This window comes from Quercus robur, chromosome 11 (assembly GCF_932294415.1).
Source record: "Quercus robur chromosome 11, dhQueRobu3.1, whole genome shotgun sequence".
Classification (NCBI taxonomy): Eukaryota; Viridiplantae; Streptophyta; class Magnoliopsida; order Fagales; family Fagaceae; genus Quercus; species Quercus robur.
This window is the reverse complement of record NC_065544.1, coordinates 28,148,509-28,292,687: the sequence shown is the minus strand read 5'-3', so window position 1 is coordinate 28,292,687 and position 144,179 is coordinate 28,148,509. Positions and strand designations below refer to the sequence as shown.

Sequence of the window (144,179 nt, the reverse complement as noted above, 5' to 3'; positions counted from 1 at the left end):
GTTCAAAAAAACATGCTAATGGGCCATTTTGGCCCTCAATCATAGTTTGGCCCCACCGATTTCGCTTTCTAACTTAATTAGTGGAGTATAAACCGGAGGATCCACCGGCGTAAGAATCCTAAACTTCTGGATTACGCTATCGTATAGAATGCTCTTATAATATTAGTTAATAATCTATTTCTCGTTAGTTCTTAGAATATTTTTTTTGAAAAATAATTACAACATGCTACTAATTTTATAGTTCGAACCTTTTTTCCCCTAGACCCCTAAGTATTTTGTGCATAGGGAGATACCAATTCAGTTACAAGGCCTTTGACAGCTCTTAAAATATTAGTTAATAATCTATTTTAGGAAAATTTTGACATTATTTTTATAAGAAATAAAAAAAATGTTAAAATATTAAATATTTTTTTCCCATAAAAACTTTCTTTAAATGGATTATTAACCAATACTTTAAAGACATTCGTTAGCATTTCTCAACTTCAATAATTATATTATAATTTATAGGAAAATGCTAACAGATGCCTTTAGGACATTTGTTAACAATCCATTTAAAGAAAATTTTTAAGGGAAAAAAAAACAATTAATATTATGACAACTTTTTTCATTTCCCATAAAAGTTGTGTCAAAACTTTCCTAAAATGAATTATTAACCATTACTCTAAGAACACTGTAAGGTTGAATTTATTCAACCATCTAATTGGCTTTATTTCGTGCCAAATTTGCTTGTAATTCAGCATTTAGTAACCCTGTATTTAGGTGGGTTTGTTGTAAGGGTAGTGAGTGAGATAGAGTGAAGATTGCTCAAGAGTGTGCAAGAAAACAGAGACTCTCGGCTGGGACTCGCGGGTGGACTCGCGGCTGCAAGCCGCCAGAAGCAGCACACGTGCCAAGCATGCTGGAAGATAAACAGTCATGCTAGCTGGAGCACTACAGGACAAAACAGGACAACTGGCCATACGGTTAACTCGCGACTGGATATCGCGACTTGGTCAAGCCGTGAGGTCAAGTCGCGAGCCACCCCTGTTTTGTAAAACCTGACGTTTCACATTCCTCTCCCACTCCAGTATAAATACCCCTTTAACCCACGATTGAAAGAGAGCTTCCAGAGAGAATTTTGAGAGAGAAACCCTAAAGAAAAACCAGATTGCTTCACCCACAATCTCTACCTTAGAGTCTCTTCAAATTCCTCAACTCTCTTCCTCTCCATTGTCAAATCCTTGAGAGGCATTATACCAAACCTGGTTCTCACCATCATCATCACTGTGAGACAGTCGTTTGGATTTCTGGGAAGCAGTTAGGAAGGAGCCAATCTTCATTGGTTGATGTTACGGTCTAGTAGCGGAATCTGGGAAGCTAGAAAAGAAAAAGGTTTGGCGCAACCTCGTTGGAGCAAGAAGCTTGGAGGGCTTAGGTGCACTGGGTAGATTAGGCTTGGAGGGTTTATTGCTGTCCTTGTATCCCAACTGTATTTTCTAGTGGATTGATTACCGCTTGGAAGGCGGCGGAGAGGTTTTCCGCCGAGGACTTCGGTTTCCTCTTTGATAACACATCGCGTGTTGTCTTTGTGTTTGCATCTTCCTTCCTCTCTATCTTTGCTTTTATATTTATCTGCTGTGGATTTTATTTTGTTATGGCTTAGATAGTTTACAACCAATTTTATATTATAGCATGTGTTAAGTTTCCGCACACTAGTTGTTTGACATATTGCTTGAATTGGTTAAGTTGTATTTTGGGGGTCTAAACGTTCAAAGGTGTTTTGTACACGTTTTTGAATTTTCAATTGGTATCAGAGCGGGTACACTTGTTGTGGTTTAAATACCTAAGTGTGATCCTTGACCCCTTGTGTTTATTTGCCATGGATTGTGCTTTGTATGACTCTTTGCATGATTTGGTTGGTGATGAATATAACATGCCATGTGTTTGTGAAAATGCCTCTATGAGTGTTAATCCTCATAAGTGTAATGACATGTTATTTGAATCTATGGGTGTTGTTGACAAACTCTTGAAGAAATGAGCTAAGAAGTTTCAAAAGAATTTGAGCAAGTTAGTTTGTGAAAATGATGATTTGATTGCTAAACTCAATGAATCCAACAAATTGGTTGAGAAATATAAGAATCTTGCTGAAATTTCTCTTGAAAAGCTGAAAGAGTTTGAATGTTTAAATAAGGACTTGGATGCTAAACTTGTTTTGTCTAACAAACTTGTTGATGATCTTAAATCTGAAAATGAATCTCTTAAGATGCATGCCAAGTGTTTGATTGCTGAACCTGTTGCTAAAATGGAAGAAAATATTTGCTGCAATCATGTTGTGGTACCCGATTTTGCGCCTATTGTGTGTTCTACCTCAAAGGACAAATCGGTGTACATTCCTCCACACAAAAGAAATCAAAAAGTGGAGAAAAAGGCTCTTAAGCCTAAGCCTTCATTTAGGTCTCAACCTAAGGTTTTGAATGGATCTAAATTTGTTCCAACTTGCCACCATTGCGGTGTGATCGGTCATATAAGACCTCAATGCTCCAAGTTGAAAAGGGAACAAACAATGTTTCTAGATCTTTTCCCAAGAAGCCTAGTAGACCTAAACACATTGTGTGTCACCATTGTGGTGCCTTGGGTCATCTAAGACCTCATTGCTCTAAGTTTCAAGCTCTTAAGAAAATCAAAAGAAAAGAGAAACTTGAGCTTTTTGGAAGTTGTGCTTTGAAAGCTCAACCGGATTGGATGGAAAATGGTAAGTTGTTGAAGAAAGTGGTTAATGCTCTTACCTCCTTGTTTATGTGCATCTCCGGTTCTCATTCTTCCAACCCTCGTCTCACTTCTCTTGAGACACTCATTCCAAACAATCGTTCCGTTTGGATGAGGAAGGGTTCATATGGTTGAGCCTTTGCTCTTTTGGTCCTTGATCTAATTCTTTCGATCTTTGTAGGACCCTTCATGCATTAAATGTCATAACTTCATGCATTTTGTGCATCTTGCATTTATTTGTATGCATTGTTTCGTTTTTTATCTTACTTTTATATTTTCGTTTTGTGTGAGTAAAAATCCAAAACCACATAAAAAGTGAAAAATTCAAAAAGGTTGATCGTATTTGTTTGAGCACATATCACATGTGAGTTTGGCCTTGTACCTTTGTACAAATGACTTTGTGCATTTACGAGCTTAACTTGTTATTTTTGCACTTATATCTTTGTGGGAAAAATCTTGACATCTTTGTGTGATTGTTGTAAATCGATCTTCAAGCTTGTCATGAATGATTTGTCAATAGTCATGTTGGTTTTGATACATGCGTAGACTTGTGCTTATATCTCTTTCCACTCTTTTATTTTTATTGCTTAAAGAGCTCAATAAATGTAAATCTCAAAATGAAAGAGATAATAAGCTGCAAAAGCCGTCGCATATACTAGTATTTGACTAGGAAAAAGGGAAAGCGACTTATATGAAAGTGTATGATGCCCAAAAAGCCAAAGGCTTGTTCATCAAATTGAGATATCACAAATTTCAGGCATCGATCTCAAAATGAGGTGTTTTGATTCAAAATTATCAAATGTTAAGAATTGTAAAGAAGCCAAATGAAAAGCTTCATTGTATGTAATCACTTTCTTGTGGGAGGTCATATATGTTCATTTCTATAATTGAGATAGACCACTTGACTTAGTACTAGTTGTGTATGACTTGATTGAATTGATCATTGAAGTTTCATTCTAGACTAAGGACTATTCCACATTTGATACACACACACAACACACATGCCTAATGTTCAATGAATGTCTTATTCATTTGTTAGATTGTACTTGTCTAAATGTGATGTGTGTGTGCTCAATCATATATGGTTCAATCCAAAAATATTTTTGATCATTTTATATGTTTTTGGAAGTGATTTTTATCACTTTTTGTGTTTATGTTTAGTGCTTACTTTGTTTTTCAATGTTTAAATATGTTCTGGTTTGAAAAACAAGTGTCAGATTTTTTGGCCACTCATTTTGGCTACTTGCGTGAGCTGCCAGCAAGCTGCCAGTTTTGGCTACTCGGTTTGGCGGCTTGCAAGCCGCGAGTTTAAGCCGCGAGCTCATACAGAGAGGTTTCGCGGCTCACTCGCGACTTGGCTCGCGACTCGCCAGTCGCGAGTCGCCCAGAATCAGCTTTTTAAAGAGTTTTTTCGTGGGAAACTTGTTTTAAACCTCTCCCATCCTCTCTAAAACCCTTCTTTCAATATTTTTTACATCAAAACCCAACCAATTTGAATGGTTTTTCAATCCATTAACATCTCTAAGGTAATTATAAACTCTTTTCATTGATTTTGATCCTTAGATTATGTTTTGGAGAGTTTTGTGCTCTTGGTTGGGATTTTCATCATAGGGGTTGGGAAAACTTATTTTTTGTCAATTTTCTTCATAGGATTGGTTTCTTTTGTTGATATGCATTGGATGTTGGCCCCTTGTGGCAGAAAGATCATGTATTAAGGGTGGATTTCATGATGTTCATGCATTGTTTCACATTTTTGTTCATAGTGTGTTTGCTAGGTGTTTGATAAAATGCCTCTTAGACATTTTCTCGCTTGTTTGGACTCCGATGAGTACCAAACTTTGGGGTTTCTCATGTTTTCTCATTAGGAACATGTTTGGTTCATTGGTTGTGTATTTTAACACACTTTGCCCCACATGTGCTTTTTTCATGCATTGGTCATGCATGCACTTAGCCACCTCTTGCACACACCTTTGCTACCCTTGTCATGCATTGGACTTTACCTTATTTCTTCATCCTAGCATGTCATGTTTACCTTATGCTTTATAGCATGCTACTTTGTCTTAGGTTTGAGCTTCATTTTCTCATTCATCTTGCACCCCTCATGCATCATTATCATTGTTTGTTCATTCATCTCTTGCCTTTTTTTTCTCCTTGACCCTTTGTCTATTCCTGACAAAAAGGGGGAGAGTATACTCTAGAGAGTATACCGGAGTGTTTTGTCATTTCTATATGACTCTTGTTATGACTCTTGTGCACATCCTTAGGGGGAGAAATTCTATTTCTCGTGCACATTTGTAGGGGGAGAGATTTTCCATAGTGGAGATGCATATACCAAGGGGGAGAAGACATTGTGTTAACTAGAAAACCTTGTTCTGTTTGTTTTCTTGATGGCTTTATGGTACTTTGTGTTATGCTTTGGTGTTCTCATTGCATCATGTTTGTGCTTTGGACATGCATATATCCCTATGCTATTGTGCTTCTTTGAATGCATGTTCAGATGATCTTTTGCTTTACTATGAGATCATTGTAGTCATTTCTATATGACTATTTTGGTGTATGATCAAGTTGCTCACATGTTTCACATCATGTTTACTTGATCGCAATTTACTTGTTACATTATACTTGTCCTTTTATTACTTGCTTTACCTTGAGGGTCTAATGTGTTTTGTGCAAGTGTTTCAGGTTACAAGTATATATGTTCCAAGTGCATCACAGCTTCATCATTTTGAAGGGGAGAAACTTTAAGCACTTTTAGTTTATATTGTTTAAGTTTTTATTCAATATAATGTGTTTGTACCCATGTGCTTTTGTAAGCTTTTAGGGTTAATGTTTTATGCATAGTTTGTAGGCTTTATGGTATGTACCTTGCTTAAAGCAGCCTTTATGCTATGTTGAAATCAGTACTTTAATCTAAATGTTCTGCATTTTGGTTTATGTACTATCACTCTTGTGCCCTTGTAGGATTGTTCCTAGATACATATGCCTTGTGTGTTATGCATTGGTTGAGTGTTGAGCATACAAGTGTCTTGCCTTGTGCTTGTTAACTTGTATGTCCTTGTGTTCATTCCAAGTGTGAATGAGCACTGTGATCACTACCTTGTGGTGTTCACTTGGTTGATCAAGCCATGGTCTGTTTATTAACTCCATCTTTGCTTGATCACATATTGCCTGTTTCATATGCATTTATAATTTTCTGCTTACAATGATCATGGTGTATTGTTGTGTTTCAGGAGTATTATGTTCATATGATTCAAGTGCTTCACAGCTTCTAGAGTTAGGTGTGAGTGAGTTTTGTTCAACTGTTCCCAACTCACATGTTAAGTCTAGAGTCTGTTTTAGGGTTTTGTCACGGAATAGCCAAAGGGGGAGATTGTAAGGTTGAATTTATTCAACCATCTAATTGGCTTTATTCCGTGCCAAATTTGCTTGTAATTCAGCATTTAGTAACCCTGTATTTAGGTGGGTTTGTTGTAAGGGTAGTGAGTGAGATAGAGTGAAGATTGCTCAAGAGTGTGCAAGAAAACAGAGACTCGCGGCTGGGACTCGCGGGTGGACTCGCGGCTGCAAGCCGCCAGAAGCAGCACACGTGCCAAGCATGCTAGAAGATGAACAGTCATGCTAGCTGGAGCACTACAGGACAAAACAGGACAACTGGCCATACGGTTAACTCGCGACTGGATATCGCGACTTGGTCAAGCTGCGAGGTCAAGCCGCGAGCCACCCCTGTTTTGTAAAACCTGACGTTTCACATTCCTCTCCCACTCCAGTATAAATACCCCTTTAACCCACGATTGAAAGAGAGCTTCCAGAGAGAATTTTGAGAGAGAAACCCTAAAGAAAAACCAGATTGCTTCACCCACAATCTCTACCTTAGAGTCTCTTCAAATTCCTCAACTCTCTTCCTCTCCATTGTCAAATCCTTGAGAGGCATTATACCAAACCTGGTTCTCACCATCATCATCACTGTGAGACAGTCGTTTGGATTTCTGGGAAGCAGTTAGGAAGGAGCCAATCTTCATTGGTTGATGCTACGGTCTAGTAGCGGAATCCGGGAAGTTAGAAAAGAAAAAGGTTCGACGCAACCTCGTTAGAGCAAGAAGCTTGGAGGGCTTAGGTGCACTGGGTAGATTAGGCTTGGAGGGTCTATTGCTGTCCTTGTATCCCAACTGTATTTTCTAGTGGATTGATTACCGCTTGGAGGGCGGCGGAGAGGTTTTTCACCGAGGACTTCGGTTTCCTCTTCGATAACACATCGCGTGTTGTCTTTGTGTTTGCGTCTTCCTTCCTCTCTATCTTTGCTTTTATATTTATCTGCTGTGGATTTTATTTTGTTATGGCTTAGATAGTTTACAACCAATTTCATATTATAGCATGTGTTAAGTTTCCGCACACTAGTTGTTTGACATATTGCTTGAATTGGTTAAGTTGTATTTTGGGGGTCTAAACGTTCAAAGGTGTTTTGTACACGTTTTTGAACTTTCAAACACTCATTAGCATGACCCTAATCTATAATCCAAAGATATTAAATTTTATAATAAGGATACGGTATAAAACTCAAGTTCTACACCATTTTTTTTTAAGAGAGACTTTCAACCTACGGCGTCCGCTCTTGATGATAATTTTTATCATTAGACCAAGATACCAATCAGTTTTTTTTTTTTTTTTTTTTTTTTTTTTTTTTTTTTTTGTGTAGGTATGGATTGAACTTTAGATCTCTTATACAACCATCAGAGACTTTACCAGTTAAGCTAACTGGAACCCACAAGTTTTACACCCTTCAATTCCAGCATGTTACATTTTTTTTTTTTTTTTAGCAAGACGTAGGTACAGTGCTTAAGTGTTATTTCTTAGGTTCCCCTCTTAAGATTCTGCCATGTGACTTTTTTTCATGGGATGAAAGTGTATTTTTTAATTAAGCAGCCATATGGCAAAATCTTAAAAGGAAAACCTAAGGAATAGCACCTAAGGTATTGTATATAAGTTTTGTCCATTTTTTTTTATACAAAATAAAAATTCTACTCTATCCAAATCTAAGGATCTATGTGTGTCAAGCTCCTTGTTGAAGACTTAAATTCTAATCCTTATTCCCCATATCCTATAAGCACTTATACTTGTGGAGTGACTATCACACCAATGACAAGTAGTGGTACATGCTACATATTAAAGAATAAATACAATCACATCTAATCAATTCTAATACACATCTAAAAATCCACTCAAACTAGGAGTTTATTGAAATGTTATTAAGTGTGGTAGGGTGTATTGAATTTTAAGTAAAAAACTGATGTGGTGATATCTTATTGGATAGTGTAAAACATGAGTTTTACACCTCATCCTTACCAAATATGGACTATTTATATATACCATGTTGTATATGAGGGTTATGTACTTTAGCCTTGACGGCCTACATACACAAAACAAACCCATAAGGGCTACATTTTTATCATTATAATTTTTTCAAGGCATCTACAAGGGGGATCTTCTCGTGCTTATCAAAATCAAGCTTTCATCAAGCTTCCACCTTGATTTGAGAGGAGTGTTAGAGATATATTAGACATATTAGCTCAATGTAATAGAGCCAAACTCACATATTTTGTGTGCAAGACAAGTTTCCTGCTTGTACTAGAAGTCTAAGGTTTAGTCTATACTATATATACACATGTTATGGTTTATTGTAACACAGGTTTTGTACTATACTCTTATACAATAAAGATGTATCTCTTAAAGGTTTTCTCTGTGAACGTAAGTCGACAAGGCTGAACCACGTAGCCCTTGTGTTCTCATATTCTTATTTTATGCTTCCTCTTTTGCATCTACTCTAGCATATTCAACATGGTATACATATCATGCTAATATTTAACATGATGTCAGAGCCAAACTTCATTCTTGGCATCAAGCAAAATATCTCTAACACAACAAAGAAGATTCCCACATGCACAGCACAAATCCACCACAACACCACTGTTTACCTCCAGATCTGGACCCCACGACATCATACAGTTAGCTTTTATGGACCCATCGTCATTGCCTCGTTGCCATATCCAAGATCCACAAACCCAAGCAAGTCGTGTCTGTCCAAATCACATGGTCGTTCTCTCTGGCTTCCCACGAGAAAAACCTTGAAATCCAATATTCATCAACAGCCACCATGTGTTGCCACGCATAGTCACTAGCTCAGGTGAATCTTCCATGCGCTGTTTCAAATTCTTGACTCCTAGTTCAGCTTTTGGGCACACACGCTGCCATGAAGGCCTTGTCGTCCACCGATCTACAAAATCTAAGAATCTAGCCCTCGTTCGTCCTCACATGTGCTCTCACATGCCTCTAGGATTTCTACACTCACCTCCACACACTAGCGAGAATACACGCGCCTCCACAAACCGAAGAACCTTGCTTATGTCATTATGACATCATCCAATGACATCACACATGCTACGTCAACAACCACGCAAGTTTCGCCATGTCAACCTTAGCCCACGCTAACCACCATGTCACTACCACACAAGCCTTGCCACATCAGCAACACATCATTTGACTCAACTGACTTGGACTATTATTATTATTATTATTATTATTATCATCATCATTATTGGCAATGCTCAAAAATTAGTAGGCTAAATGCTCTGGGCTTCGATGATCTAAACGGCCTGAAAAAGAGAAAGAAACAATCAAAGGGGACCGGGGTTTTCCGGCCAATAACCCTCTGATGATGAAGTTAGTTTCTATGTTCAAAATCTAGAACTCCAAATCTCTGGGGATTGAGTAAAGGAAAAAAACTTGCCTTTATTTATCAAGAATGAGTGTTTATATAGTGCTATGGAAGCGGTTACTTGTCACGTAACTTCCCCCACATTTTTGGAGGTCAGAAGCTTTACACTCACTTTTCATAACCGCTATAGAAGTTAAGATATTTACTCTCATCTTCCATAACTGCTATTGGAAGTTAAGTGTTTAACAGAAAGTTACAATGATGCATTAGGATCTCACCACATGGTTCGGCTCACGAACTTTTGTAGACAAACCTTGCAAGGTGTAGTGGGCCTTTTTGGTTAAGTCAAGCTGGGCTGCCTCCTGCGGTACTGGGCCCAAATATTCTGAGTAAGGGAGTTGAGACCGGTCCAACTGCAACTTAATTTGGTCCGGCTTGTGCGCAAACTATGCCTTGTCTGCCAGGAGCACGCTTACGGTGGGCAAAATTGTTTCATATGAGTTGTGGCAGGCAAATATGATAATAATAAGATAAAATAAAGTACTTTGACATCTTTATTAAGGTAAACAGACAATCCCTACTTAAGAAAGGATAATCACAGTTTAACAACAATTATTTCATAAGAAAAGTAAGGGAAACATGTGGGTAGTATATGGGTTGATTGAAAGAGGAAAGAAATCAGATTAAATCTAATCCGCAGGACCAAAACCAGAGAGGGAAGAACGCCTCTTCTTAAACTGAATAATTTCTAGGGAGATCCTGCCGTGGAAATTAATCACTTTGAGGGAAGCGAACCTGAATGGTTGGTGCACAAGAGAACCCTTTGATTCCGGCAGAGAGTAGGACTTTGAGAGGGAGAGAGGGAATCAACCTATTGGTGCATGCTTGCCGCTTTAACTCTCTATCTTTTTCCTTCCTTCTCTTCTGATATTCTTCTTTCTTATCTTTTTTCTTACTACTTCTTTTTCTTAATACTTGTTTTCTACTTCCTAGTTTTCAAATTCCTAATACCATAGTGCTTGTGTCATCTTGGTTCCTGTACATAACAAGGGCCTCTTTATAGTGCTTGTCGTGACCGGATTTTACTATTTTGGCCATCAACCACTTTTATCTGGTCTAGGTGTACTTGTCGACCACCACTGGTCCATCTGTGTGCCACTCCCCATCACTAGACAAAAGAAAACTATTTTATTTTTTTTGTCTGTCGTGGCACCCTTTCCTGCTATGATGTGGGTGCCTTCTCTCTCCCAATCCCTCATGGCATGCACCTAGTGGTTTCAACTCAGCTTTGCTTCTTTTGGATGGTATGTCATCCCAGCAGAACACTTTCCCCAAAAGAGCCTGAGCAGGAACCTCAAAATAGGTTTTTCCCCTCTCACCACCGCCAAACCATGCCCTCTTACCTTTGACCCATGTCTTCACCGTGTCCTGTATTAGTTGGGTACAGGCTGGTGAGGTCTGGTCCTTGTGAGTGCCTTTCTTCCATGTATGTCCAAAATCTACATGCTGCTCATGCGTTTGCCGTGGTTGGCCTACACAGTCTACCGTCCGTTTTTGACTATTTTTTGGTTCCCCTTTCCTTTATGAATTGCCTTACTTAAGGCCTGGGCCTTACTTGGCGGTGGGCTTTGCTTTTCTTCAGCACACCCTTTTTTCTGCTACCATCTCCTGCCATGCCACTCTATCATTTCTGCTGTGAAGTTGTTTGCCTCAATCCTACTGGGCCTCTTTGGGCCTGCCGTTTATTCTTCTCCCAATGGCCCAGTACAGCCATTGGTTCTTTTATTACATCACTGGTGAGCTCCTATGTCCCATTTGTTTTCCCATGAGTGTCCCAGGCCCGTTTGCTTTCCTTGGGTTTCCTTGACCCTTTTCTTAACTTTGCATTTCCATGGGCTTTTACTGACTTCTTTAGGCTTTCCCGGCCTAATTACATTATCCCTCATCATTGGGGTTCATAGGCTTGCCATCAACCCCTTGCTTTCTTCGCTTTCATTACTTTGGACCTGCCATGGGCCATTCTCACTTTTCCACATCAAATACTACCCATGGTTTACTTTTTTTCTCTTTTCCGGCTCTTTTAAGCTCATTTACCTCCTCAAGGCCCATTTGTTTATCTCATGGGCTTGTGATCTATTATTCCTGCCACTTGGGTTTAATGGGTTTTCTATCCATTTGCCAACTCTTTTCTGTCCGTGTTGCTGGGCCTCTCCTTTCCACTTGGGCTTCCAAAATTGCCATCAACACAAAGTTTGGACAAGCTCCTCTTAAGAACTTATGAATGATAGTAGGTTTAGTTGTCATGATATTTTACATCTTATGGACGGCTCCTCAAGTGATAGGCCAAAAAAAAAATTGATTCCTCGTGATAAATTAATCAATTAATTTAACCAAGTGAATTAATTAAGTTAATTAATTTGCAAAGCGTGGTAGCACAAACAAATCACCAATTAAACTAAGTATGCAGTGGAAAATAAATTAACACGATAATTTGTTTACGAATAGGGAAAAACTACACTACAAAAACCCCATCGGATGATTTGAAGATCACTACTTCCAAAATTCCACTATTATCACAACAAGCGGTTACAAATAAATGAATCCCAGTACCTTATACCAACTTACAGTTAAACCCTTACCCCAATACCTAATTGGACTTGTTCTGTAGTGACAATTTCTCTTTTCGATGCACGGCTCCCAATACATGACTAACCAATTGCGCGGATCCCAGTATACGACTTCAATCACTAATTAGAGAAGGTTGTTAGTTACAACATTCTTCAGTTCATCCCAACGATGAAGATCAAGAAAATGCTTGGTCACAAAACCCTACGGTGCACAAGCACAACAACTTCTTCATAAGAATGATGAACTAGGGCAAAACTGTGTCTCTGGTCACAAATTGCTTGAACAAACTTTGCTCAACACTTGTGCAACTTGTGAACTCTTTGACGGCTCTTAAAATAATCATTTTATATGTCTAGGGTTGTGAGAAAAGTAAGCCTAAACACATAATCATGGATTAGAGTCAAAACAAAACTGAAATTCTGTTTTTCATAAACATTGACGGATACCCTATCTGTCAAGCTACTGTCAAGCCACGGGGTTGGAACAACTTCTTAAGCTCGATAAATGGCTAGCTGTTGAGCTTTAATGACAGGCATTTCTTCAGCTTGTTTCTTAAACAAACTTGCATGTCTTCAACACTTGATCTTGAAACATAATTTCTTGAAGTATTAAACACATCCTAGATCTACCCAAATACAAGTAAAATGTATTTTGTCAAAGAATTAGCCAATTACATAAAATAGTAACTTATGTTCCTAACAAGTGAATCACATATGTCCTAACATAAAAGATGAGCTTACATTTTATGGATGACTACACAAGGACGAGCTACACTTAGTATTTCCCCATCAATTACTATTATTATCATTATTAAATTGAGCATTAGAACAACACTACCACAAATAAGAGCAAATTTATTACCAAATAATTCTGAGTATAACACCAAACCAATATAAACTATATGAGGAGAACTTATGGTTTGAGTTTTACTATTTAGAAAAAGGGGCAAAAAAAGCAAATAAAAAATTGTATAATTATTTTTAAATATAGTTTTTTAAATTTAAATATATATTTATATATATATATATATTAAATATAGATGGGTCAAGTTGCGTTAGACGGATTTGTAAATCTTATGACCCAAACCCAACCCAATCAAACCCGCTATGAAAAAATATTTCACAACCCAACCCAACCCACTAATCCATAAAAACTAACATAACTTGGCATGTTCGATTTTGGCAAGTTAGTGGGTTAATTGCACACCCTAATTGAACTGACCCAACCTAGATATCCTAGATATGACTCGTGATTGCATCACTTTGACTACTACCCATTAACTTGTACCTTAACTGTTGACCTCATGTGTTGACTTTTGTCTAGACATCTAAATTTTCAAAAATGCCTATCTTGCTGATCAGTTTTCACATAGATTTCGACTTTGGACTTTGTTTCTTCATTTGAAGCTCCAAAATTGTTCTATTGGCCAATTCATCATCATGGTTTCTATAAGGCATCTTCTCATGCTTACCCAACCTTAAGCTTTCATCGAGCTTGCACTTTGATTGCTGTCCATTGACTTGTATTTTGACCGTTGACCTTATGTGTTGACTTTGACTTTTGCGTTGACTTTTGACTAGACATCAAAATTTTCAAAGAGGCCTATCTTGCTAATCAGTTTTTCGCATAGATTTCGACTTTGGACTTTGTTTCTTCATTTAAAGCTCCAAAATTGTTCTATTGGCCAATTTATCATCATGGTTTCTTCAAGGCATCTTCTCATGCTTATCCATTCTCAAGCTTTCATCGAGCTTCACCTTAAGTTTGAGGAAAGGTGTTTAAGATATATTAGACATATTAGCCCAATGCAATAGGCCCAAGCCTATGTACATTGTGTGCAAAATAAGTCTCCTACTTGTACTAGAAGTCTAAGGTTTAGTTTGCTATATACACAAGTTATGGTTCATTGTAACAAAAGTTATTTACTACACTTTATTTAATAAAAATGTAATCCTTAAGGGTTTCCTCTGTGAACATAGGCTGTCAAGGGTAAACCACGTAACTCTTATATACAGCATAGAATACATAAATGCTAATATTTTAACAATTACGAACAAAAATTGAACCAGCCACGTTAAAAAAATTGAACGTTTTGTCTTTTCCTCTTGGCTCTTCACGCAACCACGTTCAAGAAGTTCTCTTTCATTTAAAAAAAAAAAAAAATTATGCTCATTTGTTTCTTTTCACGCCAGTTAGGTTTTTTTTTTTTTTTTTTTTTAAAGAAAATAGATAGTTTTGGTTCTTAAACTTCTTGTGCTTTTTTTTTTTTTTTTTAACAGATGAAGTATTCATTCATACAAAAAATTTTAATAAAAATATAATGTGTTACTTTTGTTTTATCTAATAGGGACATTATAGAAAATTTCTACCAATTCTATTTTCTATACTCTTATTTTTCTTCTCAATCATATAAAAGAGTATTCAATCTCTTCACTTTTCCATTCTCTCAACCAAACATACATAAAGTCAGGGATGAAACTACCCTTGGACTAGAGGGGCAATGGCCTCCCCTAAATTTTTTTTTAAAAAAATATTATTATATATGTGTAATAATTACATTTTATTTCCCTTTAATAATATTATTGATTCTTTTAAGAGTAATGCTATACTCACAAACCTTTTTTTTAACATTTTCACAAACCATTTTGGTAGCAAATTATTATTGGTTCGCATATGGGCACACCACTCACATAATTTTTTACTTACCAGTAACCACTTATCACATCAGTAATTTATAAAAATAAAAAATAAATTAAAAAAAACCTTGTAGCCCTAGCATTTTCCTCATTTTAGTGACCATAAAAAAATTTATAGATCTAAAATCTAAAACAAAATATACAGACCCAAAAAAAAGCTCAACAACAAAAATTACCAATAAAACCAAAAAAAAAAAAAAAATTAAGCTCAATTAACTAATTTTATCCAAAATAAATAACCCTGCCATTTAAAAAATTATAAACAAAAATAATTTTGTTCTTACCCACATAAATAAATAAAACAAGCTCCACAGCTAAGTAGCAGAATTAGAGGTTGAAACCGCTGCATATAGTCAACAGTAAAACCGCCCTCCCTAACTCAAAGTTCTGGCTTCGTCCCTACATAAGAGAAAACTAAATCTCTTCTATCCTCCCACTTATCTATCACTTTAACATTTTCTATCCTTCCACTTTTGCACCCCTCCAACCAAATGGAACTTTAATGCAGTGCAACATGACTCTGATACCAATTGATGCAATGTAGGCGTGTAGAAATGGAATCTATAGTACACAATAAATAAAACGCTTCCACAAAATCTAAATTCTATAAGAACTCTAAGCTAGCAGGTAAAAGAATATGATACGGGGTCTAAAACCAAAACCCCAAATTTTTTTTTTTTAACTAAATAAATAATTGAGTGTGGGGCTTCCCTACGGAAAATAGTATCAACGATACTAGATTGCCCCTTCCTTTACTAGAAGTTGATCCCCATTGCCAAAATCAAAGGTTTATCTATTAAGAAAAGGGAGGGAGTTTTTATACTACCTTCCAAAGTCAATCTCCTGTGGACTTCTTCTTGATTGGCCCCATTCGTGTATGTCAAAAAGTGGGATACCTTGACACCCCAAAAGATTTGAGTCAAGTTTATTCTAAAACTAAGAGTGTATTTGGGTTGGCTATCACTGTTCACTCACATTGAGTTTTGATGGCATGTAAATTTCTTGGCAATTGTAGTGGTTTTGAACTTGAACTAATCCTTTTTGCAAAAGGCTAATGAAAAAAAAAGTTTACTTTTGTTTGGTTTTCTTCATTTTGCTTGTTTTAGTATTCTTTCTATGAATTTTGTGGGTATATTCACTACAAACCCTCACAAGGCTATAACTCATCCATTAGTGTAAACTAGGGGTTTAAAGGCTTCTTGCATATGCTAAATGCAATCAAAATATCCAGCGAAAGTGAATTAATTAGGATTTTCTTTTCTTCGCTTTAATTTGTTTTGTATGTTTCTTCGCTATAACTCATCCACTAGTGTAAACTAGGGGTTTAAACACTTGTTGCATACACTAAATGAAATCAAAATTTCCTGCAAAAGTGGGATACTTAGGATTTTCTTTTTCTTCGCTTTAATTTATTTTGTATGTTTCATCTCTTTATCTATTTTGTTTAAGGACTAGCAAAATGTAGACTTGGGGTATTTGATGTGCATGAAATATATACAATAAAATACTCATATATATTTGCATATTTAGTCTTACTTTTATGCTATTTTGTGACTGATTATAGATTATCTTTGTTTTATAGGTAATATAGGATTACATGCTAATGAAAATTGGCGGAAGAAAAAGATGAAAAAATGTGATCAAGTCATCACCCTTCATGTGCACGTGACATCCACAAGGAAGTTGAATGCTACAAGGGTCAATATTGTCAAGCCATGAAGCCAACTCAAGAGATCCAACCCAGGCGTGAATCATAAGGAACACTAAAAACAAAGAAGAAGAGAAGAGTGTAGCAAAGAAAAGTAAAGAAAAAAACAAATGGAAGGAATTTTGCTTTCGTGGGGTGAGCTTTGAAGGTGGGCTTAACAGTCCTTATCAATAATTGCATGTTTATTGTGGGCCACTTCGGGTTTGGTCTTGTAAAGAGAAGCATTAGGTCAGCCGCATGTGTTATGGATTATAAAGGAACAATACAAAGCAATAGCAAAAGAGACTAATCCAAATTGTATTAGAGTGGCTTCTATTATATAGGAGTTTGTGGGCCAAAATGGCCCAATACCATCCTGGGCTAAAATATATAGTGTTCTACCACTGTTTGCAAAATTTTAAAATCCGAGTTTCACAAAATTGAGTTCCACATAATGTGAAAATTTCACCGAAATCAAGTTCCTTGTTAGGGGTGTAGCAGTGTAGGCAACCTTTTGTATAAATAACTCTGAATCACAGTAACCTCTCTCTCTCAGTTTTCTCTTTCATTTTGTTAGGCAACCTTTTGTATAAATTTCAAGTTCACCGATGATGAAATTTTCTAATTTTGGGACACCATTTAAAGTTTTTTTTGGTCCATTTTTTGATTTGGATCAAGAAAAAAAAAAAAAAAAAAAGATGACCCAGGGGTTGTTTTCCTTGTGAAAGGGGGGGAAAAAAAGGAAGAAAAGGAGGAAAAGAGGAGAAAAAGCCAGAGAGACCCACACAGCTATTGCTAAGAAACTGAGGAAGAAAAACTTTGGAACTGGAACTAAAAGAAAGAGTATAGGGAATTGATTAAAAGTAGCTGAAGATGTGACTATGAGTGCTTTCACGTGGGTACATACAGGAATTGGGGAAAAAGTGATTAGATGTAACTTAAGAAATACCCAAAATGTTAGTGTTATTTACAAAAGAACCAATTAAATGATCTTTTAATAACAATCATTTTAAAGAACTCGAGCTTGATGAGCTTGAGATATAAATGAAATTTGAGTTTCCATTACTCGAGTTTTAAAACAGTAGTATATTGCTAAATATTTTGCAAACAGTAGTAGAACACTAAATATTATTGTCAATGATGATATTTGGTCATTTTGGCCGGAGTTTGTGGGAAAAGGAAGAAGAAATATAGGCTAGGGGTTGAAAGTAATGAGGCAACAGCATGGAGCTTTTTCTGCACCTTTTCTTTATGCTAGCATTGTAATGTTCAGTATTTTATTTCTGAATTTTATTCCAATTACTATGAGCAGCTAAATTTATAATTAAGGTTGAAGATAAAATTATTCTATATTATTTATAAGATTTAATTTTTCCCACAGAAGTTGTTCTTTAATGATTTAAATTGTTCTTGTTTTATCACAATTGACTAAGATAGGATTCTACATATGAGTTCATATATTTTTTTTTCTCACAATTGTTTTTGTGATTTGTTTGGCAAAGAATACAATTGATAATTTGATTTTATACTTAGGATGTAAAGAAGAGCATGCTTTAAATTTTTAAACATAGGTTTTAATGATAATATCTTCCATGATAACAAAATTAATCTCTAAATTATTATGTAGTAGGTTTTAATTTGATAGTATCTATATTATATCTTTGCTTAGATTAATTCTTGATTTGTTTATTTAATTTCAAAATAACCAATTTAACAATCAATTTTAATTAAACTAGATTAAGATTTATTTAGTAAGATTTAATTTATTTTCATACGTTCACAAACCTCTCAAAAGAAACTTCTTAGTAACAACTTCTTAATCACAACCACTTTTTAAAGAGCATTTATAGGAAGAGATTTTCTTATACTCCTTTAAGAAAAAGAAATTACAAAGCCCTAATTCTATTAGAGAATGGAAAGCAACTTAACTAAGAAAAGAAAACAATATAAATTCCTAATTTAAATAGGAAAATGGAAAAAGAGCATAAACCATGTTTGCATATGTTCTAAAGCAAATTTAAGTCAATGAACCACCGAGAGTAGTGTAGATCAACTAGTACCCCTAGTGCTTTCAATGTAGACATCCCCCACCCCTATTATCGATGTGTGAATGTTTCTGTAATTGACTTGGACCCTTGTCAAATAGTAAACATATCTCTTAAAAACTTTTGAACTTCTACCAACTTAAAACTAAACATATTAGAATTCATGACGAGGGAACTCCAAAAATCTACCAAATCTTCGACATACTACAAAAAACTCAGAATGCAATAACAAATGAAGGTTGAAATAAATACCTACACACACACACATATATATGTTTGTTTGTTTAGACCTCTTAAAGCATATTGTTTAACCTAATGAATTAGCAAGTGTTTACTTAGGTTAATTATGAGATCTAGGTTAAACAGTAATAGATCATATCATGCACAATAGAAAAGTAAATAACAGAAAGATATGATCACCTAGGAAAACCAATGAAATGAACTGTTTCAAGGAAAAAACTTGGGGAGGATTTGACCTAGCTATCCTCAAGGTAAACAAATCCATTAATAGAGAATTGATTTTTTTACAAAAGATTTAACCCAAAATCTATTGCAACCTCTAGTAGTAACTTATTGAAACGACCATGTGCAAGCTCTGACTCCACAAACTCTTCTCTCTTGGATTTGTAGCACACAAGCTCCCACATTTATGACTTTGAGATCCCACCTAAAGGTTTTAGATCATTAGATGTTGATCTTGTAGCAACAACTAGATTCCACTAGCACTTGATCGTAAATCTTGTTCTGACAGACACTTATGGAGTTAGAAGGTTATAGAACCTCTCAAATCTCACAAGAGTAAGTCACAAGTCTTCCAAAAGTCTTCAAAATGTAGTTAGGGTTGTTGATACCGTATTTTGTCTGCCCTCTATTTGCATGTAGGACCCCAAAAAATCCAAAAATGTTATTTTCTCTACATGGGGCCTCGAGAATATCTAGAATGACGTGACGCAACCCATTTAGACATCAGAGCACCCAAAGTGCCTTTTTCAACTAAAATGACCAAAATGAACCTGATCAACCTCAAGTTGACCGAAGGTCAAACGAGGTCAAAATCCTCACAAAACAACACTTTTCAAAGTTTCACATCAAACCAGAGCTTTTCGGAGATTTTTGGCAGCTTTGACAAAGTTTGACTCAGAGTTGACCCCGATGGGCACCAAAAACTCTAATTTTGATCCGGCTATCAGAACGGGTTGAAACCAATGTCATTGCAAAGATTATGAAATTTTCATTCCAACGACTATTCATGGGTCAAAATTAGAGATAGAATGAACGAGATATCACGAAAATCGGGATAACGCACTGATTGATGCACCGCTAACTTCCGAGAGCCATAACTTTTGATTCGACCATTGGATTTTCAAGTTCCATACCTTTTTAGAAATAGGAAGTCAATATCTTTCTAGAGGTTTTAAGATTAACTCGATCTGATGAAGTTGAAGGTGGTGGCCCTTGAAGGGCCGTCGCCTCGAAAAGCGTGCTGGGGCTATAAAAGGCCTCAGGCACCTTCAAACCAAAAAAAAAAAAAAAGGGACTTCTCAACTGCCTGATCTCTTTTTGGACGTCTTCTACACATTTCTTCTCTCTTCCAAACCAAAAAAAAATACAAAACACACATCAAAATCCTCTTGATTCTTTTCTTCACCAAAAACACAAGGTATTTTCCTTACACCTAATCTTCTTTTCCTTGGTTCTACACTTTGGGATTTAGGGTTTATGGGTGTGGATGTAGCTTTTTCGCTACTATCCACACCCCTAACTTTCTAAATCTTTTTCTAGCATTTACATTGTTCTTTTTGCTTGAATAACATGATTTATTGCTTTCTTCAACATGTTTCTTACTTTATTTGTGCTTCTAGCTTAAATCTCCTTGCTTTTTATGGCTTATGCCATGTTTCATGCTTAGATCTACATCCTTACATGCTTTGTTCCTCTTTTTGTTCTAGATTGATTTTAGGGTTACATGCTCACATGCTTGTATGACGCTATTGGCTATGCCTTGCTTGGATCTATGTGTTTATTTCCATGCTACATGGTTAGATTCTTGTTTTCACATGCTTATATGCTTGGATCCATGTTCTTCCATGTTTATGTGCTTGGCATTCACATGCCTATATGCATATTTCCATGCTTATATATGTAGATTGGTGCCTTTACATGCTTAGATCCATGTTCTCTACATGTTTTATGCCATCATCTATGTGTTTGTGCACTCCATGCAATGTTTGTGTGCCTAGACCTAGGCTATGTTTGTCATGCCATGTGCTATTGTAGCCTTTTTGTCGTTTTCCCTTTGTTTCTTGTGTTTTGGCCTATTATTTGAGACTCAATCTAGACCCTATGATTTTTTTCATCGTCTGTACACCAAGGCTCACATCAAAGGGTTTGGATCATTCCTATTTTGCATGTCTATGCTTGCTTGCTTCTACGCTTTATGCTTGTGTTAGCCTCTCTAGTTCTAGGCTTTGCCATGCTTGATGCCCTTAGCGAGTTTGTGGTTATATACGATACCCGTGAGGCCTCGTTTGGATGTAACCATGTGGGAGGCATTGCCATGATGCCAGTTTCTTTGTGCATACCTTTCCTCTTTTCCACTCAGCGCAACACTATGCTTACCATGTTTGTTTATGCCACCCGCTGGCTTTCTATGCATCTTTACATGCTTGCTTACATGTTCATGCATGAGTCTTGCTTGCTTGTGTGTTGTCCATAATCTTTGGACATTGGCTTTCAAAAACATAGAAATAGGCATTAACCTCCGGGGCTTTCCTTTTTGAAAAAGGCTTCGACTATATCCTAGTAGACTATTTTCAAAAGAGCAAACAAATGTTTTCCAAAAAGGGGTGTGAGGTATTTTCATGGGGCTTTACAGCTTTCCTCACATGCTTTACCGCTTTCTTCAACATGCTTTACCGCTTTACTTACATGCTTTATAGCTTTCCTTCACATGCAAACATAAGGTAGCAAAACTTAATTTCCGCTACACCTTTATTTGCTTTCATATATATATATATATATGTCTCTGTTGTGCTTTTAAAAAGTCTTTCCCCTTCATTAAGAATTGCATGACATAACACCCTTTTTAAGCCAAACTCGGCCTCCACACTACTAGCGTAGTCACATCTCTTTGGGGATTTCATCACCTTATTTGCAAATGCCCAGACACAAACATCGACAGTGTTATCCATAGTTAGATCTAGGGCTAACTTTGTAGGCACTTTTGGGTCCATGGGTGGATAGGAGTAGCTGATAGGCCCCCTCGATCCTTCCTGCCCCATAACTTCCATGAAGGGAGGGGTATGGCGATTGAGTCCCCTTAGGATAGGAACAACCTACCAGTTAAGCCTTTACATATAATTGGCCTAGTTATGTCAAATTTGTGAGGACTAGATCAAGCTCAGAGCCCATGAAGACTATGTGAAGCCCAAAGAGTGAACATCCAAGCCTAGAAAAGGATACCCTTATAAGGTCAAAGGAAAGTGTCTTGTAACAGGTGTGCCTTTTTTGCTTGTGCTAAAGAAATTGTGCTTTACTCCAGGTTCTTTCTATCCTACTTGCATAGCATCCATGATTAAACCCCTAGGAAAAGCAACCCCGATTGCTTATACATGCTAGATCATACCCTATCCCTAAGGGTTTATGACCCTACAAGGGCATTCATGCATACACTAAATGGTCTTGTCACCTAATTGTGCAAAGATAAAATTTGTGGCAAGTAGCTGAAACTCTGTTTAGGAGGAAACACTGCCCAAGAGCTGTCAAGAATTCTAAAGCATCAAGAGTTCAAGAGCTTTCCTAGAAAAGATCCAAAAAGATTGCCCAGAATCTTAAATCATCAAAGAGATCACAAGATATCAAAGTAGCTAAGAGGGTTCAAGATCCAAATTGCCAAAGGATCCCAATTGCCAAGATGTCAAGATTGCCAAAGGTCCTAGATGTCAAGAGTCCAAGGGCTCCCCCAAGAGATCCAAAGGTCCAAGAGATCCACGCTGTCCAAGTTACCAAGAGATCCAAGTGTCCAAGAGCTTCCCTAAGAAGTCCACACTGTCAGAAGCCAAGCTTTTCCTCGTAATTGCATTTCCTTGTATTGTAAAAGGCCCACCGTTGGAGTCGATGAACCCAACATTGTAAAAGTAAGTATTGTACAAGCATGTAATCAAAAGAGGGTTCGACCCTCATTACCAAGCATATCATGAAAGTTTCGGTTACTTGCCAATCTTTTGCATTAATCTTGCATCATAGTATAAACTCACCATGATAAATACCTGACCAAGGGTGCAAAGCCAATTTTTTCTAAAAATGGTAGGTGCATGTTAAATAGCAAGGATATAAACTAACTTGATTTTGGTGTTGTGTTTCCACATTGTCAAATGCACCTCATTACTTTCACCTCCTATTCTTTCTCGAGGTCAAAAGATTGCAAAAAAGAAACAGTCTAAGCTACCACCACATTGCAATCCCATCGTCACTAGATCTTGCGTAAGAGAGATGTCTACTAGTGGTGCTTCTCCCCATAAGGAAAATGCTCAGGAAATTGCTCTTTTGAAGGAGCAAGTGGTAGAAATGATGCGTATGATGCAACAACTGGTTGTAGAAGGAGGACAGAACTCCTCTGGTCATAGTTAGGGAGGTCCCTAGACCGAGAGTGAAAATCAGCCCCCACCAGTATAGGATCAGGGCCATAATATACCGCCCCAGGGTAATGACCAAGAAACAGATCCTTCTAAGGAAAAAAACCCCGAATCTGGGATCGGCCAAATCAAGAGCCAGGTGGAAACTCTAGCTAAGAAGCTTCAAATTATGGAGGGCTCTAGCACTCATGGAAGCGTTGATCTAGATAGTTTGACGAACTTCCCTCAGGTCAATATGCCTCTTAAGTTCAAGGCACCAAAGTTCGTTAAGTATAATGGTACTAAAGACCCTTGCGCACACTTGTGCATGTTTTGTAGGAAGATGGCTCCCTGTGGGGATAATCACCCTTTGCTTTGCCATATTTTCCCTAATAATTTGACTGGCCTCGCTACCATATAGTATGCGAGATTGGAAAAGACCTCTAGCTCGAGGGAAATGGCCAACTCTTTCATAGAATACTATAGTTTCAACACCGAGGTAGCTCTCGACTGCACGGTCCTTATAAGAACGAAGAAGAAGAGTGGGGAGTCTTTTCGAGAATATGCCCAGAGGTGGCGTGAGCTAGCCACATAGGTGTAACCCCCATAAAGGAAAATGAGATGATCAAATGGTTCATTGACAACCTCAAGCCTCCTTACTATGAGAAAATGATCAGCACCCAAGTCACTTATTTTGCTAGCCTCATCCCTATTGGGGAGCATATTGAAGAGGGTATTAGGAGCAAGAAGATCATGGATCACAAAAGCATAATCTTGGATGGCCACATTAATTAACACACAATCACATGTACAATATTTAACAAAGATTTGCATGTGGTGTGTGCAACTAGTAACTGTATGAGATACATAAAAGGATGTAGATAGTAATTAAAAAAAATTTTCATCATCAATCACATTAGTTTGAAAGTGACTATCACCTAAAGATTTACATCATATAACTTTCACATCTCTTAGAAAACATGCTTGCAATCATGTAAAAGCATTTTGTTTCTTTATGCTTTTTCTTTTTCTTTGTTTTCTTTTGAATTTTTGATCTGAGCACAATCAAAGATATCATGCATGGACATATAGGATATAGAAAAGAAAATACCCTTGTTACATTTTTATAGAACACCTCGTTTAATCTTGTTGTACAAGTGCTACACCTTACCGAGCATAGCTTTTATGAATTGCACACAGGTGTTCATGATTGGCAAGTAACAATAGTGAGATAGTTATTTATGCCTTTCACCTAGGATTTTTTAGTCCTTACACTCAAAAGAATGTGACATCAAATTCAATAGCATGTGTTTAAAGACTATAAACAACTCACATAATTAAGCACTACATAGCACAAACTAGCAAAGCATAGAAAAATAGCTCATCAAAGCTAAACAAGGTACACAATCATGAAATGCAAATTTTATAGGCCAACCTCAATCACACACTTGGTGATGTGTAATACAAATTTTTTTTTTCCAATTTTTAAAAAAAAAAAAAAAAATTAGAAACATCCTAACAAACCTAGAATGAAATGCATGAATGTAATGCAAAGGAAAATCCTAATCAAAAACATTTTGATCACAAAGAATTGAAAGTTAAAGCACAAGGACGAAAGATATCCTTGAAGACTAAGGACGTGTGATAACACCAATCACTTGACGAAGAGACTCAAACTTGCTCCTATCAAGAGGTTTGGTAAAGATGTCAGCATTCTAATGTTAGCAAGGATATACTCAAGAGAAACAATTTTCTTTTCAACAAGATCCCTAATAAAGTGATATCTAATCTTTATATGTTTAGTCCTAGAATGTTGTACCAGATTCATAGATATATCAATAGCACTAGAGTTATCACAATACACAACCATAATTTCCTGTGACAGATCATAATCACCTAAAAGCTTTTTCATCCAAAGACGTTGTGAGCAACAAATTCCAGCTACAATATATTTTGTGCTATAGAACATAGAAACACCCACTAGTAGTGCTCTTCCTATCATCAGCATTTCCAACCCAATCAGCATCAGAATATCCAGCAAGAGAGACATTAGATTCCCTGCTATAGAACAAATCAAAATCACTAGTCCCACTCACATATTTAATTATTCTTTTAACAGCAGTTAAATGTGACATTTTAGGATTAGCTTGAAATCTAGCACACACACCAACACTAAAAAATATATCAGGACGACTAGCAGTTAAATACAATAAACAACCAATCATATTTCTATATAAGGTAATGTCAACAGGCTGACCTGATAAATCAATCCCCAGTTTTGTGTTGGTGGCCATTGGTGTTCTAGCATGAGCAACATTCTCAAGTCCGAATCTCTTGACAAGATTTCTTGCATACTTAGCTTGGTTGATGTAAATTCCTTTGTTGGTTTGCTTCACTTGCAATCCCAAAAGGTAGGTAAATTCACCCACCATGCTCATCTCAAACATTTTCTTCATTTCATTTGTAAAAGATTTTGCAAGAATGTCATTAGTAGAGCCAAAAACTATATCATCCACATAGACTTGAGCCACAACTAAATGTTTCTTATCCTTTTGAATGAAACACCATTTCCTCTCTTAAAACCATTCTCTTTAAGATAAGAAGTTAGTCTGTCATACCAAGCTCGAGGAGCTTATTTAAGACCATACAATGCTCTCTTCAATTTGTAGAGATCATTAGGTCTATGAGGATCCACAAAAACTTTAGGTTGCTCTACATATATTTTTTCTTGCAACATTTCATTCAAAAATGCACTTTTCACATCCATCTAATAGAGTTTGAAATTCAAGTGACATGCAGTGGCCAAAAGTATTCTAATAGACTCAACTCTAGCAATAGGTGTCAAAGTCTAATCAAAGTAAATACTCATTCTACTTGAGTGTGTCCTTGAGCAACAAGTCTAGATTTATTTCTTATGACAGTTCCATGTTCATCAAACTTGTTCTTGAAGATCCATTTGGTAATCACATTGACTTCATGTAGTCTAGGAATCAATTCCCACACATCATTTCGAACAAATTGATGAAGTTCTTCATGCATGGAATTTATCCAATTAGCGTCTTCTAGGGCTTCATCTACCTTCTTGGGTTCAACTTAAGACAAATAACATGAATGTGTAATAACATTCAAGGCCTTTGACCTCAAATGCATGTTGTCGTTTAGGCTTCCCAAGATGTTGGTGGAAGGGTGATTTAGCTTAACCCTTGCAAATGGACCTTTCAACAGAGAAGCTGATGTGCTTTGTTGCTCAGGAGGAGTACTTGACTCACCCTGTTCATGTATCCTTTCATGAATTGGTGTTGCTGGCTTTGACACAGCATCATTCAGAATTTGTAGTTCTTGATCATTAGGTCCACTAACATACTCCTTAGGTAGAGCATCTTCCACTTTTGTGGGTTTGTCCTGGATACTTTGAATTATTTTAGAATTATCTTTAGCACATTGCTCATCATTAATAACAAAATTTGCAAATTCGATTACAGTTTTGGTTCTAAAATTGTACACCCTATATGCTCTGCTCGATGTAGAGCATCCTAGAAAGATCTCCTTATCACGTTTTACATCAAACTTTTCAGGATTCTCATGATCTCTAAGGATGTAGGAGTCACTACCAAATATTCTAAAGTATTTCACAATTGGCTTTTTCCCTTTCCAAAGTTCATATGGAGTCTTCCTAGTATCAGGTTGAAAATACACTCTGTTCAATGTGTGACATGCAGTGTTCACAGCTTCTCCCTAGAATGACTTTGCCATACTTTTGTTATTCAGCATGACTCCGACCATTTCTTGAATCACTCTGTTCTTTCTTTCCACAACTCCATTCTGCTAAGGTGTCTTAGGCGCTGAAAACTCTTGCTTAGTTCCTTGATTGTTGCAGAAAGGTCCAAGCTTGGAGTTTTCAAACTCTCTTCCATGATCACTTCTAATGCAAGCAATCATAGAATTCTTCTCAATTTGCAGCTTCTTGCATAGATGTATCATCTCGTCTAGAGCTTCAGATTTATCTCTCAAAAGAATCACCCAAGTGTATCAAGTGAAGTCATCTACAACTACTAGAATGTACTTCATTCCTCCTAGACTTTGAACTATGGTAGGACCCATTAGATTAATGTGTATCAACTCTAACGGCCTAGATGTTGAACTTCACTTATAAATGGATGTTTGGATTTCACTTGTTTACCAATCTGACATGGTCCACATATAATTTTCTTGATCTTCTCAAATTTTGGTAAACCTAGAATAGCTTCACACTCAGAGATTTTTTTCAATTTGTTTGTGACTTGCATGTCCTAACTATTGATGCCACAAGTCCACTTGATTAAGTTTTACACTATAGCACTTATGACTGATGCTTGGAGTTATGTCATAGCAATTATCAGTGGTCCTCATTCCAACACAAATGCAATCACCTCTATCATCAAATATTTCACATTTGTACTTGGTAAATAACACATTCAGTCCATTATCACAAATCTGACTGATACTTACCAAATTAGCCTTTAATCCATCTACATACTAGACATTTTCAAACACCGGCAATCTTGGGATGTCTACAGTCCCAATACCTCGGATGACTGATTTGCTTCTATCTCCAAATGTGACAATTCCAATCTTTCCTTTAAAAAGAGTCTTGAACAATGCTTTGTTACCTATCATGTGCCTGGAACAACCACTATACAAGTACCACAAACAAGTATCACGTACTTTTAAGGCAATTAAAGCAATATGACAAACATAATTATTGTAGCATGTAGTTATACCAAAAAAGTTTAAGAATAGGGTTAGCACATTTCGAAAACCACCTAGTCCAATATGAAAAAGATTCAATTTTCAATCTAATTGAATGTAAAGGAAAGTTAAGAGAATCCATGATAGTAGAGGTCAAGGATCAACTTAGGGTAAACTAACTAAACAAGAGCTAACCTGCTTTGATACCACTTATTTGTTTGTTTAAACCCCTTAAAAAGAGATTGTTTAACCTAATGAATTAGCCAAGTGTTTACTTAGGTTAATTATGAGATCTAAGTCAAATAGTAATAGATCATATCATGCATAGCGGAAAAGTAAATAACACACAGATACGATCACCTAAAAAAACCAATAAAACGAATTGTTTCAAGGTAAAAACCTGAGGAGGATTTGAACTAGCTATTCTTAAGGTAAACAAATCCACTAATAGAGAATTGAAGTTTTTACAAAAGATTTAACCCTAAATCTATTTCTATCTCCAGTAATAACTTACTGACACGACCACGTGCAAGCTCCAACTCTACGGACTCTTCTCTCTTGGATTTGCAGCACACAAGCTCCGGTGCTTATGACTTTGAGATCCCACTCAAAGGTTTCAGATCATCAAATGTTGATCTTGCAGTAGCAATTAGATTCCACCAGCATTTGATAGTAGATATTGTTCTGGTAGACACTTGTGGAATTAAAAGGTTAAAGAACCTCTCAGATCTCACAGGAATAACTCACAAGTCTTCCAATAGTCTTCAAAACGTAGTTAGGGTTTTCCTTTTATATTTAGTAGTGTTGGACTGAAACCTAAACGTCTTTGCGGGCTTGGGCTTGGTTTAAAATTCTGCAAAAACTGATTTACTGCAATTTTCAATCAGTCGAGCTTCACTGAAATTGAACTCTTTTTTTTTGTAGCTTGAATGTTCTTGAGACTTGGCTTGTACCACCTTGAGCAATGTCTAACATCTAATCTAGACATATTTTTGTTCTCGGTTTACCAACATAAACAAAATAGGAATCTAAACATTTAATCCTAAATCTTTAAAACCTAACAATATATATATATACACACACACTTGAAAGTCAAGAAAGACTCAAAACATCAGTATGTATTTGTGTTCATCAAACAACATCAATATTCTCTGATTTCGAAATCCCTTCTCCTATATTAGGTAGGTAAAGCCTTCTCTCTATATACAAGGCACTTAGAAACACAACAGCAAAGAAAGTGTAAGGTGCGTATAGGAGCTACGATAACATTCAAGTCAAGTGTGGCAGCATTAGTCTTTTATTTTGGTAAACTCATTTACAACAGCATGAACATAATATTAGAATAGACTTCACTGGGAAGCATAAGAATTTGCTGGAACGAACTTAAGCGATATGCTAGTGACACAATGGCGTTCATCTGTAGGTGTCGGAAAACCTTCACCTTTAAACACGTGGCCTAGATTCCCACCACAAGCTGCACATGTAATTTCAGTCCTCATGCCATCTGGGTCAGGCCGATTACATTAAGATCTAGTTAATAAATTTATCAAAATGATTTTTTAGAAGAACTTAAAGATTAACATGAGAAAAAAAGGGGAAATACAAAACAAGAGAACGGAAGCTACATTGCGGTTTATGGCTCCAGGGAGATCTTCATAGAAAGCTGGCCAACCACAATCAGAGTTGAATTTGGTTGTGGACCTATAGAGAGTTCTGCATCTTGCACACTGATAAACTCCCTCCCCGAAGAACTTTTCATATTCTCCTGTGCCTGGATATCTGTATAGCACCAAGGCAATGTCAAATTGTCAAGAATTACATACAACTCTTTTAACAAACAAGACTCAAAAGTTTCTTCTGAAATATTTGTCAGAAAGTATGATGGGATACATCATATCCATGTAATCAGAATACATTACTAAGTTGGAGCATATTGCCAATGCATAAATTGGATTTTTGTTCTATTGAATTATTACATAATAAGAAACCAATTCAAAACTTCTAGAGTATCTCAATAAATCTGATTCAACCCTTTCTTCTCTCTCTCTAACATCTATTACAAGCAGTAATAAGCTAAACCTCAGAGATACACTTACTAAAATTGGCCAAAAGCTTAAAACGCTACTTTATTCAGGGAAGAAGGTTCAGATGCGGCGCAATGAACCTACATCTACCTTGCTTTTTGCCTGAGGCCTTAATGGCATGTATGAAGCAAAAGCTAAAGTGGTTACACATGGGATGAGAAACCATAATCCCTTAGCAGATATGTCTTCTTGTCTTTAATTATACCATGCCTACCTAAGCCAATGAGCTTGGTACCTCCTCCCCTAGTAAGGGCAACGTGAAGGATGAGGTCATGGATTTTAAGGCATCTGCTAGGCTAAAACCTCAGGTATGCACTTAGAAAAAATATCCAGAAGTAAAAGGCTAGTTTCTCTAAGATTCTCAGCTTTTAGAGCATTCACATCAGCTCGTCTAAAAGATTCCGTCTATTTTACACCAAAAACCTACTTTTTCTATTTTATACTATCACTTTTACAAAACACCCACATCAGTTCATCTATTCTATCACCCCTCTTATTTAAATAATCAATTTTCTTAATTATTTTATTATTTCTCTCACCTCACCCGTTTTTATACGCGCTCTCTCTCTCTCTCTCTATCATATTTTCTGATTTCTCTCTCTCTCTCTTCTATCTCTCCATACCCAGTCTCTCCCTCTTGGTCTATCTCTCTGTCTCATCTCTCTCCCTCTCGGTCACAAACCAATCCATATCATCACAGCTCTGATCATAAGCATCGATCCACAGCTCCGATCACCGATCCACAGCACCGATCCACAGCTCCGATCACCGATCCACAGCTCCGATCACAGCTTCGATCACAAGCATCGATCCACAGCAGCACCGATCCACAGTTCTGATCCACAGCTGCATCGATCCATAGCTCCGAGCTCCGATCAAGACCCATACCCACGAGCTCCAATCGTTCCGATAAGCACCGATCTGTCTCTTTTTTGTTTTTCTGTTTGGGTTTGTTTGTTTTTCCGTTTGGGTTTTTTTTTTTTTTTTTTTAGCAAGTATATCTCTGTGTTGGTTTTTCTGTGAGGATGTGTTTGTGTGCATCTGAGGAAAAGATTTTTTTTTAGCAAGTATATTTCTGTGTTGATTTTTCTGTGAGGATGTTGTTTGTGTGCATCTGAGGAAAAGATTTTATTTTTTTAGCAAGTATATTTCTGTGTTGATTTTTCTGTGAGGATGTGTTTGTGTGCATCTAAGGAAAAGAAGATGAGGAGTTGAGGTCGTTGTGCACGGAGAAGAGAGAGAAAATTGGTGCGAATGGAAATTAATAAAAAACTAAATACACATGCTACAGTGCCCGTGTAAATTTACATGGGTACTGTAGCTCGTTGAAAAATTTTAGATGATTATGCACGATTTTAAATGGACTGATGTAGTGTGTTTTTTGCTTCAAAATGTGTAAAAATGGTCAAAATGTGTATTTTACACATTTATACACAATTATTCAAGAGCTGATGTGAATGCTCTAAGGCACAAGGTTCATATTTGCTTGGGTCTTACCACAGCATCCGGAGGCAAGTAGATGCCGTACCCATTTGGTACAACTCATTTTTTCAGCTTTTAGAAAATGGGCTATTTGAAAAAGTTGTACCAGATTTTAAAAAGCTATACCATGCAAAATTGTGGTTTCAAAAGGGGATACCAAACGGGCACATCTCCTTGCATTTAATTCTTAAGCCTTATCTTGTTTTGATGTTATCCATTAGTAATACCAAGCCTGAAAATGAAAATAACAAGTGAACAACCCCAAACGATTTCCAGAATCCATTCAAATAAATTATTAAAAAGCACAAGTTTCACTCAAATTGACATCATCTGAATCCAATAAATGAATAACCACCTCGCAAAGAGACCTGTGAAGCTTTAAAGGACGACAACAACAACAAACGACCGTACGTTTGATTCACCAATACCTCCTCAATTCTTAAAAAAAAGGAAAAATAAATAAATAAATAACCAATAGCCCCAATTTTACCATTACACTTTCTCAAACATATTAACCCAGATGACTTCATTTTCCTCGAACTCCCAACATTATTACAAACATACTAAACACTTTTCCAACCCCAATGGTGTTCTCAGGATTTGATAGGCCATTTGAGAAAATCCAGAGTCGGTGAATGGAGTTTGTACTTAGAATAGTTTGTGTATGGCAAGGTGTCACTTGTGGTTGCCGACATCAAAGAGTCACTGTGTTGAACTTGCGATCTTTGAAACTGGTAGGCTCTATAACACCGCATATTGGAAATTTAAGTTTTTTGAGGAATCTAACTCTCTTTAATAATAGCTTTCATAATGAAATTTCTTCAGAAATTGGCCGTTTACACAGAATGTGATTCTTACAATTGCAAAACAACACACTTGTGGCAAAATTCCTAGCAATTTATCCAGTTGCTCTAACCTTGAAGCACTTCATGTTGCTTATAACTTTCCGGATGGAGAAATCCCTGAAATGCTTGGCACCTTGTCAAAGCTTTGGTTTCATGTAAACATGGCAAAACGGGCGGATCGGATCAATCGGGCTGCGGGTTGGGTCAAGTTGATCCGTATTTTTCACATGAAATTTTTTTTTTCCTTTTTTTTTAAGAAAACAATATGTATTTGTCATTTGGAAAGTTATGCAACATATTACTTGATGTAAAATGCATTATTTTGAATTCACCACTTATATAAAAAATGAACTCAGTTAAACTTGTTAATATTTATTCAATAATTTTAAAATTATACAAATCCTAACATTGCTATCTAAAACAAAATAACACAAAGATAAGTAAAACAAATACACAAGTTTTATTTTTACACAATATCAACATTCCAGAAAAAAAAAAATTACAAATGACTTATTGGATAACTCATTTGATAAAGAATAAAAACATATAAGAAAGTTACAATTTTGAAAATTAATTTTATAATCTATTATTAATTGTGATTGGCACTCTATTTCAATTTGAGATATGCGTTAAAGTTTGATTGCTTACTTATTTATACATGGTCTCTTTTATGAAGATCATATAATTGTTAAGCAGCACATACTCTAAGAAATATCATAATTTATTTTGAAAAGCCGTTTATTTTGAACATAAATTGTTAAAAAATAGGTCTAAGCATTCATAATTTATACTAATTTGATACTTTGGCTTTACTATTTTCACACATGTGAATACGTCTCACACATGCCTACAATTTTAAATCTGTTTTTAACTCTACTGTAACCAGATTATCTTGGCATGTACTTTGCTATTTGATATCTAAAATTTTTTACTCATTACAGAATGCTCAACCATTTATCTTTCAATTAATTTGCATGCAGTTATATAAATGTATTAATTGTTTCCTTAAAGCTCACAATAAACAGTTAAACCAATATTATCTTAATTTCACTATTTTTTTTTTATCAAAAAAAAAGTTTTAAAAAGATGGTTCTGGTTCGGGCTCGGGTCGCGGGTCGTGTCGGGTTGACCCGTAAAAAACACGGGACGGGTCACAGGTCAACCCGTTTTTGATTCGGGTAAAAAAAAAAATTTTGGGTTCGAGTCAGGTATTTTTTAGGTCGGGTTGGGTCAGGTCAGAATATTCTTGCCCGTTTTGCCATGTCTAGTTTTATGCTAGTTACAGAAATAATCTTATAGAAATAATTTTATCATTTCTAAAATCGTTTTCTATAGGTAAAAATAACTTGGGTGGAATTATCCCTGATTCTTTTGACCAATTGACAAAGCTTATACTTTTTGTTGTGGGTAGGAATAGGTTGACTAGTAACAATTCCTTCCTCAATATTCAATTTATCTTTGCTGTAGCAATCAACCAAATCCAGGGGCATCTTCCTTTGGACATTGGCATCACTCTACCAAATATGGAAAGATTAAACTTACAACCGACTTACAGGATCTATCCTAGTTTCAACATCTAATGCCTCAAATCTAGAAATTCTAGCATTGAACGAAAATAAACTAAGTGGAAAAGTTCCTTTTTTGGAGAAGCTAAATAGGATTTCTTTTTTTTTCTATTACCCTTAACAATTTTGGGAGTGGAGGGGCAAAAGACTTGAGTTTTCTCTGTTCTTTGTCAAATGTCACCTATTTGAATTTTGCTATAAATGACAATAACTTTGGAGGAGAGTTACCCAAGTGCATTGGCAATTTGTCAATTACTGAATTTAGGAATGGCAACGGGCTAGATTTAGGCCGGGTTTTTTCATACCTGGACCTGCCGTGCAGGCTAGGACCCGTGGCCCACACCCGGCCGGTTTAATAAACAGGTTTTTTATATAGGGCCTAGACTCGCCCCGCCAGGCCTCGTGAGACCCACGGACCCAGTTTAGCCCTACCAGATTTGGGCCCAATCCGCAGCCCAAATCGTGGCCAAACCCAAAAAAAAAAAAAAAAAAAAAAAAAATTGAATTGAAGCCCAAATTCATTTTTGCCTAGATTCAAGCCCTATGACATGTTGATTCAAGCCTAGATAACGTGGCCCAAATGCCAAATCAGCCCAAATCATAGGCTATTAATCATAAAACAATAAATCACCTATTAATTATAAATCTATAAATCAATAAACCATAACTAATATCATAAATCAATATAAATCACATGTTAATTATAAATCAATAAATCATAGCTAATATCATAAATCAATATAAATCACCTGTTAATTATAAATCAATAAATCATAGCTAAGACTATAAATCAATAAATCATCTAGCTAAGATAACCATTTAATCATAAATCAATAAATCATAGCTAAAATCACCTACTAAATACAAAAATAAAATAAATCCAACAAGTCCAAGAAATAAGTATCACAAGTCCAACAAGTCCAAAAAATTAAAAAGCTACAAAATAAATCCTACAAGTGACAAGTTTAGAATAATTACAAACCAACAAATTAATCCAAGAAGTCTAAGAAATTAAAAAGGCTACTAAATTAATACAAAAAGTCTAATCCTCCACAACTGTGACACAACTCCCATCCTCCTCATTAGGCTCTCCATCATCAAGAATTAATTGAAGTGTACAATCTCCAGGCATAGTTGAAGAACCTACAACAACAATGAATTAAAAAATGAAATAAACTTCATCAAATTATAACTAGCAAATATAAAAATACAATTTCCATTAAACAATTACACTTTCTTTGAAAAACATTTTCCCATAAAATTTATTTTCCCATTAAACTACACTCAATTATTCACTCATCAAAAGTGAAATGTCCCACTCACTTTTTTATCGCTAACATAACAAGGCTTTAACAGTTTAACATATAATGACAAACCAAGCTATTCACCCAAAATTTAGTATCACACAGTTTCCCTTTCTTGTAAATACAGGAGCTTAAAAAACATTGCACAATAAATTTTATGAAATACTTAAGAAAAAAAAAAAATTAAGACAGCCAACACAAGGCATAACAGAACACATCAGCAATAGGATTACATTCACAAACAAAATTCCGAGCTTACTTAAATGCTACCCACATCTAAGCCGTTCAACACAACTGTAACCCAATTGAAGCAACTCAAACAGACTAACCAAGAGAAGCAAAACTTCTTAATCAACTAACATATAAAGCATAGATTTCCATAACAAATCTATGATTCAGTTATATGTGCATTCAAATATTTAAGTAAACTAAAGAAATCAGCCAATTGATGTAACTTAAACCTCAACACAAGTAAAAAGGTATAAACTTTTTGATAATACAAGCATAATAAATATAAAACCAACTTTAAAACTGAAATTTTTACAATAGAAAATTTTCCCTAAAAACAAACAAATCCATTAAAGACTTAGGCTTACCGCAATCCTCCAATGAAGATCTTCCTGCGTTTCACAAAAAAACAAACGAATATCACAAAAAGTTGGAGAAACCCCACAAAAACCATATCAAAACCCAGATAGGAAATCAGAAAAAGATCCAAAATTTGGCATCAAGCTTCTATTTTTCCCACCGATTTTCTCGGAAACCAAATAGCAAATCAAGAGAGAGAAAGATACAAGCCCGGGGGCACCATTGCCAAAGTGTGGGTTAAGAAATTTTTTTTTAAAGAGAAGTAGAGAACAGATTGGCGGTGATAGCTGGGACGACGGTGAGACCTTGGACTGGTGGTGAATGCTTGGATCGGCGGTGCAGAGAGCTTGGACCAACAGTGAGAGGCAGAGAGCCAGGGCCGGCAATGCTTGGGCAGCGGTGCTTGAGAGTGAGTGAGACAAAGCCGTGTGACTGTGTGAGGTGTGAGACTAATGGCATGTTTGGAAGTTTAGAGAGGGAGGAGAGTAGAGGGGAGAGAGTAGTGGGAAGGAGAGTAGAGGGGAATGGTTCTCCTCCGCCTTGTTTGGATGTTTTTAAAATTAGTAAGGGGGAAGGGTGTAATTAGCCCTTCCCCTTGTTTGGATATTTTAAAATTTAGGATGGAGAGGAAAGGAAATGATTAAAATAGACAAATTTATCCCTATTTGGAAATGGACTTGCAACATTGGTCTATTATTAATTTAGAAAGGGTAAATTGGGAAATTTATCTAGTCAATAATTTATCTACTTTACTCTCCCTCCAAATCTCTCCAATTTGGGGGAATTGAAAATGAGGGGTTAGAGGTGGTTGAAACCCCTCCAAACCCCTCCAAACTCTTCCCCCTCCTTCCTTAAAAAACTTCCAAACAAAGTAATTGAATTATTCTCCCTCCTTTTACTCTACTCCCCCTCCTTAAGTGTGCTTCTGTGAGGGCAAGGCATTGTAATTGAGTGTGTTTCTGTGAGGGCAAGGCGCTGTGACTAAGTGTGCTTCTGTGAGGGTGAGGCGTGAGTTGAAATGAGGGTTAGGGTTTGTTTATAGCTATATATAAGGGGTTTTTGGTATTTTCAGAATAACCAGGTTAGGCCTCGGTCTAGGTTTGGGCTGGGTTTTTGATAAAACCCGAACCCGCTTCGGGTTTTTTTTTTAAACCCATACCCAACCCTATTCCTTATCGAGCCGGGTAAAACTCGGCCCATTAGGGTCGGGCTAGACCAGATACCTGCGGGTTGGGCAGAAATTGCCATCCCTAACTAAATTCAATGTATTTAATAACAAAATATCTAGAAAGTCTCCTACTGAAATAAGATATTTGATCAACTTGGAGAATCTCACAATGTCAAACAACAAATTATCTGATAAATTTCCCTTTGAAATTGGAAAGTTTAAGAAGTTACAAATTTTGGCATTAGTTACAAACAAATTCTCCGGGAATATTCCATCTTCTCTCGGAAATTTAACATTCTTGACATATTTTTATTTATATGAAAATAATTTTCAAGCCAACATCCCTCTAAGGTCTAAGCAAGTGTCGAAACTTGTTTACTTTGAATCTTCATAATAACAATCTCTATGGTTCGATATCCCCATAAGTCATTGGTCTCTCGTTGTCACCAACTTTTCTACTTTTGTCAGCCAACAAATTAATTGGTGTTCTTCCCATGGAAATAGGAAATTTTAAAATTTACAACTATTGGATATTTCCAAAAACATGTTAGTTGGCGAAATTCCCCCGAGTCTTGGAAGTTGAATAATGCTAGAATATCTATACATGGGAAAAAAACCTTTTCCAAGGGATCATTCCTCCATCTTTAGAATCATTAAGAGGTCTTCAATATTTAGATTTTTCTGAAAATAATTTGTATGGCCAAATTCCAAAATTTTTGGAGCTCTTTGTTTACTTGCAATCTCTTAATTTATCTTACAACAATTTTGAGGGTGAGATGCCAATAGAAGGAGTTCTAAAGAATACAAGTGCAACTTTTGTTAAGGGAAATGTTAAATTTTGTAGGGGCATACCTAAGTTTCAACTTCCTAAATGCAAATATGAAAATTCCAAGAAGAGCAACTTGACCCTTCCCTTGAAGTTAATATTCTCTATAGGCTTCTTTGAGTAACCTTGGTTTTGTCACTCATACTTCTTTGTTTTTCAAGAAAGAAAAGAAAAGAAAATACCTCAAGTGACTCAAGAAATTCTCTTTTGAATCTATCTTACCAAAGTATCCTATATGCAACTGATGGGTTCTCTTCTACCAATTTAATTGGCGTGGGTGGCTTTGGATCTGTGTATAAAGGAATTCTTGATCAAGGTAGACATATGATTGTTGTCAAGGTGCTCAACCCATGGAGCTTCCAAAAGTTTCATGGTCGAGTGTGAGGCTCTATGAAACATTAGACATTGAAAAGTTGTAAAGGTGCTTACATCATGTTCAATCAAGGTCATGATTTTAAAGCTTTGGTATATGAGTTCATGGAAAATGGCAACCTAGATGAATGGCTGCATCCATTTTCAAGAACATATGGGACTCTTGAGGAACGAAGGAATTCGAGTCTTCTTCATAGACTGAATATTGCCATTAATATTGCTAATGCATTGGATTATCTTCATCATCATTGCCAAACACCAATCATTCACTGTGACCTCAAGCCTAGCAATATTCTTCCGATGATAAAATGATCAGACACGTAGGTGACTTTGACTTGGCAAAATTGCTCTTTGATGCTACCCAAGATTGTTCTATTAATCAATCAAGCTCCATTGAAGGAAGAGACACGGTTATACTCTTCCAGGTGAATATCATTATCATTTTTTAAATTTCATTCTATTTCCTTTTCCCCTCCTCTTTTACTATATTTTAAAACCTAAAAGGAAGATTTTAATAAGGGTGGATTGTAGCTTGAAAATAGAATGCTAACTAACACAATTTTCGTTTATCTTTCTTATTACATGCCATTGAAAAATCTCTTTTATTAATACTTGTCTGCCATATATCTTTTTCCTTTTTTTTTTTGGGTAGAAACCTATGCTCACATAACATATATGTTATATGTAATTGTTGATTGCAGAATATGGTTTAGGAAACAAGGTGTCAACATTTGGTGATGTCTATAGTTATGTCAAATTATTGTTAGAGATGTTCACGGGAAAAAGACCAACTGATAGCATTTTCCAAAATAGCTTAAACCTTCATGACTTTGTTAAAGCAACTTTGCCAAAACAAATAATTGGCATTATAGATCCTATCCTTCTATGGGAAAGGGAAGAGGGAGAGACACAGATGAACAACATTTCTCACAATGCAGGTCAAAATGGAAGGGAAAAAATTCAAGAATGCATGATTTTGATATTTGAAATTGGAGTTGCTTGTTCAGTCGAATTTCCAAGAGAAAGGATGAACATAAGTTCTGTTCTAATTGAGCTGTATTCAATTCGACAAAAACTTCTTGGCCGACAAAGACTTCAAGCCACAGGTAATTTTTTTTTCTTGGTAGAAATATTTGGTACTTAGTAGCAACTCACACCACATGATCTGATAAGGCCACTCCAAATGTTGTAAGGAAAGAAGGGATATTCATATAGTGATTATAAGTCGCATGCCCTTATGTTAGGGTGTCGTTATTCTAGCAAAACTGAGAGATTGTGGCCACTAAAAATATTGATAATTTCATTATGTTGTACTTAGTATGTGAATTAGCCCAGTTACTCTTCTATAGTACCCAGACTAATATGCCACTAAAATCTATCTTATATTTGGAGATTTCTTTCTTTGAAGTGGTCCACAAGAAATTAGCTTACATCATATTACACTAGATTATGACATAAGATTGCATTAATCCTAATTGTACCAAATTACTGACATAAACATTTGAAGGCTACAAAGCTAAAGTTAATTAACCAATTTGTTAGAGAAGTTTGCTAGTTTATAATTCTAAATAATGTAAATGGACACCAATTCCACATATATTGAATGAGTTGGAATTTTCTTTTTCTTTTTTTATAATTCCGCAAATGGGTATTATTGCATCATGAGTTTTCTTGCTAGTGAAATATAATTGAATGTTTAATTTACAAATTAAGTTATTGATAACGAATATCTTTATAATTATTTTTACTTTAGTAAAAACGCCATTTAGCATATTGTCATTTTTTGAAACCGAAACTTGTTATTCTAATACATTGAAATTATCTTTCTTCTTCGCAGGTGCACAAGAATGATGACTTTTTATCAATAACAGTCATGTATTTATTTTGTCTCCTGTATCAAGTACGTAACATTTTCTTGTTAGGACATATGTGATTTGATGTTAGAACATATGTCAATTTAGAATTGGCTAATCCTTTGACAAAACACACTTTACTTGTAATTGGGTAGATCTAGGATGTGTTTAATGCTTCAAAGAACAAGGTTTCAAGATTAAGTGTTAAAACCATGTAAATCTGTCCAAGAAACAAGTGAAGAAATGCTGGATTTTAAAACTCGACAACTAGCATCTATCGAGGTTTAAAAAGCTGCTGAAGCCTGAAGCTTGACAGCTAGCTCAATGATACCCTGTTTGTCGAGGTTTATGGAATTTAGTTTTTCAGAGCTGTTTTTCATCCAATCCGTATGTATATGTTTGAGCTTTCTTTTCTCACAACCCTAAACATATATAAGGATTATTTTAAGGGCCGTAAAAGGTTGTGCGAGTGTGAAACAAAGTTGTGTTCATGCAAATTATGACCGGAGACAGAATTTGCCCTAGTTCATCTTTCTCTTGAAGAAGCTGCTATGTTTGTACACATTAGGGTTTTGTGACCAAGGAGCTTCATGATCTTCATCATGTGATGAACTAAAGAACTTTGTAGCCAACATCTTTCTTAAATTGGTGATCAAGTCGTGTACAAGGATCCGTGCATTTATTGTTTAGTCACATATTGGGAGCCGTTAATTGAAAATGAGAAATTGTCACTGTAGAACAAGTCCAATTGTGTATTGGGGTAAGGATTCAACTATAGGTCAGTATAAAGTATTGGAATTCCTTTACTTGTAACCGCTTGTTTTGATAATAGTGGATTCTCGAGAGTGGTGACCTTAAAATCACCCGGTGGGGTTTTTGCCGTGTAGATTTTCCCATTCGTAAACAAATTATCGTGTCAATTTAATTTCTGGTGCATATTAGTTAATTGGTGATTTGTTTGTGCTACCACGTGTTTTATATGTTAATTGAATTAATTAATTAACTTGACTAAATCAATTGGTTAATTTATCACAAGGGGTCAATACATTCTTGGCTTTTCATTTCTTAAAATTGATTTGTGTTTTGATGCACTATTGAATAAGATTTTATTAAATAAATAAGTTAAAAAAATAAGAGCAGAGTTTATAGCTAAAAGTATTCACAATAAAGACCCTATGGAATTTGCATGCACAAGAATTTTTTGAAATGATATTTGAAGGCTAAATTTTTGCATGGATAAAGAAGTACCCTAGAGAATTTGTTAAGACATATGTGATTCAATGTTAGGAACATATGTCACTATTTTATGTAATTGGCTAATCCTTTGACAAAACGCACTTTACTTGTAATTGGATAGATCTAGGATGTGTTTAATGCTTCAAAAAACAAGGTTTCAAGTTCAAGTGTTAAAGCCATGTAAGTCTGTCCAAGAACCAAGTCAGAAAGTACTGTTCATTAAAACTCAATAGCTATCTCGACAGCTAGCATCTATCGAGGTTTAAAAAATTGTGAAGCCTGTGCCTCGACAGCTAGCTCAATAAATGGCTATCTATTAAGGTTTATGAAATTCAGTTTTTCATCCAATCCGTGATTATACAACCCTAAACATATATAAGGATTATTGTAAGGACCGTAAAAGGTTACGCACAATTGCACAAAGAAGTGTGACTGGAAATCTAGTTTGCCCTAGTTCTTAAAGAAGCTATTATGTTTGTACACCATAGGGTTTTGTGACCAAGCAACTTCATGATCTTCATCGTGTGATGAACTAAAAAACTTTACAGCCAACAACCTTCTCTAGTTGGTGATTGAAGTCACATACTAGGATCCACACAATTGGTTAGTCACATACTGGGAGCCGTGCATTGAAAGGAGAGATTGTCACTACAGAACAAGTCCAATTGGGTATTGGGGTAAGAGTTCAACTATAGGTTGGTATAAGGTACTAGGATTCCTTTACTTGTAACCGTTTGTTTTGATAATAGTGGATTCTCAAGAGTTGTGACCTTAAAATCACTCGGTGGAGTTTTTACCGTGTAGATTTTCCTCATTCATAAACAAATCACCATGTCAATTTAATTTCTACTGCATACTTAGTTTATTTGGTGATTTGTTTATGCTACCATGTATTTTGCTTGTTAGTTTGATTAGTTAATAAACTTGGCTAATTAATCAATTAATTTATCACAAGGAGTCAATACATTTTTTACCTTTCAAATGGTATCAAAGCATGCACATTCTGATGAGGGTTAATCTTTGCAGATCAATTGACCCTCGTTTGTCATGGATAGAGGACAGTCTCTTGTATACCTCATTTATTTGATGGTACTAACTATGCATACTAGAAAGTACGCATAAGAGTTTTCTTGCAGTCTTTAGATGAGAAAGTGTGGCAAGCTGTGGAGATAGGCTGGACTAAGCCTATGGAAGTGCTGGCCAATTAGGATGATGCTAAGATCAAGGTAGAAAACTTCAATAGCAGAGCATTGAATGCCTTATTCAGTGCGGTCACAAATGAGGAGTTCAAGAAGATATCCTCCACTGAAACTACTAAGGAAGCATGGACCATCCTCTAGACAACCTATGAAGGAACTAAGGCTGGCAAGGATTCGAAACTTCAGAGTCTCACTACAAGTTTCGAAGAGATTAAGATGGAGGAGGATGAGTCATTTGATGAGTTCTATGCCAAGCTCAAGGACATAGTAAACTCAGCATTCAATTTTGGGGAAACCATTCCTGAACCCAAGATTATGAGAAAGGTGCTCAGATCTCTACCCGAAATATTTCATGCCAAGATCACTACAATTGAGGAATCAAAGGATATTGACAGAATTCCTTTGACAGAGTTGGTTGGAATCTACAGACCCATGAGTTGGGTTTGACAAGGATCGAGAAATCAAGCAAGAGCAAGAGCATGGCATTAAAGGCCAAGACCAGTGATATTGATGAGTCTTCAAATGATGAAGATTCTAAGATGAAGCCCTACATCACCAGGAAATTCAAGAAGTTCATAAAGAATTCAAATGGTAAGGGTTTTGACAAGGATCGTAGGCAATCTAGTTCCTGTCAGTTCAAAAGCCAAGACAAGGGGAAGAAGGATGCTAGGGATGGGGGTTAGTACACTATTACCTTAGGACCAAAATGCTTTGAGTGTCAAGGTTCCAGTCACATGAAACAAGAGTGCCCCACATATCTCAAGACCATTGGGAAAAGTAAAGCACTTGCTGCTACATTGAGTTACACCAAGCTTGAGGATGATTCCGACAATGAGGATGACGAAATCCTGAATGCCTTCACTGCCATTGTCAATCCTACTGAAGGGATTGTTAAAGATGTGGATGAAGAAGAGGAATTGGTGGAGTCCAAATTTAAGAAGATGGATGAACAAGATGACATCCACACAGTCTATGCAAAGTTTTACAAGGTCTTCAAAAAGCATGAGAAGTTGTATAGGTTGGCCACCAAGAAGCTTAGTGATGTGGAGCTTAAGCGAGAAGAAATTTCTACAAAGTTTGATAAAGCCAATCAGACTATTGGAGCATTGAGATTTGAGAATAACTTCTTGGCTGAGAAGACCAAGAAGCTTGAGGCAAAACTGCTCCAAGTCAGAGCTCAGCTAGAAAGGACGTCAAGCGCTAAGCTTGATGAGATGCTCAGTCTTCAGAAATTTGCTTCTGATTGAACCGATTTAGGGTATGATTTCTCTTCTCCTAGTATTGCTTCTACTAGTACTACTATTTTTGTTCCTCCTACTAATAATATTGAAACTGAGAATAATGTTGTTAAAAATGAATTAGCTAGTGAGAACATAGACAAAGGTAAATCTATCTTAGGAGCACCCCCTAAGCTTAACAAGAAAGAGATTAAAAACCCTAAAGCTAAGAAGGGAAACTCTCAAAAGCCAAAACAGAAAAAGCAGCATTTCTGTCATCACTGTGGAGCAGCTGGACATACTCGACCTAATTGCTACAAGTGGTTAGCCACTCAAAAGAGCAATAACATGGTCGCGTCGGGAGATCAGAATCAGCTTCCATCCTCTTTTACTTATCTTGGAGATTTTCTGAAAGCCCTCATTTTCCTTTCTAACTTGAACAATTTTAACTCTTCCCCCTTATCGCCAAATCAAGGGTTTGCTAAACAGAAAGGTTCTTCCAAGGTGTGGAAAAAAAGGGCTCCAAGTGATTCTATCACTTTTTCTCTCTCCTCTTCTTGTTTTTGCTTGCATTAATTGTGTGTTTAACTTTATTATTTTGAGTCAGTCTAGTTTTATGCATTGCTTTGTTTTTGTTTGTTTTTCTTTTCAGTTTTGGTATATTTTGTTTTTCATATAAAAATAAATAAAAAAATTGAAAAATACAAAAACAGTGTGTGTTTGTGTACATTGGTACTTGTGTACCTGGGATGGCCATTGAAACAAAATTTTCAAAACTTTATATCTTTTGTACCTTAGATGAGCATCTCTATGCACAACTAAGCAAGTGAGCTTTGTGGCACGTGTTTGTGATGAGTAAGATTAAGTAATCTCTTATACTTAACACTTATATCACTCTTTTTGACTTCAATGACTAAAAAATCCTAAGAGAAAGGCATAAATAACCATCTCACCTCTATTACCTGCCAATCATGAAATGACATCCGTATGCTTTAGCATAGCAAAAGTGCAATGTCAATGACATCTGTATGCTTTGGTATAGCAAAAGTGCGATTTCATAAGCTTAACATCATTGGGTATTTCTTTTCTCTCTCTTATATGCCCATGCATGATTTGCTTAAAATGAAAAATATGCAAAGAAAATAAAAAGCAAAAAGAATAAAAATGCTTTATATATGATTGCAAGCGTGTATTCTAGGAGATGTGGGAGTTATAGGATGTACCTCAAAGGGATACGACGACTTATGATAAGCTCATCTTCCCTTCAGCGATCACGAGGATTTTACGCCATTTTTCTGTTCCCTTTCCCGTTTTCGACCACTTCCACGTTATGTGTGCCATTGACACTACTACTGTTAAATGGAGCAAGGCGCAGTTTCATTCGAGGCAATCCGGGTCGGCACCTCCTACCACTCCTTCAGCTCCGTCCACCTCTGCTCCCTCTATTTCTGCGGGAGGTGTGACTCTAGATGTGATAATGGCACAGCTTCAGCACATGAATGCTCGCCTTGATACACTCTCTACTGAGTTGTATCAGTTGAACACCTGTGTCGGTCGTATTGCTAGACGGCAGGATCGCCTTGGTGACTTTGTGGAGTCTCTCTCTCCTCCTCCCGAGGCATCCAAGGACGGTGATGACTCCAACGATGATGATGATGATGATGATGAGGATGGAGATGCTAGCTCTTTCAACACTGACAAGAAGTCTACTTGATACTCTTACCCTTTGTCACTTGTGACAAAAAAGATGAGTAGTTTGGGATATGAGAATAGTCATACTTAGGGGGAGGGTTAGTATAGGAGATTTTTGTTAGGAGGAGTGTGTATACTGAGGGATGTAGTGAGGATTTGATATATCTTTTTCTTTTCTCTCTATTTCAAATACATTATATCTTGTATATTGGTCTTGTGACTGTTTTGACATATATTGTACTTATATTCTTTATATATTGATGTATGCTTTTCACCTACCCTTACATTTGTTGTTTCTTTTCTACCTTTATACACATGTTTCTTATATCATGTATGCAATCTATTATTTTTGTTTCACACTGAGATGCTTTGATGAGTTTTGTTTAAAGTGTTTCAGAAATACAGGTTGTCAAAGTCTACTTGTCATAAACTTTCTTCTTGCAAAGTTTTTCAAGAGTTTGTATTAGGATAGATTTTATTGTATTTAACAAGTGAATATGAGTTAAGTGATTTATGACTTCTCTTATAAATTCATTTGTTTATTGTGGTTTTGTCACGGATTGCCAAAGGGGGAGATTGTTAGGACATATGTGATTCAATGTTAGGAAAATATATCACTATTTTATGTAATTGGCTAATCCTTTGAAAAAACTCACTTTCCTTGTAATTGGGTAGATCTAGGATGTGTTTAATGCTTCAAGAAACAAGGTTTCAAGTTCAAGTGTCCAAGTCTGGCCAAAAACTAAGTCAGAAAGTGTTGTTCATTAAAGCTCGACAGCTATCTCGGTAGCTAGCATCTATCGAGGTTTAAAAAGCTATGAAGCCCATGCCTTGACAACTAGCTCAATAGATGGCTATCTATCGAGGTTTATGAAACTCAGTTTTTCAGGGCTGCTTTTCATTCAATCCATGATTAAATGTTCAGGCTTTCTTTTCTCACAACCTAAATATATAAAAGGATTATTTTAAGGGTCGTAAAAGGTTACACATAATTGCACGAGAGCAAATTTCACAAGAGTGAAGAAGTGTGACCAAAAACCTAGTTTGCCCTAGTTCTTGAAGAAGCTGTTGTGTTTGTACACCATAGGGTTTATGACCAAGCAACTTCATGATCTTCATCGTGTGATGAACTGAAGAACTTTGCAACCAACAACCTTCTCTAGTTGGTGATTGCAGTTACGTACTGGGATCCGCACAATTGGTTAGTCACATACTAGGAACCGTGCATTGAAAGGAGATATTGTCATTACAGAACAAGTCCAATTGGGTATTGGGGTGAGGGTTCAACTGTAGATTGGTATAAAGTACTTGGATTCCTTTACTTGTAACTGCTTGTTTTGATAATAGTGGATTCTCGGGAGTGGTGACCTTAAAATCACAGATGGGGTTTTTGCCGTGTAGGTTTTCCCCATTCGTAAATAAATTACCATATCAATTTAATTTCCACTGTAGACTTAGTTTAATTGGTGATTTGTTTGTGCTACCACTTATTTCGCTTGTTAATTTGATTAGTTAATAAACTTGGCTAATTAATCAATTAATTTATCACAAGGGGTCAATATGTTTTTAGCCTATCCGAATTGATTTTTACATGCAACCCCTACTTAATTCCTGTGGTGGGCTTTTTTATGCCTTAGGCTGGATTGCTCTTGCCATACTATGGCCCAATGATTCTAGTGTAGAAGAGTCAGGACTGGCCTAATTGAAACTCACCTTAGGCCCCACCTTAGGCCAGCTTGTGCACAAGTTAGAACCCTTGGCAGGAATCCTGAGTGTGTCATATGCCCGCAGCAAGAAATAATGTTACAAAATGTTATAGCAGGAAAAACATAATATGGCAGGATAACTAAAATACTTTAACTAAAATATTTCTACTGACAATAGTGACACTTAAATAGTTCCGCAAAGCAAGGTATGATAATGTGATTACAGCTAGAATAGATTAATAGCAAAAAGAAATCACGATAGTTTTTAATCAATCATGGCAAAAGAAGAGAAGATTAATCTATTAAAGGAAGAGACTTGGTTCTTTGACAGATTCAAGTCTATGAAGGGAACCACCCTCCAAAGTGGGTAACCTTAGAGGGAATCTTGCTGTAAAGATTACTCACTTTGGAAAATGGGCCTAAATGGCTTGATTTCAGATTCTTGATTTGCTAGAGAGTGGGCTATTGAGAGGGAGAGAAGTAGGTGGCCTATTGATGCATGCTCTTTCTCCTATCACTCATATTTTTCTTCTTTCCTCTTGGTTTCCTTGTTCTCATTGTTTCCTTACTTTCTTTTCTCATTTTCTTTCTTTTCCCTTGGTATTCTCTCTCTATTATTCCGTGTTGTTATTTGCTATGCACATTTATGGCCTTTTATACAGGTTGCTGTGAAAAGGTTTACCATTTTTACCCCTCAACTACTTTTGGCCTGTTTTGGGTGTCCTTCCAGGATTGCCTACTGGTTTGTCAGCTGCCCAGTCACTACTACTACCTTGTGTTGGCTGCATCACACTTTATTCCTAGACAAAAATAGTTTTTGTTTTGTTTCTTTACTTCCCTTGGCACTCCCATCTGGATAAGGACTGGGTTTCTCTCTTACCAACCTCTATAGTATGCACCTAGTGATTCTAGCTCATGTTTGCCTCTTTTGGGTGGGATGTCATCCCAGTAGGATATTTCCCCCAAAAAAGTTTGAGTAGGAACCCCAAAATAGGCTCCCCCTTCTCTCCACCGCCAGACCACACCCTCTTTTACCTCTAACCCATGGCCCACCTCCCCTGTATTGACTAGGTACAAGTAGGTGGTATCTAAGCCTTGTGTGTGCGCTCCACTCCCATATAAGTCCATTGTCATTTTGGTGTTCATACATTTGCCATTGCCTATAGGTTTGTCTGGTTCTGCTGCGCATTCTGCTATTTATTTAACTCTTATGGCGTGGATGAGTCATTAGGTCTTCATTTTCTGTTTCTTATTCCTTCTTTGGGCTAGACATTGCTTGGGTGTGGGTTTCCTCTTCTTTAATTCGACCCATGTTTCCTTTCATCTGTGGCCCGTGGGCTGAAGTGCTTGCCATCCCAGTTTCATGAGTTACTCCTCCCTTTATTCTTTTTTACTGCCCAACATTCTTGCTAGACCAATTTACACAACATCTTAGGCTTCCCCGACCCATTTTATTCCTTGGGCATCCTCAGCCCACTTCATTCTTTGGGCATCCTCGGCCCATTTCATTCTTTCCTTCTTTTTTACATTCCCATGGGCTTTTACTAAATCCTTTAGGCTCATTTGGCCCAATTGCCACATTCTTTTCCTTTGGGTTTATTGGCCTTCAAATCAATCCCATTTACCAATTCTTTTCTTTGGGCTCCTCAAATCCATTTTTTTCTTTCTTTCTATTTCTCACGTTTCCCATGGGCTTACTACTTCATTCTTTGGGGCTTCCTTAGCCTGTTTGCTTTCTTTGGAGCCACTTTGTTATTTTGTGGGCTCATGGACCATTATTCCTACCATTCGGGTTCAATGATTTTTACTTTGCTATTTTCTTTCTTTACCATTTTTTTTTTTTCCTTTTTGTTGGGCTTCTTCTCTCATTAGGCCCTTTTGCCAAAAAAAAGGGCATCAACATTCAACCCCCTAAGCATATGAATTGCTCCAGCAATTCATATGCGAATAAAAAGTTTCTTCCTTCTCTTCTTGTTTTTTTTTTTCTTTTTCGTGGGTTATTTTGAACAGTGGGCCCTGCCTTATATATTTTTTCCTTCTTGCTGTGAACAATGTTGTCTCTTCGAATTTCCCAGTTTAATAGTAATTCTGAAACACAGCTTCTGCTTCATTAATAGGATACTTCTTTTGACGGCTAACCCATTGTATCTTTTCACGTCATCTTTATTGTCATTAGTACTTAAACCATTCCATTCCCATCATTCGATCAGAGCATCTTTTCATTCCCTTTTCTTCATCATGTCTTCTTTCTCAAAACATCCCAACCAATCTAGTCCGATCAAATAATCCATCATGACATCGATGAAAGGAGAGGGTTCTTCCTGCCGTAAGGGAAAAGAAGTTGCCACCGATAATCCTCCTACCAAAACCGTGGGCGAAGAGGCTCCCCTCTCCAAATCGGTACGCTCCGAGGAGGAGGAAGGGGGTTGCGACCCAAACAGTGAGTGCTCTCCCCTCATCAATCCATGGTATGACACCCACATCCATTTCCCCATGGTGCTTAGTGACTACTTGCCTTCGTGGCTGGGCTACGTGTGGCTTTCCATTTGCTGCCGCCATACGGAGGTGTCTATTGATATTGTATTTTGTCTGCCCTCGTTTTGGGTGCCAAACCCTAAAAAATCCAAAAAATATTATTTTCTCTCCATGGAGTCACAAGAACATATATAATGGCATGGCACAACCCGTTCGGACACCGGAGCGCTCAAAGTGCCTTTTTCAGTCAAAATGTCCAAAATGCCCCTAGTCAGCCTTAGGTTGACCAAAGGTCAAAATCTTCACAAAACAAAATTTTTCATGGTTTTATATCAAACTCAAGCTCCTTGGATATTTTTAGCAACTTTGACCAAGTTTGACCCGGAGTTGACTCTCAGTGGGCCTTAGAAACTCTAATCTTGATTTGGTTGTCAAAACAGGTTGAGACCAATTCCATCTGAATATAATCAAATTCACATTCCAATGACTATTCATGGGTCGAAATCGGAGTTAAAACGGTTAAGATATTATGAAAATCGTGAAAAGCACGTCAACATGCTTCTTGAGGTTATAACTTTTGATCCAACCGTTGTAATTTTAATTTATTTTGTTTTCTAAAAACTAGACATCCAAAGCTTTCTAGGAACACCAAGATCTCCTTAATCCGAGTCTGGGAAGACCTCCAAATGTACATCCGAAGTCAAAACTGAAAAAGTGCACTAGAACGAAATTGCTGACGTCAGCTAGGCCCTGAAAAGCATGCCAGGGCCTATAAAAGGCTCCTAGTAGTCAGATTGAAGGGGGGACATTTTTTCTCTCTTTTCTCACCATATTTCTCTCCCAAAAAACACAAAAACACATCAAAATTTCTTGATTCTTCTCTCTTCTCCAAAAATACTAGGTAGTGCTCATACCCTCCATCTTTCTCTCCTTGGTTCTATTCTTTGGATTTGAGGTATAGGGCTATGGATGTAGCTTTTTGGCTACAATCTATACCCCTTTTCCTATAAAGCTTTATCAAGCTCTTTATCTTGCTCTTTTTGCCTTAATAACATGATTTATTGCTTATCTAGCATGATTCTTGCTTTTAACATGCTTTTTTGTTAGCTTATTTCCATATGCTTCCATGTGTAAGTTGCGTCTTCTACATTTTTTATGTTTTATGCCATGCTCTCATGTCTAGACCCATGTGTTTATGCCTAAGTTTACATGTCTATATGCTTAGATCCTTGTCTTCACATGTTTATGTGTTTGGATTCTTTTTTCACATGCTTAGACCTACATCCTTACATGCGTATATGTTTAGATCTACATGTTTTCATGCCATATGCCGTGTTTTCATGCTTAGAACTATCTTTTCGTTGTATTTTTGTTTAGATCTACATGCTTACATGCTTGATATCACATTTTTGGCCATGCCTTGCTTAGATCTACATCTTTACATGCATGTTTCTATGCCTATATGTCTAGATCTATGTTTTCACATGCTTGTGTGCTTAGGTCTTCTTCTCTATATGCTCTATGCTATTTACCATGTTAGATCAATATGCTTGCATACTTCTTACCATGTTAGATCAATATGTTTAGGCCTAGGCTTTGTTTGTCATGCCATGTTCTATTGTACCCCTTTTGTTCCTTTTATCACACTTACTTGTTTTTTGGCCTACTGGTTTGGACCCAATTTAGACCCTAAGGTCTTTGTCATTGTCCATTCACCAAGGCCCACATCAAAGGGTTTGGATCATCCTATTTGTTGTTGCTTGCTTCTATGCTTTATGCTTGTGCTAGCCTCTCTTGTTCTAGGCTTTGCCATGCTTTACGCCCTTCATGGGATTGATCTTGTTTGGTTACATCCGATGCCTATGAGGCCTTGTTTGGATGTGGCCATTTGGGAGGCATCTCTGGATGTCGGGTTGCTCCATCCGTACCCTTCCCTTATCCGCTCCATGTGATGCTATGCTTACCATGTATGTTTGTGCCACCCGTTGGCTTTCTATGCATCTTTACATGCTTGCTCACATGTCCATGCATGAATCTTGCTTGCTAGTATGTCGTCCATGCTTCAACACAATGAAGTCATGGACATTTGATCATTTGTCCCTCACGGACTCCACCTTTTGTTTGCTTTCTTGTTTATTTGCCTTTTCGCTTGTTTGCTTGCTTTCTTGTTTCTTTGCTTGCCATGTCTATCATGCTTATCTGCTTTATGCCTTTTTCATATGCTCTACGCATCTCTTTCTTTCCATTTCTTGTTTGCTAGTTTCTTGTTCTTGCCTTTGCATGTACACATATGAAGCAAGGACGTATGGAGCTAGGGCACAGTCTCCCAAGCACAAGCAAAAAGGGCGAGGATGCAAACATGTCGATATAAGCCAAACGGCCATGTTCAATAGATTTAGGAGTCTAGCCTATCCCACTTGGTTATGTACTTTTTAAACCCCCTTCCTTCCTCCCTCCTTTCTCTCTTAGATGGGTTGTATTAGGTATATCATGCCATGTACCATTCGTCCTCATCTCTAAAGTATGGCGACCCCTATTTACTTTCCTATATCTATATTTTGGGCCATACTCTAAGGATGTAGGCATTTACTTTCCTACTCTATGTACTTGCATTATGCATGATGTATGTATATATATACCTGCTCGCCCCTTCCGGTGTGATTGTCACAGTCCATGTCACCTAAGGCAAAGCGATGCCTAATTTCCGCCGTGAGAGTAAGGTGACATGTCGCTAGATTTTCGCCATGGAAATCTTGTACTTTACTCGAATGCCTTAGGAAAGAATAGATTGGGACCATACCCATTCAAAAGCCAAACCTTAAAGCTCCCATGCATGCAAAGCCTCGAAAGCCAATGCCAAAATCATGTTTTTTTTACTGCCAATCTCCGAAAATTAAGGTTTTATCAAAACAAAAAACTGTCCTTGGATAGGCGTTATGGGATGCCTAACACCTTCCCCACACGTAACCAAACTTCCAGACCCAAGAATCAAGATTTTTTACCATCCACATTAGATTAGGAAAAATGTCCTTTTTCTTAGCCTAGGATTGATAATAAAATCAATTAGAAACAGGTGACCAATCATACCTTAGAAAACCCAAGGATTTGTGGTAATTTCACTTACCTTTGGTAATCACCTAAAATTTGGCCAAGATTCCTGCCACACCTCTAAAGGTAGACCTACCTTCTTCCCATGAGAGAGAAAGCACCCAAAGCTCCACGTGAACCACACCATTATCAAGAGGGGCCTCTAACGGGCCCTGTATGCTTGGGAGTGTCGCCACAGCAGGTGGTCAAATGAAGGCCCGATGGTTTTCTAACTGTTCAAGGCCCGGGCATCGACAATGTCTTGGGCTCCTTTGGCTTCCTCGATCCCCGATCTTGATATATGCTAAGGAAATTTGCTTCCTATGCCCATCCTCTTCAAATTTGGGTCAGGTATCTCTTTAGGTTGGAAGGAGTGGGTAGATGATAAGTTGTCCGATATGGGTTTCATGGCGGCATTACAACAGGCAAGCGTGTTGAAGCCCATCGTTTCATTGTGTAACTTGTTCAACTATAGGGACTTGTTCAATCTTCATCATTTGGTCTGCTGATGGTGTAACGCCACCCATACCTTCTTTCTTTCTTGCGGTGAGATCATCGTGACCTCGGAGGATTGCCCATTATCAGTGATGTAGACCCGAGTAATATTGAGCTTTCCCCCCAATGAGGAGGTCATGGAGTCCAAATTGAAGAAAGGGATGAGTGGTAAAGAAAAAAGTTGTCGCATTGGGTTGGGGCTTTCTCCGAGGCTTCCGATGTAGTCCGCCATGTAGCCTTTTTTACATTCTGGCTCTTTAAGCTCATCTTTGGCTCTCACCCTTATTATGCTGTAAAACCTCTTTATTTCTGATTAGCCATAAAGATTTCTGCCAGGGTGAGTTTGCCATTGGCCCTTATGTTTCTCAGTCATTTTTATGTGCAATTGGACATTTTGTAGAGTGATGAGAAGCAAGCAGGCTCCTGCCACATAGTTACTACTTTTGTCTACAGTACCATTTTGCAGCATCTACTATAAGAGCGTTGTGCTAGGCACTTGGCTAAGTGTAAGTCTATTTGTTTTGCAAAAGAGAAGTATCGTTCCTGTCCAAAGATTATTTCTGATTTTTGTGGTTGTTTTGTATCTAATTGTTCATCAGCTTACCACTGGGTTAGGTTGAAGCCATTTGGGCATCCTGCTGTTGAGTTTTTTGATAAGGGAGTTGGCTTTTGTTGGAGGACATACAAGAATTTGGGCACTGGCTTCACATGTGCTGATTCGGTTATGGGCCCTATTATTGACATTGCTGGGACCACCACCCCGTTGACTGCCTTTGACGAGAAGGGGATTACGTACTTGGCAGCCACTAATGTTGGGTGGCTACCTTACCTTGCTAATGAGGATATCTGCTTTGTGTACTATTTTGCCAATAGAGTGAGAAGGCAGTTTGGGTTGGATCAGGACATACCTGATGATTTCATTACCATTCTAGAGTCCACTACTTCCATCCGGCCATTTCTGCAGCCTAGTGCTTTTGAGTTTTAGAGCAAGCATTTCATAGCAATCACTATTCTGGGTTTACAAAGAGAGGGTCTTTACACAACTGTGATGCATGGGTATTGGCAAGTCGTGATGACTTCATTTGGGCAAGATTTGTTGGGTGGCTGTGGGTTTTCTCTCATTCCTCCTAATGATCTTCATGCCATCATTTCTGCCAACCTACAATTGTTGCTTCCCACCATGTCCATGGTGGCCTAAGCTAGGAAACAGAGCAGGTCTACCATATTTGAGTAGCAGGCGAAGAAGAAGGGGTGGTACTTGTATGTTGGTGAGTACCCCACAAGTTGGGAGAAAAAGGTGAAGATGGTGAACCTTCCTGCACCTACGAAGAAGGGCTTAGTGTCTCGAACCACTAAGCCCAAATCTGCAATGGGAGGGGATGATTCTTCTGAGACTTTTTTTGACATCGTTCCCTATAAGGGTGGCCTTCCCCCTATTGGTAACACAGTCCTCGAGGGTTCTCCTTTTTCCTCTACTTGTACCTGTTCCAGCAGGCGCTCTACTGCAAGTAAGCCCAAGCCTTCTGCTCCAAGGCCATCCATGGATGCTCCTCCTTCAGTAGGACCCACGGCAGCAAAAGGAAGACATCTCCACCATCTCTATCTGCCACTACTGAGAGGAGCGTATGTTATCTCTAAACCTTGCTTATTCTTTATTTTTTCTTATTCATGGGGCCTTCCTGCAACTAACTCCACACACATACTTATTCATCTCCCCTTTTCTTCTTATTATTCCTTGGCAGTCTAAGCATAAGGACACTTCTACAACTACCCCATTTTACTTGACGAGCCCGAGTTAGAGATACATTCCTTGGCAGTCTTCCTTTTCTTTTTCTTTTTCTTTTTTTTGCACATTTATTTATTTTTCCTTCTTATCTTGACATCTGCCTTCCTTCTTTTTCTTCTCTTTTCCCCTTCTTTTCTTAGGTTGATCCTGAGCCCCTTTTATTTATCACCACATGAGTGGGGAAGTTTCTGCTACTATAGGCACGCCCATAAAGAGCTTCTTTAATGCGACTAACATTGTGGCTGAGGCCACGGCCTCTGTTTCTGTTGCTGCACAAGGAGCTTTTGTTGAGGCTCCCATTCCTCCACCCAAGCCCATACCTATCGAAAAGAGTATTCAGGCTAAGAGGGTTGGTGAGTCTGTTCCTACCTCTGCTGAGATTCCTCCTCCTTGGAAAGAAGTCACTCCTGCAGGTGCATCACAGACTAGAAGCGCTTCTCCTGCTACTCCTCTTGTCATGTCTACTAATGAACCCTTCATTACCCTTTCCCAGGTCGTAAAGCATGGCTCCTCCTTAATGGTTGTTAGGACATATGTGATTCATTTGTTAGGAACATATGTCACTATTTTATGTAATTGGCTAATCCTTTGACAAAACGCACTTTACTTGTATTTGGGTAGATCTAGAATGTGTTTAATACTTCAATAAACTTTGTTTCAAGATCAAGTATTGAAGCCATGCAAGTTTGTCCAAGAAAGAAGCTAAAAAGTGCCTGTCATTAAAACTCAACAGCTAGCTCGACAATTAAGATATCTATCAAGCTTAAAGAGCTATTCAACCCTGTGGCTCGACAGTAGCTCGACAGATAGGGTATCTGTCGAGATTTATGAAAAATAGATTTTCAATTCTATTTTGACTCCAATCCGTGTTTATGTGTTTGTGCTTTCTTTTCTCACAACCCTAGACATATAACAGGATTATTTTAAGGGCTGTCAAAGTGTTCACAAGTTGCACATGTGTTGACCAAAGTTTGTTCAAGCAAATTATGACCGGAGACATAATTGTCACTACAGAACAAGTCCAATTGAATATTGGGATAAGGGTTCAACTGTAGGTCAGTATAAGGTACTGAGATTTCTTTACTTATAATCGCTTATTGTGATAATAGTGGAATTTCAGGAGTGGTGACCTTAAAATCACCCGATGGAGTTTTTGCCATGTAGGTTTTCCCCATTCATAAACAAATCACCATGTTAATTTATTTTTCGCTGCATACTTAGTTTATTGGTGATTTGTTTGTGCTACTACGCGTTTGCATGTTAATTTGATTAATTAATAAACTTGGCTAATTAATCAATTAATTCATCACAAGAGGTCAATTCGTTTTTGGCCTATCAGGTGGTATCAGAGTAGGCACATTCTGATTAGGTTTTAATCTTTGCTATGTTTGATCCATTGACCCCTGTTGTCATGGTTGCAACCAACTTGAAGAGATCTTTTAATTCAAATACATCTTGTTTTTCTAATCTCTACTTGTTTAAGTGTATCAAAAAATACAGGTCTAAAAGTTATTTGAATTCACTTGTGATGACCATTGTAAAAGATCTCAATTTGTCTAAGAAGAAACTAGACTGTCTCAGGATAAAAATGTGCAAAGGAGTTCATCTGAGAAGGGTGAAAGTTAAAGGTTTAGCTCGTAAAAGGCACATAAGAGAAAGCACCATTCCTACTGATCTGTCATCTAAGCACGAAGTGTGTTTTATGATGAAGTCTACATTTAAAGTTATGGACACATGTTTGCGGTACCTTAACAGCAGGTGCTCAAGACACATGACTGGAGACCAATCTCTCTTCAAGGTTTTTGATTCTAAGAAAGGTGGCAATGTCACTTTTGGTGATGGGAGCAAGTCACAGATTAAAGGAAAGGGAATCATTTCTCTACCTAGACTGCCAGAGATTGCAAATTTTCTATATGTAGAAGGTCTGAAGGCGAACCTGTTGAGCATAAGTCAGATATGTGATCAAGACTTTATGGTGCTATTCTCAAAAGGAAAGTGTCTTGTCATGGATGAGTCTGGAAAGAAAGTCATAAACAGTGTTTGCACTCTAGACAACTGTTATGGATTGGTTCTCGATGTTGATATTGTGTGCAATAGCATTCGTTTGCCAAATGAAGATCTATGGCATCAACGGATGGGACATGCTAGTTACAAACATCTTTCTATTGTATCTAAGCATGAATCAGTCTTGGGGATACCAAAGCTTAGTAGAGTGAGCAATGTAGTGTGCGGACCATGTCAGCTTGGGAAACAGATGAAAGCTAAGCATCCGAGCACTCAGACATCAGCTACATCTAGACCATTGTAGCTCTACATTTGGATCTTATGGGTCCAATTAAAACCGAGTCTCTTGGTGGTAAGAGATACATCATGGTTGTGGTAGATGACTTCACTAGGTATACTTGGGTCATTCTCCTACGATCCAAGTCTGATGCTCCTGAGCACATTGAAAGCTTTGTGCACAAGACTACAGAATGAGAAGAGCCTGAAGATTGATCGAATTCGAAGTGACCATGGTAAAGAATTCGAGAACTCATATATGGTGTCCTTTTGCACAAGATCAGTATATCTCAAGAATTCTCTATTCCTATTACTCCTCAGTAGAATGGTGTAGTAGAAAGGAAGAACAGGGTTATTCAGGAGATGGCCAGAGCCATGTTACACAACAAGGATGTGGCTAGAAACTTGTGGAGAGAAGCCGTTAACACTGCCTGTCATACGGTTAATAGGGTGTACTTTCGACCTGGTACCAAGAAAACTCCATATAAGTTATGGAAAGGAAAGAAGCCGAATGTGAAGTATTTCAGAATCCTTGGAAGTACTTGTTTCATCCTCAAGGATAGAGAGAGTGTGGGAAAGTTTGACTCTCAGAGCGATGAAGGTATATTTCTGGGCTACTCCTCCACAAGTAAGGCTTATCGGGTATACAACAAAAGAACTATAAAGGTAATGAAGATAGGGAATGTTGTTATTGATGAGTTTTCGTATTCCAATTCTGAGAAAAGCATTGAGGAATTCTCCAAAGAAATTCTTCCTCCTAAGCCTAAGGAAGTTCAAGAAATTGTTGAACAAGAACCTGCCTCTCCAAGTACTCCTGGTACTCCTAGTGTTATGGAAGATTCTGCAGATATACCCACTTCACCATACTCTGAATCTCATGAAGACAAAGGACCTTCCTCGAGGATTAAATTAAATCATTCTCCAAAAGTTATTGTGGGAAATATGAATGAACTCACATTAAGGAAATGTACAGTTGATAAATGTGTTACTAACTTTGTATCTTATTCTTGTTATTTGTCACAAGTTGAACCCACAAAAGTTAAGGAAGCTCTTCAGGATGAAAGTTGGGTCGAAGCAATGCATGATAAACTGCTTCAGTTTCAGAGGAATGATGTCTAGACTTTAGCTCCTAAACCGGAGGGTGAGCACATCATCGGCACAAAGTGGATATTCCGCAATAAGACTAATGAGGAGGGTAATGTGATTTGCAACAAGACTTGGCTTGTAGCTCAAGGATACTCACAAATAGAGGGAGTAGACTATGATGAAACATTTTCACCAGTTGCTCGAATGGAGTCCATCAGAATTCTCCTTGCCCTAGCATGTCATTTGAAATTCAAACTTTATCAGATGGATGTAAAGACTGCTTTCTTGAATGGGCTACTTAAAGAAGATGTCTATGTGGCTCAACCAAAAGGATTCATTGATCCACACTTTCCAGACCATGTGTTGTATCTCAAGAAGGCACTTTATGGCTTAAAGCAAGGCCCTAGAGCTTGGTATGATCGGCTCATACAATACTTGGTGTTACATGGGTTCACAAGAGGAAAAGCTAATCAGACTCTCTTCATCAGAAAGGAAGATCGTGAGTTGATAGTTGTTCAAGTCTATGTTAATGATATCATCTTTCGGTCGACTAAGGATGAACTTGCTCATGGCTTCTCAAAACTCATGCAAGCCGAGTTCGAGATGAGCATGATTGGAAAGTAGACTCACTTCCTTGGATTGTAAATTCGTCAACAAGATTCAGGTATATTCCCATCTCAATCTAAATATGTAAAGAATCTTGTGAAAAAGTTTAGTTTGGAATCTGTTAGTTCTCTATGAGCCCAAATGTTAAATTCACTGTGGACTTGTTAGGCAAAAGTGTAGATTCATTTCTATATAGAAGCATGATAGGTAGTCTTCTTTACCTTACTGCTAGTAGACCTAACATTAGTTACAATGTTGGAATGTGTGCTAGATATTGGGCTAATCCCAAAGAATCTTATATGACCACTTTAAAAAGAATTATAAAGTATGTCAAAACCACTACTGAGTTTGGTGTGTGATACAGCAAGGACATAAATGATGTCTTAGTTGGGTATTTTAATGTTGATTAGGCTGGGAATGTTGATGATAGGAAGAGTACATCAGGGGGTTGCTTTTATGGGGGTAACAATCTTGTTTCCTAGATGAGCAAAAAGCAGAACTCCATCTCTTTATCCATTGTAGAAGTTGAGTACATCACTGCCGGTAGCTGTTGCACCTAACTCCTATGGATGTAAAAACTCCTCCATGATTATGGTGTTTGTCAAGAGCATCTCACCATCTATTGTGACAATACCAGTGCCATCAACATCTTTAAGAATCTGGTTCAACATTCTCAAACCAAACACATAGAGATTCGACATCACTTCATTACGGAGCTTGTCAAAGATGATATTCTCACTCTTGAGTTTACTCATACCGATGATCAAAAGGCTGACTTGTTCACCAAACCTCTTGACAACAAACGTTTTGAATTCCTCTGTCAAAACATCAGTGTCATCTCCATGGATTGATCTCTTTCTCTCCTTTTTCTTCCTCATGCATTTGAATCTAGTTTTATGCTTTACTTTATTTAACATGTTTTTGTTTGTTTTCAGTTTTATTTTTTTTTTCTTATAAAAATAAAAAAAAATTTGAAAAATCAGAAAAATACAAAAACAGTGCGTGTTTTATGTACATTGGTACTTGTGTACCTTGGATGGCCATTGAAACAAAGTTTTCTAAACTTTATATCTTTTGTAGCTTAAATGAGCATTTCTTTGCACAACTAAGTAAGTGAGCTTTGTGGCTCTTGTATGTGATGAGTAAGATTAAGTTATCTCTTGTACTTAACACTCGTATCACTCTTTTTGACGGGAATGACTAAAAAATCCTAAAAGAAAGGCATAAATAACCATCTCACCACTGTTACCTGCCAATTATTAAATGACATTTGTATGCTTTGGCATAGCAAAAGTGCAATGTCAATGACATTTGTGTGCTTCGACATAGCAAAATTGGAATGTCAAAAGCTTAACATAATTGGGTATTTGTTTTCTATCTCTTATATGCCCATGCATGATTTGCTTAAAAAGAAAATATGCAAAGAAAATAAAAGCAAAAAGAATCAAAATACTTTTAATATGATTGCAAGCGTGTCTTCTAGGAGATGTGGGAGTTATAAGATGTACCTCGAAGGTGGTAGTCCCCATCATATGGTTATGATTATGTGTGAGTTAAAGTGATTTTCTCATATCTCAAATTGTCATAACATGTATACACTTATGCAATCTTGCGATGTTTTTTCACATATAACACGCAATATTCTTTGCTACTCTTGATACATGTGTAGGTATAGGAGATGTGGGAGTTATAGGATGTACCTCGAAGGTGGTAGTCCCCATCAAATGGTTATGATTGTGTGTGAGTTAAAGTGATTTTCTCATATCTCAAATCGTCATAACATGTATACACTTATGCAATCTTGCGATGTTTTTCACACACAACACGCAATATTCTTTGCTACTCTTGATACATGTGCAGGTACAATGTGATTTGACCATCACAAGATTTTACATTTGTTAATGTATACTCACTAAACTGTCTTGACTTATTTTTGAAATATAAAATTGGTTAGACTTGTTTAGTGTGTGTGTGTGTGTTTTTGCGATCCATGTGCTTAAAAATTGTTGTTAAGAGATGATTTTGAAAGTTCAAAATGTTGTTTAGATCTTTGGTTGAGTTGCATGCTTTATTGCATTCATATCTGTGTTTTTCCTTTCTTGAAAAACTGTTTTTAAGCAATCTTAACACCTCCTCAATACCTTCTCGACACCTGGCTATCTATCGAGATCCTAAGCTTTTTCTTATCGCAATCTCGATAGATCCTCGACAGCTGGGTGGATCGATAGAAAAAGTTCCTGGACCCTCGATAGCTTCTCGATAGCTAGTGGATTGATCGAGCTTCTATTCTTTTGTCTTTGCTTTGTTCCTCGATAGCTTCATCTGTCGACGTTGTTTTTCTCGATACCTTCCTCGACAGATGGCTCAACACCTCTCGACACCTCTATCTGTTGAGAATTACTGGGGATCTACATAAAGGACAAGCGCGATGCGGACTTCATTTTCTCTCAATCTCTCTTTCAATACCTCTGTCTTTTCACCTCCCAAATCACTCTCTCTCACTCCAAACCACTTTTCAAGTGATTTTCAAGCTTTTTCAAGGTTTTTCTTCACTTGGTATGTTCCTAATCTCTCATTTTCATGCATTTTCATGTTTTGAAACCTAGGTTTTGGGGTTTTTCAAAATTAATGAGTTTTTGTTGAAATTTGGGATGGGTTTTTCCTTACATGAGTTTAAAATCTCATACATTACATTCCATGTGCATTATAACTGGATTTTCATGAATTTAGTTGTGTGTTATACATGTTGAACTGCTTGTGTGCTATTAGGATTGGATTTGGCTGAGCCCATGCTGTTTTTTACTTTGCACATCACATGCTCATGCATTTTCATACATATGTTCTTTACATTTAGTATATTTCTTTATATTTGAACTATTTGGAGCTTTCTTGATTGTCTCTTTCTTCCCCTCTCTCTTTTTGTTTATGTTAGTCATGTCTATGGCACCAAAACGTAAATCCACTCTTTCCTAGAACCCTCTTTGTTCTGGGGCATCGTCTTCCTCTGATCCTACTCCTTATATCTAGTTCCGTGATGAGGATGCCCGAAAGGACTTCTCGGAGAACTTTTCTCGACAAGGTGTTCATTCGGGATGCCAAGTCATTTTAGCGGACTTCACCAACACTAACCTATCCGATGTCATTCACAGTCGTGGTTGGGAGTCATTGTGCGACGTCCCAGTCACATGTCCTTCCGTGTTAATCTAGGAGTTTTACTCCAACATGCATCGAATTGATTCTTCAGTACCTCTCTTTCATACTCACGTTTGAGGTACGCGCATTGTTGTCACACCGCAGCTTGTTGCGGATGTGCTTCATGTTCCAAGGGTAGAGCATCCTAACTACCCCGGATGTGATCATCTGAGGACTGTGTCCAAAGATGAGATGATCTCTACGTTCTGTGAGCGCCCTTCTGATTGGGGTAACCGTTAGTTTACACCCTGTAAGGCCTTTGCTAAAGGTCCTAGATTCATAAACATGGTGATGACTTTTGTTTTGCACCCACTCTCTCACTATAACTCTATCACAGAGCCTCATGCTCGATTTTTGCTTTCTTTGTTAGAGCATCTCACTATTGATTTTCCTTCACATTTTATTCTTTCTCTTATAGATGTGTTTAAGGATATGGCTACCTATAATCAACTCATCTTTTCTTCGGCTATCACGAGGAAATGGCTACCTATGATAAGCTCATCTTTCCTTCGGCTATCACGAGGATCTTACGCCATTTTTCTGTTCCTTTTCCCTTTTCTGCCCATTTTTCTGTCATGTGTGCCATAGACACTGCTACCGTTAAATGTAGTGAGGCGCAATTTAGGTCATGAAAGATGGATTCAACAGCTCCTCCCTCCCATTCGACTCCATCTCGATTTGCTCCATCCACATCCGCTCCCTCCTCTTCTTCGAGCGATGTATCACTAAGGGACATCATGGCACAGCTGTAGTGCATGGATGCTCACCTTGATACACTCTCTACAAAGCTGTATTAGGTGAACGTCCGTGTCAATCGTATCGCACAGTGATAGGCAACTATAGGTGATTTTGCTCCTAAGGCTTCTCTTCCACCTCCTCATGTGGCTTCTGATTCTGAGGATGAGGATGATGATGATGGCGATGACGATGATGCTTATGATGATGATGATGGAGATGCTAACTCTACCGATGAAATGTCTACTTGACACTCTTACCCTTTGTCACTCGTGACAAAAAGGGAAAGTAGTTTTGGATATGAGAGTAGTCATTCTTAGGGGGAGAGTTAGTATAGGAGATTTTTGTTAGGGGGAGTGTTGGTATTTTTAAGGGGTGTAGTAAGGATTACATGTATCTTTTTCTTTTCTCTACTTTAGATACATTTATTCTTGTACATTGGTCTTGTGACCATTATTGACATACATTGTACTTATTTTCTTTATATGTTGATGTATGCTTCTTTCACCAATCCTTACATGTGTTGTTTCTTTTCTCTCTTTATACACATGGGTCTTATTACTTGTATGCAATCTATTATTTCTGTTTCACACAAAGATGCCTTGATGAGTTTTGTTTAAAGTGTTTCAGAAATACAGGTTGTCAAAGTCTTCTTGCCATAAACTCCCTTCTTGTAAAGTTTTTCAAGAGTTTTTGTTAGGATAGATTTTATTGTATTTAACAAGTGAGTATGAGTTAAGTAATTTATGACTTCTCTCATATGTTCATTTGTTTGTTGTGGTTTTGTCACAGATTATCGAAGGGGGAGATTGTTAGGACATATGTGATTCACTTGTTAGGAACATATGTCACTATTTTATGTAATTGGCTAATCTTTTGACAAAACGCATTTTACTTGTATTTGGGTAGATCTAGGATGTGTTTAATACTTCAAGAAAATTTGTTTCAATATCAAGTGTTGAAGCCATACAAGTTTGTCCAAGAAACAAGTTGAAAAGTGCTTGTCATTAAAGCTCGACAGCTAAGCTATCTATCAAGCTTAAAGAGATGTTCAATCCCGTGGCTCAACAGCAACTCGATAGATAGAGTATCTGTCGAAGTTTATGAAAAACAGATTTTCAAATTCTGTTTTGACTCCAATCCATGTTTATGTGTTTGGGCTTTCTTTTCTCACAACCCTAGACATATAAAAGGATTATTTTAGGGGCCTTCAAAGTGTTCACAAGTTGCACAAGTGTTAAGCAAAGTTTGTTAAAGCAAATTGTGATCGGAGACACAATTTTGCTCTAGTTCATCATTCTTGTGAAGAAGTTGCTATGTTTGTCCACCATTGGGTTTTGTGACCAAGCATCTTCTTGATCTTCATCGTTAGGATGAACTAAAGAATATTGCAGCCAACAACCTACTCTAGTTAGTGATTGAAGTCGCCATTGGGATCCGTGCAATTGGTTAGTCACGTACTGGGAGCTGTGCATCAAAAGGAGAAATTGTCACTACAGAACAAGTCCAATTGAGTATTGGGGTAAGAGTTCAACTGTAGGTTGGTATAAGGTATTGGGATCCCTTTACTTGTAATCGCTTGTTGTGATAATAGTGGAATTTCGGGAGTGATGACCTTAAAATCACCTGATGGGGTTTTTGCCGTGTAGGTTTTCCCCATTCATAAACAAATCACCATGTTAATTTATTTTCCGCTGCATACTTAGTTTATTGGTGATTTGTTTGTACTACCACGCGTTTACATGTTAATTTGATTAATTAATAAACTTGGCTAATTAATCAATTAATTCATCAAAAGGGGTTCTGCCACCCATGGGCCTAATGTAGTTTGTCTTTTGATGAGGGATTCAAGGAGGTCCTTGAGGATTCCGAGGACGAGCCAATCATAAGGACGAAGGTTTCTGATTCTGATGAGGATGACGAGCACGAGACTGAGTCTATGGGTATGTGTCTCTTGTCCTTAAAAGATCTTCTTTTTCTTTTCTTCCCATCCTTTCCTGGTACCAATGTCTGACTGTCATGTGCATCAATTTCTTAGCCACAGACATTCCTGAAGAGCCCAAGACTGTAGCAGACACCACGATGCCTATAACCCCTACTTCTACCACACCTGTAGCCTCCACTCCTATGGATTTTGGTACTTTCCTTTCTTTCGTATCCTCTTTAATCCTCATTATGGATTCATCCCTTCACTTTGTTTGTCCCTTGTGAACTCATGCTATATTTCATATTTCTTCCTAGGTCCAACTCTTGTCGAGGTGGCCCCATCCTCTCGGTTTGAGGTTGGCAGCAGTTTTGCCACAATTCCTGATCTAGCAAGCAAGGCTGCTACCTTCTTCATTCAACTTGACCAATCTGAGACCAATGATCTTGATACTATGGACTTCTGGGGTGCTGGAGCCCCTTATATTGACTTTCATGGTTTTCGGGTTCCTAGGGAATGCATTACCCATCTAGAGGCAATCTATAACAACCATAGGGACTTCATGCAGGAATTTCTCTTTGGCCGATCCACGAGGGAGCAATTCCTTAAGCTGTTAGGGAGCGTGATGAATGACATTGAGCATAACTTCATTGACACTATGTCTGCTGAGAGGATCCTACAGTGGAGGGCCGCAATTCAAGAGTTGGTCAAAGTTGGATTTGCTGTGAAGTATTTGCTGAACCACTTGCAAGAGATTACCCGAGCCTTCTTTATGAGGAATGTTCAGCCTGCTGTGGATGCCATAAATGCTCGCATCAAGACTTTGAAGAATAAGGTGTCAGGACATATGTGGATATTGTTAGAGACATATGTTATGTAAATTGGCTAATTTTTTGACAAAAAGTACTTTACTTGTAATTGGATAGATCTAGGATAGGTTTAGTATTTCAAGGAACAGGTGTTCAAGTTTAGTATTGAAGCCATGCAAATATGTCCAAGAAACAAGTGAAAAAGTGTTGTTTATTAAAGCTCGACAAATATCTCGATAAATCCATATCCATCAAGGTTTAATGCTGATGCTTGACAGCAACTCAACAGAAATTGCATCTATTGAGAATTACGAAATTCAGATTTCCAGATCGAATTTCACGCATATCCATGTGTATTTGTGTAGGGTTTTTTTTCTCACAATCCTAGACATATATAAGGATTATTTTAAGAGCTGTCAAAGGTGATGCAACTTGATGCAAAGTCATTGTGCATGCAAATTGTGATCGGAGACAGAATTTGCCCAATTCATCATATTCCTTGTAGAAGCTACTGCATCAATGAGCTTTTTGATCTTCATCATTGGATGAACTGAAGAACTTTACAGCCAACATCTTCCTCAACTTGGTGTATTAGTCACGTACTTGGATCCATGCATTAATTGGTTAGTCACGTACTGGGAGCCGTGCATTGAAATGAGACATTGTCACTACATTACAAGTCCAATTAGGTATTGGGGTAAGGGTTCAGTTGTTGGTTGATATTAGCTACTAGGATTTCTTTTACTTGTAACGGCTTGTTTTGATAATAGTGGATTCTTAGGAGTAGTGACCTTAAATTCACCCTATGGGGTTTTCGCCTTGGTGGTTTTCTCCATTCTTAAAAAAATCACCTGTCTCAAATTTATTTTCCAATGCATTTAACTTAGTTGGTGATTTGTTTGTGCTACCACGCTTATTGCATGTAATTGAATCTAATTAATTCACTTGGCTAATTAATTAATTTACCAAAGGGGTCATCACATTCTTGGTCTATCAAGTGGTATTAGAGCTGGCACACTCTGATTAGGGTTAATCTTTGCTGTTTGATCCGTTCACCCCTATTTGTCATGGATAGAGGACAATCTCTAATTATACCTCCTTTGTTTGATGACACTAACTATGCATACTGGAAAGTACACATAAGAGCTTTCTTACAATCTTTAGATGAGAAGGTGTGGCAAGCTGTGGAGATTGGCTGGACTAATCCAAAGGAAGCGCTTGCTGATTAGGTTGATGCCAAGATCAAAGAGGTAGACTTCAATAGCAGAGCATTGAGTGCTTTATTCAATGTAGTTACCAATAAAGAGTTCAAAAAGATATCCTCTACTGAAACTGCTAAGGAAGCATGGACTATTCTCCAGACAACCTATGAAGGGACTAAGGCTATCAAGGATTCAAAGCTTGAAAGGCTTACTACAATCTTTGAAGAGATTAAGATGGAGGAGGATGAGTAGTTTAACGAGTTCTATGCCAAGCTGAATGACATGGTCAACTCTACCTTTAATCGTAGGGAAACTATTCCTAAACCCAAGGTTGTAAGAAAGGTGCTCAGATCTTTGCCTAAGAGATTCTATGCCAAGATCACCATTATTGAAGAATCAAAGGACATTGACAAAATTCCTTTGACGGGGCTGGTTGGCAACTTGCAAACCTATGAATTGGGTTTAACTAGGATCAGGAAAGCAAGCAAAAGTGAGAGCATGGCACTGAAGGCCAAAAGCAATGAGACCAATGAGTCTTTTGACGATGCAAATTCCAAAATGAAATCCCACATCAGTAGGCAATTCAAGAAGTTTATGAAGAATGCCAATGTGAAAGGATTTGATAAAGACCGAAAGCAATCCAGTTCTTCTCAATTCAAGAGCCAAGATAGAGGAAAGAAGGATGCTAAGGATGGCGGTCAGTGCATTGTTCCTTCTGGACCAAAGTGCTTTGGATGTCAAGGTTTTGGACATATGAAACAAGAATGTCCAACTTATCTCAAGACTATAGGAAAAATCATGGCCCTTGCAGCTGTCTTGAGTGACACCGAGCCTGATGATGAGTTAGATGACAATGATGACGAGGGAATCTTGAATGCCTTCATTGCCACAGTGGAATCTAAGTTTGAGAAAATGGATGAACAAGACAACATCCATACAGCCTATGCTAACTTGTACAAAGTTTTTAAGAAACATAAGGAACTTTACAAGCTGGCCACCAAGAAGCTAAGTGACGTGGAGCTAGATTGAGAGGAGCTCTCTACAAAGGTTGATGAAGCAAATCAAACCATTGGAGCTTTGTAGTTCAAGAACAACTTCCTTGCTGAAAAGACAAAGAAGCTTGAAGCAGAACTGTTACAGGTTAGAGCTCAATTGGAGAGGCCTTCTAGTGCAAAGCTAGATGAGATGCTTAGCTTTCAGAATCTACTTCTGATAAAACTGGTTTGGGATATGATTTCTCTTCTACTAATATTGCCTCTTCTAGTATTACTGTGTTTGTCTCACCTACTAATAATTTAAATTCTAAGAACAATAAATGTAAAACTGATATAGCTAACGAGAACGTAGACAAGGGCAAATCTATTTTAGGTGCACCTCCTAAGCTTGAAAAGAAAGAGACTAGAAACCCTAGGACTAAGAAGGTTAATAACGAACAGTCTCAACCAACGAAGCTGCGTCTCTATTATCATTGTGGAGCTTCAGGGCATACTCATCCAAATTGCTACAAGTGGTTAGCCTCTCAAAAAAGCAATAGTATGATCTCGTCCGGAAACCAGAATCAATTTCCATCCTTTTTCCCTCCTTTTAGAGATCTTCTCAAAGCCCTCATGTTTCTTTCAAACTTAAAAAATTTCAATTCTTCCCCTCACCACCAGATCAAAGGTTAGCTCAAAGGAAAGGTTCCTCCAAAGTGTGGAAGGAAAAGGTTCAAAGTGATTCAGTCACTTTCTCTCTCTCTCCCCTTATGGTTTTTGCATTACTTGTGTGTTTTGCTTTCTTGCTTTTAAGTCAATCTAGTTTTATGCTTTGCTTTGTTTAACATGTTTTTGTTTTCTTTTGTTTTCAGTTTTTTCTTTATTTTGTTTTTCATAAAAAAAAAATTAATTGAAAAATTAAAAAAACAATGTGTGTTATAGGTACATTGGTTCTCGTGTACTTTGGATAGCCATTGAAACAAAGTTTTCTAAACTTTGTATCATTTACAGCTTAGATAAACATCTCAATGCACAACTAAGCAAGTGAGTTTGTGGCTCGTGTTTGTGATGAGTATGATTAAGTAATCTCTTGTACTTAACACTCATATCACTCTTCTTGACGGGAAAGACTAAAAAATCCTAAGAGAAAGGCATAAATAACCATCTCCCTTATATGCCCGTGCATGATATGCTCAAAAAGAAAAATATGCAAAGAAAAACAAAAGCAAAAAGAATCAAAATACTTTTAAATATGGTTGCAAACTTGTTTCTAGGAGATGTGGGAGTTATAGGATGTACCTCAAAGGTGATAGTCCCCATCAAGCAGTTATGATTGTGTGTGAGTGTATTTAATTTTCTCATATCTCAAATTGTCGTAATGTGAGACACTCATGTACTCTTGCTATGTTTTCACACACAACACGCAAATTCTTTGCTACTTTTGATTCATGTGCAGGTACTATGTAATTTGGTCATCACAAGGATTACATGTGTTAATGTATGCTCACTAAACTGTCATAACATGTTTTTGAAATATAAAATTGGTTAGACATGTTTAGTGTGTGTGTGTGTGTGTTTTTTGGATTTTTGAATGCTTTGCAATTTTTGTTGAAAGATGTTTTTGAGAGCCTAATATGTTGATTGGATCTATGTTTGAGTGGCTTGCTTGTTGCATTAATCTCTATGTGTTTTTCCTCTCTTTAAATAACCTGTTTTCTTCAAGCTCGATAGCTTCTTGACAGACCCTTGACGAATTCTCTTCTATCTAGCCCTTTTTCTTCTTATCTCGATAGACCTTATCGCATTCTCAATCCATTGAGCTTTCTGGATTTCATCTCAATAGCTTCTCAATAGCTTCTCGATCCATCAAGAAACTTTTTGTTTGGTCGACAGATTCTCAACAGAATCTTGAGAAACTTTCTGTTTGCCAAAATGGGAGATTGTTAGGACATATGTGGATATTGTTAGAGACATATGTTATGTAAATTAGCTAATCCTTTGACAAAACTTGTAATTGGGTAGATCTAGGATGGATTTAGTACTTCAAGGAACAAGAGTTCAAGTTTAGTATTGAAGCCATGCAAATCTATCCAAGAAACAAGTGAAGAAGTGATGTTTATTAAAGCTCGATAGTTATCTCGACAAATCCATATCCATTGAGGTTTAATGCTGATGGTCGACAACAACTTGACAAAAGCAATATCTATCGAGAATTACAAAATTCAGATTTCTAGGTCTGATTTCACGCATATCCATGTGTATTTGTGTAGGGTTTTTTTTCTTACAATCCTAGAAATATATAAGGATTATTTTAAAGGCCGTCGAAAGTGATGCAAGATGATGTCACTCGATGCATAGTCATTATGCATGCAAATTATGACCAAAGACAGAATTTGTCCTAGTTCATCACATTCCTTGTAGAAGCTGCTACATCTTTGCGCCAAGGGTTTTGTAACCAAAGAGCTTCTTGATCTTCATCGTTAGATAAATTGAAGGACTTTGCAGCAACATCTTCCTCAAGTTAGTGTGTTAGTCACGTACTTGGATCCGTGTATGAATTGGTTAGTCATGTACTGGGAGCTGTGCATTGAAAGGAGAAATTGCCACTACATTGCAAGTTCAATTAGGTATTGGGGTAAGGGTTCAACTATAGGTTAGTATTAGGTACTGAGATTCCTTTTACTTATAACTGCTTGTTTTGATAATAGTGGATTCTCAAGAGTGGTGACCTTAAATTCACTCGGTGGAGTTTTTGCCTCTGCGGTTTTCCCCATTCTTAAACAAATCACCTATGTCAAATTTATTTTCCGCTGCATTTAACTTTGGTGATTTTTTTGTGCTACCACATTTATTGCATGTAATTGAATCTAATTAACTCACTTGGCTAATTAATTGATTAATTTACCAAAGGGATCAATACATTCTTGGCCTATCATGAGGTGGCAGAGCTAAAGGCACGTCATGACTCCTTTCTGATGTTGCTGGCCTTTGATTACATTATGTAGTTTTTGTGTTTCCTTTCCCTATGTTTATTTCCTTTCCCTTTTCATCCTACCCAGTTACTTTCTTATTTCTTTAGCATTTATTTGACAAGTCTGACATGTCTTATATTTTCAGTTTGTAATCTATTGTGCTACATCCTCTATGGCTATTACTATAATTATGATACAGTATGTTTGGCTAATGCTCCGTAGTCTTCATTACCTTTTAAAAATGAAAACACACTACAATACTTTCTAGTGACATTATCCCTTGCAAGGGTGGTCACTTGGAGGAAAGAGAGAAAAACTAAACAAGAGAAAGGAACAACTACATAATGTTTTTAAGGCATAATAACACTTTAACCATTTGCCATTAATGAGGTGCATTAAGTCTTTTCCGTTCATCTAGGCCAAATGGTGTGTTTCCCTTACTATAAAGGGTCCCTCCCATTTTGGTGAAAATTTAGATCGTCCTGCCATACCTTGCCCAACATGATCTACCATCTTTAATACAAGCTGTCCTTCCACAAACACCCTTTCTTTGGTCATCCTACCATAAGCTTTAGTCATCTTTTGCCTATATCTGCAATTGCACTCTTAGGCCTCCTCTCTTTTCTCGTCTAATCCTTCCAGGTCCTTGCATCTTTCTGTCGCAAAAACTTCCTTCTCTTTTTCCTTCTTTCGTACTTGTATAACCCTTAAGGAGGGCATCATCACTTCTACTGGGCTTATTACCTCCATTCCGTGGCCTAAAGAAAAATGAGAAAATCCCGTTGCAGACTTGGGTGAGCTTTGGTTGGCCCAAAGGGCGTCTAGCAGATGCGTTGCCCATCCCCCAGTGTATTCCTGGCTCATCTTGCTAATGATCTTGATGAGAGTTTTGTTCGTTACTTCTACTTGCCTATTCCCTTAGGGGTAATAAGGCGATGACCAATGGTGCTTAATATGATAAAATTCCAGCATCTTTCTTACCTCACTATTGATAAATGGAGTGCCATTGTCACTTATGATCCTATGAGGCACCCTAAATCTGGCAATTATGTTTTCCTTGATAAATTTTGCCATAACTCCTCCTGTGGCCTTACAGAGTGGTATGGCTTCTACCCATTTGGTAAAGTATTCCATAGTCACAACAATCCATATGTACCCATGAGAAGTTGGGTTAACTGGTCCTACTAAGTCAAGCCCCTAGGTATGGAAAGGCCATGGGGTGACCTTGCTCTGTAAGTTTTGTGGGTGGATGTGAATCAGGTTGGCCTGCACTTGGCAACTGTGGCATTTCTTCACAAATTCTACTGTATCCTTCTTCATAGTAGGCCAATAATAACCATCTGCAATATACACTAATACAACTTTTTCTTCCTTTGGTGCTCTCCACATTCCCCTGCGTGCACCACACTTATCATTTCCCCAGCTTCTCCGGGACCTAAAGATTGTAATGGGTTCCTATCATCTCCCTTTTTAAAGAGGACTCCCTCATGTAAAAAATAATGTGTGGCTAGCTTCTTGGATTATATCTTTCACTATCTTCTGTGACAGGACACCTTCTGCCAAGTATTGCACGAATAGGCTTCTCCAGTCTTTACTAGTGAACACAGCATAACTTTCTTCCCTATCTATAGCCAAATGGCAGGCTTTGCACTGGGTTTGGACTAGGTCTGCGTCTTTACCCATGCTTGGTCAATAGAAACCCGCTCTCTGGAGTCTGCAGTAAAGGCTGATCTTGTCGCAGAACTCGCAGGTTCTACCATGCACCTCCTTCAATTTTCTTTAGGCCTCTTCTTGTCCCACACACTCGACAAAATTCCTCCTAGCATTCTGCGATATAGTTCCCCTTTCATCAGGGTGTAGTCCTTCAATGTCTTCAAATCTGCCAGATCTCCTTCTTTTAATAGGGTTTCCTTAATGGGAATTCTCCAGTCCTCTTCACACCCTTGTTTTTCCTAAAATCTTTCCTGTAGTGTTTCAACAATTGACTCCTTCCACTTATTGACTTCGACCTTGGTACTACTTCCTTCAAATGTTATCTACAAGAGCAATGTAGCCAACGCATTTGCATACTGATTTTCACTTCTCTGAGCGTGCTCTATCTCAAATGTAGAAAAAATTTCTTCCATTTTCTGGGCTAGCATCCTGTACAAAGCCAAACTTGGTTCCTTCAAAGAGAAACTCCCTTTGGCCTGACAAACCACCAAGTTGGAGTCGCCCGTCACTTTTAAATATTTGATCCCCATCTCAAGAGTTGTGGCTAACCCAGTAAGATGGGCCTCATATTCTGTGATGTTATTTGAATGTGAAAACTCCAATTTGAATGAAAGTGCTATGGTCTCCTCTCTTTCGTGATAAAGGATCACTCCTACGCCTCTCGAGTTTACTGTAGAAGAGCCTTCGAATTTCATGACCCATTGCTCTTCGATTATTTCTACCAAGGCCACTTCCCCTAGAACTTAATCATCCAATGGGAATTTCTCTTTTCCCAGGAATTGTGCTAGCAAGTCTGCTATGGCCTGACTCTTTACTGCCTTGCGTGTTCCTACCTTCAAGTCATATTGTGATAATTGTAACAACCACTAAGATATCCTTCCAGAGAGAATTGGCTGTAGGAGAATGGCTTTAATTGCGTGAGACTTTTTCATCAAGTGTATCTCGTAGGCCAAGAAGTAATGGTGCAATCTTTGTGATGCATATACTATTGCCAGGTATGCCCTTTCTGCTCTGGGGTAGCAGGTCTCCGCATCCTTTAAAGCACGACTCACGTAATAAACTAGTTGGTCGATACCGCCTCCATCTTCTTGGGCTATCAAAGCACCTATGACAGCTGGGCTTAAGGCCAGATAAAGCAACAGTGGCCTTTTGCGAATTGGGGCTTACACCATAGAGAGATTTGTCATCTGCTGTAGCCTTCGAAAGGTTGTCTGCTATGCCTCTCCCCACTCAAAGCTTTGTCCTTTCTTGAGTAATTTGGTAAAGACTGAAGTGATTGATGCTAAGCCCAAGATGAAATTCCAGATGTAAGAAACTTTCCTCAAAAAACTCTTCAATTCCTATACTGTGGCGGGTGGCTTCATGGTTGCTATGGCTGTGGCTTTGGCTAGGTCCATGTCTATTCCCCTACTGTGGACCAAGAATCCCAGGAATTTCTCGACAAAAACTCCAAAAGCACATTTGAGTGAATTCATTCTCAGATTAAAAAGTCTGCACATTTCAAATACCTTTCTTAATACTTTAACATGGTCCTCTCGCCTCCTCAACTATGTCATTCATATAGTCTTCCGACTCGCGATGCATCATGTCATGGAATATGGTAGTTATTGTGTGTTGGTAAGTTGCGCCTGCATTTTTCAACCCAAAGGGCATCATAGTGTAGTAGAAATTACCTATAGATGTTTTGAAAGCAGTTTTCTCCGCATCTTTTAGTGCCATTCAAATCTTGTTATATCCACTGAATCCATCCATAACGAAGAACATGGTATTTCCTGCTATAGAGTCTATCAATAGGTCCATGATAGGTAGTGGGAATTCATCCTTTAGGCAGACTCGGTTGAGGTTTTTGAAATCTACGCAGCATCTTATCTGCCCAGTTTTCTTCTTTACTAGCATGATATTAGACAGCCATCGTGGGTGCTGGATGGGCTTAATGAAACCAACAACTTTTGCACTTCCTTTACTATATGTTCTTCTATTTCAGTATGAAAGACTCTCATAGGCTGAGCCACTAGCTTAGCCTCGGGATCTACGTTGAGCATGTGCACTACCAATCCTGGGTCTAACCCAAACATCTCGTTGTAGTCCCATGCAAAAATATCCCTGAACTCTTTCAACAATAGGATCAACTCTGTCTTTTCATCTTCTAACAATTTTGAACTTATTGAAATGGGTCTTGGCTTCTATGGGTCAGTGCCTAAGTCAACTTCTTCTAATTTCTCTTCTGTCGTTACTGTGTATCCTTTTCTATTGTAACTTCCTTTTATCTTTTTGCATCACTTTTTTCTTCTGAATTTTCTTGGGCCACACAGCACACCAAACTTTTATGTTGTAACCCTTGTTTGGGACCCTTTTGTGCACTACAGGTGGGCCCTGCACACCTTCATAACTTGTACACAATCTTGCCATCAAAGGTCTGAACCCTAACGCATCGTGGTATGTCACCTAACTTCGAAGTGGGTGCTCCTTTCCTCTTCTTTCTCCACATTAGCAGCCCTTTCAGATTGGGCTCTAGGTCATCCTAAGTATCCTCTCACCTGGGGATGAAGGTGTCTAGTGGTCTAAAAACTGAACTTTTACCAGATGGTGCCCATTCATCATAGAACATGGTTTCTACTAGATGAGATTCTACTTGCTCAAAGGGTGACGAGTTTGCTGCTATCCGTATCATTCTGCCATTCAACCCTTCTTTCATGCATTGATGGTAGGTAGACGGGACCAATTGGTGTTTATGCAACCACGGTCTTCCCAAATAATATGTGGTATGAAACTTCTATTTTCATTACATGGAAGCGGGCCAAAGAGGCTATTGGTCCCATTTTTAACCATAATTGAATGTGGCCTACGATATATTCACCTCTTCCCCCAAACCCTATTACTTCCACTGGGCATCCCTGTATTTTCCCCTCTGAAATTCCTGCGACTTGCAGCGTGCTAAGCGGAATAAGGTTCACAAAAGCTCCTATATCGACTAAGGCCTTCTTGATGGGGATTTGGTTTATGGAGGCCGCCAGGTAAAGAATTCTCCTATGGTCTAAATACCCTACTTCCATGTCTTCATCACTAAAAGTGATTTCGTTGGTGTCTTGTAAGAAGGCTTTGTCAGCTCTGGTTTCTGCCAACAAGCATTCTACTCCTGCCCCTAAGGTAATGCTCACCAGAGCCTCTGTGGCAATTCCCCGTTCATTGATTGTGAGTTCCAAATGATCAAATAGGTTCTTAAACCTAGAACTTTTCTACAAGGTGGTAATCACTGCGGCAAGTAGCACTAGCCTTTCCTCTTCATCTTCTCCTGGATCCGAGCAAATAATGAATGATGCTACCCCTTTTCCCTTGTGGTTCAGGTGCGGGTTTCTTTGAACTTCAGGCCAAGACAACTCGAGAGTCCCTTCTCTGATTCTATGATGTACTAATCTACCAAGTGCCCAGCATTTTGCAGTAGGGTGTTGCACATAATTGTGTAAACGGCAAAAATGCGGGTCCCTCCGCTCTTCTGCAGTAGGTTCCCCAGAAACTTGGTTGGACTTTGTAGACACTCAATTTTGCACCCATAATTTAATCTTGGAAGATAGCTAGAGTGACCATTCATATACCCAAAATTTAGAGTTACATTACACTCATTAATTCATTCATTGCATATCATAAAAATAATCTTGAGATTCTAACGATCACTACGGTATGTTCGATTCCTAAATCGGACTATCGAATTGAAAGATATCACACGATCAAGTTTTCATGGTCTACATGCATTTTGTTTGGGTGGATCCGATCACACATGATTAATTTGAATTAATTCTAATTTTTTAAATAATTAAAATTAATTAAATAATTTTGTGATTGGTTGTTGGTCAGCATCAAAAATAGGCCTACTTGCAAGAGAATAAAGTGGATAATTAGATAACAAAGAAGTTAAGGATATTCAAGTCTTTTTGAAATATTTATCTATCAGATAATTATCACTTTGGAGACCTGAATATCAAGAAAAAGGGATTAATTTTTAGAATACGAATCAAAAACGTGTCTAGGTACAATTTTTGGCTAAAAATCCTCAAAAAATGAGTCTAAATCGAACTAAAACTGGAATGCGGTCCTAGTACCCAAGAAGACCTGTCGGTACTCTTGGAGTGTCGATTGGCCCAAATGCTTGTCCCAGCTCAAGAATGTCCTGATAAAGATAAAGCCTATCTTTTTTGACTTTTTAGAGATAAGGAAGCGTTCCAATTTGTATCTGATCTCATTCATCTTATTTTTTAAGCATCCCAACTGCTATAATAGAGGAAAAAGATCATAATTAAGGGCGCTTCTTTTCTGACTTCTTTGCTCCTCTTATGTTAAAGACGTTCTGGAAGATTTTGCTTTAAGAACTTCTTTTTTGTAAGTAAAGTATTTTAGACCTCAAAGAAGTGAAAACATCTTTGATTTCTAAAATATTCTTTTATTTGAAGAGCACGCTTATGCAAGAGGTACTTCTTCTATCTGTTTTTACTTTCCCTTAATTAGTATGTTGTGATTGTTTGTTGCATGAATGCAGTTAATATGTTTAATTTTTATTGTGCCTTGTTCTTAATTCATGTTTGCCATGCTTAGACATTTAGTTGAAATTTTCTTTGACATGTTCTTTAGTTGATTGTTTGTTTTAATTTTTTTTTCTTTGATTTCAACATTTGATAATGATCATCAAAACTTTTTTTTAAAATTCAAAAATGATCTGTATTTTCATTAAATATAGATTTGAATTTTTCTGGTCCCAAAACTGATTTGAATTTTCATTAAATACAGATCTGAATTTTTTTGGTCTTAAAACTAATCTGTATTTTCATTATATACATATCTGAATTTTTTTGGTCTCAAAACTGATCTGTATCTTCATTAAATACAAATTTGAATTTCTCTGGTCATAAAACTGATATGTATTTTCATTAAATTTAGATCTGAAAATTTTTTTGAAATTTTTTTCTTTTTTTAAAATTGCAGTTAGGTTAATGTCTTTTTCTTTTTAATATGTGATGCATGCATAGTAAGTTTGCCTCATGAATGTGAATCCTCTTTTAAAAGTATTTTTTATTTACTTTCAAAAATAGATCTGATTTTTACAAATCAAGGGTCCATTTAGGATCCGCTTATTTTGCTAAAACTGAAATTTGTTGAAAGCACGGTAAATATAGGTAAAAGTTAGCTAAAATAGTATAGTGGGACCCATGAATAGTATCAAAAAGTGTAGTGGGACCTATGAATAGTAGCAAAAATAAGCTGAGTAGTAAAATAAGTTGGCAAAAATAATTTTTGCCAAACGCACACCAAGTCTCATTTTTTTAATTTTCAAAACAGATATGATTTTTCTTTTAAAAAAAGGACATATTCATAAGAGAGATTTGTTTAAGTTCATTTTTGTTAAGTGTTTGTTATGTGTGTTACAACATATCATTCAACACAATACAATAGTGTACATAATGGTCATTAGAGTCTAAAAGACCAGACTCTATATGGATGGAATGAGTGCCTAACACCTTCTCATTCCGTAACCTAAACCCCGAACTTAGGATTTTGGATAGTTAGACTAGTGTTTTGTCCTTAATTTTGGTAGATGGTAACTAGGACCAAAGCTTTGTATTTTTTTGCATAGATTGTAATTAGGGCCAAAGCCTTGTAAGGTTAATCTACTAAATTGTACTTTTTTTATTCAATCAATGACATTTGATGTATTTTGGATATGTAATTGTATTTATTTTTTCTTATTTTTTTGTATAAAAAAAAAGTAGCGACTCCACACCACTACCCAAAAGAGGGATGCCTTAAAGCACCCGAATCTCTTTTTTGAGAGCACCCCTTTTTGTGGTCTCTCACAGTGGCAACTCCACTAGGGATGTCGAGGGCAAAGTTTCATGTTAGATTTAAAGTGACCAATTATATACCCTTGTTTTTTGTATGATGTTGTTGTTTGTTTGGTTGTCTATGTCTTGAGATGCTTGTATGATATTTTTTGCTTGTGTTGCCATGCTGATTGTTAAGAGCTTTTCCTAACTGTCATAGTGTGTGCCATCAAAACAACAAATATTTATGCATCCATATCAACATATGGTGGTAGTAGCCATGGATCACCGGTCTTCATTAGATTCGGGTACCCAGTGGTGAACTCACCAACTTATAGTCCAAAGTCACTGGATCATTTCTTGTTGACCATAAAGGATAGAACATGTCATTTGGAACAATGCAATGTTCATTACATTACAAGTTAGGAGGTGTAACATCAAACAATGAAACAACAAACCCACCCTACAATGTAATGACTCAAAACCTACTCTTAGGTCGGTCCATGTTAAAATGCATTGCATGTTGTGTGTGTTTGTTTGGTTGGTAGATTGATATAGATGGCGACCCAGCTTTTTTCAACCCAACCAAGCCTTTTCTTAGGGGAGAATTTGGTCAAGATCATAGGGAAGACTCCAAAGAGAACCTAAGACCGACATTCAAGCTAGTAGTTCCAGTTCCAAACCAATCACAGTACTGAAGCCCGTGAGCATTGAAAATACTCCACTACTGCAACATCACAATCTCGTATTCAACCTACAAGATATTCCAAGCCATAAGAAGTCCGAAGACTCCATCACCATGGCAGAAGGGGAAGAACATCCAAACACTAAAGAACCCATGAACACTCAAGAGCTACTAAACACCATGGTAGCTATTCAAATCCAATTAAGGGAAGACATGAAACTTATCATGTAACAATTTCAAAGCCTAAAAGGTGGTTAAGAGGAGAACAAGACTGATCAGAATCCCTCAACCATAGAAGGTGAGAAGAAGATTAATGAGAGGATAAAAAAGGTTGAAGAGATGATCAAAAGATTCCGTAAGATGGAAGACCTCACGGACTACCAATCACTCTCACTTTTCCCAAATGTGAGATTGCCTCCCAAGTTCAAGATGCCAACCTTGGACAAGTTCGACGAGACTAGCTGCCCAAAGTCCCATTTGAAGATGTACATGAGGGCCATGCAACCCCTAAGAGTAGCTGAAGAATTACTTGCTCGAATGTTTCAAAATACCTTCACGGGAGCCACTCTTAGGTGGTTCCTTAACCTAGATGATGCTAAAGCAAGGAGTTGGGAGGACATCTGCTATGAGTTTCACAATCAATACAGGTACAACATAGAGGTGGATGTGACAAGGAAGATTTGGAGACCACTAAGCAAGAACCAAAAGAATCTTTCTCTACCTTCATTACCAAGTGGAGGTTTAAAGCTGCACAAATGATGAATAGGCCAAGTGAAGAAGAAAAATTAACCATGGTTGTAAAAAACTTATTGCCTGTATACCATAAGTATTTGTTTGCTCAATATTTTCCTAATTTTAAAGCTTTGATTGCTGCTAGAACCCAAATTAAGGATGCTATAAATAATGGCACTATAAAGAACAAGGATCCATCAAGGTTTAAAAAGAATTTAGGATCTAGTTCTGAAACTATAGAAGTTTCTAATATATACAAGAATGATCCTTACCAACTTATTGCTTCTATTACTCCTATGCAAATATCACAAAGGCCGCCTCCAAGGCCTAGGAGAGAATTTCATGAGTTGTATATGCCCGTGAGTCAAGTGTTTAAAAAACTAAAAGCAAAGGGTTTGCTAAAACCCTTAGACCCAAGACCAATCCCAAACTCATTACCTGCAAGATTTAATGTGAGTAAGAGGTGTACCTATCATCAAGGCCCTGGCCACGACACTAACAAGTGTTTTGGCCTTCGTCATGCAATTCAAGATTTAATAAAACACTAAGGTGACTGCACAACCTACATGGCCTAGCATCACCAATAATCCCTTGCCCTACCACAATTTTGGGAGAGGACCAAGGATTAATTGCTTGATGACTGAAGAGGAAGGAGGAAAGGACCCGTCTGAGTTGATTTATAACCTACTTGAGTGCTTTATGATGACATAGGAAGAGTTGATGGGTATAACATCCATTGCAAGGTATGATATATGGAGTGAAGATGTTACAAACACCCCAAATTTCCTAGTATCCACATATGGGGGGAGACACTTTAAACCCCCGGTCAAACTACCCAACATCCACAAATGGGGAGAGACACTTCAAACCCGAATCAGTTACCAAACACCTACATATGAGGGGAGACACTTTGAACCCCAATCAAACAATCCAACACCCACATGCAAGGGGAGACACTTCGAACCCCAAACAAATGACCTAACATTCACATATGGGGAGAGACACTTCAAACCCCAAGATACCGATCTAAATGACCCATCAAAAATTACCCATATCATGAGGGGGGAGACACTTCAAACCCCCACATTTGGAGACAGACGACCCGATAGAAGCCTTGAACAAATCTACCCAACAAACACCCACAAAAGAGGATGAGGTCCTCAAGCAGCTGTAGAAGACACAAGCCAATATATCTTTATGGGGTTTACTCATGGCCTTATACAAGCACCACCAGAATCTGGTAGACCTTCTTAATCAAATACAAGACCCTACAACTACTACTTCTCAAGATTTGAATGCTATAATTGAGTTTATAACTAGGGAACTCACTATTTCCTACTCTAACAAAGATTTGACGAAGAAGGGGAAGCACCATAATGACCTATTGCACATTATTGTATATGCCAAAGGCAAAAGGATTCCAATGGTTCTAATTAATGATGGAAGTGCCTTAAATGTGTGTCCTTTAAAGACTACAAGTTGCTTGGGCCTAAGTATTGAAGATTTTATGCCGATTGATCAGCATGTAAGGGCATATAACAATAGTAGAAGGGAGGTCTTGGGAACCATGACACTGGAGCTTACTATAGGTCCAATGATCAAGAAGGTGGAATTTCATGTCCTGAACATAGCATCGTGCTTCAATATGCTCCTTGGGCGACCATGGATCCATGACATAGAGGCCGTACCTTCATCCTATACCAAAAGGTTCGATTTTCGCATGAAGGAGCCATAGTTACCATTTACAATGATACTCTGACCATATTGAAGCCCATTTTTGGTACAGATTCTACGAAGGAGCCATTAACCTTGGATGGCTTCAAATTGAGAAGCCTAGTTTTTGAAGAATAGAAGAAGCAGTGGAGAAGATCCCCATGGACTTTGCTCCTTACAGCAACAATAATGTGATGGCAATGATAAGGAGAATGAATTACCTTTTGGGGATGAACTTAGGGAAAACTATGAAGAAGGCAACTGCTTAAGTCCTAATAATTCCCACTGCCATACCACCTTTTGAGCTAGGTTATAAGCCTACTGATGATGACTTGCTAGAGATGGAGGTAAGAAGAATGGCCCATGCCAAGGCCAAGGCAAAGGGACTTCCTTGTCCCCCAGAACCCCTAAATTCCTATACTCCCACATTGAATGGAAAGTTTGTCAAAGCTAGAGATAGTTAATGTTATTAGGGATTCCCTGAACTGAGGTTCGATCTTGAGTTGAAAACAATTGTGCCTGGGTTTGAGCTATTCTTTGATTGTAACAACAAGTTTCCAAAACTGAAGAAAGAAGACACAAATTGGGTCCCCACTAATTGGGCTAATTACATGGACCCTGATGCAATGACTTCACTTTTAGGAGATGCCATCTGCAATATAAAAGAAGAAGAGTACAGGGAAGCTTGCCAACATGCATTGAAAAACCCATATGAAGTAAGAACAAATGATGAAGATGAGGAAAGGGGAGAAGCCCCAAGTAATGATGATGAAGGTAGCAACAGAAAGAGTGATAGTAACAGTGATAGCAACAGTAGTGACAATGGAGATGGTGAGGATGACAACAATAGTGATAGTGAAAGCAACAATAGTGAAGACTATAATAGCCAATATAGTGGCAATGATTGGGGTGAACCCCCTAGTGATAAAGAAGATGAAGATGTAGGACCTTTCTATGAAGACCACTTTGATGATGATGTAGACTACTACAATGGAGCTATAGAGAATGATGTTGAAACTAAACCTATAGATATGGAGAATGGTGCTGAAAGTGAGGAAAATGGGCTAGAAAATGTGCTAGAAGCTGTAGAAGATGAGGTGGAAGTTAAAGATGAAGAGGCTGATGATATAGGTTATGGTGATTACTCCTATAGGCGGCCCTCAGATTAGAGCTGTATTACTGATGTTAATTCAAGGTCAGGTCCTCGTTATGACAAGCATGGTATAGAAATTCCTGAGTTAGGGTCATTCCACAATTCAGAACTTGGCTTACTGACCCCATACACTGAGGAAGAAGATGACATAGATGCTAGATTGGCCACCCTAGACAAAAAGCTAATGATCCACAGTTTCCAAAACTTACCACGGGAGAGTCTTGAAGGTGAAGATAAGAGAATAGAAGGGAATGAGTCAAAGTACCTCTCCCAATACATCCACCCGTACAACAAAGGAAAGCAAGATCTGTTTGGTGAGTGAATGGGCAGTATAGAGCGTCTGGATGCTTATGTGACTGACGAGCACATAGATATGGAGATTGATGGTGAAGGCACAGATTGTATGGATGAAGACCCCCTGGTACTGATGCTGAGGGAAGAAGAAACTCACTGGGAGCCACCCATCATTGTTAAAGCCACAATAAATTTGGAGAATTGGGCATGGGGGGAGCTGCCCACCTCATGGAAGACTCTGTGAAGAAGATCAAGACCATTGAGCCAATCACTCCTACTAAAAACATTGTTTCTATCCCCATTGAGTCTGTTTCTACCAGTATTATTGTTCCTATTGAGTCTATTTGTGATCGTGTTCCTATTGAGTCTATTTTGATCGTATTCCTCTAGAGTCTGTTTCTATTGAGTCTGTTGAGAACTCTTTTCCTTATAATATGATTTTTGATTCTACTTATTTTTTGGCTTTGAATATTTTTATTTCGGAAATTGGTAAAGAAACTCTTAATAATAAGGAATTAAAACAAGGGCATGTAGAACCTATAAAAGAAGAAACTCAATTTGTTAACTTGGGAACTAACGATGAACCTAAGATGATACAAGTGGGCAACACTCAAAACTCCTCTGAGAAAGACACATTAGTCGCCTTACTGACAAAATTCAAAGAGGTATTTGCATGGTCATATGAAGACATGCCTGGGATTGATACAAATATAGTTCAGCATTGCATTCCAACATATCTAACCATGAAGCTGGTCAAGTAGAAGTTGAGAAGAATGAAGTTAGAGTGGACTTTAAATATCAAAGAAGAAGTTGAGAAATAGTACAATGCAGGATTTCTGAGAGTGGTCAACTACCTAGAATGGTTAGCTAATGTGGTTCCGGTGCTGAAAAAGGATGGGAAAGTGAGAATGTGTGTAGACTTCCAAGATCTCAATAAGGCTAGCCTAAAAGATTATTTTCCCTTACCTCACATTGACATCTTGGTTGATAACACAGCAAGAAATGCCTTGTTATCATTCATGGATGACTTTTCAGGATACAATCAGATAAAGATGGCTCCAAAAGATATGGAGAAAACCTTCTTCATTACTCCATAGGGGACATATTGCTACAAGGTCATGCCATTTAGCCCTAAGAATGCTGGTGCTACTTACCAACTTGTAGCCACTACTTTGTTACATGATTTGATCCACAAAGAAGTAGAAGTTTATGTTGACAACATGATAGTGAAGTCCAAAGTCCGTGAAGGGCACATACCAGCTTTACAAAAGTTTTTTGAAAGAATCCAATTCTATAAGTTGCGACTGAATTCAAAGAAGTGCACTTTTGGTGTAACATCCAGAAAAGTATTGGGGTTAATGTTGAAGGCTAAAATTTCACATTCCATGAAAAGTAAAGAAGGCCCAATTCAAGCAGCAAGAAGAATCAACATTAAGGCCCAATTTATGTTCAGATTTCCAGTAAAAAGGCCATTAAAAAATCCAGCAAAATCCAGTGAAAGAACTGGGCCGGGATACCCAGAGGCTGCCAGAGGCTCGGGATCCTCGGGACGTGCAGCACAGCTAACGTGGGATTGAGACAGCTCAAAAGGGTTACCACGAAATACAATAAATGAAGAACAGATATGTCCTTCTCAAGCACCCAATGGTACAGCAAAGAACCAGAAACTTGGAGAGTGACAATTCATGAATAAAAAGCTGGTACATCGAGAAACCCAGAATGAAGAACTATAAAGGGAAGCAACTGGAAGAGAACTTTCAACCCAGCAGTAAAAAGATTCCAACTATTTGGGAATAATGACAACAAGGAAATAACACCGACGGCTAAATGAGAAATCTTGAAAGAAGAGAGATTGAATGCTAATTGCTGAGGACGCCCCGGAATGGAAAGTCAGCAAATGACTTTTAGAGAAACAGCAATAAAAGATGAAAACTATGAGAAAAAAGGGAAGAGACCAGCCCTTGAGCAACTGTCACAGCACGAGCTCTGAAGGGCAAAAGAGAGAAATCACCAGTACCATGGAGCCCTAGAAAACACACTATAAAAGGAAGAGAAAACCCATGTTGAAGGAGAGAATTTTTCAGTAGGAAGAATATCAAAAACAGAGTCATTAGAACTCTGTAAAATTTAAGAAAAACAGAGGAATGTCTCCCGGTATCCCAGAAACAGCCACTATAGCACATACTTGGATTCAAAAGGATTCAAACTTTGCAAGTCTTAGAGGCTTGAATAGCCATCAAAGACTGTAATTTTTGAGCTTATTTGAACCTTGTATCACGTCTTAGTGAGCACACTTGTAATCCACAATCAAGAAAAATAATGAAATATTTCATATTGATTTGAGAATTTCTAACAATTACTTTGCATATTTCTTTACTGCTTCTTGCTGCTCAATACATATATATTCTTGCTTGTAAAGCTGAGTCCCTACCCAAGCAAAGCCACTCAGACTTGAGTTCCAAATCCCACAAGTCTTGTGCAAAAGCATAAGTCTGTGAGAATTGGGGCCAGGATCCTCGTGACTGAATCATCCTTATGAAATTCATTTACATATATGTATATGTATTAATATATATATAGTGCAGAGAACCAGAGATTCTGGGTTCTTACAGGCCCAGTACGTCCCGGGATCCCACGACAATACGCCCGGGGTACCAAGTGAAGGAATTCTTTAAAATGAGGAATCGCATTTTTGCCTTGAAGAGATTTATGTGACTTGCGCACAACTTGGTTCGTAATCAGCCCCCATTTAGCTGCGGTGAACCAAGCCTAGTCCACCAAAACACAACTATTTGGCCCAGGATCCTTGGGCCTGTGTGCTAAAGAAAAAAGCACTCTCACATTTTGGCGACTCCGCTGGGGACTGGGAAAAAGGAGAGGGAAAAAGCAGTCCCTTCGCAAGCACGGCTCCAAAACTAGGAAACACCTAGAGGAAGGAAAGTTCCTCTTAGTGCATTCAACATCAAGATCCCAAAAATGCGGGTTCCTCCAACAAATGTTCTACCGAGGGACTCTATATAGAATTTTGGGGAATTTCCCAACACAAGATAAGTTTTATGCGTTATTATTTTCTCTGCTTTACAATTTGAACATAATGGATCATTGCCCTGCTTTTTAAAAGAAAAACAGGGGGTCATGTCGTAATATTTAAACAATCATAATATTGTCTCATTGCTTTAAAGAAAAATAGAGAAGTGAACAAATGAAATATATTGATGAAATGAAGATTCTATGAGCTACATAATAGAGAAATGGCCCCACATTTGGGGGCTAATTTATTCTTTCTTTTAAAAAAAAAATTCATGATATTGTTTCATTTGTTTAAAAAGAAAAAGAAGAAAGAGAAATAAGTGAATCAAAGAGATTTGGTGAAATGTAAATTACATAGCAAAGTAATTTCCTCACGTTGTGGGACTAAATAATTTTGCAGCAACTTGATAATAATATCATATGGCGCAGGTTAACAAAATGGACAAGTTCCTTAGCTCCATGATCCCAGCAAAGTCTAGGAGATCCTTGACTCTAGGAAAGTAAAGCCTGGGAGATCCTTGATCCCAACAAAGCTGAGAAGATCCTTTATTCCAGCAAGGCTGAGTACATTCTTAATTCCAGCAAAGTCTAGGAGATCCTTGACTCCAGGAAAGCAAAGCCTGGGAGATCCTTGATCCCAACAAAGTTGAGGAGATCCTTTATTCCAGCAAGGCTAAGTACATCCTTAATTCCAGCAAAGTCTAGGAGATCCTTAACTCCAGAAAAGCAAGGCCTAGGAGATCCTTGATCCCAGCAAAGCCTAAGAAATCCTTGGTTCCAACAAATCTGAGGAGATCCTTTATTCCAGCAAGGCTGAGCACATCCTTAATTCCAGCAAAGTCTAGGAGATCCTTGACTCTAGGAAAGCAAAGCTAAGGAGATCGTTGATCCCAACAAAGCAGAGGAGATCCTTTATTCCAGCAAGGCTGAGTACATCCTTTATTCCAGCAAGGCTGTGTACATCCTTAATTCCAACAAAGTCTAGGGGATCCTTGACTCCAGGAAAGCAAAGCCTGGGAGATCCTTGATCCCAACAAAGCTGAGGAGATCCTTGATCCTAACAAGGCTGAAGAGATCCTTGATCCCAATAAAGCTGAGGAGATCCTTTATTCCAGCAAGGCTGAGTGCATTCTTAATTCCAGCAAAGTCTAAGAGATCCTTGACTCCAGGAAAGTAAAGCCTGGGAGATCCTTGATCCCAACAAAGCTGAGGAGATCCTTAATTCCAGCAAGGCTAAGTACACCCTCAATTTCAGCAAAGCCTAAGAGATCGTTGGTTCCAGCAAAGGCGAAGTATTTCCACGAATCTAGCAAAGTAAAATGGTTATAAAAAAAAATGGAGGCATCCGAAAAATGGATAGAAGTTCCATAATAGCATCAAAAGAAAGTGGATCAAGCATGATTCAACAACCGCCTCATGTCTTGGGGGCTAAAGCCTATTATGTAATGGACTTAAATATATTTTGAAGAAAATCAATAGAAACACTATATTGCAAGTCAGCAGCAAAATCAACATTATTGAAAACTCAACAACTATACAGTGCATCTATCATCTCTTGCAGCTCAATGATTGGGCTCACCCATGGAAATAACAAGATTTGGAGGAGATACAGAGACCACTGAAGAACACCTACAACTAGCTCTAAAGGCCAACCACAACATCACAAGTATTGTCTGATCCTCTCAATGTACCATTAGCACGTGAAAGAAGGATTGAATGGGAAGCCCATAAAAGTCGCTGCCAATCTTAGTCCTTTCATCCAGCACATAATAAACTTTGTGGAAAATATACTATATGATGAATCTGCTCCAGCTGAAGAATATCTCATTGTTAGGATCCCGGGGGGCTCCCATATCTGGGATCTCGGGGGCTCCTATCGCAAAAGAAGAAGAAGCCTAGAGGGAAAGCAGAATATTGCTTATGAAGGCACGCGGGACCTGAATGTAGCTTACAAGAGGATCTCGGACCACCATCTTACATGATAGCCCAGGAAGAGATCCTGGAGGAACCTGGGGATACGATGAGTCAGAATTTCCCATCTCCAGGATGCCGAGGGGTTCCCATCCTAAAAGAAGGAAGCAATGCCCATGGTTTGAGGGATCCCTTGGACAGAAAAAGAAAGAAGGAGGAAGGCTAATATACTGTTTACGAAGATCCTGGAGAAACTTACAGATATGGAAAGGAAGACATAAATCCTACCAAAGGAAAAACTAGAAGAGGTGAACTTGGGGGCTGACGCAAGGAACCCAGGGCCCATCCTAATCAGCAGTCAGTACAGAAAAAAAAAAAAAAGAGCAACTGGTGGAGCTATTGAAAAAATATGAAGATTTATTGGCGTGAACTCCTGCAAATTAAATAAGGCACGTCCAAAGGATAAATTTCCTTTGCCTAACATCGATCTCCTCATAGATCCAACTAAGGCAACAACAATATCAACCATGAAGAGGCATGCCACGATCAGAGAACTCAAGAGCTTCTTAGAAAGAGTTTCTTACATTAGGAAGTTCACACCAAGACCAACCTTGGTCAGTAGTGGACTATCCAAACTGTTGAAAAAGGGGAATATTTTCATATGAGGAGTTGAGCAACCAAATGTCTTTCATAAAACTTCAACAGATCATGAGTCATTTGCCTACCATATGGGTACTATCCATGGCAAAATCACTATTGTTGTACCTGGGATCTTGATCCCAAGCATACAAAGCATTGAAGAACACTGAAATGAGGTATCCCAACATAGAAAGGGCATGTATGGCAGTTATGCATCTCAACAACTGAATCATTACTTTTCATCCCACCAAATCCTGTTGGTGACAAGCTCTCATCCAATAAAAAACCTCCTCAATTAGCCCTTGCAATCTTGAAGAGTAGCCCGGTGGTTAATATTAATTTCCCAATACAACATAGGTCTGAAGGATCCCCAGAGCTATCAAGAGCTAAGCTGTAACAAACTCACTAACCCAGTTCCTCGAAAAAGAGAAATACCTATTAAGTGAGAAGATCTCTAAAAAAGTAGTAGCGGTAGAGATCCTTGTAAAGAAACAGACTATGGGATTTGTGAAGACAACCTTCAACGAGCATGCCTAGAGGAAGTCATCCTCTTCCAGGATCCCCGTACGAAGATCCCCCACTTGAAGAAAACACCATGACAGAATCATCTTGGTGGAGCTCCTGGCCATCAGTCCACCAGTGAGAGCAATCTTAGATGACTCATAAAAGAAGATTATTTCCATAAAGGATTTGTTCACAGCTAAGAGAGGACATTTTAGAAGATCTTCGGAGAAGAAAACAAATCCTCAACCCTTTAAAGAAAAGAAAAGAAATCAGTTCAGTAAGCCCACTTGAAAATGAAGGGCTACGAAGGAGCTTTTTTCTAAAGATTGAAAAATTCAATGGTCATGAACAAATTTTCCAAGTGGCATGGCCTAGGACTTGGGAAAAGGAAAATTTTCCATGTACCTAGCCCAGGACTTGAGCAAAACAGAAATTTTCCAAGTGGCATGGCCTAGGACTTGGGAAAAGGCAAATTTTCCATGTACCTATCCCAGAACTTGAGCAAAACAGAAATTTTCCAAGTGGCATGGCCTAGGACTTGGGAAAGGGAAAATTTTCCATGTACCTAGCCCAGGACTTGATCAAAACAGAAATTTTCCAAGTGGCATGGCCTAGGACTTGGGAAAAGGCAAAATTTCCATGTACCTAGCCCAGGACTTGAGCAAAACACAAATTTTCCAAGTGGCATGGCCTAGGACTTAGGAAAAGGCAAAATTTCCATGTACCTAGCCCAGGACTTGAGCAAAACACAAATTTTCCAAGTGGCATGGCCTAGGACTTGGGAAAAGGCAAATTTTCCATGTACCTAGCCCAGAACTTGAGCAAAACAGAATTTTTCCAAGTGGCATGGCCTAGGACTTGGTAAGAGCAAACTTTCCATGTACCTAGCCAAAGACTTGGCCTAGAACAATTTTTCTAAATACATGGCCCAGAAATTTGCCAAGAGCAAAAGTTTCCAAGTACGACCAAGAAAATGGTCAAAAGCAAAAGTTTATGGGTACAAGCTGTAGCACATACCAGTGCAGATTGTAAGCATATCCCAGTCTTGGCTACAACTTGTAGCACATACTAGCACTGGGTACAAACTGTAGCACGTACCAGCAATAGGTACAAGCCATAGCAAGCATGTATTACAATGCATAGAATATCTTTGGCAAAGTTCATGGGGGGATCCCCTCATTCAACCTATTTTGCAAAACAAACAAAATCTTGTTGACAAAGCTGTGCTATCTTATATTAAGATTTAATATGCATTCAACATGATTTTTGTATGCTACTTTCAAAAAAAAAAGCATATCCTAGAATTGCTAGCAAAAAACGTTAGCGCTAGAAATATACTCTTAGTATCAAATGCGATACCAATATAATTTGGTTATACATATATATCTGCTTATATTATTGATAGTTTGACAAAGTTGATTTATTGAATACCAATCTACAGCCTAATACTAATACGAAGGTGAATTCTAATCTTTCGCAACATGTTAGTACATCCCATGAAGGAAGTGTAGCAATTCCTTTGGAGTTTCCTTCAAGAATTATTTGATCTACACATTGGTTCTACAAACCAGAAAAGTGTCCAAAAACAATTTATTTTCTCGCGCGTGGGCTACAGGTAACCCACGAGCTCGGGGGGCTAATGTTGAAGGCTAAAATTTCACATTCCATGAAAAGTAAAGAAGGCCCAATTCAAGCAACAAGAAGAATCAACATTAAGGCCCAATTTATGTTCAGATTTCCAGCAAAAAGGCCATTAAAAAATCCAGCAAAATCCAGTGAAAGAACTGGGCCGGGATACCCAGAGGCTGCCAGAGGCTCGGGATCCTCGGGACGTGCAGCACAGCTAACGTGGGATTGAGACAGCTCAAAAGGGTTACCACGAAATACAATAAATGAAGAACAGATATGTCCTTCTCAAGCACCCAATGGTACAGCAAAGAACCAGAAACTTGGAGAGTGACAATTCATGAATAAAAAGCTGGTACATCGAGAAACCCAGAATGAAGAACTATAAAGGGAAGCAACTGGAAGAGAACTTTCAACCCAGCAGTAAAAAGATTCCAACTATTTGGGAATAATGACAACAAGGAAATAACACCGACGGCTAAATGAGAAATCTTGAAAGAAGAGAGATTGAATGCTAATTGCTGAGGACGCCCCGGAATGGAAAGTCAGCAAATGACTTTTAGAGAAACAGCAATAAAAGATGAAAACTATGAGAAAAAAGGGAAGAGACCAGCCCTTGAGCGACTGTCACAGCACGAGCTCTGAAGGGCAAAAGAGAGAAATCACCAGTACCATGGAGCCCTAGAAAACACACTATAAAAGGAAGAGAAAACCCATGTTGAAGGAGAGAATTTTTCAGTAGGAAGAATATCAAAAACAGAGTCATTAGAACTCTGTAAAATTTAAGAAAAACAGAGGAATGTCTCCCGGTATCCCAGAAACAGCCACTATAGCACATACTTGGATTCAAAAGGATTCAAACTTTGCAAGTCTTAAAGGCTTGAATAGCCATCAAAGACTGTAATTTTTGAGCTTATTTGAACCTTGTATCACGTCTTAGTGAGCACACTTGTAATCCACAATCAAGAAAAATAATGAAATATTTCATATTGATTTGAGAATTTCTAACAATTACTTTGCATATTTCTTTACTGCTTCTTGCTGCTCAATACATATATATTCTTGCTTGTAAAGCTGAGTCCCTACCCAAGCAAAGCCACTCAGACTTGAGTTCCAAATCCCACAAGTCTTGTGCAAAAGCATAAGTCTGTGAGAATTGGGGCCAGGATCCTCGTGGCTGAATCATCCTTATGAAATTCATTTACATATATGTATATGTATTAATATATATATAGTGCAGAGAACCAGAGATTCTGGGTTCTTACAGGCCCAGTACGTCCCGGGATCCCACGACAGTACGCCCGGGGTACCAAGTGAAGGAATTCTTTAAAATGAGGAATCGCATTTTTGCCTTGAGGAGATTTATGTGACTTGCGCACAACTTGGTTCGTAATCAACCCCCATTTAGCTGCGGTGAACCAAGCCCAGTCCACCAAAACACAACTATTTGGCCCAGGATCCTTGGGCCTGTGTGCTAAAGAAAAAAGCACTCTCACACAAGGTTTTGAACTTGAAAAAATCTACTCAGTTTATTCAAACCAATATCATTTGTAGATATAGGGTACCACATGAAATTATCTCTGACAATGGGCTACATTTCAAGGGAGAAATAGAGAAGCTTATTCGACAGTTCAATATTCAACACCACAAATCCTCACCCTACTGTCCTCAAACTAATGGAGATGTTGAGGCTACAAACAAAAATATAGGGCGAATTCTGAAGAAAAGCACAAAAAATTACAAGGACTGGCATCTACAATTACCCTATGCACTTTGGGGGTATAGGACATCAATTCGGTCTTCAACAGGGGCCACTCCATATTCCTTGGTGTATGGAATGGAAGCAATCCTTCCCATTAAAATGGGAGTCCATTCATTAAGAAAAGTACTGGAGAGTGAAATCCCTGAGGTAGATTGGTTGCAAAGTAGATATGACAAATTATGTATGATGGATGAGAAAAGACTCAAGGCCTTGTATCACATTCAAGGTTATCAAAGGATACTTAGAAAAGCTTTTGACAAGAAAGTAAGAACTAGAGATTTGAAGTTGGGAGATTTAATACTGAAAGAGATCCGAGCCCCGATCCGAGCCCCGATTCAAGAGACAAACGGGAAGTTCAAGCAAAATTGAGCAGTCCCATATATTATCAAGCAGATATTGTAACACCCCGACCCAATTTTTATAATTAAACTATGTGTTTAAGTGGCTAAGTGTTATTAATATTTTAAGCCACTTACTTACAAAGCATTTAATAAATATATTATTTTATAATGTCATTGAATAAGAATTTTAAAGATTATAAATAATTGAAATGGCTATTTGTATTATAAGTACATATTTAGTATGTGCAAAACTATATTTAGTGGTTAAGTTATGAGATATATATATATATATATATATTTATAGTTGTTGGTGTTTTAACTATGTATGATGCATGAGATATTATAGAACATATATGCTCTTAACTTTATAAAGGTAAGGATATATATGTGTGTGTGTGTAAAGTGATATTATTATTTGTAAATGAGTGTGAATGCAAAGAATATATATATATATATATAAGTGTGAATGCAAGAAAGTTGAAAGTGGGTGGGATATTTCTTTCCCTAGCCATACACGTATCCACCCCAATTTTTCCACCTCTCTTATCTGATTTTGCTGCCCCAAAAGTCTTCACACTTTTCTCATTTTCTTGGCTGCATCAGATCAGAAGTCCAGCCCCTCTCTCTCTACTCCTTTTCCTCTTTCTTTGTTCTTCTTTCTCTCTTCTTCTGTTGCTTCTACACGGCAGCCCTCCCTTTCTCACCAACACAATACATTCCTCTCTAAAGATGAAATTAAACAATTAACCCTAAGGTTTCAGCTTCAAATTGTGGTGGGTAAGTAATTAAACCTCATCTGATTTTGTGTATTTGGATAGTATAATTGTTTGCTTACTTTTCCTCTTTGTTCTCTGCTCTGTTTTTGGAAGTTGAATTGGTGATTCTGTTTTAGTGATTTGAAGGTTTAATGATATTATGGTTTATTTAATGTTTAATAACATATTTTAGTATGTTAATTATAGGTATAAAAATACCCAAATGAAATTAAGGCTTATTACTATTTGTTGATGATTTTGTAAGAATATGTTCTGAAGCTGTCACTGTGACAGATTCTGTGTTCATGCATGTTAAATTATGTATTAAATTTTATATAGTGAATTTGGATGCTAGGGATAATTCCTATGAAACTTAAGACACTTTTGGTTGTTATTGAATTGGTCTCACAGCATTTGGATGAACATAAAATTAATGGTTTAATTTATAAGTTGCATGAATTTCTGACAGGAAAGATTTGAGTATGCTGTCTTGCGTGATTTTTAGTAAATCATGGGTTTATGCTTTGACTCCGAAATTTTTATGGTATATACTGGACATATAGGGGAGTAGTTATGTAAAATTTCATGACAATTGGATGTGTTTGAGTAGCCCGTTTGTATTTTAAAAATGGAGCCTATGCTGCTGGAATAGAACAGTGAATAGTAAGGGACATGCCTAACTTTGTGGATTTAATTATCAAGTTAGGGTGAATGTTTTGAGCTATAATTTGATATGATTATCTTTTGGTATGTTTCGATCATAGATTAATTTTGTGTAACTTGTTTTGAGGTTTAGTACCCAAAGGAAGGGGTTGTAAACCATGGGATGGTTGTATGTATGAAGCTGTTTTGCCCGACGTGTTGTATGTTATCATATGAATCTATATAGTTACATGATCATGCTTAAAATATTTTATATTTATGCATGCATTATTGCCCTAACCTTAAAGCACCTTTTGAAATAAAGTTAGCTCTTTTAGAGATATGGGATTAATATAAGAATGTTGGTTTCTCTAGGATTTTGTACTTGTTGTTGATGAATGTATTTTTTTGTTTGTGGGAACCTCGTTGAGGTGGGATTAGGATTTCCTTAATTCTAAGAAATAGGCTTTGAGATGAATGTGAAGTTTATGGTAAAGAATTATGGATAGTAATAAGCTTTGATTTATGGTTTAGGTGTTACCAGTATCCAAGTCTAAGCTCCTTCGACTTTAGGCTCTCGGTTCCTCTGCTTTCAGGTAAGGGATAAGTTATATGGGCGTTTGGTAAGTCATGAGGTTATTTTAAAGTATATTATGCATTAAAATGTTTTTGATTAGAGATATGGCATGTAATCATTATTCTGACAAAGATATGTTCGTGAGCTTTCGAAAAACTTATGTATATGATTTAAGCACATTGATGCTATTATTGATTTCACGAACATGATGTTTAATGAAAAGAATGGAAGTGCTATGATTATGAAATGTTATGCAAAAGAAGAAATTTCAGTATGATGTAAAGTATGAAATGTTTTCGGGTTATGTCCTCTGGTAATCTGAACTCGGCTAGTAGGGGTTAATTACTGGCTTTCCATGGAAATATGTTATCTGTTTGGCCATTTAAAATAGAGGAAATGGGGCTGCCCGTAACTCTAGGCCATTTAAAGTAGAGGAAATGGGGTTGCCCGTAACTCTAATCTGAATAAGGCCTTCTCCCCAATGTGTACGGACGGCGGGGAGGAACAAAACCTAGAGGGGATGTGCCATCAGGCCTCCCAAAGGGGACAATATCATACACACGGGGGCACCCAAATGTGATGAGGCCTTCTCTGTACAGCTTATCAAACATGGACTAACCAATATGTTATGAATAGCTATGTTATGTTATTAATCATGAGAGAATTATTTTGTTTAAATGCATTGTGAAAAGTGAAAGCTCTCATGGCAAGAAGTTTCTAATGAAAAGAAAAGCTGTTCATTAAAGATAAAAGTTTCTGAAGTTCTGTTATGCTATAAAAGTAAAGTTTTTGATAAAAGTACAAGTTTATGTTTAAAAGTATCAGATATCTGTTTTTATGAAACGTTAAGTTTTCTGATCATGAAAGTTATAGTATTCTATGAGAAGAGGTTTATAAAGAAAGGTTTTCTTATTGGGTCAAGATGTTTCTAGTTTAATACAAAGTTGCCGAATAATTGATTTACGTTAAAATGATTATTTTGTAATGAGAATATATGTGGTGACTTTGTAGAAAATGATAGAAGTTTAATCCGAAAGGTTTTGGTAATATCAATCTGATAAGCAAAAAGGAGAACAATTATTTTACTACGAAGAGCGTATAAGCTATTATCATAAATAGTATAAAATACTAAGCATGAAAAGATGTTCTCCTATCTGAATAATCATAAAATGAAATGATTTACATGCATCCTTATTGAATTCTCATATATCTTACCTTTACTGAGCTGTGTAGCTCACCCCTTCCACTCTTTTAGTTAACAGGTTTTATTTTGGAGCAGAGAGAGCCTTAGTCGAGTTTGGAAGGAGCTGGTTTTAGTTTTATATGTATAGATCCTAAACTAGCATTCTGACATTTAGCGTTATAGTTATTGTGTATTCTAGAATCAAATGAAAGTTGTGTACCTAAAAGTATTAAGAGATGTATTATGTAAAAGTATGGAAATCAAATGACTGGTGGATTATGTTATATTTTGAGTATGGTGTAGATGCTCTAACTGTCAAGTGAAAAATTATATCAAGAAGTAAAGAAACAAGTATGAAAAGAAAAAAGAGAAGTTTTTGGAAAAGTTTTGTAAAAGTTAAGTTGGTTCTTGTTAATATCAGGTTTAAACTTGATATTAGCATGCCGGTCATGGTCACAAATCCGGGTATCGGGTTTGGGGCGTGACAGATATACTCTGGTGCAACAGTAAGGTTGATGGACTTAGATTCAAACCCTTTTACTGAGCCAACCAATATGGATCAATTGAAGAAATACCACGTCTGAGGTGGTCCGAAAACACCACGTCTGAGGTGGTCCGAAAACACCACGTCTGAAGTGGTTGTAAATTATGTTATTCACTTTCCTAGGTTTGGCAAAAAAAATAAATAAAAATTTAAAATTAAATTATAAAAATAAAAAAAAATAAAAAAAAGAGTTAGGTTAAAAACCCTAAAGGGCGATTTAAGCAAAAGAAGAGTAAAAAAAAAAGAGTGAGAGAGCTTGGTAGGTTGAAAACCCGAAAAGGCAGCCTAGGCAAAAGTTAAGGCAAATAAAAATGAACTATGTGATGACCAAATCCTTCTGTTAAGGAGTTATGTAGGCAACCATATATTGGTCGAGTCACAACTTCCCCAAACCCACCATTTACCCATTAAGCAAAAAAAACTGTTTTCAAAATTCAACTATTCCATTAAACCATGTCATTACACAGAAATCAAAACCTAAAACCTAAACCAAACCCTAAAAATAAAAATAAAAAATAAAAAATCAAACCCTAAAAACCTAAACCCTAAATAAAACCCTTAACCTAAAAGTCCTAAAAAATTCCTCAACCTAAGAGTTTCACATCAACTTTTAAAATAAACATGTTCAAAGCCAAAAAAAATAAGAGGGTCATTTTTTCTTTAGTCTTTTCTCTTTGTCATCTTTGTCCCTCCTTTTAAACTCATAGTTGTTAGCCTCATGTCTTTCTTGGTTGTCTCTATGAAATTGTTTCCTAATATCAGCCATGTCAACCTCCTTATTCGCAATTTTGTTCACCCACCAGTTAGAGTATTTTATGGTCATCCTATGAAAGTGAACCTTAACAAAAAAATTAATCCACTCGGTTAGCCATCTCCAAGCCTAACAACATATTCCGTATAGAAGTAGGATTTGTGTCCATAGGAGCGAAAGGTTTTCTTCCTTTTCCACCGGCACCCCCTGCTCATATTAGAATTGCCTCAAGAGTCTATTAGCCTTATAGAAAGTAGCCCTCCTTAATCCAATTATGAAGATGTAATTTAATCCCAGGGACCACAACAAAGAAGGTGGGCACTTCCACCAATAACAATTCTATCGAATTGAAACACTCGATTTCATGTTCAGAAATTTCACCTAGTCACTTTCAGTTTGACACTTAGATTTGAGGATAGTCCTACTAAGGAAATTGCCAGGACCTTAATCAGTGATAGAAGGCGTTGCAATCATGTCCAGTCTTTCCATCAATCATATCTGCAAAGTCAAGGGACTCCCAAGAAAGTTTTGTGACTCTCCACTAAGATATACAGAGTCCAATCCTAAAAGAGTTTCTGCCAGATCAAAGAAGTAGGATTATCACCTTCCTTAACTTGACTCACAATGCCTATGGCTCGAGCATCCACAAAACTAGGCCTTCCAGAGCAAAGCAAAAATCCTCCCATGAAGGAAAGAGCTAAGCCAAAATTCTTCTGTATGTTGTCAGTCACTCCATGAGTACGTTTGTTAATCAATCTTGAAACAACTGCATAAAGATTCACCATGTGACCTTCAATCATGCTACTGGTAATTGAAGTAGAAAGTCGTAGAGCACCAGATAAAATCTCCCTATGTCTGAGATCATAAGAAACTACTATGGATTTTTTGCCTAGATCATAAACCAAAATAGCTGAAAATTCTTCAATTGTGGGACAAAGTTCAACGGTTTCAAAACCGGAATACATGGTCTTCAATATCCTAGAACTTCACGACAACACAGAGGAAATCCTAGTTGATCTTGACATTCCTCAAAGGCTTGATTCCCTCTAGCTTGTAGGCTATAAAATTGGTCTTAGTGCTAAAATCAAAGCTACGAACCCATCTATTGATATCATGAATGGTTGAATGAGGAAAATTTTGATTGTTAGCCATGTATAACTCTTGCATGTGATTGTTGTTTCTTGATAACTTTGATTCAAAGATCTGTTTGCAGGTTAGTTGCTAAAATAAGTTACCTAAGACCCTAACCAGGTTTAAATAGGTTTCAAGAATTTTTAGTTGACTAGGAAAGTGTTTCATAGTCCCAAAGAGAGAAAATATTTTTCAAAAAACTCAAAAACATAGAAAATGCATTGGAAAATCGCAAAGAATCGGGGCAAAATTAAGCGTGCCCGTCGACACCTCAAAGTGCCAGTTGGCACTCCAAGAGTGTCGATTGGCACCCAGCTCAACCAAGGCCCGATTACCCTATTTTGTGTTTTCGGGCACTTCACAGGTCCGTTTAGACTCTATTTTTCACTCAAAAAAAAGTTGATTATGCAATAAAGTTTCTGAAAATTTTGCATGGATTGTCAAACTGGGGCATTTAGACATGCCTTGTCCATTTATTTTCAAAAAATCACCTGCATCACTTGTTCAAAAAAAAATGGGGAAAAGAAAAATTAATCAAATCAAGATTTTCCAAAGTCATGCATTCATCTCTTAAACTAGGGGCATTTGGCTATGCCTTATCCCCTCTCTAGAACAAGTAAAAATCACTCACCGCTTTTTCAAAAAAAGAAAATAGAGAAAATGTCTTTTCAAAAAATAAAAGGTCATCATGCATAAAATTTCCAAACTAGGGGCATTCAGCCGTGCCTCATTCAGGTATGTGCAAATCACATCAGAGGTGGTTGGATAAGTTCAAATTGTTCATTACAAGACTTCATCAGGTGAATTCTAAACTTGTCTCATCTGAGTTTCAGTAAGATTAGTAGCAATCCAAAGATAAAGAGCTAAGAGCAGAAATTAACACAAATTATCTAAGAAGTACTTTCTTATCTTTACAGGAAAATTAAAATATAGGTTAAGCATCATTGGGACTTCGGGTCCGCCTATGGGAAGATCTCCTAGGCCCACCCATAGAGGAGCCACCCTCAGTGTCTCCTTCTTGATTTGCATAAAACCGAGATTCTTGTTGCCGGTTCTAAAGTTCAAGATTTCTGATTCTCTCCTTCAAGGATCTTGTGTTGGCATCAACCATTGCCATTCGATTGTGTAAGGTTGAATTTTATCAACCATCTTGTTGGCTTTATTCCGTGTCAAATTTGCTTGTATTTTAGCAATTAGTAACCCTATATTTAGGTGGGAATCATGTAAGGGTAGTCAATGAGAGAGTGTAAAGAAATGCTCAAGATTGTGCAAAGATGCAGAGACTCGCGGCTGGAACTCGAGGGTGACTCACGACTGGCAAGCCGCCAAAGTTGACACATGTGTGAAGCATGCAGGAGAGCTAAAGAGTCATGCCAGTTGTTGCATTACAGGACAAAAGTCCCAGGCTAGCCATGCTGTTAGCTCGCGGCTTGAACTCGCGACTCAGCCCAGTCGCGAGGCCAAGTTGCCAGACCACCCGTTTGGGAAAAACTGACTCTTCACATTCCTTTCTCACCCTACTATATATAGACCCTTATACCCACGAAATTTAGAGAGCTTCCAGAAAGAATTTTGAGTGAGAAACCCTAGAGAAAAACAAGATTGATTCATCCACAATCTTCACATAAAGACTCTTCAAATTCCTCTACTCTCTTCCTCTCCATTGTCAAATCCTTGAGAGGTACATTACCAAAACCTTTTCTCACCATACCTATATTTGTAAAAAGGATATTTGGTGTTTGGGAAGTAGTTAAGAAGGGACCAATTTCATATTGGTTGATGCTATGGTCAAGTAGTGGAATCTAGTAAGCTAAAAAAGAAATAGGTTCGGCGTAACCTCATTGGAGTAGGAGCTTGAAGGGCTTAGTTACATTGGGTAGATTAGGCTTGGAGGGTCTTCTGCTATTCATGTATCCCAACTACATTCTTAAGTAGATTGTTTACCGATTGGAGGGCGGCAGAGAGGTTTTACGCCGAGGGCTTCAGTTTCCTCTTCGATAACACATTGTGTGTTGTCCTTGTGTTTGCATCTCTCTTTCCTTAATCTTTGCCATTTAATTTCTGCTATGGATGTGATTTTATTTGGTTTAGATTGTTTATCAATTCTGTACTTAGTTTATGTTCATATTCCGCACATTAATTATTTGATATTAAGCTTGAATTGGTAATTTGTAAATTGGGGGTCTAAATGTTCATAGTGTTTTATACACTAATTGAACTTTTAGCTTGTTCTAAAGAATCAACAGAGAAAAGTGTTAAATCCATTATCATGGAAGTTCAAATAGAAACACTAAGGAAGTATCATCTTTTACCCAGTTCATTTCATTAAGCACATATTAAGAAGATTGAATGCGCGCCACCAATTCCAAACCTCCAATCATCTGCGTGCTTTCTTCTACAAGATCAACGCCGACCTGAAGCATAGATTCACCGATTCATGAATAACTCAATGAGAAAAAATGACAAAAGATTAAAGGATTCAAGAACATACTAGGTCATTCCAAGGGACATTTGGGGTGTACTTTGGCCGGTCTAGATTCATAGAGCTGTATGACCCATCAGAGTTCATCACTTCATATTGCCAGGCAGGAAAATGAGGACATGTCTCCATGAAAGAACTAGAAGAGCCATCAGTATGGCTAGGAGGAGGACTCTCCTCCTCTTCAGAGGATGAAGCCTATAAGTGCAACATGAAGATATTTTCACAAAAGTTGAAACAAAGAGTATAAGAAATGCAAGACATGATGCAAATTGACTTCGGAAAGAAAGAAAGCTACCAAGGTTATAGGAATGCCAGCTAGACAACCTTGCAATTGAGTCTGGACAAATTCAAGATAATCTCTTAGTGTCCTCGAAACAACATAGCCGAATCGAGCATGAGCAATTTCTTCATTAGCTAAAAGGTTTGCCAACCGAATGGAGGTACAAGGATGAACTGGAATCATCTCAGGAGGGCACACATGTTGAACTTGAGCTAATACCTGGTCACCAAGATACCAATATCTCCCATGGCCACACTCAAACAGCACTTGACGACCATTCAGTTCTTAAGTCCATTCACACTCAGCACGCTCCTCACAGCCAAGCCAAGGATCCAAAGACATCTAAAAATCACAAAGAACCTAGAATGAGAGGAAGCTGAACCACAAAGCAAACAAAAAACAACACAAAAACTCTTAACCAAACACAAAACACCTAGAACAAAAAACTCACATCATCAGCAGTCAAGTTATCAATCACCATGTGCCAAGCTTGCAAAGAACAATTGGGAGGCGTTGACAAACGATACTTAGGCAGCCAACGAAGAAACCTTGGATACATGTCGCCAATATCTTCCAAAACTTGAGGACCAACCCCAAAATATTCATACATCCAAACCTGAAAAAATCAGCATACATCATTAACGGCAGCACAACCAAAATGACCCTCCAAGACACACATAACCAAGAATTCAAAACCTTACCTACCAAACAAAGGGTGCACCTTTTAAGCTTAAGAGGCTACACTGAGAAAGTTGAGTCATGAAATGCAAAAGGGTTGTATAAGCCATGCCACCCCAATCATAATTTTTGGTCTAGCCAATATCCCTCAGACTCTATAAATAGCGCAAGCTCACAGTACTACCCAAGTCTAGACATAAGAGAATTCCAGTGAAGAGAAGCATGAACATGCGAGTGCTGGTTGCTATAGTCTTACAGCTCTCAATATTGGTGTACAACCACATCAAGGATACATTTTTGCTCCTAATTTTGGAAGGCATCACACCCAAAATACTTGTAATCTCTGCTGAGGTGATGAAATCATTAACTTTAATTCTTTCACCACCCAATTTCAAGCTAGTAATGGCTGAGAAGTCATAGGGTGTCAACATCACCTCACCAATGCCTGGAAAATGGAAAGTGCAAGTAGTGTCCCAAAATCGCTCTAACAAAGCAAGGAGTAATTGAAGATCCTTATACTCATTGGTATCATGATCCAATAGAGCTTGAAAAATGGTCTGGAAGTTGGCTTCGTTAATGATGTTCTTAATATCCGGGGACAATATCTCCCACATGCCTTTCAACATCTAGAGGCTAGCTTGACTCTTGAGGTTTTACAAAACACAGTTTAGCCAATCATTGAGATGTCCACTCATTCCAAAAAATCCTATGCCAAAAATTCCACGATCAACAAAAAATCCTATGCCAAAAATCCCATGTCTAACACCAACAAAAATTTTTCCATATATAACATAAAAAAATTTCTCCATGTCCAACAAAAAATCCCATGTTAAAAAAAAATTCCCATGTCCAACATAAAAATCCATACCACCACAAAAATTTTCCATACCCATACCCATAAAAATTTCCATACTCATGAAATAAGACTTACACATTCCAACAAACTTCCACACTCATCAAAAGTGAGTTTGTTCAATCAAGCCTACATGTCAAATTTTCATGATTTCAATACCCATAAAATTCAAGTCAAAATTCATTCAACAATACCACAAGTTACTTACATTGCCAAACTTCATGAGTCATCAACATTGTCCAAGTTTCATACCAAATAACTCAACAATTCAAAAATGCCCCAAAGCCAGGAGCACAACATGATCACACAAGAGTTTCCAACCAAATCATACAATGTTCAAAATTCCAACAAGAACAAACAGCAACAAAATGAAAATGTCTCAACATCAAGCTCTCAACAAAACATAAAATCAACAAAGTTGCCAACAAAGAAACAAAAAAAAAAAAAAAAAAAAAAGGAGCTCACCTTGAAGTCTTTTTTGGAGTGTGGAGAATGGGTCTTAGGGTCTTGAAGGAGCCCCTCTTCCTCATTCCATTCAAGGGATGGATGATATTCTTCCCATTGAAAGTAAGAAAAGATGGACCCTTAGAAGATGCCATTGAAGATGCAAAAAATGGAGGCTTGGAGATGGGTTTCAATAAAATGGGTTTGTTGCAAAGGTGTCAAGAACACAAAGATCTGAAGAGATATTGAGGGAAATGAATGAAATCAAGTTTAGAAGCCTAGGGAAGTGATTTTCTAAGGAAGAAATGGTGTAAGAATGAAGAAAATGCAAGTGAAAGAAGCTTGTGAATAGTAACAGTGGAGGAAGAAAAGAGAGTGAAGAAGAAAAAGTGAAAAAAAAAATGATGGAAACAAGCACAAAAAGGGGCCAAAAATTTGGCCCCCCATTTTTTAACACATCTGAGTTGCTAAGTCAACTCAAGTTTGACTAAGTTGACTCAGTGAACTCACCCAAAAAAATGTTTTGCTTTTATTTATTTATTTTTAAAAAAATATGAAAAAAAAAAAAAAAAAAAAAAAAACAACAACAACAACAACTTTTCAAAGATTTTCAAAGAGAGATGGTATCAATTTCAAGAAAATTTCAATTGTCAAGGAAGGAAAAATAAATTTTTCAAGGATGGTCAAGAACAAAGGGTATCATTTTTCAAAGAAATTCAAATTTCAAAAAATAAAATAAAAAACAACTTTTTCAATCAAGATTTTCCTTCTAAAGAGGAAATTCAAGTCAAGGAAAAAGAGAGAGAGGAAAATCACACATCTCAAAATAGTGGAACAACAGAGCACCCATCATTTAGAATCTAATCCCAAATTTTGGTCTTTTGCAAGCAAAACCCCTAGTTCTAAGATAGAGAAGCATCTTGGTTACCTCCCATTCAGATCAAGGTAGAAAAGCCCCTTAGTTGTCACAGTTCAAGATTGAGATAGAGAAACCTCTCAATCGCCTCAGGTTCCAAGATAAAGAAGCCCCTTGGTTACCTCCCATTTAAATCAAGGTAAAGAAGCCCCTTGGTTGTCACAGTTCAAGATTGAGATAGAGAAACCTCTCAATTGCCCCAGGTTCCAAGATAGAGAAGCCTCTTGGTTACCTCCCATTCAGATCAAGGTAGAGAAGCCCCTTGGTCATCATAATTCAAGATTGAGATAGAGAAGCCTCTCAATCACCTCAAGTTCTAAGATAGAAAAGCCTCTTGGTTGCCTCCCATTCAAATCAAGGTAGAGAAGCCCCTTGGTCGTCACAATTCAAGATTGAGATAAAGAAGCCTCTCAATCACCCCAAGTTCCAAGATAGAGAAGCCTCTTGGTTACCTCCCATTCAAATCAAGGTAGAGAAGCCCTTTGGTCGTCATAGTTCAAGATTAAGATAGAGAAGCCTCTCAATCGCCCCAGGTTCCAAGATAGAGAAGCCTCTTGGTTGCCTCTTGGTTACCTCCCATTCAAATCAAGGTAGAGAAGCCTCTTAGTCCCCTCCAAATTCAAATTGAGATAGAGAAACCTCTTAATCACCTCAAGTTCTAAGATAGAAAAGCCTCTTGGTTACCTCCCATTCAAATCAAGGTAGAGAAGCCCCTTGGTCGTCACAATTCAATATTGAGATAAAGAAGCCTCTCAATCACCCCAAGTTCCAAGATAGAGAAGCCTCTTGGTTACCTCCCATTCAGATCAAGGTAGAGAAGCCCTTTGGTCGTCACAGTTCAAGATTGAGATAGAGAAGCCTCTCAATCGCCCCAGGTTCCAAGATAGAGAAGCCTCTTGGTTACCTCCCATTCAAATCAAGGTAGAGAAGCCTCTTAGTCCCCTCCAGATTCAAATTGAGATATAGAAACCTCTTAATCGCCTCAAGTTCCAAAATAAAGAAGCCTCTTAGTTACCTCCTATTCAAATTAAGGTAAAAAAGCCCCTTGGTCGCCATAGTTTCAGATTGAGATAGAGAAGCCTTTCAATCGCCTCAGGTTCCAAGATAGAGAAGCCTCTTGGTTACCTCTCATTTAGATCAAGGTAGAGAAACCCCTTGGTCCCCACAATTCCAGATTGAGATAAAGAAACCTCTCAATCGCCCATGGTTCCAAGATAGAGAAGCCTCTTGGTTACCTCCCATTCAAATCAAGATAGAGAAGCCTCTTGGTCGCCCCCACATGCGGATTGAGAGAGAGAAGCCTCTCAATCCACCCTAGATTCAGAGTGAGATAGAGAAGCCTCTCAATCACCTCAGATTTCAAGATTCAATTCAAGTTTATCAGTTGTCAAGTAGGTCAAGCATTCACATTTTTCCTATTTCAAAATAACAAAACACTAGTTCTATATATGTTTCAAGGTTTTAGGTTCTAGGGCTAGGTAATCTTTCATAAGTCAACCTAATTAAATCATGGCCGTTAAAATCAGTGTCTTTTGTTTACATTGACATTCACTTAGCAAGCTTTGTCAATGAGGGGCATTCTATAGACACTTGATTTTGCACCCATAATTTAATCTTAGAAGATATCTGGAGTGACCATTCATATACCTAAAATTTAGAGTTGCATTACATGCATTAATTTATTCATTGCATATCATAAAAATGATCTTGAGATTCTAACGGTCACGACGGTATGTCTGATTCCTGAATCGGGCTATCAAATTGAAAGATATCACAAGATCAAGCTTTCACGGTTTGCATGCATTTTGTTTGGGTGGAACCGACAACGCATGATTAATTTGAATCAATTCTGATTGATTAAACAACTAAAATTTATTAAATAATTTTGTGATTGGTTGTTGGTCAGTATCAAAAATAGGCCTACTTGCATGAGAATAAAGTGGATAATTAGATAACATAGAAGCAATGGATAATCAAGTCTTTTTGGAATATTTATTTATCAGATAATTATCACTTTGGAGACCTGAATATCAAGAAAAATGGATTAATTTTTAGAATACGAATCAAAAACGCGTCTAGGTGCAATTTCCAACTAAAAAATCCTCAAAAAAGGGGTCCAAATCAAACCAAAACTAGAACGCAAGCCTGGCACCATAGAGGGCCTGTCGGTACTATTGAAGTGCCGATTGGCACATGGCAAGTGCCAATTGGCCCAAATGCTCAGCCCAGCCCGGAATGTCCTGATTGAGATAAAGCCTATCTTTGTCGACTTTTTAGAGATAAGAACGTGTTCCAATTCGTATCTAATCTCATTCAACTTATTTTTTAAGCATCCCAACCTCTATAAATAGAGGGAAAAAGATCAAAATTAAGGGCTCTTCTTTTCTGACTTCTCTGCTCCTCTTACATTAAAGACATTCTAGAGGTTTTTGCTTTAAGAACTTTTTTGTAAGTAAAGTATTTTAGACCTCAAAGAAGTGAAAAAAAAAATTGATTTCTAAAATATTCTTTTATTTGAAGAGCACACTTATGCAAGAGGTAATTAGTTATATTCTTTTATCTATTTTTCCTTTCCCTTAATTAGTATGTTGTGATTGTTCGTTGCATGAATGTAGTTAATATGTTTGATTTTTATTATGCCTTGTTCTTAATTCATGTTTGCCATGCTTAGACATTTAGTTAAAATTTTCTTTGACATGTTCTTTAGTTGATTATTTGTTTTAATTTTTTTCTTTGATTTTAAAATCTACTAATGATCATCAAAACTTTTTTAAAAAATTCAAAACTAATCTGTATTTTCATTAAATATAGATCTGAATTTTTCTAGTCTCAAAACTGATCTGTATTTTCATTAAATACAGATCTGAATTTTTTCTAGTCTCAAAACTGATCTGTATTTTCATTAAATACAGATCTGAATTTTTTTTTGGTCTCAAAACTGATCTGTATTTTCATTAAATACAGATCTGAATTTTTTTTTGGTCTCAAAACTGATCTGTATTTTCATTAAATACAAATTTGAATTTTTTTTTGGTCTCAAAACTAATCTGTATTGTCATTAAATACAGATCTGAAAATTTTTCTAAAAAGGTTTTCTTTTTTTAAAATTGCAGATTTTAAAATTTCAAAGAAGGAATTAAGAGTTAGGTTAAAGTCTTTCTTTTTAATATGTGATGCATGCATAGTAAGTTTGTCTCGTGAATGTGAATCCTCTTTTAAAAGTATTTTTTATATACTTTCAAAAACAGATTTGATTTTTACAAATCAAGTCTCATTTTTTTTAATTTTCAAAATAGATCTGATCTTTCTTTAAAAAGAGGACATATTCATAAGACTGATTTGTTTAAGTTAATTTTTGTCAAGTGTTTGTTATGTGTGTTACAACATATTATTCAACATCATACAAAAAGGGTATATAATGGTCATTAGAGTTTAGAAGACCAAACTCTATCTAGGTGGAATGGTTACTTAACACCTTCCCATTCTATAACCTAACCCCCGAACTTAGGATTTTGGATAGGTACACTAGTGTTTTGTCCTTAATTTTGGTAGATTGTAACTAGGACAAAAGTTTTGTATTTTGTTGCATAGACTGTAACTAGGACTAAAGCCTTGTAAGGTTAATCTACCAAATTGTACTTTTTTTATACAATCAATGACATTTGATGTATTTTTTATATGTAATTGTGTTCATTTTTTCTTATTTTTTTGTATTAAAAAAAAAATAAGTAGTCGCTCCACACCACTACCAAAAGTGAGGTGCCTTAGAGCACCCGAATCTCTTTTTTGAGAGCACCCCAAGTTCCCGGTCTCTCACAGGCTTGAAGACCCCATCTACAATCTATTTATCTAGGAGCACACCTAGCTCCTTTGGATGGTAAGCGGAGGGGTCTCGTACTCCCTCCCATCCAATTTCCTCTTCTTTTCGCCGGTGGATACCGCCATAGCTTGCGAAGTGGACCTCCGTTCTTTGGGTCTATCAAAGCTTGGTCTTACTAATTAGGCAATCTTCCTGGCTTTCTGTAGTAGCTATGCGAACTAGGAGATTTCCAAGTTCTCCAAAACAGCTCTATATTCCATAATCATTTTACCTATACACATTTCCACCAATGTCTTTTCTTCACAGTAATCATAGCAGTCAAGAGCTAAGTCCCTAAATCTCTTAATGTATTCCATCAAGTCTTCACCACTCCTCTACTTGGTCGCTTGCAAAGTTGCAAGCATTACTGTCTCTTCTCCATGAAACTACTTGGTGCAAAATATGTCCACCATGTCGTCCCATGTCAGGATTGACCCTAGCTTCAAACCAGTGTACCAGGTGTAAGCATGGTCACATAAGGATTTAGAAAACTCCCGAAGACACAAGTCCTCGTCTGCTGCATAGGGACCGAGGGTGTCAATAAACTTACTCACGTGTTCGATAGCACTTCCCCTTTCGCCATCGTATTGTGTAAAAGTGCGAGGTTCATATCTCTCAAGATATAACTTGTTGAGTATTCTCAGCAGATAAGAAGGCCTTCATGCATAAAATCTCTCCTTAGGTGCCTTGACCCTTTCCTGCTCTAGAAGTGCTATGACTTCGGCCATGGTAATGAAACGTTGCTCCGCATTCTACGGGCCACCCCCTATTAGGTTTTCTTCCTTATCTGCTGCATGCTCTAGGTCATGTTGGCTTCCTTTCTCTTTCGTTATGTCTGCCTTCATCTAGCGAATCTCTTCCATTATTTGCTGCTGGGAATGCTGCACAGATTGTAGTACCTCAATAAAAAAGTTGGCATTATCAGTAGGAACTCTTTGTTGTTGCTACGACCTAGCCCTTGCTTCGTTAACACCTTTTGCCTGGTTGGATTGGTGCTGGTAGGCGTGGCTGGTCTTGACTTCGCCTACGAGGGCATGGCACTTATGTTTCACGTCATCTTTGACCTTAAAGGCATAACTTGCGAGGGCTTTATCTACTTTTCTTGTCTTTTTCCCAACTCCCCAGTGGAGTTACCAATTTAAATATGGTGGGCCTTTTTATGTCTTGGGCTGGATCGCTCCTGTTGTACTATGGCCCAACGATTCTAGGGTAGGAGAGTCAGGTTTGGCCTAATTGAAACTTACCTTAAGCCAACTTATGTGAAGTTAGAACCCCTGGCAGGAATCTTGATCGTGTCATATGCTTGTGACAGGAAATACTGTTACAAAACATTACAGCAAGAAAAACACAATATAGCAAGATAACTAAAATATTTCTACTGACAACAGTGACACTTAAACAGTTTTGCAAAGAGAAGTATGATAACGTGATTACAGCTGGAATAGATAAATAGCAAAAAGAAATCACAATAGTTTCTAATCAATCATGGCAAAAGAAGAAAAGATTAATCTGTTAAATGAAGAGACTTGGCTCTTTGACAATTCAAGTCCAGGAAGGGAACCACCCTCCAATATGGGTAACCTTAGAGAGAATCCTGCTGTAGAGATTACTCACTTTGGAAAATGGGCCTAAGTGGCTTGATCTCAGATTCTTGATTTACTAAAGAGTGGGCTATTGAGAGAGAAAGAAGTGGGTGGCCTATTGGTGCATGCCCTTGCTCCTAGCATTCATATTTTTCTTCCTTCCTCTTAGTTTCCTTGTTCTCATTGTTTCATTACTTACTTTTCTCGTTTTCTTTCTTTTCCCTTGGTATTCTCTCTCTGTTATTCCATGTTGTTGTTTATTGTGCACATCTATGGCCTATTATACTGCCTGTTGTGACAAGGTTTACCATTTTTACCCCTCAACTACTTTTGGCATATTGTGGGTGTCCTTCCAGGACTACCCACTAGTCTGTCAGTTACCCAGCCACCACCACTACCCTGTGTTTTCTGCACCATGCCTCATTCCCTAACAAAAGTAGTTTTTGTTTTGTTTCTTTACTTCCCTTGGCACTCCCATCCAGATAAGGGCTGGGTTTCTCTCTTACCAACCTCTATTGCATGCATCTAGTAATTCCAACTCATGTTTGCCTCTTTTGGGTGGGATGTCATTCCAGCAAGACATTTCCCCTGAAAGAGTTTGAGTGGGAAACCCAAAATAGGCTCCCCCTTCTCCCCACTGCCGGACCACACCCTCTTTTACCTCTGACCCATGGCTCACCTCCCCTATATTGGCTAGGTACAAGTAGGTGGTGCTTGAGTCTTGTGTGTATGCTTCACTCCCATATAAGTCCATTGTCGTTCTGGCATTCATGCGTTTGCCATTGCCTGTAGATTTGTCTGGTTCTACTACGTGTTCTACTACTTGTTTAACCCTTATGACGTGGATGAGTCATTGGATCTTCATTTTATGTGTCTTATTCCTTCTTTGGGCTAGACGTTGCTTGGGTGTAGGTTTCCTCTTCTTTGATTTGGCCCATGTTTCCTTTCATCCCTTGTTCGTGGGCTGGCTGGTGCTCCTGCCATGCAACTGCGTTGTTTTTGCCATGATATTGTTTAACTTTGTTTGTTGGACTTCCTATAGGCCCGTGGGTTGGAGTGCTAGCCATCCCAATTTCATGGGTTACTCCTCCCTTTAGTCTTTCTTGCTACCCAACATTCTTGCTGGACCAATTTACACAACATTTTAGGCTTCCCCAACCTATTTTATTCCTTAGGCATCCTCGGCCCGCTTCATTCTTTGGGCATCCTCGGCCCATTTCGTTCTTTCCTTCTTTTTTACATTTTCATGGACTTTTGCTAAATTCTTTGGGTTCCCCTAGCCCAATTGCCACATCCTTTTCCTTTGGGATTATTGACCTTCAAACCAATCTCATTTACCAATTCTTTTCTTTGAGCTCCTCCGACCCATTTTTTGCTTTCTTTCTATTTCTCATGATTCTCATGGGCTTACTACATCATTCTTTGGGGTTTCCTTGGCCCTTTGCTTTCTTTGGAGCCACTTTGTTATTTTGTGGGCTTGTGGACCATTATTCCTGCCATTCGGACTCAATGGTTTTTATTTTGCTATTTTCTTTCGTAACCATTTTTTTTCCATATTATTGGCTTTCTTCTGCCATTGGACCCTTTTGCCAAAAAAAAAGGCATTAACAGTTCCTTATGCAGTTCTATGCTTTTTTATTTTATTTTATTTTATTTTGATTTTTTGAGAGATAATTCGATAGTTATAACAGGGTGAGGGTTTGAACTCTAAATATCTTTATTAGAAACACCAAAAGATGTCAGTTGATCTAAAAAGCTCTCGGCAATTCTTTGCTATTCTTGGGCATGCTGTTAATAAAGCTCAAGGATAGCCCAAGTATCCTATATTCTACTATTAATCAATGGACTGCATACATTTGGTTCCTTGATTGCAACTCTTATGATGGATAATCGGCTTGGGATATTAAATAAAGGGAAATTTTTTAATAAAAAAAAATCAATTATATAATTTTTGGCTCTAACAATATAGAAGAAAATAAAAATATAAGATATAACTTCAAACACGTTAAAAACTATCTACATTGCTTAATTTTAGTTTAGAAATTAAGTGAGAATGTGCTAGAAACCATCCATAGTTCTAAAATCAGTCTTTCGGCTTTTAATAGTCAGTACTCATCAAACAGCAAAAATATCTCTTAAAAAAGTCTCAACTACCAACTTAAGGCCAAACATTCAGAAATCATGAAGAGGGAACTCCATAAAAATCTACCAAGTCTAAGACATAATACGAAACACTCTATTAGGAATCCAGTGGTTCCTAATGGGGATGGATAGGAATTATAAGGATATTGATGGGAATTGTAGAGAAATTGACTTAATTCAAGGTAGTCACATTTCATAGAGAGAGAGAGAGAGAGAGAGAGAGAGATGCATTAATGCATTAAGAAGTTGGTTTATTCTTCAATTGATATTTAATGTTGAATTACAATCATGTATTTATACGAAACTAGCTCATTGGCCCACGTGACTCAAGATAATTGGTTAATTAATTCAACATGTGCTCTATGAATTAAGCCATTTGTTGAATGAGCTACATGTGCTTATCTTAACTAACTCATCCTAATCTCAACTAACTAGCTAACTACCTAACTAAAGGGATTATAACAATTATTTCACATTCCTAACACACTCAAAATGCAATAACAAATGAAGGATGAAGCAGATACCAAAAAAATAAAAAATGGTGGCAGTTACCCAAAAGTCAAAAGACTCAAAACATCAGTGTGTTTGTGCTGGTCAAATAACATCAACGTTCTCTGATTTCAAAATCCCTTCTCCTATAATAAGCGGGTAAAGCCTTCTCTCTAGATACAAGGCACTTAGCAACACAACAACAAATAAAGTGTAAGATGCATGTTAAAGAGCTACGATAGCATTCAACTCAAATGTGGCAGCATTAGTCTTTTATTTTGGTAAACTCATTTACAACAGAATGAACATAACATTAGAAAAGACTTCACTGGGAAGCATAAGAATTTGCTGGAGCAAACTTGAGTGATATGCTATTGACACAATGGCGTTCATCTGTGGGTGTCGGGAAGCCTTCACCTTTAAATACGTGGCCTAAATGCCCTCCACAAGCTGCACATGTAATTTCAATCCTCATGCCATCTGGGTCCGGCTGATACATTAAGGTCTTGTTAATAAATTGATCAAACTGAATATTTAGAAGAACTTAAAGATTAACATGAGAAAAAATGGGTAAATAAAAAACAAGAGAATGGAAGCTACATTGCGATTTATGGCTCCAGGAAGACCTTCATAGAAAGCTGGCCAACCACAACCAGAGTTGAATTTTGTTGTGGACCTATAGAGAGGAGTTCCACATCCTGCACACTGATAAACTCCCTCCCCGAAGAACTTGTCATATTCTCCAGTGCCTGGATATCTGTATAGCACCCAGGCAGTGTCAAATTGTCAAGAATTACATACAACTCTTTGGCAAACAAGACTCAAGTTTTTTCTGAAATATTTACCAGAAAGTATGATGGGGTACATCTTATCAATGTAATCAGAATACATTACCAAGTTGGAGCATATTGCCAATGTATAAATTGGATTTTTGTTCCATTAAATTATGACATTATATAAGAAACCAATTCAAAACATCTAGAGTATCTCAATAAATCTGATTCAACTCTTTCTTCACCCTTTCTAACATCTATTACAAGTGGTAATAAACTAAACCTTAGAGATACACTTACTAAAATTGGCCTAAAGCTTAAAAGGCTACTTTATTTAGGGAAGAAGGTTCAGATGCGATGCAATGAACTTACATCTCATCATCAATCTTGCTTTTTACCTGGGGCCTTAGCAGCACATATGAAGCAAAAGCTAAAGTGGTTACACATGGGATGAGAAACCATAATCCCTTAGCAGATATGTCTTCTTGTGTATAATACTTAAGCCTTGTCTTTAATTATACCATGCCTACCTAGGCCAATGAGCTTGGTACCTCCTCCCCTAGTAAGCACAAGGTGAAGGATGAGGTCATGGATTTTAAGGCATCTGCTAGGCTTAAAACTCAGGTATGCACTTAGTAAATATAGCCAGAGGCTTAAAAGGCTAGTCTCTCTAAGATTCTCGGCTTTTAAGGCACAAGTTTCAGATTTCCTAGGGATCTTACCACAGCATCCAGAGGCAAGTAGATGCCATACCCATTTGGTACAGCTTATTTTTTCAACTATTTGAAAGTGGGCTATTTGAAAAAATTTGTACCAGATTTTAAAAAGCTATACTACGCAAAATTGTGGTTTCAAAGCGGGCACATCTCCTTGCATTTAATTCTTAAGCCTGATCTTGTTATCCATTAGTAATACCAAGCCTACATAATGAGAATAACAAGTGAACAACCCCAAACGAATTCCAGAATTCATTCAAATAAATTATTAAAAAGCACAAGTTTCACCCAAATTGGCATCATCTGAATCCAACAAAGGAATAACCACCACGCAAAGAGACCCATAAAGCTTTAAGACGACGACAACAACAAACGACCAATACGTTTGATTCACCATTACCCTCAATTCTACAAAATAGCCCCAATTCTACCATTGCACTTTCTCAAACACATTAACCCAGATGTCTTCATTTCTCAAAGACACCCAACATTATCACAAACATACTAAACACTTTTCCAACTCCAAATCCCAAATTTTAGCACTACAAGCCTTCAAATGGTAACAAACACAGAACAATCAAACAAAACCCATAATTCACAAAAGCAAAATCCAATTGTTAGACCACTAAACAATACAAAAAATCTTTTTAAACACAAGAATCATCTGAGTGTCACTTACTCGGTGCCCTTTTGCCTCAGAATCCGAAACTGCTCAGGCGAGAGTACGGCCTGCCACTCCTCCTCCGATTTCTGGAACGACCCAGGTGCAGCAGCCATGGCTACAACCCCACCACGGAAGCTACGGTTACTCTGCTGAAACTGAAACGATGCACCACCAAACCCAGTTACAGAATTGGGAACAGTAACAATGGGTTTTGAAACAAAGGGTCTGAAATGGGTTTTGAAGAGAGAGGGGGGAGCAAGGTTTGGTGGAGAAACGAGCTTAGAGAAGATTAAGGTTTTGGAGGAAGAGAGAGGTGGTGTTCTCAGGATTTGATAGCCCATTTGAGAAAAATCCAGAGTCGGTGAATGGAGTTTGTACTTAGACCAGTTCCACAGTTCAGGTTATTACGAGGTTATTATTATTAGATAATAATGTCCACGCTGTTTTCATTTTTTCGCTACAATGTAGGAGCTATTCTTGGCCTTACGATTGTGTGTAGTTCGTGTTGTTCACTAACGGTTCAGATCTGCTAAGTACAACTGGCAACAGTGATTGCGAAATTTTTTTTTTTTTTTTTTTTTTTTTGGAGAAATAAACGCACACAGCTCTTGGTAATTTGGGAATACAGAATTACAGACTATAAGGGTAATTTGGTAGAGGAGTTTGAAATGTGATTTTTGTAGTTTTTTGAAATGTATGTGAATAAAAAAGTATATAGAAATATGTGTAATGTTGTTTAAAATGTGAAAATGTGAGTTTGAGATATGAGACCAAACAAGCCAATGTTGACCTTCAATTTTTCAGAAAATTACAAAAATGTCTTCAAGGTTTATGGAAACATTTTAAGTTGATAAATGATAATTCATTAATTAGTAATTTCTTGATGATAAAAATTTATTATCATAAGTAGATACTATAGGTTGAAACTAATGATGTATAGGTTTCAAAAAAAAAAAAAAAAACTAATGATGTATTGAAAATTTAACTCTCATTCATCCATGAGGGTTGTCCAAAGCTAAGAAGGCAAGAATGGTTATACCTAGCAAAATGGTCGTCCAAGAGCATATGGGTCGTCCATGAGGCAAGCACCTGGACGACCCCCAACACTTAGAAAATTTCATAGGGATATATTCACAAGAGTTAGTAAATGTTGACCTTCAATTTTTTAGAAAATTATAAAAACGTCTTCAAGGTTTATGGAAACATTTTAAGTTGATAAATGATAATTCATTATTTAGTAATTTCTTGATAATAAAAAATTATTATTATAAACAGATATTATAGGTTAAAACTATCTCTAAAAAAAAATCTAACTAATGACAATATGTTATGTTGATAATTCACTAATATTCCACTTGATTATATATCACTAATTTTCCTCATCCTTTTTGTTTATTGGCGAAAACACTATTTTAGTCCCTATATTTTGAGGTCACAGTCAATTTGATCCCTACATTTTTGTAACAATCAATTTAGTCCCTATTATTTTTAACTTACAATCAATTTGATCTTTACCGTTAACTCATTAAAGAAAAATGTCTACATAGCAAACAGACTGTACAATTGCCACTCTCAATGCTTATGTAGCAATAAAATAATAATAATAATTTTTAATTAAAGAGGTGCTACATCCACAATATTTTTACAACAAATTATAAGAGGTTAGTTGTTATTAATTCTAATTTAAACCTACCATTGAAATAATTTTTTAACCCCACCAATAACAATCTATAACAACTTGTCATATATAATTTGTTTTGAAAATGTTGTATAAAAGTTGTGAACATAGCCTTTATCTTTTAATTAACATCATAAAAATGCCATATAAGCATTTAAATAATTAAAAACTCAATGCCATAAAAAAACCCCAAAAAAAAAAAAAAAACTTAAAAAACTCAATAATTAAAAAAGAGAAATCATCAAAAAGAAAAGAAAAAATTTAAAATTAAAATTAATTTTATCTTCAAATAAGAAAGAACACAAATATCCAAATACTCTCTTCTATTGAATCCATTAAATATTCAAATTTCTCCAACACAACCCACTATACAACAAAAACAAAAACCCTATTGTCCTCATCAAATAATTCAAATGCAAATGCCGTCGTCCTTCTCCTACCCAAAGATCTCAAATGCTGATTTATGTTTTGGGTGTTAATGTTTCTAGCGGCTCCAGGTTCTGATGTGGGTATTGGATATTGCATTAGAATATTCATTCTGAGTGTTAATGTTTTTGGGAATTCCAATTTGTTTAGTGGGTATTGGATGTTTCCCGAGGGTATCGCATAAAGTTTAGATTTTGATGGATGTGTATCTTTCAATATGAGGAGATTTCTAGAACATGCTCTCTCTATGATTCCCGATTTGCCATGGACAAGCCAACTCGAGCTCTATCTCCTTTGTCTACAGCTTTTTTTTTTTTTGAGAAAGCTTTGTCTACAGCTTAGTTCTTTTCTTTTTGATGAGTTTGATGAATTTCTTTTTTTAATTGTTGTGTTTTTAAGGTTTTTTCTTGGTAATTCTTTTGCTAACGTGGACTTTTTAATTATTTAAATGCTTATGTGGCATTTTTAAAATGTTTTTAAAATTTTTTAATTATTTGTTTGTCACGCAAGCTTCAAGTGTGCCTATTGTGCAATCTGTTTGTCACATGGCCATTTTCCATTACTAAGTTAAAGGTAAAGACGAAATTGATTACAAGTTGAAAATAATAGGAACCAAATTAACTGCTATAAAAATGTAAAGACTAAATTGATTGTGACTCCAAAATGTAGAGACCAGAGACGGAGTTAGGACTTGGAGTTATAAAGGGTAGCTCGCTACTGGTTACTTGTAGTAACTCCAGCCTCTAGCTTTGCTGCTTAGACGCTGAAGGATTTTTTTTTCTTTTTTTTGGTCTTTAATGTGTGTGTTTGTTGCTAGGTAAAGACAAAATTTGCTAAAAAAATTTTTAAGCGTTGGGTTGTTTGTTTTGGGTAAAATTTACTGATTGAACTTAATTTTTTTTTAGTTTTGCTATTGGTAATTTTTGTGGTTGCGATAATGTTTTTGGGCTTGTATATTTTGTTTTAGATATATAATTTCTTTTGGCCTTTAAAAAGAGAAAAATATTAAGGATACAAACTTGTTTTATAAATTAACAATGTTAGTAAGTAAAAAAATTATATAAGTGGTGAGCCCAGATACAAATTAATAAAAATTTGCTATCTCAACACTTTGTAAAAATATTATAGAAAAGTTTGTTACTATAGTATTACTCTTAAAATAATCAATGATATAGTTTGGGGAGCAAAGTGTAATTTTATAAAACAAAATTGCTAAAATTAATACTCATATATATACTAATATTTGAAAATAAAAATAAAAAAATTAGGGGGCCATTCCCCCCCAAAGTCCAAGCTTAGCTCTGTCCCTACTAGGGACCAAATTAGTGTTTTTGCTTCTTCTTCATTCTGTGTGTGTGTGTGTGTTTATCCAACCAATGTGTTCATTTTCGTTTTGATGAACTAATTGTGTTCATTTAGACGTCATGGGTAATTATCTGTTTATCCAACCAATGTGTTCGTTTTCGTTTTGATGAACTAATTATGTTCATTTAGACGTCATGGGTAATTATTTCTAAAAAAAATTGTGTGGTTGAATTCAACTAGATAATCTAATATACTGTACCTAAGATATTATATTTAAGTTTGAGCTAATATTAAAAATCTTGACTCACACAAGCGACTTACTAAGATTATGACACGTGTGATTGCAAGCATAAGTACAAAGAAAATGTGCCATATATAAAAAGGGGAAAATTACACTTTACTATCCTAAACTATACACCAGATTACACTTTGCACCCTAAACTATTTGAATACACACTTTGCAACCTAAAGTATCACACCCCTACATTACTTTTACAGTTAAGTTACACAAAAATTAATAGCACATGACTTGCATGTGATTTTTCTTAAGTGGCACATTGTTTAAAGACCAAAACACCCTATTTACAAAAAATTAAAAACAAATGCTTATTTATTTATTTATTTTCAGGTCTTTCTCTCTCTCGCATGCGTGCAGGAACACAAGCACTACAAATTTCGAAACCTCCGCCAGAAACGTCTTGACCTTCAGCGATTGCCTCCGTACCCAAGTCGCCACAGTGTAGATCGGCGTCTTCACTCCCTTCATTGCCTCTCTCTCTCCTTGACCCTTCATGTACGTTGGTTTATTAGTTTTTTATTCATGTAGGAATTGTAAACAAGATAGTGTTTTTGTTTTTTGGGTTCAAATCTCAGAGACTCTTTTTGATTTGTTGAGTTTGATTTAGTTTTAGTTTTATTTATGGGTTGGATATTAGGGTTCAGTTCAACCACTTCTTCTTAGTCCTACTATCGTTCTAGTGCCCAGCTCACTTAACAAGTCGTTGATTTAATGTATGAAAGGAGTTCCTGGACACATCTAAAAGTGGACTTCAAAGACCTGTTGGGCAAGAGAGAGAAAGACCTGGAAAAAAAAACATTTTTTTTAAAATTTTTTTGTAAAAAGGGTATTTTGGTCTTTAAATAATGTGCCACTTAAACAAAATTCACATGCAAGTCATGTGTTACTAATTTCTGTTTAACTTAATAGTAAAAGTAACGGTGGGGTGCGAAATGTGATAAGTGTGATAGTTTAAAGTGCAAAGTGTGCATTCGAATAGTTTAGAGTGCAAAGTGTGCATTCGAATAGTTTAGATTTGTGCTCTCATTATAATGTTTACACAAGTTTGAAAAAAATAAAAGAAATATCACTATAGGTTATCAAATTGTTTACATATAAACTAACCTTCAATATTAGAAGAAGGCTCTGCACTTGCTGGATATGCACCCTCTTCATAAATTGCATTCTCCAACTCTTCATAATTAAGATATGAGTCTTCCTCTTCCACAAATACCCAAAAATCAGTTTTGTCAATACTTGCATAATCAATGGGGTCAAAATTAAACATTTTGTTGTAAAGCCTACATCATAAAATGTCATGCTCATTATTGGAATTTGAACATAATTAGTAACTAACAATTACAGTATATAAATGACTTCTTAAAAATTAATATAATGACAAGATATAGCATTTAGTTACATATGTCTCAATCGCAAGTTATGATGAACAAACACAAGATTATTGAGCCTTTGATGCTCCAACCTATTTCTCCTCTTAGAATGTATTTGGTCAAATAAACTCCAACAACGCTCACATCTAGAAGAGGCGAAAGTTTGGCTAAGGATCCTAATTGTCAATTTTTGCAAGTTTGGAGCATCAGCACCCCACAACTTCCACCATTCATCTAATTTTCATAACACAATGTAATCTAATATTAATCAACATAAACAAACAAACTTTCAATTGAATAATCACTTCAGTTATTCTAATTATAGTGACAAAACTAACTTTCAACATGAACAAAAAAAACTAAGATTTGTTTATAGTATTAAAGTAAACTAATTAATTCTCACCTGGATGAGTGGTCTTGCTTGTTGACAATGCAAGATCTCTATCAAAGCTCCCAATATGGTCTCTAAAATATTGGGTTTCCTTTATTACCTTTTCTTGGTCACCATCATATTTTTTCCCAATGTAGTCCAAAACAGCCATATTTTCACTGCTGGTTTCCAACAAAAAATTCTCCTCATCATATTGAAAAGTGGGATTTAACCAATATGCAGCAGCATGAAGATCTTTACGCAAATGTTTGTCCCAACGGTTTTTTATAATTGAGGTGTATGGCTTGTACAAGTGCTTCCTCATTCGGAAGATCTTCTTGATTCCCAATCGTGCTCTATACATGCCCTCATACACATATCCTATTGCAAGCCTTTGATTAGAATCAACAATCCGTAACAAACAAATAAGTGGCGATGAAATCTTGACAAGAACATTAATATCATCCCAAAAAGAATTATCCAAGATGATAGAAACTGCTTCTTTTTCCTTTGACTCTCTTGCCAATCTATTGTCCACAAAGAACTTGCTAGTCACTAAGGCTTGCAAGTCATGCTTATGCACATGAATGCTTCCAAATGAAAGGAAAGTAGTAGCAAATCTTGTTGCTCCCGGACGTACAATATCTGTCCAACCAGGTTTATTCCTCAACCAAGCAATCAAAGCCACATGATTATAAATAAAAACTGTAACTTTGGATGCACGTTTTTTGAGACTATCCACATGAGACATGTCTCCCATATCTTGCAGCACAAGATTCATGCAATGTGCTGCACAACGAGACCAACTAATAGTTTTATACTTTTCACACAACAATTTACCAGCAAATTCATAATTGGAAGCATTATTATTAATCATGTGAACTATGTTTTTTGGACCAACCCATGTAACTATTTCATCAAACAATTTAAACAAGTTTCTGGTACTCTTCACAATCTTTGAGGCATCAACTAATTTTACAAATACCATTCCCCTAGGACAATAAACGAGAAAATTAATCAATGACCTATGTCTAGTATCTATCCAACCATCAGCCATAAGTGTACATCCAACTTCTAACGAATGCCTACGTTATGAGTCAACCAACAACTGAACCTCTTTCTTTTGATCCCTCAACAAAGGGACCCGTACAGCATGATAAGATGGACCTTTGTAACCAGGACCAGCAGCAGCTACGACATCAATCATCCTTTGGTAGTACACTGAATTCACTGCATTAAAAGGAATGCAATTGTCATACATCCACCTTGCAATAGCCATATCAGCTTGCCTCACATTTTCTTTGCTTTGAAACACACTTTTAAGACCAGGTTGAGCTCTTGGAGTAGTTCTTGGAGTAAAGTAATTATCCACTGGCTTTGTACCCTTTCTTTTACCTAAAACAGTTTTTTTAGGCAACCCACTACTAAATACTTCTTGAACATCTTCATCTTCATCTTCTTGCATATCACTATTTGTAGAAGGCACACTAAACATTTCTTCTTGACATTGTTTCTCAGTTTTTTTCTTCATCTCAAACGCCTTCAAATATTCCAACATTTGGTATCTCACATCATGAGAAACCTTTTTACACGATCCAATATCACCTTTTATCCCCGCAAGGTGTCGTTTCATCCTATTAATACCCCCACCTTTATATGTTTGCCTACAATACACACATGTAAAAGTATTCCGTCCCTTCTCATTCACCCTAAGGCTAAAATGTTCTCAAGTCGGATCAACCTTTTCCCTTATTCTTGAGCTAGACTCCACTACATTGGAATCAACTTCATGTGATGGAGTAGACCCAGTCTCTATTTCCATTTTAATCTAAAAGACTAAACAACCAGTCAAATTAACAAACTAATATACATAGAGTCATAGAGTCAAAGAATCACAAATTCACAACTTCATACAATTTCTGAAATTCACCAATTTTTTACAACAAACCCATCACCCCAAATATCCAAATACACAATTGATAGTCCACATATAGCTATATATATATATATATATATTCACAAACACAAACATATATATAATCTCACATGCAATTATCACGTAACATAATTGATCACAGATTATTTTACACAATAAATTGGCCAAAAAATATAAATTGACATAAAAGAAAGAAGAATTAAAAAGGATAAAGTACCTTGCAAGAGCAGAGTCGAAATGAGTTGAAGTTGAAAAATGGCAGAGAGTGGGACTTGGAGCAACGACGACAAGGCAGAGTGTGATTGAGAGAGTGAGTTGCGATTTGGGCAGCTCGTGGTGGCCGATGGCGATGAGGTAGAGAGTGAGAGTGGCAGAGAATGATTGAGAGAGTGAGCTGCGATTTGGGCAGGTCATGGTGGCTGATGGCGATGAGGCAAAGTGAGAGAGAGGTAGAGAGTGATTGAGAGAGTGACTGAGTGAGCAGAGAGTGGTGGCTGATGGCGATGAAGGAGAGAGGCAAAGATGAGAGATGAGAGTGAGCAGTGAGGGAGAGGTAGAGAGTGATTGAGATTTGAGAGAGTGAGGTGAGGGTTTCAGGGTCTTTATTTGTGGAACGCGTATGCCCATAAGCCCAAACAACGTCGTATAGGAAAAAAAAATAGAGAAGAGAGTCCAACGGTGCCGTTTAAGGCTTGAAACATAGGAACCATGTGAACCGGTCACAGTTCACAAAACCTGGCGATCGAACCGCGGTTCACAGAGTTTCATGCTTTTTTTGCATGGAACGGTTCTTCACCCTAAACAAACCGTAAATCTGAACGATTCAAGTTTTTCCCGGTCGGACTGTATAGTTTGGTCTAGGTTTAAAAACCTTGATTTTCACCCCAACCAAACACACACTTACATTCAAGAAAAACACACAAGTCTCCTCTCACAAATGTCATCTCTATTTGTATTTTCTTTTTAGTTTCGTATGGTTTTACAAGGTGTTCATGCGAGTAAGTAGTTTACTTGTAATTTGTTGTTCTTTTCTCATTATTATACTCCGGCTTTTTTAAATTTCCATCAAGTTCTTCATTCTTAACTTGTTTGATCCTTAGTATTATGTCATCAATCTCATTTGCTGTTTATATCAATTTGTTTGTGATTGCATCGATTTGCTTTGTCAACATCCGGTTTTAGTGTTAGTTTTAACTGCTTAGTTTCTTCGTGATGCTTGATAACTTTTTATCTCACTTAAGACCTAGCCATTTACTTTCTATCGATAAATGTTACTTGCATTCTTTTTAATATTTTCATTGATCTTGTAAAGTCTTCTTATTTGAGGCATCATTGAAGCACATTACTATAAGATATAAAGTCAAATAAATAAATTAAGTTTATAAGCAAATAAATCGATGTCTAGCGCATATCAGTGATATATACTTACAATCCCATCGATAAGGAAAAATTAAAATCATATCAAATAGTAAGGTTTTAAAAAGTTGTACTTTGTACATAAACAAAATAAGCTTAGCCAAACTCACTTGATCACTTTAAATTTTATTTTATTTTATTTTAGTGTTAAGTGCATTAACATCTTAAATAATAATAAGAAGAACAACAACAACACTAATTGAAAAAATAATATCATGTTTTATGATCTATCCATCCATGAAGCGTATTATTTGAGTTATTCAGCAAATAAAAAATAAAAAATTTAACACTAGATATTGAGTTGCCTCTTTTAGTATTCGGATGCTCACAGTGAAAGGGGTGTGGTAAAGGCTGTCTTGTACCTATCAGATTCTCTGATTTGTATCTGCCAAAAACCACTCTTCATGTCAAACTTACTGAAAACCACTGCTCTCCAAGGTGTAAGAACCCAATCCCAGTTTAGTACCCCTTGTTACACAGCCAAGCAAGACTCAGTTGCTGATCAAGAAGAAGACAGTACTAGTCAAGATAGTCAAAAGCCTCCTTCACCATGATCAGGAACTAATATGAGAGATCCCTTTCAGCCAGAAATTGAAATAGATCATCAACTCCTGGTGATAAAGAAAGAGTTCACCCCTGATATGGATGCCTTAGGTAAAGAGTTTGACTCAGAAGAAAACAAAGTCAAGAGAGAAGCCTATAGAGCCAACCATGCCAGAGAACAAAAGATAGAAGTTTTGGGAAAATGGAAAGAATTCATGAAAGAGATATCCAGCAATGTCCCTTTCTTTGAATACTTTGAGAACCATTTTGAATGGCATAAGAAATCTTGTGTCATTACCAAAACCAACTGGACCACAGAAGACAACAAAGGAGTTAAGAAAGTTGTTAGGTCTAATCATCCTCCCCAGGAAGCCATACTCTTTAACCACCGTGGTAGTGAGAATATAGTTGCCTCTCCCTTCAAACACCCAACCACTAAAGAAAAGGTTGTCAAGAAGGTAATAGAGCAAAACAACTATACCAACCAGTGTTTAGGAGTTATAAGTAAGCAGCATGATAGAATAGAAGATCGGATAGACAACAAGGTTATCCTTCAGCCAGGAAACCCTAGTAAACCTATCCAGACCTTAGAAAAGCCCTTAGTCGAGCTCCCATATATATATATATATTAATTTAAACATTAAATGTCTCAATTGAAAATACCAAAAAGTGTCAACCAATTAAATTACAAAACTCTTGTCGATGAATTGAGCTGGATTAATTTGAAGATTGATCAGATTTTGGACGTCGCCTATATTTGATGCTTGACCTTTTTGCGTGAGGGGTTCAAGTTTTGGTTTGTTTCGTTTTTTGTTGTAATTAAAGTTTTTTTTTTTTTTTTTTGTTGATGGGTTGAAGTTTTATTAATTTATTTAATTCTAAAGTTTCTATTTGGATGGGTTGAAGTTAACAAAAGGTAAACAACATATTTGCCTTATAACTTATGCTTTTGAGCATAGTTGTCAAAACATGAATCGTATCGTAAATCGATTTTTGATTTCTTCGTATCGTATATCGTAAGATACACAAACACTTAATAAAATTTATTATAAAAAATTATAGATATATATAAAGAGTATATTCATTATAAATTTTGAATATATTCAACTAAAGACTAATATATTCATCATTTATATAATAATATTTAACAAGCTAATTAAATAAATCAAACTAGCATGTATTTATAACATACATATTCAAATTGCTTAAATTCAAAAGTGGTGATAATATATTACAAATGACCCAAAAATAATAATTTATTTTCTTTATATTGCCTAATCAACCTCATCTAAGTCAATGCTATCATCATGTTTATCATTTTGCAAACTTATTTCTTTACTAAAATTTTCTTCATCACCGTTAACATTTACTATCTCTTCTTATTCTTTTTATTTTAATAATTAAAAAAAAAAATCTTCTTGGCATTCTAGTTTATTGGATTTATAACAATAATGACAATAAAATAATAATTATATTATCAATTAATATCTTACTCATAGTATAGAAAATAAATTTGTAAATATTAAAGTAAAGTATAAGTGTGTACTGTGTAGTCCAAGTTTTGTAAGAGAAAGAGAGGAAAAAAAAAACTTATGAATATGTTATTTTATAAGACTAAATTAAGTAACATAATAATTTTGTATTAAAAACATGTCTAACAACTTGTTAGATTCAAATAAAAGTATAAATTTTAACAAAAAATCTCATTTTAAAGTATTTGTCTATGTATTATAGGATATGTACAATTTTACGATACAATTCATACAATATGCACGTTATATCGTACGATTCATAAGCACTTACGATACATTGATACGACATAGAACTATTTACATATACACGATACGATATGTATCGTATGATACTGACAACTATGCTCTTGAGTATGACCTCATTGCTAATGTATCTATTTCATTAGAGTTTGATACGTTTTCTTTGTTAAGTAATAACTTAATTCATCAAAACAACTTTTTTTTAATAGAAAAAAAGGGTAAATTGCAAATTACACCTCTAAAGTTCGGGGATGATTGGATTTTACACTTTGAAATTTCAGAATTTGGGTTTTACCCCCTGAAGTTTGGAGTGTTTGGATTTTACACTATGATGTTCTAGAATTTGTATTTTACCCCCTATAATTTAGGATTGTTTGGATCTTACACCCCCAAATTTTGAAATTTTAGAATGTAAAATCCAAACATCCCAAAACTTTAGGAAGTAAAATCCAAACACTTCAAAAATATTTGAGGTAAAATTCAAATTTTAAAATGTCAGGGTGTTAAATTCAAACATTATCAAACTTCAGGGGGTAAAATCTTCTGAAACTTTAGAGTGTAAAATTCAAGGGTAAACTACATAAATGGTCCCTAACATTTTCACCAGATTTCAATTTAGTCCTTAACCTTTTAATTGTGTTAAATTGGTCCCTAACCTTTTAATGTCGTGTTAATTTAATCCTTGCTGTTATTTATTGGATGAAAAAATCTGACGTGTCAAACGGCGTAAAAAAAAAAATTTATTGCCACATCAATTACCTAGACTAACATGTTAGCATTTGTAATTTTATTTTATGAAATGTTAGCATAGTTTTAAATTAGAAAAAAGAAAAAAGAAAAAAGAAAAACAATAAGTGAATCCCTAACTCACGTCTATCAACAACAACAAAAAATCCCTTTCCTCAATAAACAACAAAAATCCCTAACTCATAGTCACGATTGCTTCACGTTTTGTCCTCTAGAGAGAAAGGTGAAGCACTATGGTGGCCAGAAATTATACCGAAGGTGATGACTGACGGCAACGATTGGATCTAAAGGCTGACGGAATCACCGATCTGCTGGTAATATCTCTCTCTTTCGGTATTGGGAACAATTTGTTCTTGTTATAATTGTGTTTGTTGGGGCCGGTCAGTCACTAGAACTATTAAATGCAAGTTAATTGGGCCTGTGGCCCATCCAAGGAGGCAAACCTGCCCGAGGAGGCCCATATCAAATTAAAGGGGTAACCAAACGAAGGGAAGAGGGAATATCATGAAAGGGGAGTTCAGTATTCGTCCGAGGACAAAACCCTTCTCGGCAATACGAGTCTGAGGATGATCAGGACGACATCAGGTAACAAACAGATCTCGGAGCTACGTCACCACTCAATGTGGGATAAAGGGCCAAAGGTGGGAGAGAGAGAGGGCAAACAAATATCTACGGTAACAGCTGCCTCCGCATTAATTGTCTCTCAACCAACTCTCTGGCCGCATTAATGTGGAAGTGATGCCTGAACAGTGATGAAGCAGCCTTACAGCTACTAGAAGGAGGTTTTAGAAGATGTTAGATAGGACAGAAAGAGATCCCCTGAACCCAACCTACACGTGTGTGGTGAAGATGGAATAAAGAGGGCGGTATATAACGTGAAAAGAGGGCATGCAGGAAGGGGATCGGAACATAGAGAAGAAAAAAAAGAGAAGACTCAGGAAGAAAACGTGAAAAACAAGAGAACTGTATCTATTTCAAAGAAAAACCGATTGTTGTATCAGCTCTGATCCATCAATAAACGTGAGGTTGAATCTTTCTATCCTACGGAGGTTAATCTAGTTCTTGAACACCCACGCTCTAAAATTATATTGTTTAGGCCTTTTTACGTGCGAATCCAATATCATTTTTGGGTCGTTACAAATCGAGTCCTTACAATTGGCGCCGTCTGTGGGAAGAGTTTGTATTAACTTAAAAGACTTCCGATGCAACGTTTATGATGGAGGAAGCAAGTCCACATCATTAAGCGGTGGGACTACATCAGGAGGATGCCAACCCACGCCAAGCAAAGTTAAGGGGCTCCTAGCATGGTGATCCCCATAGGAGTCTCGAACGGAGAGAAGGCCGTGAGGGGAGTGTATGTACAACTCATACCACTAGAAGTCACTCTCGTGGGAAGAGTCACGTCTCCCATGCCAAGCATGACGGGAATCTGCAACGTGAGATTGCCGATTTGAAGAGAGAGTTGCCCCATGCCCGGCGGGAACGCTCCCCCCCTTGCTCCGAACCATCATCCGAGGAGTCGGATGGAGCTAGTTATAGGCGGAGATCGAGAACTCTGCCAAGCGAGACTTTCTCCTATGAGGAGGAGCACTACCATCGACGTAAGTGCAGAAGTCCACCTAGCAGGGGCTTGGGTAACGATGCCATGAACAAAGCCTTGAGTCAAATTTCCAAATCGCCCTTTACGAGAAATATAGACGACGCAGTTCTTCCTCGGCAATTCCATCAGCCTACGTTCTCCCTATTTGATGGCCGGTCGGACCTGGTAGAACATGTAAGCTATTTTAGTCAGAAAATGGCTATCTACTCCAAGGACGAGGCTTTGATGTGCAAGGTTTTGCCATCGAGTTTGGGTCCGGTGGCGATGAGATGGTTCAACGGCTTAAGGGCCAATTCTATTGAATCTTTCAAAACACTGACCTGGGCTTTTAGTGCTGGCTTTATTACATGCAGCAGGACTCCTCGGCCTTTGGGGTCTTTGCTGGCTATGTCTATGCGAGAGGGCGAGACTCTCAAGACTTATTCGGATAGGTACTGGGAAATGTTTAATGAAATAAAAGGAAAGAACGATGGTGTGGCCATAACCACTTTCAAAGCTAGCCTCCCAGCCGATCACGATTTAAGGAAATCCCTGACGGGTAAACCTGTTACCAGCGTGCACCAGTTGACGGACAGGATAGATAAATACAGAAGGGTAGAAGAGGATCAACTTCAGGGAAAAAGGAAGGCCAAGGTGATCCCTCAGGAGAGGAGGGATTTCAGGTCGGACCGTTATAACAATAACCGACCCCGGAGGGATTTTGCCGGGCAGTCGGGTTCGGCAGACACCCAGGTGGTTAATGCAGTATTTCGAGAGCCAGTGCAGCAGGTTTTGGAGAAGATAAAGAATGAACCATTTTTCAAATGGCCGAACAAAATGGCGGGAGAGCCTAGGAAACGCAACCCGAACTTATATTGCCACTATCGTCAGGATCATGGGCACACGACGGATAATTGCAGGAATTTATGGGACCACTTGGAACAGTTGGTCTGAGAAGGGAAATTAAAGCAACTCTTGCATCACTCCAATGGTAGGGTGAGCCAAGCAGGTTCAGAGATGCGTGGGGACGCTTCATCAAGACTTCCTCTGGGTACGATTAACGTTATCTTTGCGGCCCCGGGGAGGACTAGATCTTGCCCTTCCAGGGTACTGTCGGTGTTCCGATCCCCGGCCGAGAATCATTCCCAAGCATTAAAGAGAGCCGGGGTGGACGTCCCCCTGATTCTGGGCTTCTCGGATGAGGACATGGTTGGAACCATACAGCCCCATGATGATGCTTTGGTGGTAACGCTGAGAATTGGCGGGTACGATGTCAGAAGGGTGATGGTCGATCAGGGTAGCGCTGTGGATATAATGTATCCAGACTTGTACAAGGGGCTAGGTTTGAAGCCAGAGGATTTAACAACCTACAAATCCCTTCTAGCAAGTTTTGAGGGAAGGATGGTCACTCCCAAAGGATTGATCAGGCTGCCTGTACAAGCAGGTACGGATGTGGTGCAGGTACGGATGTGGTGGAGGTGAACTTTATTGTCGTCAATGTTTTTTCTCCGTACACGGCTATCATGAGCAGACCTTGGCTTCATACCCTTAAAGCGGTCTCGTCTACTTTGCATCAGAAAGTGAAGTACCCATCCGGAGGCTAAGTGTTGGAAATAATAAGGAGTCAGGCAGCTGCTCGGCAATGTCTAGCAGCGGCTATACAGGATCGGCCAGAAGCAGAAACCTCGGCTACGGCCGACAATGAATTATAGCAATTAAAGCCCCCAGCATTACGCTTGGATGAACCAGCCGATGGGGTAGAGTGTGAAGATTTGGAGAGGATAGTCGTTGCTGGTGATCCGGAAAAATTCTTCCAGGTTGGGGCTAAGTTGCCTTTGCAAGAGATGAAGAGGTTGCTGGAATTCCTCCGAGCCAATATGGACGTGTTTGCATGGAACCCGTATGAAGCCCCAGGGGTGGACCCGAATTTCATTTGTCATCGACTCAATATCAATCCCGCCGTTATTCCTAGGAGGCAGCCTCCTCGGCGACCATCGAAGGAGCACGCCGAGGCAGTTAGGAGTGAAGTTGCCAAGCTCAAACAGGCGGGGGCTATCAAGGAAGTTTTTTATCCTCAATAGTTGGCCAATACGGTGGTGGTAAAAAAGAATACTGAAAAATGGCGGGTGTGCATGGACTTCACGGATCTCAATAAGGCTTGCCCCAAGGATCCATTTCCCATGTCGAAGATAGACCAGTTAGTGGATGCAACCGTGGGTCATCCTAGGATGAGTTTCTTGGAAGCCTTCCAAGGATATCACCAAATACCGCTGGCCGCGGACGATTAGGAAAAGACTGCTTTTGTAACCCCAATTGGGAACTACCATTATAAGGTGATGCCATTCGGTTTGAAAAACGCTGGATCTACCTACCAACGCATGATGACGAAAATGTTCGAACCACAACTTGGTAGAAGTATTGAAGTTTATATTGATGATATAGTTGTGAAGAGTAAAGTGGTTTCCGAGCATGTGGAAGATCTCACGAGTATCTTCGGGATACTGAGAAAACATAAGTTACGCTTGAGTGCTTCAAAGTGTTCCTTTGGTGTGGGTTCCGGGAAGTTCTTGGGGTACATGGTGACCCATAGAGGAATTGAAGTGAACCCAAATCAGATTAAGTCCATTAACGATTTGCAAGCACCTCGGAATCCAAAAGAAGTGCAGAAACTGACTGGAATGACTGCTGCTTTGAACCGATTCACCTCCAGGTTAGCCGAGAGGTGTCGTCCTTTTTTCCGTCTATTGCATAAGTGGCAAGGATTTGAATGGACCGAGGAGTGTGCTGTGGCATTCCAACGGTTGAAAGAATACCTGTCCAGGCCGCCTATCATGTCTAGTCCTGAAGTGGATGAGGTGTTGTTTGCTTATCTGGCGGTTGCCCTTCATGCAGTTAGTTTCATCTTGATACGAGAGGACAGTGGTGTCCAAAGGCCAATTTACTATGTGAGCAAATCCCTCCATGAGGCCGAGGTGAGATACTTGTCATTAGAGAAAGCCATCTTGGCGGTGGTCCATGCAACATGCAAACTTCTGCATTACTTTCAGGCCCATACTGTGGTTATCTTGACCCAACTACCTCTTAAGTCCATAATCAGAAGTGCAGACTACACGGGAAGAATTGCTAAGTGGGGTACGATTCTAGGTGCTTTCGATATCAAGTACATGCCTCGCACCTCTGTGAAAGGCCAAGTCCTTACCGATCTGGTGGCCGAGTTTGCCGAGTGCCCAGAAGAAGTTAATATGAAGCAAGACAACATGGATGAAAAATCGGTTAGCCTAATATCCACCCAAGGCGGTTTCGCTTGGAGGGTGTACGTGGATGGGGCAGCAAACCAACGGGGAGCAAGGTTGGGATTAGTATTGATATCCCCCGAAGAGGTCATCATCGAGAAGTCATTAAGGTTAGGGTTCTCGGCTACTAACAACGAAGCGGAATACGAAGCTTTGTTGATGGGAATGAATATGGTCCAAAAAATGGGCGGAAAGGTAGTGAAATTATTCTCGGACTCGAGGTTGGTAGTCGACCAGGTGAGAGGAGAACTGGAGGCCCAGGATCCGAGGATGCAGGTGTATCTAAGCCAAGTTAGGCGTGTGCAAACGAAGTTTGAGTCTTTCGACTTATCGTGTATTCCCCAAGGTGAAAATACTCACGCCGACTCCTTGGCAACCCTTGCCACCTCCTCGGTACGGAATTTTCCTCGATTGATCATCGTTGAAGACTTGCCCACCCCCATGTCACCAGAAAAGGACGTTTGCCAAGTGTATCAAACAAATCTGGTGCCGAGCTGGATGGATCCCATAATAAAATTCCTTGAAAGTGACATATTGCCCTAAGAGAAATTAGAAGCTGAGAAAATACGGAGGGAAGCTCCTCGGTACTGGTTATCTGAGGATAAAAAGTTATACAAACGGTCCTTCTCTGGGCCATACCTGCTTTGTGTGCCTCCTGAAACTGCAGAATCAATCCTAGAAGAATTGCATTAGGGCATTTGTGGAAGTCATACGGGGGGAAGGTCTCTATCCTGCCGAGCCATCACACAAGGATATTGGTGGCCAAATATGCAGAAGGAAGCACAGGAGTACGTTAGGAAATGTGATCAGTGCCAAAGATTCGCTCCAAATATCCATCAACCAGAAGGAGTTCTTAACCCTCTCTCCAGCCCTTGGCCTTTTGCTCAATAGGGGCTGGACATTATCGGCCCTTTTCATAAAGCCCTAGGAAATAAGAAGTATTTGCTAGTCGGCACAGATTACTTCACTAAATGGGTCGAAGTTGAGCCCTTGGCGAACATCAGGGACGTAGACGTTAAAAAGTTTATTTGGAGGAACATTGTCACGCGATTTGGAACTCCACGTACTCTTGTCTCGGATAATGAACTTCAATTTGATAGCAATGCCTTTAGGCAATACTGTTCGGACCTGGGTATAAGAAACAGATATTCCACTCCGGCTTATCCTCAAGGGAATGGGCAGACTGAAGCTGTTAACAAAGTAATAGTCAATGGGCTTAAGCAAAGGCTGGATGACGCAAAAGGGAAGTGGGTGGAAGAATTGCCACATGTTCTCTGGACATATCAAACAACACTCCGGCATTCAACGGGGGAAACTCCTTTTTCCATGACCTATGGGGCCGAGGCCGTCATCCCCCTGGAAACTGGATTCCCAACGCTCAGGACCAGTACATTCTCTTCGGACAATAATGATGCGATGTTAGGGAGAAGCTTGGACCTGATTGAAGAGCGAAGGGAGAGCGCGATGGTTCAACTGGCTTACTACCAACATAAACTCAAGCAAGGCTATGATAGTAATGTGAAGCTGAGGCTGTTAGCCGTAGGAGATCTGATGCTGAGAAAAGTTCTAGGGACCACCAAGAATCCAAATTGGGGAAAATTGGGGCCTAATTGGGAAGGGCCTTATCAAATCACTTCTGTAGTCGGAATAAGGGCCTATTATCTGGAAGACCTAGATGAAAAAGCTGTACTTCATCAATGAATGTAAATAATCTCAAGAGGTATTATTATTAATAAAAGTATTTCAGTTCAAGCTTTTCTTTTAATTTACGTTAGCCGTACATCTTGTGTTCCTACATCCTATGATGTGTATTGAAATGTTAAACAGAAACTAAGTTATGTCAGGTCCTCAGATCACAAACTTGGTGGAAATTAACGTCCTATGATGTGTATTGAAATGTTAAATAGAAACTAAGTTATGTCAGGTCCTCGGATCACAAACTTGGTGGAAATTAACGTCCTATGATGTGTATTGAAATGTTAAACAGAAACTAAGTTATGTCAGATCCTCAGATCACAAACTTGGTGGAAATTAACGTCCTGTGATTTGTATTGAAATGTTAAACAGAAACTAAGTTATGTCAGGTCCTCGGATCACAAACTTGGTGGAAATTAACGTCCTGTGATGTATTTTGAAATGTTAAACAGAAACCAAGTTATGTCAAGTCCTCGGATCACAAACTTGGTGGAAATTAACGTCCTGTGATGCATATTGAAATGTTAAACAAAAACCAAGTTATGTCAAGTCCTCGGACCACAAACTTGGTGGAAATTAACGTCCTGTGATGTATATTGAAATGTTAAACAAAAACTAAGTTATGTCAGGTCCTCAGATCACAAACTTAGTGGAAATTAACATCCTCTGATAGGTATTGAAGTGCTGAGCAATAACTAAGTTGTGGCAGGTAATCGGATCACAAACTTAAAGAAAATTAACGCCCTATAACATCTATTGAAGTATCAAAGAGAAATCTATGAACGGTATTTAATGTACAATCGAAGTACTGGAAACATAATTTTATTCAGTTTTTGAACTTTTATAAAATGCTGCAATTGATTGGAAAGAATACGTGCGTATCTAAAACGTCTTCCTAAGACCCTGTTGTATTAATACTTAACATCTATGTAAGGTTGAATTTATTCAACCATCTAATTGGCTTTATTCCGTGCCAAATTTGCTTGTAATTCAGCATTTAGTAACCCTGTATTTAGGTGGGTTTGTTGTAAGGGTAGTGAGTGAGATAGAGTGAAGTTTGCTCAAGAGTGTGCAAGAAAACAGAGACTCACGGCTGGGGCTCGCGGGTGGACTCGCGGCTGCAAGCCGCCAGAAGCAGCACACGTGCCAAGCATGCTGGAAGATGAACAGTCATGCTAGCTGGAGCACTACAGGACAAAACAGGACAACTGGCCATACGGTTAACTCACGACTGGATCTCGCGACTTGGTCAAGCCGCGAGGTCAAGCCGCGAGCCACCCCTGTTTTGCCAAAACCAGACGTTTCACATTCCTCTCCCACTCCAGTATAAATACCCCTTTAACCCACGATTGAAAGAGAGCTTCCAGAGAGAATTTTGAGAGAGAAACCCTAAAGAAAAACCAGATTGCTTCACCCACAATCTATACCTTAGAGTCTCTTCAAATTCCCTTACTCTCTTCCTCTCCATTGTTAAATCCTTGAGAGGCATTATACCAAACCTGGTTCTCACCATCATCATCTCTGTGAGACAGTCGTTTGGAGTTCTGGGAAGCAGTTAGGAAGGAGCCAATCTTCATTGGTTGATGCTACGGTCTAGTAGCGGAATCTGGGAAGCTAGAAAAGAAAAAGGTTCGGCGCAACCTCGTTGGAGCAAGAAGCTTGGAGGGCTTAGGTGCACTGGGTAGATTAGGCTTGGAGGGTCTATTGCTGTCCTTGTATCCCAACTGTATTTTCTAGTGGATTGATTACCGCTTGGAGGGCGGCGGAGAGGTTTTTCGCTGAGGTCTTCGGTTTCCTCTTCGATAACACATCGCGTGTTGTCTTTGTGTTTGCATCTTCCTTCCTTTCTATCTTAGCCTTTATTTTATCTGCTGTAGTTTTATTTTGTTATGGCTTAGATAGTTGTTTAACCAATTTCATATTATAGCATGTGTTAAGTTTCTGCACACTAGTTGTTTGACATATTGCTTGAGTTGGTTAAGTTGTATTTTGGGGGTCTAAACGTTCAAAGGTGTTTTGTACACGTTTTTGAACTTTCAATTGGTATCAGAGCGGGTACACTGCTGTTGGTTTCATTACCATTGTGTGATCCTTGACTCCCTTTTGAGATGGATAGGTCTCAATCCCTAAATGCACCTCCATATTTTGATGGTAGTAATTATGCCTTTTGGAAGGTTCGTATGAGAGCTTTTCTATGTTCTATTGATGAATCCATTTGGGATGCTGTTAAGATTGGTTGGACAAAACCTGAGGCAGCCAAATCCACATGGGATAAGGCAGCACTTGCTGCATCTAATGCTAACAGTAAAGCACTCAATGCTATTTTCTGTGGTGTGTCTCCAGATGAATTTCACAGGATTTCTCACATTACCATTGCCAAAGAGGCATGGGAGATTCTGGAAACCACTTATGAAGGCACGAAGAAAGTGAAAGACACCAAGTTACAAATGCTGACCACTCGGTTTGAGGAGCTTAAAATGAGTGAGGATGAGTCTTTTGACTCTTTCTATGGGAAGCTAAATGAGGTGGTTGTTAGTAAGTTTAACTTGGGGGAGAAAACGGAGGACTCAAAGATTGTAAGGAAGATCCTTCAATCATTGCCGGAAAGTTTTCGTGCTAAAGTGACAGCCATTGAAGAGAGCAAGGATCTTGACGACATCAAAGTACAGGAGCTGGTTGGTTCTCTGCAGACTTATGAGATGTCGCTGCCCAATCAACGGAAGAGTAAATCCCTTGCTCTAAAGACCATTAATGAGAAGGTGGAAGATCAAGACTCATCGGGAGAAGATGTGGTTGACAAAGATGTAGCCTACCTTGTCAAAAATTTCAGAAAGTTTTTGAAATTCAAAAATAATGGCAAATTTGATGATAAAAGAAAATTCCAAAATTCTGGAAGGGAGAAGAGGGATTTCAAAAAGAAAGATGGAAAAGAATCCCAACCCACACAAGGTGTCACTTGTTTTGAATGTAACGGGCATGGACACTTTAAGAAGGAATGTCCGAATTATTTGAAATCGAAAGGCAAGGTGTATGCCATGACCTTGAGTGACTCAGATTCGTCTGACTCAGAATCTGAAGAGAGCTGTGATGGAGAAGGGAACTATTCAGCTTTCATGACTATTGCTCATGTTGAGTCTTCGGATGAGTTGAATATGCTTGTACGAGACCTTGGAGAACATAGTGATGATGACTCACTAGGAATTGTTGAAGAATCAGAAGCTGAAGAAGAAGAAAGCACAGCAAATCTTCAAGAGAATTATAACTCACTCTTGGAGAAATCGGGTGAGTACACAAGGGTGGCCAAGGCTGCTGTAAGAAAAATGAAGAAGGCTGAGGAGGACTACAAAAGTCTCCTAATTCGATATAGGGAGGCCAAATGTGAGATAGAAACACTGAATGGTGAGTTGTCCGAAGCTTACACAAAAGTGAGATTTCTTGAGAATGAGGTTGTGCAAGCGAATGTTAAAATAGAGAGGGTCACCACCAAGAAGCTAGATGATGTTATATCATCTCAAAAGAGCTTTTCAGACAAATCCGGATTGGGATATACCGGAGGAAGTAGTTCATCTGGAAATGTCACTAAAGAAGTGAAGTTTGTAAAGGCCAAAGATCCAGTTGTAGCTGACCTTACTGGTGAGAAGCTTGAGGTGGAGGAGAAGAAGAATGTGGTGGACCAACGGATGCTGAATCATCGTAATCAGTCTGTGGGCAGGTCTGAATCCCGTGCCAAGTCACGTCCACGACCACAAAGAGGTCCTAGAGGAACTTATGTGTGCCATTATTGCGGACTTCAAGGGCATACTCGACCAAATTGCCAAAAGCTGAGAGCAAAGAACAGTGCAACTCCTCAAAGGTCAGGAGGACCCAGAATTGATAGGAGAATTTGGGCAGGAGATCAATCTAGAGATCAAAATGGAGATCCCGGAATGATGAACGTGATGAAGATGATTGGTGCATTCACCAACTGCTTGGAAAGCTTCTCACGAAGGTTTGAAAGCCCTAACTCCCGTACCCAATCCTATAAGGAAATCACCCCAAACGCAAGTGACGTGTGGGTGAAAAAGGGTACTCATGCATAAGCATTACAACATGTCCATGCATTAATACTTCCTATGCTTTGTGACTATGTTTGTTTGATAAGCTTGCTGTTTTTGATATTGGTTGTTTGCTTGTCTTCTTGTGAATTTTTTTAATTTTGTTTTATCAATCTTTTTGTTTCTTGTGTCAAAAATCCAAAAATCACATAAAAATTAGAAAATCAAAAAGCTTGATTGACTTTGTTGAGTTTTGTCTTAAAACTTGTTTTGGCTTGTACCTTTGTGCTAATGGCTTTGTGCATTTTCGAGCATTGCTTGTTTTCATGCACTCATATCACTGTGGGAAAAATCTTGAAATCTATGTGATTGTTGTAAATAGATCTTCATACTTGTCATGAATGATTAGTGAATGGTTATGTTGATCTTGAGACATGCATAGACTTGTGTCTATATATCTTCCCACTTTTTATTTTTGTTTTGCTAAAAAGAGCTCACCAAATGTAAATCTCCAAATGAAAAGAGATATTGAGCTGCAAAAGCCTGTCACACATTCTAGTATTCGACTAGGAAAAAGGGTAAGCGACCTTATATTAAAAGTGAATGTTCATTCAAAAAGGCCAAAGGCCTGTTCTTCAAAGAGAAATGTTATATATCTCTCTCACAATGAGAGATGATTGCCTCAAAAAGATCAAATGTTATGATTAAAAGTGGAGTCAAATGAAAAGCTCCAAGTTATGTTATCAAGTTGTGTGGGAGGTCATATATACATATTTCTATAATTGAGATTGGTCACATGATCTAGTGCTAATTGTGTATGCCTTGGTTGAATTGATCATTGAAGCTTCACATTAGACAAAGGACTATCTCATTGTTGGTATCCACACACAACACACAAGTTTATGTTCAATAAATGCCATATTCATTTGTGTGATTGTACTTGATAAAATATGTTTTCACATGCTCAATCTTTGTTAATTCAAGCACAAAAAGATTTTTGAGTGTTTTAAGTGTTTTTGGAAAGTCTTTTGTTTGAAAAATCCAAAAATTTCAAAAATACAGTTTTGCCCTGTTTTGGTGGCTCAGTCGCGGGTATGTCAAGTCGCGAGCCTCAGTCGCATCTTCGCTGGTCATTTTTGGCGACTTGTTCGCGAGTGGAAGGTCCAGTCGCGAGGTTCACTCAGAGATTTTCGCGGCTCAGCTCGCGACTCACTCGCGGGTAGACCTTCCAGTCGCGAAAAACACTTAGAAAATTTTTCAAAATTTTGTTCTTGAGTGCTTTGGCGGCTTGAGCTGGCGACTGTGTGGCGACTTAATCAAGTCGCGAAAATCGCGTGTTTTGCAGAAACAGGAGCAGTTTTTAAACTTTTTCAGTTTTCCCTCGAACTTTTGTGACTGTTCATCTTCTCTCTAAACTCTCTCCCTCCCAAACACTCCGTGCTCCCATTTCCAATCTCTATTGTTGCACTCTTGTAGCTCAAAATCGTCAAAGTTACAGGTATGGGTTTTCTGTTTTACACTCTTTTCTACTTGTTTTTGTGCTTTTACCCTTTGATTTTTCGCATATGATTGTGTTTTTGAAATGGGTTTATGTTTCGGTTTCTGCTCCTTGTTCATGCTTAGCTTGTGGATGCTGTTACTATAGTTTGTGTTGATGATTGTCATATCATTATTGCTCTTCATCTTGTGCTTAGCTAAGTGTTTTTTTTTAATTTGAACTTTGAGCTTTTGAGTTGTTTCTATTGGTTCATTTTGAGGTTGTGAGTTTTACTGTGCTAAATTTGCATGTTTTAGTGTGTTAATCTGTGAGAAGCTTCTGTTAGGCTCAATATACTGTTTGTGTGTCATATCATTTTTCCATTATTTGTCTCAATGTCATTTATCTACCTTTAGGATAGTTTCACCATGTTGTTCATGTGTTTCCTTTCCTAGGCTTGGTTTGTCCATGTGATTGAACTAAGTAGCTTATTGTTTAAGTTTTTAAAGTTCATTTGCATGGTTGATATCTCTTTGTTAATTACATGGTACTGACTGGTTATGCACATATATTGCTCTATGTTGTTGTGGCCTTTTCTGATTGTTCACAGATGGCTCCCTCACCTCAGAAGAAGAAATCTACTGCAAAGAAGGCTGACAAAAGATTAAAGATGGATTCTAAACTGTTTAGGTCAGTTCACCATTTTGAGAGATACAAGGATAACTTCTTGAATGCAGGAATCATTCAAGAAAGATTTGTAGATTTGGAGGACTTAAGGCAAACTTTTATTCCCAGCTATTTTGAAGGAAGAGGATGGGAAAAGCTTCTAAGTGGTTTCCCTGTTGTGTGTGAACCCTTAATTAGGGAATTTTACTCAAATGCTGTGATAAAGGATAATGAATTAAGTTGCTGGGTGAGGGGTAAAGAATTTGTCTTGGATGCTCATGTCATAGATGATGCATTAGGGCTTGAAGGATTAGATGATGAAGAATTTATCAATTACAAGGATAGGAGTGTTTCTATTGAAACAGTTCAACAAAGGATAGGTGGGCAGAGAGAAGGGAAATGTTTGAATACCACTGCCTTTCCAGTGGACATGAGGTGCCTTACAATAATTATGATGTTTAACCTCTACCCCATTAAGAAATTGACTACAATCAATTGTGCTAGAGCAGTCTTTCTGATGGATCTCAAAGAAAAGAACTTCATAGACATAAGTTCCCACATCTATGACACCATTGTGGATGAGACTAGAACAACCTCTAGGCCTAAATTGATCTTTCCAAGTTTGCTAATGAGGATTTTTAGAATGAAGGGTGTTCCAATCCCTCAAGACATCAGTCCCATGTCCACATCCTCTGCAATCAACAAGCTTACCTACAAAAGGATAAGTGTTAGGCTTCCAGGAGAAGAAGATGAAGGTGATGAAGGAGAGGCTGTCCCAATGGAGACTGAAGCAGAGGCAGCAGGGATTGCATCAACCTCAACACCTAGGAGGAGTGGCAAAAGACACAGAGCTTCAACTTCTGCAGACACACCTCCAGATGCTTTCTAGATCATTCTGGAAAGGCTTGATGGGATCAGGGCAGTCCAAACTGAGCACTCTAACAGGATGAGAGCCATGCAAGACCAGATTGATGTCTTGGCTGCTAAACTAGACAGCTTCACAACTCAGCATGACCAGTGACCCTTTGGCCATTCCTGTCAAAAAGGGGGAGAAGTTCATTGATGATTGAGAAGCAGAAAAGCAGCTCTTAAGGGGGAGTAATTAGTTGAGGGGGAGTTGCCAAAAATAGAAACTTTGTTTATATATGTTTATGATTTGGGTACTTTTAGTGTTTTTATGGTTTTGATACACTGTGTTTTGATGTATAGCTGTTCCTAACTCTTAGCTTATACTCTTAACTTATACTCTTGGTTTAAACTTTAATATATGTTGATGATGTTTTTTAGGATGTTTTTGGTTTGTACCCATGTGCCTTTGTAAGCTTTTAGGGTTAATGATTTATGCATAGGTTTGTAGGCTTTATGGTTTGTACCTTGCTTAGTGCAGCCTTTATGCTATGTTGAAATCAGTACTTTAATCTAAATGTTCTGCATTTTGGTTTATGTACTGTCACTCTTGTGCCCTTGTAGGATTGTTCCTAGATGCATATGCCTTGTGTGCTATGCATTGGTTGAGTGTTGAGCATACAAATGTCTTGCCTTGTGCTTGTTAACTTGTATGTCCTTGTGTTCATTCCAAGTGTGAATGAGCACTGTGATCACTACCTTGTGGTGTTCACTTGGTTGATCAAGCCATGGTTTGTTTATTAACTCCATCTTTGCTTGATCACATATTGCCTTTTTTCATATGCATTTATAATTTTCTACTTACAATTATCATGGTGTATTGTTGTGTTTCAGGAGTATTATGTTCATATGATTCAAGTGCTTCACAGCTTCTAGAGTTAGGTGTGAGTGAGTTTTGTTCAACTGTTCCCAACTCACATGTTAAGTCTAGAGTCTGTTTTAGGGTTTTGTCACGGAATAGCCAAAGGGGGAGATTGTAAGGTTGAATTTATTCAACCATCTAATTGGCTTTATTCCGTGCCAAATTTGCTTGTAATTCAGCATTTAGTAACCCTGTATTTAGGTGGGTTTGTTGTAAGGGTAGTGAGTGAGATAGAGTGAAGTTTGCTCAAGAGTGTGCAAGAAAACAGAGACTCGCGGCTGGGACTCGCGGGTGGACTCGCGGCTGCAAGCCGCCAGAAGCAGCACACGTGCCAAGCATACTGGAAGATGAACAGTCATGCTAGCTGGAGCACTACAGGACAAAACAGGACAACTGGCCATACGGTTAACTCGCGACTGGATCTCGCGACTTGGTCAAGCCGCGAGCCACCCCTGTTTTGCCAAAACCTGACGTTTCACATTCCTCTCCCACTTCAGTATAAATACCCCTTTAACCCACGATTGAAAGAGAGCTTCCAGAGAGAATTTTGAGAGAGAAACCCTAAAGAAAAACCAGATTGCTTCACCCACAATCTATACCTTAGAGTCTCTTCAAATTCCCTTACTCTCTTCCTCTCCATTGTTAAATCCTTGAGAGGCATTATACCAAACCTGGTTCTCACCATCATCATCTCTGTGAGACAGTCGTTTGGAGTTCTGGGAAGCAGTTAGGAAGGAGCCAATCTTCATTGGTTGATGCTACGGTCTAGTAGCGGAATCTGGGAAGCTAGAAAAGAAAAAGGTTCGGCGCAACCTCGTTGGAGCAAGAAGCTTGGAGGGCTTAGGTGCACTGGGTAGATTAGGGTTGGAGGGTCTATTGCTGTCCTTGTATCCCAACTGTATTTTCTAGTGGATTGATTACCGCTTGGAGGGCGGCGGAGAGGTTTTTCGTCGAGGTCTTCGGTTTCCTCTTCGATAACACATCGCGTGTTGTCTTTGTGTTTGCATCTTCCTTCCTCTCTATCTTAGCCTTTATTTTATCTGCTGTGGTTTTATTTTGTTATGGCTTAGATAGTTGTTTAACCAATTTCATATTATAGCATGTGTTAAGTTTCCGCACACTAGTTGTTTGACATATTGCTTGAGTTGGTTAAGTTGTATTTTGGGGGTCTAAACGTTCAAAGGTGTTTTGTACACGTTTTTGAACTTTCAATCTATTTTTAATTGCCAATTGACAAAGTTTATAAGTAGAATTGCCCCATGCAAACAAAAGATAGTTGTAATGAACCCATCCAAATTACAATAACATGGTGAACAAGTACAAGAATAACATAAAGCAGCAAAAGCGATAGGAAAATAAACATGAGAGTCCTTACTAAATATTGAGTTAGACTACAAAACAATTCCTACTTTTTCGATTTGAATTGGATCTTTGGGTCCTGGTTGGCAGATTTGTCAGCCTCCGAAGTAGTAACTTTCTCTTTATCCTTAGTAACGCCCCCAGTTTGCAAGACTGTAGGCCTGTTGAAAACTTTGGGAGGCCGTCTCTGCCTCCGAAGCAGTTGCGGTCTTGTCCGAGGAAGCTCCTGGTGGGACAATTCCCCCTTTAGCTGATTCTGGATGGCCAGAGAGGGGAAAACTGCAAGGCAAAACCTCCTCGTTGGGGTTTATGACTGAAGGAGGAGCTTCAGCTTGAGGGGGTGGAAGAGCTGAGGGACGGATCGCCTCAGGATAGAATACGTTCTCTAGTTTACGTAGCTCCGATGAAGCCTTCACCCCAACACGGTTAAGGGCCTCATCCCAAGTTTTTGTGCAGTAGATACGGCACACCGCCGGAACCTCGGCTTTCAAGTCTCCTCCGTCTCAACTATACCAATCTCATAGCCTCTCTGCTCAACTTCATTCATTGCTCGTTTGGCCTTGGTTCTTGCTTTCTCGGCTTCCTCCCTGGACTTTTCAGCTCGCTCCCTTAGCTTTTGGGTTTCCTCTGAGTGCTTCTTAAGAGTTAGGACTTGTTCCTGGGCCTTCTTCAGTTCTGCATTCGCCTCACGCAAGTGATTCCCCTGGTCCTCGACCTACTTTTGATAACCTTCTAGTGCTGATTCGGGGCTCTTGCGAGCTTGCTCTTCAGCATGTAACTTTTTCTTTACATCGGCCAAGTCCTGTTCAAATTTGGACAAGGTCTGTACATCCGTTGTCCGTCTCTTCCTTTCATCATCTAGCTAATCGGAGCAGATATTGAGAATCTCATCCAGCTTGAAAGTATTTTGGATAATCTGAAGAAAAGAAGTTAACACTATAGTCAGTAAAAAGTACATATTGGTTACTAATGATCGTGAAAGGAAAGAGCAAAAAGTCAACTTCTTACCATGCCCAAGTATCTTTTATTGTCAAGGATGAGTTCATTCTTCTTCATATTCTTTAGTTCGGCCATATCTTTTGGGAGCAATAAGGCTTCCTCTATGGCCGAAGCTACGTGGCACCCTATGCCGCCGTTGAAGTCCCTTATAAATGCATCATCTCGTAGGGGCTCTCCTCTGTGCATAGGTGTTGGCAACCATGCTTGTGGCTCTGAAAGTTGGGACTCAGATCTCTCTTGGCCTCGCGTGACTTGGTGCCTGGTTTTTTGCTGCTTGGCAGCTCGTTGGGTATCCTCCTCGCGAGTAGGATAAGATTTGCCAATGTTTGCCACCTCCTTGCCCTTTTGTTCCCTGCGCCTTTTTAACTCGGCAGCGTCAGGATGGGCTGGCTGAGGAGGTTGACGAGAGGGCTGGCGAGGGGCAGGAGGAGGAGACCTTGCGAGAAGAGATGGAGCTTGGGATTGTGTTGATTTTGCCGGCGCACTCTTTCCCGGCTGACCTTCCATCAACTCCAGCAAGCTTCTTTGGGGTTTTCTCTGTATCCCCATTACGTCAGGATCTTCCCCGGAGTTTATGGATTGATAAAAAATCCCAAAATCGTCCGAGGTTTCAGAGACCTCTACAACTTCTTCCTCGTCTTTTTCCTCTTCCTTTCTCTCTTCTACTTCCTCTTCTCGGGGGGTAAGCTGGGATGAAAAGGCTCCTGCCGAGATTTTGGCCACGAAAAGAGGCCCGGAACGGGATGTGTATTGGGGAAGTGGAATACCTTCTAGGACTATGAACCCTGGATAGGCAACACTGATACGGTGAAGCCGAGGATCGCGGGCTCTAATAACGTATTTCGGCGCCTGAAAAGCGGATGATAGGGGGGTATAGCCGAGGATCAAATGTACTGCCCGGAGCTGGCCGTCAGCTTCGTTCATGTATATCTCAGCTTTCAATACCTTATCCAAGCTCGCCTTATTGACTAACCTAAGGTTGGGCTTTGTGTAACGTCTATCTGCAGAACCATTGAGTTGAAGCAAAGCGTTGTTAGAGGTAGGAATCACGAGACAAAAAAAAAAAAAAAAAAAAAAGTATACAAAAACCAAATGTTATGAATCTCTAACTATGCTCCCACCTGGTACTCCTTCCACCGTGGGGCATGGCAGACCATTATGCCATTCCCCGGAGAAGATAAGGAAATCCTCCTTTAGGTTCTTGTTCGAGGTGGGAAGGCATTGGATTAGCCTCACCTCGGGGTATCTCGATCTAAGATAATACCCCTGCCCTTTCAGGTGGTGGAGATTGTACACCCAATTCACATCATGGTGGGTCAGTTTTAGGTCCATTCTCTTGTTCAAGGCATCTATGCTTCCCAGAACTCTAAACATATTTGGGGCGCACTGGGTAGGGGATAGCCTAAAGAAACTAAGGTAGCTCCTAGTAATACTACCCATGGGGATGGTCATCCCGCCTTCT

At 37.9% G+C, this 144,179-nt stretch overlaps 3 protein-coding genes and 1 long non-coding RNA gene across 9 annotated transcripts; 2 read left to right on the top strand and 2 right to left on the bottom strand.

Moving 5' to 3' along the window:
- Positions 1-29,130: 29,130 nt before the first annotated feature.
- On the bottom strand, positions 29,131-114,413 carry LOC126707638 (peptide methionine sulfoxide reductase B5-like). 3 transcript variants are annotated; one of them, XM_050407393.1, is made up of 3 exons: positions 114,002-114,411; positions 112,510-112,590; positions 29,131-29,552 (listed from the first exon to the last, which is right to left on the bottom strand). In XM_050407393.1, exons 1-3 carry the CDS (start codon positions 114,325-114,327, stop codon positions 29,411-29,413), a joined length of 549 nt encoding a protein of 182 aa, XP_050263350.1. In that variant the 5' UTR covers positions 114,328-114,411; the 3' UTR covers positions 29,131-29,410. The 3 variants fall into 3 exon arrangements, with proteins under 3 accessions (XP_050263350.1, XP_050263351.1, XP_050263349.1); XM_050407392.1 differs by lacking the exon at positions 29,131-29,552 and adding an exon at positions 112,041-112,323 and having other exon boundaries at positions 112,434-112,590; positions 114,002-114,407; XM_050407394.1 differs by lacking the exon at positions 112,510-112,590 and having other exon boundaries at positions 29,131-29,630; positions 114,002-114,413.
- On the top strand, positions 92,992-95,965 carry LOC126707640 (uncharacterized). Of its 4 annotated transcripts, none has more exons than XR_007649035.1 (3): positions 93,006-93,301; positions 94,456-94,517; positions 95,754-95,965. It is a non-coding gene; the product is annotated as an uncharacterized LOC126707640 (long non-coding RNA). The 4 variants fall into 4 exon arrangements; XR_007649038.1 differs by having other exon boundaries at positions 94,456-94,544; positions 95,761-95,965; XR_007649037.1 differs by having other exon boundaries at positions 94,456-94,544.
- Positions 114,414-118,792: 4,379 nt separating the features above from the next.
- Positions 118,793-120,421, bottom strand: LOC126704904 (uncharacterized). The gene is made up of 3 exons (XM_050403892.1): positions 119,467-120,421; positions 119,093-119,297; positions 118,793-118,973 (listed from the first exon to the last, which is right to left on the bottom strand). The coding sequence occupies exons 1-3, from the start codon at positions 120,419-120,421 to the stop codon at positions 118,793-118,795; spliced, it is 1,341 nt and encodes a 446-aa protein (XP_050259849.1).
- A 7,221-nt stretch (positions 120,422-127,642) lies between these two features.
- On the top strand, positions 127,643-128,380 carry LOC126704903 (uncharacterized). The gene has a single exon (XM_050403891.1). The coding sequence runs from the start codon at positions 127,643-127,645 to the stop codon at positions 128,378-128,380; it is 738 nt and encodes a 245-aa protein (XP_050259848.1).
- The last annotated feature ends 15,799 nt before the right edge of the window (positions 128,381-144,179 follow it).

Excerpts from the sequence above, each read along its gene's own strand:
- LOC126704904 (XM_050403892.1), bottom strand. The coding sequence starts at position 120,421 with ATGGTATTTGTAAAATTAGTTGATGCCTCAAAGATTGTGAAGAGTACC. Across the intron at positions 119,298-119,466 it reads AAGCAAGACCACTCATCCAG|ATGAATGGTGGAAGTTGTGG; the intron begins GTGAGAATTAAT and ends TATGAAAATTAG. Across the intron at positions 118,974-119,092 it reads AACTTGCGATTGAGACATAT|GCTTTACAACAAAATGTTTA; the intron begins GTAACTAAATGC and ends TTTATGATGTAG.
- LOC126707638 (XM_050407392.1), bottom strand. The coding sequence starts at position 114,327 with ATGGGCTATCAAATCCTGAGAACACCACCTCTCTCTTCCTCCAAAACC. Across the intron at positions 112,591-114,001 it reads CTGAGGCAAAAGGGCACCGA|ATATCCAGGCACTGGAGAAT; the intron begins GTAAGTGACACT and ends GGTGCTATACAG. Across the intron at positions 112,324-112,433 it reads CTGGAGCCATAAATCGCAAT|CCGGACCCAGATGGCATGAG; the intron begins GTAGCTTCCATT and ends TTAATGTATCAG.
- LOC126704903 (XM_050403891.1), top strand. The coding sequence starts at position 127,643 with ATGGCTATCTACTCCAAGGACGAGGCTTTGATGTGCAAGGTTTTGCCA.